Genomic DNA, 141,077 nt, shown 5'->3' with positions numbered 1-141,077 from the left:
AAGGTAAACTTGCGATCGTGTTCGAGGCGAGATCACGAATTGCGGCACCTTCTCCACTGCAGAATGTCTTTAAATTTGCCATAATTCGATTCATGGAAGATTAGAATACCCCAATCCGGAAATTGCTATGCAATTGAAGCTTCCATAGATTCCATTCAGATCCAAAGTACAATTCTTCATTCTAAAAGAACATCATTGTAATCTACAAAGATGTGGGTGAGATATCCATGTTTGTGAATGAGATAGAAATGAGTTTACAAGAGATTTCCATAATTGGAGCGTGAGGACAGAAAGAAGACCGGTTTCTAGCCTTCTCGATCTATAACTGGATAGTTGCGTTTTAGTGTAAACACAACCCTCCACCACTGGAAAGCTTTGGACATCCTCCATTTGACGGAAGCGTTTTTTATCAGCAGCCACTAACAATTTTTCCTTTACACAAAGTAAGGTAAATATTGCGGTACTGTGGTGCTTGCTGGTGGAACATAGCTCATAGGTGATACAATGTGAAACTTGAGAAACCCTTGTCGATACAGAATCTATCGATAGATTGTCTATGGAGAAAAAAGACCAGACTACTGTTCTTTCCATTGAATTTGATTCGCACATGCAAAAAGGAAAAGCTAGCCTGGGAAACTTTCCCTAGATTCGCCACCGTGAGACCACAACTCACAGTCTTCGTTCTCGTAGCTCGGAACGTTCAAAACCAAATAGGGAAGCGACCTACAATACCCATGATAATTTTAAAGCCACCTCAATTTGCATTCTGGTGTTCCGGTGATTACTATTCACGCCGTGAGCACACGTCTTTCGCGCCGCTTGAAAATTTGCAAAACGCTTGAAATGTAAGCTCGCTTGAAGGTTTTTATATCTCATGGTGAACGGAATTACATATTCACTAAACATGTATTGGATGAATAAACTGAGATATTATCTCTATCTGGGTGTCAATCTGCGATGGCGGCTTCCCATTGAGCGGACTTAATGCACCACGATATGACAAAGCTGTGGTCGTCGTTTGGGGAGACGAGTAATTTTGCATGCCTCGGGATATTTAAAAGATGTATATAAAGAGAGACTCTGTCAAGAAAGCAGTAAAAGTCAATCCAAATAGAAATCCATCAACAAGTAAAGCTTAACAATCAATACAATGTTTTCTTCCATATCAGTTCTCTCCTTCATCCTCACCCTGATCAGCTTGGCCACTGCAATCCGGCATCCCGCAACGCCCCTCTCATGGGACGTCTTCCACGCTCCCGAGCTTCCCGTTGTTGACCCACCGCATAACTACACCATCTCTCCTACCTCTTTTACACTCCCAGTCGAATGCCGTCCTCGTTGGTGCTCCAGTCAACATCGAAACCTCCCATGCGCTAGCAGATTGGGTTTCTGGAATTATCGGCCAAAAAACTTTAACACATATTTATATTACTCACGGACATGGCGACCATTTCTTTGGCATTCCAGTTCTCCAACAACGTTTCCCTGGTGTGATCGCTGTAGCCACTGAACGAACTATCGCACATGCAGCCGAGCAATTGAGTTGTGCGGAATTTGTCGAGTTCTGGTCTGCCACGTTTCCTGATCAGATACGCACCCAGAAGGAAACGATCCAGCCATTACCGCACAATGGGAAGTTTTACCTTGAGGATGATTTGCTTCAAGCTGTCGAAGTCGGACAGTCGGATACATATAACACGACTATTTTACACGTTCATTCTCTAGAGTTCGTGATAACTGGCGATGCCGTGTATGGAGAATGTTTTCAATATCTTGTTGAGACCAATAGCGCGGAATTGAGGGCGAAGTGGATAAGAGCAGTTGATAAGATCGAGAGTCTGAAACCAAAGATTGTGGTGCCGAGTCATAAGCAGGTTTGGGATGGGTTTGGGACAGATAATTTTGAGAAGACTAGACAGTATATCAAAGATTGGGAGACCTTACTCGAAGTCGCAACGAGCGCCGAGGATTTGAAGGAAAAAATAACGGCATTATATCCACAGAGGGTTGGGGACTGAATTTTTGGGAATTAACATTAACGAAGTGTTTCCTAACCAGAATAGTGTGAAGGGAAGAAACTTCTTTCCGGCTCCTAGGACATAGTAGATAGGGAAGGATATCATCTGTTTGATGCAATCAGGAAGATAGCGAGCAATTCAAGAGCGGCCAAGATAAATCAATGCCAACCCCAATTCTTGGCCCGAGGGATAATTAGGCCTTCGTTATATTCAAACATTGTCTCCTTGCATTGTTTTGGTGTCATCAACGTGCTTTGTGAATGTAGCAGCTGAAAAGATAGGCACAGACCATCCATCACAAATCAAAGCCATGCACGTGATTTACACGTGAGACCTTTACTTTTTCCCAATTTCTGACATTTTCAAGCGCTCTTTTTTTCTCTCAAACACTTAATAACTTCCCGTCTTACAGTTCAACTGATCTAATAAACAAGAATGTAAGATATCAAAGCACCCTTCACTCCTACCCTGTCCATGACCACGGAAAGAACCCAGAAGATACCCAAGCCCTTACCCATACCTCTACGTCCCTAAAACCGAGTCATCGTCTCGTACGAGTAAAGATACCAAAATATCAGGAAACTTCGCAATTAAACGGTTGATGGACGATGCATAAGCGAATGCGCATTTGGTGGGTTAGATGGGCCAGAGGTGGGATGTTCTATAATTGGATAGATCGGGTAGTTGTGAAGAAGTGATGGGTCTGGAATCTATTGAGGGAGTGGGGCCGAGACATGGCAAGTACTTTGTACATGTAGGAGCAAAGATAGAGGTAGATTTATCTGCATACTGAATTTGTATGGAAGAAGTGATTGATTGTGGTTTTCAGATGCTACTTAAGCTATGGGTGAGATAATTGCGGAACTTTGATGCGGATAGGCGAAGGTGAAAGTAAGATACAGCACTCAAATGGAGTCTCAAAATTGCAACCTTCAAATCACTCCAAAAAGTGGCAAGTTCAAACGTCGGGGTCTTTCCGGACTATTATATGAGATAGACTTTGCTTCATTTTGATATTGTTTGCTATGGATATATGTCTTACCATCTCTTATCCATCCATGATGCATTCATTCATTGACAAAATTTCATTGAAACTATGTACAAAAAAGACCCCCTTAGAAACGAAATCTTCATGCCAAGCTAGCAGTAATGTTAGAGAGCAATGCTTCAGTAAATTGCCACAACATAGTTGAATCTTGAACATGGAAAGCAGCTCCTGTGTAGAAAGTATTTCGTTGTCCTTGAAGGGCGTACAAATCACTGTAGAAACCAGCAGCAATAGCTTCAGCTGGAACCCACAACTCAAATGGTGTATGTCTACTGTATGCGAGGAGCTCAGGGGTACTCTTGGTCATACCGGTGATCTGGAGTCTTTCAAGCTCGCCGTACATAGCAGCACGGACTTCGTCGTCAGAGATAGAGACTGCGGAACCGTAGTAAAGATTGAAGACATCTGGGATAGCAGTAGGGCTGATGGCGTAAGCAGCTGGAAGAGGTGGGAATCCGTAGATGGTGTCATCGGCGACATTGACAACGGAGATACCGGTTGGAAGACCAGTGTTACCAAAGACACCAACGTAGTATCCGGAATTGTTGAATTGAGAGAAAAGCGTTTTCTCCGAGGTGCTAAGATCCCATCCTGCAAGATTGTTAATCTGAGGTGTAATGCTGGAGACTAATTTTTGGGCATTGATGAACTTGTAGCCAGAAGGAGTGTTAATGAGAACTTGAGCCGAATCACCACTTCGGTCGACTGAGACGATTGTTGCGCTCAGAAAAACGCTGTCGTCACCAATAATTTCTTTTGCCGATTCGTAGAGTAAGCTATTATCCTGTGCAGAAGTTGCTAAGAATCCAGTGGTAAAACATTCGATGACACCGGTACCAAAGTTCTTGAGCACGTATAAGGTAGGCTTGGACAAAAGATCTCCCAGACCCTGAGCAAAGTTGAACATGAATCCAAGGAATTGATCGCCGAAATTGTATTTGATTGCGAACTCCCCAAAAGTGAGCAGGAGATCTTCTGGTACTGGGTTTGGTAAATCAAAGCCATTTTCAAGGTAAGGATATTTCGCAAGTTGTTCCATGTAGAGCATGAGGCCAGCGGTAAAGTCAGCAGTCGTGAAAGTAGAGTTCTCAAGACCGGTCCGGAAATCGGCATATACACTTGATTGAACATATTCTGTTGTGTCGGCCGTTGCCAAAGTGATGTTAAGACGTGCAGCATAGTTTTTGACAAGTTCGATGTTGTGGAAGATGATAACACCAAAGTCATCTGAAACTCCAGTTGCAGGATCAGTATAAGTTTCTGTGTGACCTCCCATGCGAGCTTTGTTGTCAATGACTGCCACAGTCTTGCCCGCGTCGAGGAGACCAATTGCTGCATAGGCTCCAGAGGATCCACCACCAATCACGACCACATCTCTTTCGACATACTCAACGTTGTGGTATGTAACACTATTAATAGTGAGGGAGGAAGTAATGTTTAACACCGCGGCAAAAGCTCCAAGGGAGAAGTAGCTCGTGACAGCAGCTAAAAGCAATGGAGTAACTTTGAAGATCGCCATTTCGATGTTTATAATTGATTGGAACTTGAAGGAAGATATCGAAAGGAAGTCAAGGAAGAAGAAGATGAAGAAGACGAGGATGCAGCTGAAGATCGGAATGATAATCAATGGTGACGCCAGACTTTATATATCTAGGTACCAGAAACAAACACTGAGCTGTTATTGAAAGGCGTCTGTACTTTTACATATCATGCCACTAAGGATTTTGTGTCGTTTGTCTCTCGCCGCCCATCTCAAGATCTGTAAGATACCAGATGGAAAGCAGCATGGGGGTTAGTTCTGTCATATTCCTATGGATCTAATTGACCAACCAGATATCATGCATTCCGAACCCTTGCATTAATGGAAGAATTCTGGAAGCACACAGGACCAGGTGTACCTTTATAACCCGTGATATACTCGGATGGAGGAATTTTTGAGTCAGTGATTGGCAGCGGGAAGGTTCGCCGCATTGATTTTGACCCAATGTGTGGGTTAGCCAGTGTTGATCCTGGGAGATCCTTCACGATTGAAAGAAGGCAAGCTTGCCCCGTATCAATTTTTTTGTCAATAGCGTTCCATTACCATGTGGGCGGAAGGATTCGAATACATATTGAAGAAATCTTAAATTTTTGTTGTAGAAAGATTTTGCGTTTGAATCCACGTGTGTTGGCGTCTTTAACCTGGCACGCCTGGCTCCAAGATGTTAATACTAGCGGGTATTGCAACTTTATAGTGCACGCACCCGAAGCATCAACATGAACAATTCTACCCCCATTTCCCACGCAACAAGCTAAATTCTGACATCACTCCAGAATAAACTCTATTTTTGGATGGTGGAGTACGCGTTGACCAGATCTTTTGATTTGAACTCCATTATTCTTCTCTTCAAACGCATTGGGTTAATATCGATAACGTGAAGACATCTATCTATTCCCAGCCTCTTGAACCAGTGTGGGGCACCAAGAATCATAAATGGGATATCAAGCAAAATTTCACGGCGACGAAACCTGATTGCGATCTAGATATGATTAGAAAAGTGTCGTTACTTTATCCATATGGGCTTGACCACAATTATCAGCTCTAGTACGATTTTAGCTCATTTTATACAAACTATTCGGATTCTAAGCGCCCAGAATCTCGGGTATGAAAAACCTACTCTTCGGGAGGTCTGCTTTACATCTGGCAGATGCTCGGCTACATGTTCTTCAGTGCAATATACAACATTGACGGCGTGGATTGTACGACCAAGGGCGTTTATTTTCGTGGAGGAAGGAAAACGACTTCGTCCACAGTGTTGTGGGAAGTACAGTCTACATTATGAACCTCAGAAAAGCATCCTGCATTTATACCTAGTGTTTACAGGTTCACATAGGTCTAATGACGTTGAAATTTTGAGCGACGGGCTCAACAATGCCCTTTGCTACCGCGAAATATTACTGTCATGCAGTTTCACATGTCAATGACGAAAGATCGCGAGAATGGATTAATTGAAATGGACGTTCTACTTTGATTAGAAGGGTGGAATGACATACACAATCCTTCGCCAACATTCTATACCTTCTTGGTCTGCTCTGTCTGGCCTTGTACTTCTTGTACCTGTGGGGTTCCAGGCGAGCTTCCCTCTAATATTATTTTTCGTTGATCCAATTCCTCAAATATTGCCCAGTCACCGATCTGCTCATCGAAGAATTGATCCATATCCAAGCCTTGAATCTCAGCCTCCTCTGTCACTCGCAAGTGCATTCCTGGAATGACTTTCAGGATATAGAGAAGAGCGCAAGATACGAGGAATGAGTAAGCTGATATCGCGGTGATCTCTGCAAACTGTTTACCCACTTGAATTCCATTGCCATCAATACCACCTGAAGCGGAAGTGACTCCGTCGAGCATACTGACTGTTTTTGAAATTAGCGTGGGAATTATGCTATCAAGAGTAACGATACATACTAGAGGATGTTGCAAATATTCCAGTCAAAAAGCTTCCCACCATTCCACCGATACCATGAAGCTTGAAGACGTCCAATCCTTCATCGATATGAAGCCATTCATTTACATTCTGTAACAATGCGCAAACTACTGCAGTTATGAATCCAATGACTGCGGCCAGCCAAACGGAAACATAACCTGCAGCAGGAGTGATTCCCACAAGTCCGGCTATGGCACCTTCACAGGCTCCCACGAGACTAAATCGGCCACCATGTTTGACGTAGTCGACAAGCACCCATCCAAGCATTCCAGTGCATGCAGCAGTATTGGTATTGAACCCAGCAAGCATCGCTCTGACGGAAGCATTCAAAGCACTACCTCCATTAAATCCAAACCATCCGAACCAAATTAAGACTGTTCCTAAGAATACGAGTGTAGTATTGTGTGGCGTTCCATGGGACTTCTCGCCGGTGTGCTTGCGCTTTCCTAGTACAAGAGCATACGCCAATGCAGACCACCCAGATGCAATGTGAACTGGTCCACCACCAGCAAAATCCAATGAAGGGAGCTTTTTCCTTGATTAGTCTACTTTACATACCCAAAATCTGCAACTAGTGAGAAACTTACTTTATACAACCAACCATTAGAATTCCAAGTCCAACAAGCAATTGGACAATAAACGATTGTTGCCCACCAAAACCCAAACACCAAACTCGGTACAATTCTTCCTCTCTCAAACGCACCACCAACTACAATTTGCACTGTGCACGCACAAAAAAGCAACTGATACAAACAGAATACGATTTCTGGAATCACAGCACTACCTGGCGACGGCGCAGCCATCACATTCTTGAGTCCGAAATTCGCCAAATCGCCAATGAAAGGACCAGCTGTACGTGAATACGCAAGTGAGTATCCCCAGAACATCCATTGGAAAGTCGTCACTGCCGCTACGAGAAGCGATTGAAATAACAAGGCGAGAGCGGATTTTCGTCGCGCGAGTCCACTGTAGAGGAGTCCGATGCCGGGAATGATGAGCCAGACGATGAAGCCGCAGAAAACTATATATGTGTAGTGAAATTCGAGTCCGGAGTATTGAGCATTGACGTCTATGAGTTTGGGATCGCCGCCATCGGGGATGGAGGAGTTGAAGACGGGGGCACTCATGGTGCTGGATGGTGTTGATCAATATTAGGCTGTGTATGAAGAAGCTCCGCTCCTGGTAGATATATATGGAGAGCAAGACTTTCTATTTAAAGGGGGAAGACCCTAAGTATTAAGTACTCCATTCCATCTTTCACATCCCCCTATATCTCATTCCAAGGACCCAAACTTCATCCCAGACCCTCACCCTCTTATCATCCATCTAACAAAGCACCTCCTCGGAAATCTATAAGAGACCTCGATTCAACGGTCACCTTCTTGGCATTTCTCCATCCGTCTTTTATCTCACCTCGCCCAACCATCAAAATCGTTATTCTCGTTATTCCAGATCGCCGACACTATATTCTTCCTATGCTTTACGAAACTTTGATAATGATAAGCTCGGGTGGATGTCAGGGGTGCTGATAAGATGCTTGGCGTCAGACATGGGGAAACTTTTGCTGGTTTGGGGATATAGGTGGGCCCAAGTTGGAAGTATAATGGATGGCCATATCTTTCAGATGTAAAATACATATATCTCGGAAAAACCAGAGAGTGGTTTCTGAGCTGGTAAAATGATGGCATCCTTAATCGAAATGCCCTAACGAATGATGAACCAATCATCGCTTATATTTCCTCCAAGAATGTTGATACGATAGAAATTACGCCTTCAGTCTTATACGAGGGAGTCAAATGCTTTCTATAAAACATAGATGCAGTGCCATATCATCCCGTTTCTTCACGATATGCGATGGATAGTTATCATCTTATAGATAAGTATCAAATGACGATGCTTATCTCAAACAACAAATTTGTCATATATTTCTAGGAGACGGCCCATTTAGAGAAAAAGCATTGGTATCATATCAAATCCGCAGACTGCCCAAACCCTGAACCCGAAAGAGATAATCTTCATCTCAAAGGTCCATGCTGACCCTCCCCCGCATTCTTGACTCCCTTCGCTACACGTGCTGCTCCACCTTCAATGCCCTCTCCAATATCTTTGATACCGTCGCCTACTGGTTTACCTAATACACATTTTTTAGCTTATGTTTGTCTTTCTCTATAAATGTCCTTCGAATATCGTTATTTCGTTTTCCCTTGTTCAACAAAATTGCCCCTAGTCCAAGATAATTGGGCAGAGCTTGTAGATAGCGAAGAAAAGTAAAAGGATGACAAACCTGCGTTTCCGGTAACTCCATTTACAGTCTCTCCCAATCCTCGCCCAACAGCTCCAACGACACCACCTACTGTGTTTGTGACCCCCGAGACGCCATTGCTATTGAGTTGTATTAGTCTCAGTTTCGTTCCGTGAGATGAAAACCTTAATGTGGGGGGGGATGAATGAGGGGATTGCTGAGAAGGCCGAAATGACCGAATGCAATATAACATGAGAGGGAAGAAGAGAATAGGAGAAGAGAAGGGAAAGAAAGATAAAGAGGAGAGAAACAACATACCCAACAGTACTAGTGACCCATGTAACACCACCCGAAACTCCTGATTTATCGTTGATAGGCATATTGTTCTCTTTTTTTTACTCGTTTGTTTGATGGTATGTTTGGGAAAAGTCGACTGCTTAGTTCAAGATTGTAGTTTTCGATATTGGTAGAAATTGATCTGCCCTATCTGGATACACACACATTCATATACACATGTAGAGGCGACAGGAATGATGAATCTGAGAGCTGACGTCACATTATCGCAGGGGTCAAAACCAGATCTTCGGTTCAAGACAGGGGTCATCAGGAACCACAGCCACGCTGGTGGTTTCGTTTGATATGTTGTCAGATTGGTCCAATGAGATAATACGGGGCAGAACGCAAGAATGAAGTTTCGAAGAAATTCGGCTAATAGATTTGCGGAACAGTATCTACCTACCTATACTAGACAAGACTTCGAACCTGCCTGGTATCAAACTTGGAGACAATAACCTAGGCTCCCAAAACTATGCAGTCTAGACCCCGGTCTCATAGAGAAATTCTCAAAGATCATGTAACACCACGGCTGATCATACAACGTGCCTCTTTGTTATTCTTTGCATCATTTGGAAATCATAGATAGCTCTGCTGTAACTGCCGCTCACTTTTTACCAAGAAAGAAACAGGTTTCCATTGGGTTGGTATTCCAGGACTTCGCACTCTATCGTCTCAGGACAGCACTAGCAAACCCCTTTAAGTCGATCTTTTTGAAAATCCTCCTTCCGCTTGTCGCGAAGAATGTCTATTTTCCACGTATTTCAGTTCGCATCTCGCAGGTCGTTTGTTAACGCTCTGGCGACAGACCTCAATCCCGTACTTGCTTCTTCAACAATGCAAAATGTTTGGTCTTGAAGTTCTTGAGTAGCCTGAAATCTAGAAGACTATGCAGTAGGAAGCCTAGATCTAAAGCATGTTGCTCTCCAAGGGATTATGGATCATTACCCTTAACTTTGTACTGAAACTCGGAGAAGACACCCCTCTTGAAGGGATCAAACGTTGGAGGTGACTTTGTTGTATGAAATCGAAGTGGAATCTAAAGAATGTCCCTGGCCATCGTTCGACTGCAGGTCACCAAATTGGGATACCGACAAACACACGTGACTAGCCATCGCACCAAGCAACGCTAAAGACCAACGTATGAAATCTCATCGACCCTTGTAATCTCTTATCGATGCTATCAATAAGGCCAGCTTGGTATCTTTTTCAGTGTTCTTTGTAAATCCAACACAATACATAGAAGTTAACGTTCCTTTGTATTGAGCAATACATTGATTTGTTTTGCAACTCTACCCTTACTAGATATTCCGCAACTACATACGCATGGTTTCTTGTGATTCATATATTTCAATTCGTGTATAGAAATTATCTATCTAGCTCCCTGTGAGCGCATATCTGGCGCAAAGATGTGGTTACCTTTTGCCTTTTTATTCTTGTGCATACTGCAATTGGCAGCTTGCGCGGAGGACTTTTACCAAGTAGGTTCTTCTTTCTCTGTAGCTTCTAGAAGTTTGCCGAGTTTGGAGTTTAAGAGGATGGAAGATGGAATAAATGCTAATTCTGTAATAGCTTCTGGGTATAGACAAGCAAGCTTCAGAAAGAGATATCAAGCGCGCATATAGGACTTTGAGCAAGAAGTATCATCCGGATAAGAATCCGTATGTATCACCCCTCGATTTTAGCTTAAATCACTGCTAATATGATACACAGAGGAGACGAAACAGCGAAACAAAAGTTTGTTGAAATCGCCGAAGCTTACGAAGCCCTTTCCGTACCAGAAACTCGCAAAATCTATGATCAATATGGACACGAAGGACTAAAACAAAGGCAACAAGGAGGACAAGGTGGAGGTCACCACGACCCCTTCGATCTTTTCTCCAGATTCTTTGGTGGAGGAGGACATTTCGGCGGCGGTCATGGACAACGAAAAGGACCCGATATGGAAGTACGAGTAGGAATACCCCTCCGCGATTTCTACAATGGACATACCACCGAATTTCAACTCGAGAAACAAATGATTTGTGAGGAATGTGAGGGATCTGGATCTGCGGACGGTCAAGTCGATACATGTAATGTATGCCACGGCCACGGAGTCCAACTAAAGAAACATCAACTCGCGCCTGGAATCTTCCAACAAGTACAGGTAAAATGTGACCACTGCGACGGCAAAGGCAAAACAATCAAACACAAATGTCCCGTCTGTTCCGGTTCTCGTGTCATCCGCAAAGTCCAAACCCATTCACTCGTTATCGAGCGCGGAGCCCCCAAGGGCCGAACAATAAATTATGAAAACGAAGCCGATGAATCTCCCGACTGGGTCGCCGGTGATCTTCACGTTACTTTAGTTGAGAAGGAAGCGAACCTTGAAGAAGACAACGAATTAAAGGTTGACGGGACATTCTTCCGTCGTAAGGGCGATGATCTTCATTGGCGCGAAATTCTCTCATTAAGAGAAGCATGGATGGGATCATGGACTCGAAATCTCACACACTTGGACGGACACATTGTGCAACTTTCTCGCGAAAGAGGACAGACTGTTCAACCGGGTCACGTGGAACATGTCAAAGGAGAAGGAATGCCAAAATGGCACGAGGATGGAGACAGTGTTTATCACGATACGAAATTCGGAGACTTGGTTGTGGAGTACACAGTCGTGTTACCGGATCAAATGGATAAGGGTATGGAGAAAGATTTCTGGGCTCTATGGGAGACGTGGAGGAAGAAGAATGGAGTCGATTTGGGAAAAGATAGTGGAAGGCCTGAGACCCCTGTTGCGGCAGGAAAGGATGAACTATGATGCTTGTATGTATGAACGGGGAAGTGAACGGGGAGTTGGAAATGGAGTTGAAGGAGTCCTGGTGGTCATCAAATAAAAGTGTCGGGAGTGGAAACTGATTGAGTGAGTGATGCAATAGGAATGGAAATATGTAAGATTATCCCAGAGAGACAGTATCGATATTTAGAAGTTCTTTTTGATGTTATCATTTTTTATCGTTTCATCATATCACATCATATCGCATCATTTCCATGTCGAGAAGAAGGTGAGGAAAGTTTATGTATCAATCAAATATGCGCTTTCATAGTTTCATTCATATTAAGAGGGACCTACACACAAAGTAGAAGTACATGAAAACAATATCCAAGGAAAGTTCAATGAAATCACTCATCTTCCCATCGTAATGTACGGTAATAGACATACAGCCAATCAACCTGCCTGCCTGTCTGTATGTTTGTCGATAAGAATTAGGGAAAGAATTCAAGGAGAAAAGATACAGAGACAAAAGCAAAGAAGTAAGGGGGAAAAAGGAAAGGGATATAGTTCATATCCAGTCCCATCGTCTCATTATTACTTCCTCCCAAGCTCCCCTTCTCCACCTTCCCAAGCCCAGAAATATCGCACTTCTCTTCACATCCATAACCGGGATGGAATCGCATCGAAACTCAAAGTGAAGCGAACAGCGCAGAAATCAGATGCGCGATGGATCGGCACGCGATCGATACCACCTCTTGCGTGCACCGCTGAGACCATTGCTTTGTTGACCATTGGCCGGTTGGTCGGTGACAACTGTGTGGCGGTTGCGGTGGTGGGTATATGTTCCCTTTGTGATGAGGTGTTAGTATTATGCTAGAGGGGAGAGATGGATTGATGGACAGTGTGATTGGGATTGTTGAACAGGAGCGAAGTAGTGTATAGATGAAGGAGATGAAAATTGGAGGGAAAAGAAGAGGGGGGGGGGCATACCAGGAGAAAAGAACCGAGGAAGAACAATGAAGCCAGGAATGCAAAAGCGACATCCGATTTCCATCTCGCACAAGCGGAAGAACCAAAGACGCCGTGCCAGTTGAATTTACTGCCGCACTTGAGTGGTGTGATGAACTATATTTACCCGTTGCAATTAGTCATGTGCAGCTATAGATATATCATGTCCATGACAAGGAAAAGAGTTTGGGGATGGGATATGGAATGAGGAAGGAGCAATGAATAGAGTAAAGAAATATATGACATACATCGATAAGTAAACCAAAAGAAATCATATACATAACAAACATCAGGAAATCGATGGGCCAATGAATGAAGTTCCAAGTGAACGGCAACATGAAGAATAGAGAGAAGAATAGACCTAAAGCTGCAACAATATCGGTGTAGATGAATCGTTTCTTAGACCATGATGGTTCAGTTCTGGCTGAGTGAAGATGTGAACTAGTAAGACCAACGACGATGGTACTGAAAACAAATTGGCCGATGCGAAGGACCAAGGCTAGGATATCGGTTCCGAGCATTTTTATAATGTTCTGGGAGGTCTTGCTTCGTGGTTGTGTGGGTATTGATAGTTGAGTTGATTTATCGTGATTAAAAGCCGCTGGACTCTGTGGGATTGAAGAAGGGGAAAAGAAGTGAGGGGATGATATAATGTCTAGCTTTATATCTCCGCACACATCACACCATTTTGGGAGCCAGAAGCAAAGAAAACCAGGTCAACTCACTCGTGGTATGCAGCCGGCCGAGACGCACTTACGCTATTGCCACGTTATCATCCAATCCTATCTCTTTTTTCAAGGATTCCCTTGAAGCCCGGATGAAGTTCTCCGCCCAGTATGTTACTTTCCTTTGGCCAGGAACTTGTGAACTCTTGTGCGAACACAGGAGTAGTTGATACAAACCAGAAATCAAGGAAACAGAGACTTTATGGCTCTATTTAAAATACCAATCTATTAGCAAGATTAGCTGAAGTACCGAAATGTCAGACATGCGTATCTGCAGGGAATTTTCCTTAACATACGGTTGTGGCGTCTTGAAAAAGGTACATAAGATGAAACGGCACGAGTTCTTTGCTCCGGATGCTACTTTATGTGATTGCCATGTAGAAGAATGAAATAAGGTATAGTTGACATTGCACGATGATCAATGTGTATACCGGAAAGGCCTATTCGTTGTTTGGATACATTGGTAGTACCGTAAGCCAAGAAATATCTTCAAAATATATTGGCGATGACTGCTGTCAACCCGCATTCGGTCCAAGTCTGGAAACTTGATAGTGAGGAAAATACCCCATACTTTTATTGGATTTGAGCGACAGTAGAGACAATGAAATTTGATGTAAGACAAAAAAACTGAGCTACGAAGTAGGCGACGAACGCAATAATTCGTGTGCCAAATTTATCGATATTTGATATCAACGAACAAATGATCTCTCAGGCCTCAAAATTTATTCGATTCTCAGAAGTCGAATTTCACACATGGCAGAAAGCTGTTGGGAAGTTGCCAGTATTGCATGATCGTGGTTAATGTCGTCCAGTAAAACGAGTTTGCTTGACGTGTGGCTGCAGTTGTGGCTGATGGTTACCAAAAGCAACCTTGCCTTGGAAGGTTGCTCTTTTGTGCAACGACACCCGTGGACATCCACTGATTGATGGTGTGCATAATAATCCATCCTGGAATATTGCGGAAAATTCACCGAACATGAAGATATGTGGCGCTTTTCATGTCTTTGTTCTCCGGTCAAATGCGCCAGATAGCTTGCATTGAGCAGTTGAGTCCCTTTCAGCGGACATTGATGACGAGAAGTTAGTTTTAATGAAATGTATGCGTAGACTTCAAATCTCACACTTTATTTGGGTATTAAGATGCTGGATTTTGTCCTGGATATAAATGTGCGCGGTCGACATCCACTCCTTGTCCATTCACCGTTCTCGCTTCTCCGTCCTCGCTTCTGATGAATCAGCAGCTTACAGCAACCTATACCATATGAAAGTCTTAAATAGGAACGCCGGTTCAACCAAAGTCTTGTCTCTGTTTTTTGAATGTCAATTCAGAATGGATGTCACTGGAAATTTCAAAGTTACCCTTCCGGTTTTCGAGCAATCAGAAAGTCCTCCAATCGAAGAAACCCGACTAATTCCTGCATCATGTGCGCAATTTCCAGGATCCTTTGCTCCAGATTCAAGAAAAGATAAACGAAAAGTACCAAAACGTGGTGGATTCAGTGATCGGATTTATATTTTTTTAACGGATGGATGGGGTGATGTGACGGTTTGGAAAAGTGCTGTATGTAGGTCCCTATAGACCTTTCCTGAACCTACCACTGATTCCCCTTTTCTATAGTTTATAGAATTTGTGGGAACAACATGCCTATGTTACCTGTCCGCCTTTATCAGTATTTCAATTCGAAATTCTGAAACTGCACAAGTTGCGGCATATGTTGGCGTTACCAACATTTTTCTCTTGACACTATTTATATGTGCGCTCGCTCCAGCTTCTGGGGGTCATATGAATCCAATCATCACTTTTGCGACGGTCATCACTGGACTTACCGGATTTCCAAGAGGATTATTGTATTTGATAGGACAGACCACCGGAGCAGCACTTGCGGGAGGATTGATCAGAGGAAGCTTGGGAGAGCAGAGAACTTTGATGTGAGTTGACTTCCATCTTCAAGATTCGAGAGAGACAAGACACCAAGTAGTTATGGACTTTCAAAAGGTCGCCATGGCTAGGAAGCTTTTCTTTGAAAACGTCCGTTCAGTAGTAAGTTGACAGGAGAAAGGTACCATGGAGGAGGATGTTTCCTTGAAACAACAAGCGTCAGCGAAGGACAAGCTTACCTGATCGAGTCGATTTTATCATGTATCATGCTGTAGGTCTCGGAATGCTTTTGTTTTGCTCTGATCTGACGACATAGGATTTTATCGTTTGGCACTGCTCTTGATCCCCGACAGGCGCAACTTTTTGGGCCACGCCTAGGTCCATTCATGGTTGGTTGTACATTAGGCCTTGTGTCATTTTCTAGTATTAATCTTGCACCTGGATACCCGGGAGCGGGATTAAACCCAGCGAGATGCTTTGCATTTGCAGTTGCGAGAGGCAACTTTGCTTGTGAGTGGGACTCCTTCTCCCTAAGCTCAAGTGACTGTTAATAAGATCCTCTAGATCAATGGATTTGGTGGTTCGGCCCAATAACTGGAGCTATAATCCAAAGTTCGGTGTATCATTTTGCTCCACCATATCACAGGGAAAGGGTGGATCGAAAGCATTCAACATGATGTGTAGGGGATCCGAGAAAATCTTCTCTTACACCCTGTGGTCGGCTTTAAATGGTGGACTACCGTCTAGAACAGGAACTTGTATGGAAATTCTATGAAAGATTCGACCAACGGGGTAGATCTCGTGAGATCCAAATCAAAAATCTCATATTTTAGATCAGGAAATTGTGAATTGTATCAGGACAAACTTTAACCTTAAAACCCCAAAACTCCATGCCCGGCTCGGACCTTCCATCAAACAAGAAAAGTGACTTGCATTCGAAATTGATTGCCAAGATCTTCCTCAGGAATCACGAACAGAACGCAGCTGTTAAATCAAGAAACTCGTGACAAGGTAGCAGTGAAAAATGGGTACTTATATAGAATGGTAATACTTGGAAGAACAAGAAATGATTTGAATGAAAAGCCTTTGAGCAGGTCAAAATCTTCCATATTTGGCCAAATAATGAAGACGGTGGTGATGAGACGGTTACACTCAACTTATACCAGAGTTTGAGGAATACAATTCTTAATACTTTGCAGATGTAGGAAAATAGAAGTTGGATTGTAACAACAAGAGGGGGGAAGCAAGATTTAACACATCCCACTCATACCGAAATATACCCGCGCCATGCTCAAATCTACCACCAAATTTATCGGCCAATTAAATATTGGACGATACCAATACGGCGACCATCCGAGAACTAAAATCCAATCAACATCATAGATAAATATCTCCTCAAGTAACAATTCGCCATTGCGCCACATCACCGCGACAATGGCCTCCAAAATAACACCCTTCGTTTTCCGCTCAGCATTCAGACCAGCAAGAATAGCTTCAAGATCACAATGTCGGTCATTTGTTGCCGGTAGCAGATTATCCAGCGATTCGCTCATGGTTGTATGTCTTCCTCATAGAGCTCCGATTATCCCGTCTAGCTACTGACATGAAGTCCCACAGCATCGCGATACACCCGACAATAATGCCTCTATTCCTTTCAAATTCACACCTCAAAACGAGAAGATTATCGAAGAGATTCTCAAGAAATATCCCCCACAATACAAAAAGGCAGCCGTTATGCCGATTCTCGATCTCGGACAACGTCAGCATGGATTTACTAGTTTGAGTGTTATGAACGAAGTTGCTAGATTATTGGAAATGCCTCCTATGAGAGTTTATGAAGTGGCTACCTTTTATACTATGTATAACAGAACTCCAGTGGGCAAATTCCATGTGCAAGCTTGTACTACAGTATGTTTTCTCTGAGTTGGCGGGGGAGTTTCGGGTTCTTGACAAGTACTAATAGATTTTCTGATAAATAGACTCCTTGTCAATTGGGTGGATGTGGAAGCGATGCAATCGTTAAGGCAATTGAAGGGCACCTTGGTATCAAGCCTGGCCACACCACAAAGGACGGATTATTTACCTTTGTCGAAGTCGAATGCCTGGGCGCATGTGTAAATGCACCAATGGTTCAAATCAACGACGACTTTTACGAAGATTTGACACCCGAGTCAACCGTCACATTACTCAAGGCACTCCAATCCAGCGCCGCGGAAATTGCTAATTCGGAAGCTGGAAAGGGTGCAATTACAGGCGAAGATGGCAACGTCAAGTCTGGATCTGAGATTGGAGAGGACGCAGGAAGAATTTATAATAAGGGAGGTGTTAAGGTACCAAGTCCAGGACCAATGAGTGGAAGAAAGACTTGTGAGAATATCAAGGGTTTGACGAATCTGACGAGCGAGCCATGGAGTAAGGAGGTTTTCAAGCCAGAATGGCAATAGGTTTTTGCATTTGAGGCATTTGTGGTGGAGCGTGGGTTGAAAATAGAGGATACAGTTTTCAGATGAGGATTCGTATGTATATATCCTTGTATCATCAAATTTTTTGCAGTAAATGGTTTTCCATGATGGCTAGTGATGAAAGACAAATTTTTATATTTATCCGAGACATTGGGCACACATTTCTTTGCGAAAAGATGATTGATTGCCTTCATCCCTCAATCCAAGAATTTCCATGTTGTGTTTCCAGGCCTTCATCGCTCCCATCACATGCCCCTTGTTCCCTCCGGCAATTCTGCTTTCTCCGATTTTGGGTGATTACTCTTCCTCCTTTTTCCTCCCAGTTGCATATTTCTACATCTAGCATAGTCTTCCTCGCCATATTTTTCCACGAAACTTCCAGTCGTAAACCTAATGATGCTTAATACATCGTCATACAGTGCTACAACACAGAGGTGGGTGCACTGTTAAGTTCAGGATAGCATGAATGAGGAGAGTGATGGGTATATATGAGATGGGAAAGTTTTCGATCGGGGAGTTTGAGAGGGATGTTGATACTATAAATTTGTAGGTTAGGTAGTTGGTATTGTATGTTTTTGGGTGGCAGTACCGAGATTTATCATTCACTCGAGTGATATTGGAGCTTCGTGGCTTGATGCACATCATTGCTAGCCCATATATAGTTCGTGACTAGTCCATACAGTACTTTTCATACTTCATGGGCCGGCAAGAAACAGTTCGTCTCCCAACGTCAGTAAAACAGAGATTGGTAGGAAAGTCAAGGGTAGAACGAAAGCGTCCAGAGTGTTCAAATTGTGCAGAACTCGAGGCGAATAGAGATTTCAGTGAAAATATCAGAATGGGATGAATGCTTTGAAGAGTAGATACCTAGAAGTGAATGGACGACGAAAATGTGGAGGAAAATGTAATGGGAACGTAAAAGTCGAAAAGATGTCATCAGTATGCTTCTATAACAATAATGATAGTAAAATAAAATGAGTACTTAGCAACTGTAACTTCGTCTTGAGGATGAGATCACCGTGAGCATGCTCGATCGATTCAGACAGGGTGTATATTTCGCATTTCAATGAAAGAACACCACAGACGACCAGATGTACATGGTACTTACAAGCTCTTGCACTAATATCAGACACCTTCCATATTGGAACTCACTGGAGTATTGCCTGACACGTCAGTATAATATCGGGTATCAAACTAGCTGATATATCCCATACATATCTTGAAATCCCTCATTGATTACCAACAATTTCAATTCCATAGGATTCCATACCGTCAGTAATTCCACAAATGACATCTAACGGATGGATATCGGATATAGCCAGTGGATAGAGCCACACGGACACTCAGCACTTTTCACACATTGTTGCTCTCTTTCCCGCAGATACGAGCACTTTGTGTAAAAATCCATGAAGTGACGATGAAGAGATTTTAGATCTTAAGAGGCCACAAGCTCGAAAGTATACCACATTAACAATAGGAAACATGCAGTATAAGTCCTTTGAACCAAACAAATGATTCAAAGATCCATCAGAGGTCTTCTAGGAAAGTGATAACCTCGCAGCTCTGTGCTGAACGCTTGCTCTGAACTACAGAAACATGGTGGGACCGAAAACCTCAAAAAAAAAACACTTTCTCAGATATATAAAGATACTTCTTATATATTCGATGATGTTTTATGGCACCTTGCGGGACAAGATCGGACATGAATTCAATACGTCGTCTTTGGGATGTATGAATATAGAGTGAAAGTTCGATGTCGTTGTCAAGGGGTGGATTTATGAAGGTGGGACTATCACATCGGGCCTAGACACCTCGACTGACCAATCAAGCATCCACTCTTCGATATCACCTATCCTTCATCTGCACTTTTTCCACCTACCCCATAAGCTGACAAGTGTTTGGGCAATATAAGAAAGCTGGATTTTCCACTCCTCAAGTTCCTCGTATTCTTGCTCATAAAGTTAAATTCTGCTTTACCCCACTTCCCTCTCTCCATCTTCCTTCTCACGATGAATACCAAGGAATATATTATAGATGTGCTTCAACACCTATACTTCCCTGTTCAGTTCATGTTTGCCTCTGTCACATTTATACCCGGCACTATTGTTTCCCTTCTCGCTTCTTCCAATTTCGCTGCTCTGAGTTCTGTCGACAAGTTCAAAGATGCATGGTTTGCACGATTCTGGGGTGTGTATGGGCCTCGTGTTAGAGAGTCTGCAAGTACAAATGCAGAGCCTATGATTAAAGCTGCTAGAGGTGTTGTACTAGATATTGGTCCTGCTAGTGGTGAGGTATGTTTGCTTGCTTTTTTTATATTGGTGAATGGATGGTCGAAGCAAATATGTCAGTGGCTAATAGATGCTAGTGGTTACATGTTTTTGATAAATCAAAGGTCACAAAGATCTATGGTGTAGAACCAAATCGTGATCATTATGAAGCTTTGAGAAGAAGAATTAAGGAGGCGGGTCTCACTGATGTCTATGAGATCGCCGAGTGTGGAGTTGAGGGGTTGACGGAATGGGGCATTGAAGATGACAGTGTGGATTCTGTCGTTACCATTTTGTGTTTATGTAGTGTTGGACAACCCGAGGAAATGATTAAGGATTTGTATAAGAAGTTGAGAAAGGGAGGTATCTGGGCAGTTTATGAACACGTGATTAAAGATCGGGGACATTGGACTGACAAGTATCAATGTAAGTTCTAATCTATAGGAATGAGCCGAGCAAAACTAATTCATACTCAGCTTTAGTCAATCTTGCTTGGCCTCATTTCTTGGGTGGCTGCTCCCTCAAGAGAGATACGGAGAAGTCTTTGAGGGAAGTTGGAAAATGGAGTAAGGTTGATCTGACGCATCCTGCTACAGAGGCTCCTTATGCTATCGTTCCACATATTATGGGAACACTCGAGAAGTGAGTGCCACGATTCAAAAGTATACTCCACGAGGTAGCTCCTGTGGGAATTGTGATTCATGGACGTCCTTCCCAGGAGATTGAAACGAGGGACGCATGCTATCTCATAAGGGAGATTGTGGCGATTGAGAAGAATGTGGAATCACTGCGTAGTTGTTCAAGCGAGGTCGCAAAGTTTTTATGGAGAGAAGAAGAATTGGTCTTCAATTGTCATTTCATTGGATATCTGAGCTCTTTCGAGAGCTCCTATTTATTGTTTCAAAACCCGTCTTCAACGCAGTCGAACAGTTGACATTCCATGGATATATTGAGAATGACTACAGCTTTCACAATCATCAGTACTAAAATGGTTCATCCTGCTGCTATCCGGTTAGTTTCAGGCACCAAACACAAGATTGAGGATTTTGAAGTTCTTAGCTAAACTTTGATGTCGAAATCCTGAATATTTCGTTTGCACATTCGAAATAATGTTTTGAGGCCATTTTTGAGTGACATAAAAGGAAGTTTTTGAACAAGTTGAAACGATACACTCTCCAGTTCCCGAGAAGAGAAACAGAAATATGACTTTATAGGAAAAGAATAAGACAAAAATATCAAATCCGTTTGTACTATACCTTTGAACCGACACTGTTTGGAGATTCTTGAATGGAGGTTAAAAATAAGTCAAGCCTGAGGCATATACAAATTTGCGCGAACTTCGAGCTCTCATCACAAAACCTCTTCATTATTTATTTATAATCTTTTGGCAAAATTGAATCTACATTTCCTCATAAACTTACGACCATCATACTCAATGCCTCTGCTTTTAATTATCCATCGAACATTACACCCATACCATAGACCCTGATGGCTGATCAAAATGGCTCTGCTTCTACAGCAGATGCCCCACCTCAAAATCCATATTCAATGCCTATGAGCATTAATGTTGCAGACATTGTAGAGGAAGAGGAAGATGAAGATGAGTATGAATATGAATATTCTACTACTGAAAAAGAGGCAATTACTTTTAGGAGCTCCTATTCATTATCAATTCTAACACGCACAATAGATATTCTATGTAACTCTCGATTTAACAAATCCCAATGTTCCCATTAAAAGAAAGTTGGTGAAAACGCATCCTCGTCGCAATGCTAAGAAATGGTTGAATCCTGGTCTTGGTAAACATCGAAGACATCTTGGAGACTCGACTACTATCGTAACTGATAAGGACAAATCCGTAAAAGCGAAAGGCAAAGGAAAAGGAAGAGGGAAGAAATCACCCACTGGCGAGGACGATGAGGATGATGATGAAATGGCAGAACGTGAAGAAGAAGAGCTTTCAGAAGCTGAGGCAGCACCACCTGAACAAGTACCGACAGAACAGAAACCCGTCGGAGCTCCCAGGAAATCAACTGGAGAACAATACTCGAGCTTCATCGCAGATACGCAACGTGGAGGAGAAGCTCCAGCGGCGCCCAAACCAGAAGTACAAATATTAGGGTTGCATGAAGATCATCCAGTCGTGTCTTATGAGGGGAATATATATCACTGTCGATGGGAAGAAAATATGGGCACAGAGTTACTTTTTACAGCCCACGATCCTGAAAGTAAATTACCTATATTACAATCCGTATCCAACGATGTCGATTTACTAGCTGCAAGTTCAGCGCGCATAACTTCCGTCAATACCAAAGTCGAAGACAAAGATCCGGATTCTGGTGGGAAAGGTCGCAGTTACTTTTGGAGATCGGGTAACATTCGTGAGCTCAAGATACCAGTTGGTGTAGCAGCTTCTGAACAGCGGAAAAATCAAGCCTTCTTTCTGCAATCCCTGATTCAAATCAAAGAATCGAAGCGAGAAAGAGATCATGTTACAGTAATGGCTCAAAGGAGAAATACCAACCGACAATGGAGAGCAGTCATGAAACAGAAGCAAGCGGCGGAAGTAGCACGAATTCGAAAAGCTATAGCGACAGGGAAAATGAGGAAAGCGGATGGACAGCAAAGATTAGATCAGATGGCTAAGGATGCGGAGATTTTGGCCGCGGAAGATAAACTAAGAGGTATTGGGCCTGATGGGAGAAAGATCCGACATGGTGGTAGGAAGAAGACTGTAAATGCGGAAAATCAACCAATTCTTCGGAGACCTCCTGGTGGACTTACGAACTATCTGATGAACAATGCTGCTGCAGAGGATGACGATGATGAAGAAGTGGATATGGGTCTTGATAGGCCCCCTCCTAAGACTAGAAATTCACGGTCATATGCCAATGCAGAAGATGAAGATTTGGAAGCGGAGGATGATGGAGAGATGGAGTATGGAGAAGAATATGAACATGGGGGAGATGGCGAAATGGTTCTCGAAGATGAAGCTGGGTTTGAGGAAGATTATGAAATGGAATAGTTGAGGAGGTCAGGTGTAATTTGGGAGTATATCAATATTAATCACCTGAATTTGAACAACCAACTGGTTTTAACTTCCTTCCCAATGCACCTGTCCGAACAGTTTTCCTCCTTTCTCCTACCTTGCACTCAGTGGTGTCAATACCAGCTATCTTTAATCTTTGAAACTTCTTCCACCAAACTGTCCTAGTTCCCTATGAGCCTTGCAATTGTAACCTCCTGAGCTACGCACTCCTCTCAACTCGGCAAGTTGACGGAGGCCTGTATGATGAGCGGGAAGATGTTTTGCGTGCGTTAGGTGTTCGATTGGGATGTACTAGGTAGGTATGAAGGGGAGACAGAGGGTAGATAAAAGGGCGAGGACGGAGGAGGAGGGAAGAATGCGTACGTTTCGGTACATAGACAAGTAAGTTAGCGAGCGAGGATGAGTTAAGTTACAGATAAGATGGTACTGAGGGTGGGAGATATGGATTTGGCTTGGGGGGAGAAGTTTCGTATTCATCTAATGGATGGGATGACTTTCCTGTATACCAGTAGTTCATCATTTATGGAATGAGCGTCGTGTTGGGAGGAGAACGTTGAAGTGCGGAATCAGTACTAGTGATGGTTCTGATATAAATTAAAGCTGGTCTGATCGATCTTTATAGGCTCAATGTTCAACCGAAGACATCTAGATATTGATATATCAAAATTGTGAGAATCGAGAAGAACCCCGTGATCGTTCAACTAATGCTATTCAAGTGGTTGTCAAGTTGAATACCTACCTAGTATCTCGAGAATGTGTATTATCCGTGGGGGTGAATTGAGTTGGTTGCCCACTAATTACCCCACCAAAATAGCTAGGTATTTCGAGAGCCATTCACTGAAATCACATTAACATCGACAATTCGATAGCTAAGAAACTCTCCGCTATCGGACAGGAGATATATAAGACGAATAGCAGGGCGTGTTTAAGTGGGGATTATACATGGCTACCTACAAATACATCAATTGATACCTATTGTACTCAGAGAAATACGAAATGTTACACTGTAAATCAGTCTTGAAGTAATATTACAAGATATCGAGATGGCTTCAAACATATCTAACGGAGAGACTATCAATGTCCTATTCTATGGTTTTGGAGCGTAAGTCGTTCTATAACATCATACAAAAACTTGGCATCTGAGCTAATGCGGGTTCTCAGGATTGGCTCCGTTTATGCATTCATTCTAAGTCGAGTATCAAATGTACGATTGACTGTTGTAGCGAGATCGAATTACCAGGCTGTAAAGCAAAATGTATGTTTAACTCCATGTCACGAGTAGCTCATTAAAGCTAACATGTTTGATAGGGATTGAAGCTAATCAGTCAGAATCATGGAGAAAATACGTTTCACCCAGCCAACAGTAAGCTCTCATCCTGCAAATATATGTTCGTCACTAACATTCTGTAGTCATCGAAACACCTGACGAAGCACCAGGTCAATATGATTACATAGTTTGCTCTAACAAAGCTATTGGTCAAGAAGCTGTAGCTAAATCCCTTGCACCGGTAATGTCCGAATCAACAACTATAGTGCTTATCCAAAATGGTGTTGGGAACGAAGACCCATTCCGAGCAATTTATCCTCAAAATACCATCATCTCCTGTGTTGCGTGGACTGGCGCCATTCAAAACACACTCGGCATCGTTCATCACACAAAAAACGAAAATCTGCAAATAGGCCTCTTCACAAATCCGAACATATCAACTGAGATTGAGAACAAACGGTTAGAGATATTTTCAAATCTTTTGTCAGTTGGAAAAACACCACATGAAGTCTTCTCTCCTTCTAGATTACAGACTGCACGTTGGGAAAAAGTTATCTGGAATTGTGCCTGGAATTGTCTAACTACACTTACACGTCTCCATACACATGAGTGGCTCAATTCTTCTCCAGAAGCTATGAACATGACGCGAACGCTTATGGGGGAAGTAGTTGCTGTTGCAAGAAAGATGGGAGCGGATATTAAAGATGATTTGATTGATAGATTGATAGAGAGGATACTTAGGATGCCAAGTACTAGTACGAGTATGTTGACTGATGCGTTGTGTGGGAGACAGTTGGAGTTAGATGTTATACTGGGAGTGCCGGTTAAGAGGGGTAGGGAGTTGGGAGTGGATATGAGGGTTTGTGAAACGGTTTATACTTTGCTTCAGGGAGTGGATTTGGGATTGAGACAAGGAGGACCGAAGAGTACTTGAGGGGGAGGATGCGATGGAATTGGGAGGCGGACGCTTTGTAAGGTGGCTTATAGAATTAGATGGAAGAGTTCGAGGGTTTTCATTATTTGTGGTCTCGATCGGATTCTAGAACACGTGCATTTGTCTAACCTTATCTATTCGGCTTTAACATTAACAACTTGGGAAGACATGACTCAGTACCGACAGAACTTCTAACAAAAAATGAATTTCTTGACAAAATTTGCCTTCAAAGTACAATCCAATATATACTCTATCATACTCGTAGGTACTCATGTAAAATTTCATAAAACAAATCAATGTTTACACCTGCCTAATCCGGATAGCTAGATGTGAGATACATCCGACATGCGTATTCAGGGATCACCGGAAGCAGTGGGGGTTTTCCGGCTGGGCCGACCTTTCAACATCACAACATCATAACATCCAATAGTATCGATTCATGTATAGGCATCAATATATTGTACTTTCTGAATTAATCGTAGTGTGCTATTGAATTGTGTTGGTGAACTATTGGGTATTTAGATTCAATAATTCAGGCAGAAACTTTTACTACTTCCTCAAATATCCTCAGATTATTGCCGCCCTTGATATTTCACTCGTCTTCCTCAAAACATATAATCCTAAATACTCTTCCAACTCTTGCCCCTTTACCATAGCCGACACAGTCTTTGCACTTTCAAGCCCCCTCCATCCAACTACAGCACTAAAATGTCCCTCCAAACCTTCCACCTCTTTTCCGCCCTTCCAAAAGAACTTCGCGATCTAATCTGGCTTCATGCTCTTCCTCCCCCTCGTATAGTAGGAGTTGAGGAAACTTTTGAAACACTTTCCCAATTTGAGAAGAGAACTTTTGGAAAAGAAATCGATGATGGGGATGTTCATCCCGATTTGGAGTATTTTGGAATCGATATGATGGCACCGATGATACAGGAATTTGTGTTGGATAATGGGTTTGATGTTGAGATTGGAGATGTGGAGTTTGGGAGAGAAGCAGAAGCTCAAAGTTGGAAGGAGAAGGGAAAAGAGAAAAGAGAGTTCGTACCGTTATATCTGAAATCAACGGACCCTCATTACCGACAAGGAATCACTCCCTCCCGACTTTCTGAACCTCTTCTCTACTCCTACTACCAAGCCACCCGCCGCGGATTTCTCTATTCCCATTCCCCTATCCCCTGTCTCCTAAAAACATGTCGTGATTCTCGCTCCTGCATGCAACGTCTCGGCTACACCCTCACATTTTCCACTCGCACCTCCCCTCCTCGCATCTGGTTCAACTACACGCAAGACATCCTCTTTCTCCGCGCTCTCGATTCCGACATCAACGAAGGAACGATGTCGGAGCTGGTCGACGGCACCGGAACCAACATCGGACAATTCCGTCCTGCCGAATTCACACAGGTGAGACGGCTCGCGCTCGATTTCTCAAAGTGGATAAGTTGGGACGAACACTGGCAGTATGAGATCTTGCGAGTGGTGAAACTATTTCGGAATTTGGATGAGTTGTTCTTGGTACTGAATTGCGATTGGTGGTTCCAGGATATTCGTGGGGGGTTTGTTACGGGATTGCCTAAACATCCTACTTTTGCATCTGCGTCTTCTTCGCCTACTCATCCGTATTTTTCTCCTGATTCTGCGTCCTCGCGTCCTTTTCCTATTGCAGAGCATTGGAAATCAGGAGGTGGAATAGATTGGAGTCATGGTGGTGGAACCACGTTGAAAACTCCTGCGAATTCGTCTTTTCCGTGGGGATTTAGAAAGATAGAAAATGAAGGGGATTTTTGGAGAAATTATGTGACCCCTACGCCTGGAACTTTTGCGCTGACGAATGATGGGAATTATCGATTTAAGATTCGGGAGTTTGAGAGGAGGGGGGAGGGGAATGGGAATGCGAGGGGAGAGAGGAAGGATTTTTTCCGGGAGTGGAAGAAAGAGGTAGAGGAGAGTTTGAGGGAGAAGTGGGAGGAGGATGGAGAGAAAGGTGGTGGGGAGTGGAGAGTTCCTAAGATAAGGTTGGTTCTTTTGAGACAGGAGGAGGGTTTGGATAATATCTGATCTAATCTGAAGTTTTCATCTGGTGTCCAAAATCCATATGAAATATACACTCGGATTCTCGTCTAAGAAGCAGTTTTAAATACACCTTGTAGAGACGGGATGTAAAAAAAAACATGTCATTACGCGCTTTTTGTCTTTTGTCTTTCGCATTCTCACATATATCTACCACTGCAATATCACCAGGCTTTTGATTAATTATTCATCTCAGACATCGATTACAATTTACTCCCACTCCCAAAGAACAATAAACATGTGACGCAAAACCCCAAGACAATCCCGCAAATCCACGCCCAAACCACGAAGAGCAACACCAGGAGAAAGAAAAAGCGAGGAAAGAAGCTGAGGAAAAGAGACTACAATCTGCGGTCTTAGAGACTGTTTTGCTAGCTGGTTCGGATGGAATCAGTAATCAAAGCATGAGAGACGATAGTGCGGAGATGGATTCGGGTGGTACTTTAGAAGTAGCTAGCTCCGCTGGCAGAGCTAGTAATATGTCATTTCTTCATAACTTGGTATCGAGGCCAAAATTTAAGATACTCCCCTTGCCCCCCCCCCTTTTTTTTTACTATCCGAATAATCATTTCTCCATGTTCCATCCTTCTACCGCATGGGATATTCCTCAAACACCGAATATCAAACAAAATATCTTCGGGAAATAAACAGCTAAATATCTACCTCACAATCAACAGCTCTAGCTCTAACTCCCGTCCCCGTCCCCGTCCCCGCTCCTGTCCCAGATCCGCAGCACTCAGCTCGAAAACTACACCTTGCGCTTCGGCGTCGCGCAGTCGATGCTCGAAGGAAAGAGGCACGGCGTGAAAGGAGACGGAAGGAGTGTGAGGATGTTGGTAGGGAATTGGGGGGTTTGAGGGATTTGCAGATTGAGGATGTTGAAGATGAGGAAGATGGAGATGTAGAAAAAGGTAGAAAAGATAAGATATTCGAAAATAGACTTGTAGGCGGGGGTTGAAGAGATGAAGGGGGTAAAGATAGAGATGATAGCGGTAGTGGAAATGAAGGTGGTATTGGAGGTGCTACACTTGGTGGAGGGTTTGGGGGACCAGACTATGATGGTTTAAAGATTCAAATCTCGTGTGAGAATGATGTGTCGATATATAGAAATAAGATTTTTATGCACTTTGTATTTATAATGATCATTTCCTATCCGCTCTCCCGCATATTTTCCTTTCTATCCTCAACTTCCTCTTCACAATCACTTCATCATCTCTTGTTGGCCTGCTCGCGTACGGACTCGCTGATCACATCTCAGAGTATCAGATACGTGAATAAGAGTTATGTGTATATATACTTTGACTAACAAACCATTCCCCATCATCATAATCAACATAACTGAATGACACTCGTCATTCCCACTCACTCAATCAATCACGCCCATGTATTTAAACACAAACTTAAACAAAAAGAAAAAGAAAAAGAAAAAGAAAAAGAAAAAGAAAAAGAAAAAGAAAAAGAAAAAGAAACCGGGAACAAAAATGAGAACAGGACACCAAAACCCAAAACCCAAAATTAACATCAACATCCGATTCCAATTCTGATTCCAATCTCCCAATCCCCCACCAATATGAGCCACCTAATCTACTCCAATAGAAGAAACAACACCTATACATAGCTGACCTACCTACCGATCTACTGCCCACTAAAATATCCCACCCGCAAGAGACCTTCTTCAGATAACCCAAACCAGCCCTCAGCATACCCCATCAGGAGTCCAACCCAGCTCAAACTCCTTCAACCTCCTCTCTCTCTTTAACCCCACCTCTATATCCCTCTATCACCATCGCCATCGCCATCGCCATCGCCATTTCTATCCCACCCCCCTCTCCATCATCCCCCACCCCCTACAACTCCGCACAAAATCTAAACAGAAACACACATGGTCAATCTACCTACCTACTTATCGCATCAATATCACGCACAAAAAACTCTATTCACATCTACACGTATTCAAACCTTTACACACCTCATCAAAAGCCTCCGAGATTCTTCAATCCCTCCCTTTCAAACCCCCTCTCTCTAACCCCACCTCTATGTCTCTCCATCTGCATCTTCCCATCTTTGCACACCCCTCCCCTTAACCACAACTCTACACACATATAATTTAACTCTTTTCTTCTCTCTCACCCTCACCCTTCCTCTTTCCCTCTTTTTTCTTCCTTTCTTATCTAACTCTAACTATCTCATAACGCATCCTTCTATCATACATCCTTTCATCATACTCACTCTCATTCATCTAACACATAACATTACATCTTCCTTCTATCCTCTTCCCCTTCACTTCTATAATTCATACATCCCGCCAAATCCACTCACTCTCTCACTATTCTTTCAATCCCTCTCTCACACTTACTATCCTCTCAACTCCTCTTAAATCCCTACATCCCGCTAACTCCCACTCCCTTACTATCCTCTCAACTCTCCTCCAACCTGACTCTCACTCCCTTACTATCCTCTCAACTCCCCTCCCCTCCAATCTCTCAGCTACAACTCCAACTCCAACCCCTCCCAACCCCTCCTCTCACTTCAATCTCTCCACCTCCTCCCCACCTTATAGAAATCCAACGTCTTCTTACTAGATTTATCAGATAATTGGACTTTTGTACTTTATGATGTGATTATTGGATACATAAATAAATAGCTAAAGTATGACACCCGACTCGAGATAGTATACTGAGTATATCGAGAGCTTTCTAGTCATAATGTATACTTATCTAGGTAGTTAATGAACCATCTCACAAGTACATTTCATTCGATATTTGATGTAGTAGAGAAAAGAAAGGGGGAAGTGGAAAATAAGATTACATGCACATGAAGGGTCTGAACTTCATACCTTACCTACCTAGATACTACTAGATAGGTAGATATTCACCACCCCGAATCAACGCGAGCACGAATCCACAAACCCAACAATCAGCGCAAAGACCTCCAGTTATTCAGAATAAGTTTAGATTTCATGTTTCTTAATATAGTACCCATCCTTTTATCCAACAATTAGACACTCTCAATGTATCTTCTAACCTCCCAATCCGTTACTGCCTCATCCCACAATCTAATTTCATGTTCCCTCGTACCACCGTAATGCTCCACAAATTCGTCTCCGAATACCTCTCTCGCTATACTATCCTTCGCCATAAATTTCTCCGTCGCTTCTTTCAAATTCTTCGCTAATCTAACCCCTGGGTCTGCTTTCCCTCCTACATCTTGGCCTTTTCCTAATGGTGGTTGTTGGATTTCTAATTTCTTTTCTACTCCTCTCCACCCTAATGCTAGAATAGCTGCTAATACATAAAATGGATTTGTATCTGCACCTGGCACTCTGATTTCGAAACGTGTAGCCCCGGGTTTAGATGTTGGAGGTGCGATCAGACGGACAGACGCTGCACGATGTTCAAGGCCCCAAGATACTGTTACTGGAGCCCAGAAATTTTCGACTAGACGTTTGTAAGAGTTGACTGTTGGTGCCAGGAGTGGCATGACATATGGAAGTCCTTCCAATACTCCAGCAAGGAAATGACGGCCCATATCCGAAAGATTCTCAATATCCTTCCATTTTGCTTCTGTGTCTTTAGTTTCTCGGAAGAAGAGATTCTTGCCATCTTTATCAACGATCGAAACATGCATGTGTCCACTATTTCCGGGTAGCCCTTGACGTGGCTTGGCCATAAAGCATGGGGTTATGCCGTATTTTGTTGCTACTGATTTAACAACATATCTGATATTATTAGCCTCTCGACCTTAAAAATGGTAGGGAAAGCTCCAAACATACTTGAACAAGCTTGCTTTATCTGCCATTTGTTGAATCTCCCCAAATGCCAAAGCTGCCTCGAAAACACCAGGTCCACTCTCTGTATGCCATCCTTCTATTCCGCAATTGAATTGTTCGCATGCATCATATATCCCATAATAATAATCTTGGTTATGAACTGGTCTAGTTAAACTGTATCCGAACATTCCTTCGGTTAACGAGGGTAATGAATCGACTGGGTTTTCTCGTAAGAAGGTTGCTGTTGAAGATGTGTTTCGTTCGGAAATTGGTGCATGAGGATTACTCGCTGGCGCTTTGAATTGGAAGAACTCGTATTCAGCTGAATATTATTAGTTATAACCTCTATGAAAGTTCAAAGATGCTCATACCTCCAGCCATGGCACCCAGTCCATTGGCTTGTAGCTTCTCTACTGCAGTCTTCAACAATCCTCTCGGGCATGCAGATACGGGCTTTCCAGAATCCGGATCATAAAAGCTGATCAAAAAGAATGGCACATTATCTTCCCAAGGTATCCTTCTAAAACTACTCAAATCCGGAATCGCAATAATGTCATGATAGCCATTTTCCGCATTACTGATTTTCAATTCCTTGAAGTATGTTTGATCATGCATATCCCAACCGAAAATGACTGAGCAGAATCCAAATCCTTCCTTCGCGATACCCAGAAACTTCTTCTTGGAGACAAGCTTCCCGCGCAATATACCATCGACATCAATACCAGCCAATTTTACTTTTGTATCATTTTCGAGAAGTGCGATGAGATTCTCAGCGGTCTTTTCATCCCACTGCTTGTGTGAAGCTATCCATTCTGGTGTATCTGGCATCTTTTCGTTGAATTGTGAGGGAATCGTAGGAGTGAATTGTACTTGTTAAATTCGGGGTCTTTGGGAACGATTGGCAGATCGAGTTGAAGGGATATCTGGGATCTGGCTTGTTGAATGTGGAGGGAGGTATACGGAGTAGATTGTTGTACACCTCAAGAGGGGGAAAAGGAGTGGTGAGAGTAAAGCAAGGAAGTTGCCCTACAATTTGCGATAAGAGATTCTGCGATAAAGCGAGGGGCTACTGTGGGTGCTGCTTTAATGCCGCTATCCCTCACACGACCATCACTTGGCGGATTGGCAGGGGTCGGTGAATATTCGGAGGGGAGCTATCGGTTAAAATAGCAGCAGATCTTACCGAAAATGATTGATATGCAGCCATCTACCGAACAACTGCGCCGTGCATCAATACCCAGTAAGTTATTCCACGAAATCATTCATCATATGTAACGAGAATAGCCCTGGAGATAACTACATGTATTGATCCTTTCCGAAGTGATTACACGAAGGTTCGTGTAAAAGACCTATTGTGATGACTTTATTAGTCAACCACAACGACAGCAATAACGACAGCAATAACGACAGCAATAACGACAGCAATAACGACAGCAATACGACGGCAACAACTACTCTGTACAGCATTGATTGTCTCCTCACAACTCCAGATATTACCAATGACAAATATCATCATCTGACTATCATCCATCATCTATCACCTATCAAGGAATAGAGAGTCTCACTCCGCTGTACCCTGCGACAGGACGGTGGCACATCATCTAGACACAGACTCAGTCTTATTATACTCAGACTCTCGACTGTCAAAGGCTATTATACCAAATGGACCAATACCTATACGAGTACGTCAAAGCAACCCATATATAGACAATGAGATGAAGTATGAGACATGAAACCTGGCTCGAAAAAGCTATGTTTTATCAATTAAACCAATACCCAATACCCAATACCCAGCAGCCAATAACCCATATCTACGAGTGAAATCATCTGGGATCTTCTATCTTCCCCGATTCAGTCATCAAACCCCGGGTTTCCTTGAGTTTGGAGAATATCTAGGTAGGTAGGTAGTCAGGTATCAATCTCATTCTCTTTTCCCTGTCAGTTCAATCTCTTTATCAAAATAAGCCGCGGTGAGTTTCATTTGCCATTGAATAAACTGAATCGTGTTTCGGGAATGGATGTTCTTCGGAACGATAACGATTTCTCTACCTACGACTGTGGCCTCCACTGCCCACCACTGCCCACCCACCAACTGCCCACCGAGAACGGACCAAGTGTATGAGCTTCTGTGTGTGTGCTCCGTACTTTATACCAGTGACACATCAGCATCCACATTCTCTCTCTTAAATTCAATTGTCATCACAAATATTATTTCATAACAACTCTTCTGATCAATTCGAGTCACTTCTACAAAAAGGGGGAATAGTTTTCAACACCTTTATCACACCTTCTGCACATTCTTCTCTTTCCCCATTATCAAAGAAATCTATATCAGGAACAAAGAGTAAGTTTACCAGGTTTCCATTTTCCTGGTAAGAGAGACAAGCAGCGTCTGTTGGTCACAAGAACGTTATAGACACAGCACCTTCTTCAATTAGAGAGTTCATCAATCGCTGACAAGATCTTCAATAGAACACAGTATTCAAATCAGAAATACATTCAACATGGTTGGCAGCGGAGAAGTTCCTACCATCAACAGCTTCCAAATGGGAAGACTGCATGGTAAAAATGCTATCGTTACTGGTGCTGCTGGGTAAGTCATGTCTTTATTATTCTCCCAATGTAAAAATTTCGGTGTGATTCGGGATTTACGGGACGTGGAAGCTCAGCACGATGAGTATCGTATCAGCTTTCTCTTCTTTGTTCTGAGTTATGCCCTTATCAAATCCTTCTAAGTAATGAGAGTGTCTGGCGTGGCCACACACGTGACTCTCTTCATTTTCGTAATGAGTTGAGCGACGACATTATCTGAGCGGGCCGTCAGAGCGTTACATGGGGAATCCCGTGAAATTATCCATATCAAAGATCAAATCAATCATCAACATATACTAACACCCTCCCAAGAGGAATCGGTCTCGAAACCTGTATCCTCTTCGCCAAAGAAGGCGCCAATATCCTCATGGCCGATATTTCCGCACCAGCACTCGAAAAGGCCGCCGCAAAACTCAGACAACTAGTTCCATCCGCCCACAAAGTTGAAGTTAAAGTATGCGACGTCTCCAAAGAATCTGATATCGAAGCCGCAGTTGCTCATCTCGAATCTTGGGGTGGTATTGATATCATGTTCAACAATGCTGGAATTATGCATGCTGATGATGCCGATGCTATTGATACTCCTGAGAAGATCTGGGATTTGACTCAAGCTATTAACGTTAAGGGTGTTTGGTTTGGTTGCAAACATGCTGTCATTTCCATGCGTAAGAACAAGAAGACCCGTGGTTCTATCATCAACACTGCATCTGTTGTTGCGCTCGTTGGTTCTGCTACTCCTCAATTAGCTTACACAGCTTCCAAGGGAGCTGTTTTGGCTATGACTAGAGAGTTGGCTATTGTTCACGCAAGAGAGGGATTCAGATTCAATGCGCTATGCCCAGCTCCATTGAACACTCCCCTTCTTCAAGATTGGTTGGGAGATGATCAACCTAAGAGACTTAGACGTGAGATTCATTTCCCAAGTGGAAGATTCGGAGAGGCTATTGAGCAAGCTCAAGCAGTTTTGTTTTTGGCTAGTGACGAGAGTAGCTTTGTTAACGGACAGGTATGTTTTTTGTTGTTATTTTTTTGGTTCCCTCCATGCCTTTTCCCCTGATATTCTTCGAACATCGAAAACGCGCATATCTAACATTAACCACAGGATTTCGTTGTCGACGGCGGTATGACCAAAGCCTACGTTACTCCAGAAGGACCACCTCTCGCCGCTCCATCCAACAACGCTCTTCTCAGCGAACAAGTTGATGCTATCCGTGGTACCGGTGTTCCTCAATAGATTGTTCATTTCCTTGAATCATCAGCTCTTTTGCTTGGATTTTAGCGTACAGGTTGTAGATCAGGCTGGATCATTTTAGATAGATATCACGTTAGAATGAATGAAGAAAGATGAATTTCAAAGTCATGCGGTTTTTAAAGTTGAAAGTATGATTAGTAATATCAGTGAAATGATTAGACTTGAGGCTGGTATTCGGCATATCGAATGGGATTATGAGTTTTGGAATGCATCGAGGTAGAAGGGGAAGGGGAAGGGGTGCAGAAGAGGAGGGTGGTGGATGATGCTGCTAACTTGACTCGGGTTCATTGGAGCCCTTTTCATATGCGAGGATGCTAGGTGGAAAGATAGTCGATAATATCTAGGTTGGCATAGTGTGTTGATATATGTATATCTCTCTCTCTCAGACCAAGTTTGATATATACATTATCAAAATCAAGAATACAATCTTCCTCAGATTCCCACAAGAGTTTAATAGTCTATATTTTCAATATCAATCTATTTCTAGGATGTTCTTTGGGAAAAGTTGGGATGGATGGATGGATGGATATACTAGGTATACTTATCTCAACTACTTTGGATTATGTGCTGGGTTGTGCTATGTCTTTGGTGGGTTTAGTTGGTGTGTAAGAGAGTTGTTTGGACTCTTGTGTTGGGATGTATGTATTATTGGGGTTAGGGATATTTGGGGAGTTTTTTTTTTAGGGAGGAGGGTTGGTGTTTTGTGTGTTGGGTGTTGAACTGTTGATCTTGGAGGTAATTAGGTAGATAAGGAGATACTATAGTCTGTAGTTTGTAGTCTGTAGTCTGGAGAGTAAAGTAGAGCGGGGTATAATATAAGTTGGATTGTTTTTTATGGGGGGAGGGCTGGAAGCGGAGATGGTAGATGAGTATTGGGGGCTTTAGTGGATGGATATTAGGGGCTTTGTATATTGTTTGAGGAGTCTCTGGATTGTGGGATGTTGTGTGTGATGGTGAAGTGTATTTATTAACTTTTAATATAGAAATTCATATAATATATAGAACAGAGGTATATCTTTTCTATTGAATATCACTAGAAAGATATGGGAGTACTTATTAACATACTACAGTCGATATCAAATAATTTTTTTGGAAGAATAGATATGAATTTCTAATCCACTCTAGGGATAAAGTGAGTATTCCAAATCAAACTTCTAAGTCGACCACCCTACTTTCGGACCACCCCTGTTTTAAGCCACCCTTTTATACTAAAAATCGCTTTTTTAGCCTATTAATATTTTTATCAATATATAATCCAATTTAATAAAAATCTGAATATATATAATTTAAGTCATTTTAAGCTTATTTTGAAATTTTGAAATTTTTAGGAATTTTCTATATTGAAATTCAAAGCTTTGAAATATCGATTTTTTAATTTGTATAAGAGTTACATATAAATTTAAAACTTTTATAAAATCTTTAATAACTTTTTAATAATAATTATTAAAAGAAAACTATATATCTTTTGAACTTAAATCTATATAGAAATTAAAAAAAAATTAATAAAAATTAATAAATATAAAGATATATAGTATATAGTAAGTTTAGAATAGTATAAATAATCCCTATAATTTTGAGGGTATTCTTTTAAATATTTATTTATAGGAAATTTTCTTTTTTTTCTGAATTCTTCAAAATAAATACATTATAAATTTACAATAAAATTTTATAATTTATTTTTAATAATTTTTATTAAAAAATTATTAAAGATTTCATAAAAGTTTTAAATTTATATGTATCACGGTGTAAGGGATAGGTACTAGGTAAGATGTATAATATTCTATAAAGAATGAAGAAGAAGATAGAGAAGTATTAACTATATTGAAAATGAATATCTTAAGTATTTATATAACTATGTATTGAATTTGTAATAGTACTCCCCCTCAAGGGCTTGTTTATCCTAAATAAACTAAATCTATTGTATAGCTTATTATTATATATAAATTAAATAAATAATCGAATTTGTTGAATTAATAGTTTAAATATTTTATATTGATTTGACTTTTTTTTTGTAGATTGATCTTCAAGTTTCCTATACTTTCTCTAAACATTTTAATATAGGTAATAAGATTATCTTAACTTTAGGATTATTTAATACCTATTTTAATAGACTAGGCTTTTTAGGATATATATAATAATACTCTGTCAACAGTTTTTCATTTCCTTTTAAGTTTATTATTAATTATTAAATAAGAGTATAATACTTTCATTTAATTAAATAATAATGGCTATTTTCATTATAATTATTTATAACTTCTTTAAAGATTCATTTCTATACTGACTTACTCTTACTATTCTTTCTTTCAAGAATCCTATCTTTAATAATAATTAACTCTAATTTATTAATTATAGTTTATATTAGAAAATATATTCTATTAATTATAAGAATAAATAATAAATAATGAAAAATAAGAAATATTCGAATATTGTTTGACGATTGAATAAGATAGGAATAAGGATAAACCTTTATAATCTTATATGGTCTTATTTATTAATCATTTAATTTCTTTGCTTTTCAAAAGGTTTTCATATTCTTAATATTTATAAATACCTTTTAACCTATATAATAATATAATGAGTTAATACGATGTCGATTTGCGTTTTCTTTATATATTATAATTACTTGTTTAGCAAAAGCTTATAGTTGTAATAGAATTCTTTTTATTTTATTCATCATTTTATTACCCTTAAAAAACTTCTATTTCTATACTATAATTATATTTAACAGGTAAGGTTTGTTAGGCTTTATATTAATATATAAATTAAACCTATAATTAATAAAGAATAATAAGCAGCCAATAGTTTCCGAAATTATATTATTTGATGTGAATTCAATAAGAAGTAATTATTATATTTAATTGTCCTAATGAAAATTTATAAAGGCTTATAAATATTACTCAAAAACAGAATTTATTCGTTCTATTTGTTTATTTGTTTATAAATAAAATACTGAAAAGTATTAAAGAGTTATAATTAATTGTTTAGCTAATTGAAACCAGAAATTGAATACGAATTATATATCATAATCGGAAATGATATTATCTAATAGACCATATAAGGTATAGATATAATTGATAAAGATATTAACAAGCTTTTTTGTTATAAGCGTTCTAATCTTTATAAAATGTCTTATTTTAATTGATCAACAAACAATAATTAGAATATACTTGTATATAGAATTGTAATATATATAATCTAAAAGCAATATAATATAATCTATTGATATATTAGACTAGGCTTAAAAGGAGACTGGTAATAGGCATAGGAATCCGGGTGGAGTCGACCTTGATGACTTTATATACATATAAAGGTCGCATGCTTATATATATAAAATAATTTCCTAATATATTTGTAATTATCAATATATACGAAAGATAAGGTTGATTATCTTAATCCAACCTAAATACTCAGCTGGGTTAAATAAGTACATCTTATAAATAATTTATACTTTTAACTTATTATCTAATAAAATCTATAATCTCTTTTAATAATATATTCTATTATTTACTATATAATAATTTTGTATAGTAATTCAAAGTATTTTTCTGAATTCTACTAGCTATTTATATATATGCTAATTCTTGATTGCTATAATAAGTTGATGAGCTATATTTAATCTTCTATAGATATTATCAATTAGTTTATTAATTAATTTATCTTCTATAAATACTATAAGATTTATTAATATTAAATGAATATCAGCTTTTAGTTTATTATAAAGATTAATATTGAATTTATTTACTAGTAAAACTATATACTCTCTATTCTTTAAGTGTTTATTGTCTTTAATTGTAAAGTTTAATTTTTTTTTTTTTTTCTAATTTAAAATATCTGATCGAATAGTTTTAAACCCTGGTTAATAGATTATATAAAAGTTATAATGAAAAAGGAACTCAGATTAACGAACTTATCATTAATTTAAAGTTTTTGTTATAGTAAAGTATTCTAGATTCTTATAATTAATGAGAATCTCAAATTTCTATTACAAACCTTAAAGCTTTAATCACTATTCCTTTATAAACTTAATAATTATAAGAAGCTTTTTATTATAAATTTCATAATTACATTCTATTATAAAGTGCTTTACTGAAAAGTAAGCTACTAATTATAAAAGACCATCGAAATTGTATTAAAAAAGTATTCCCCCTAATGCCCAATCTAAAGTATCTATTTCCAGAATCGTTTACTTATTATAATTAAAATATACAAAAATTAATATTATTATGAATATATTCTTAAATATAGCGAAAGCATTTTTATACAATATATCCAAAAACCAATCAATATCCTTTCATAATAAATTATAGAGAGACCAATAAATCTTTGAAAAATCCTTTATAAATTGTTAATAGAAATTAATAAACCTTAAAAAGTATTATAAATCTTTTATTAAAAGTAGTTATTTTAAAATATAATCATAATAACTTTTTCAGGATTTATCTATATACCTTTAGTTATAATTATTAATTCTAAATAGTGAGTAAAAATAATCTCGAATTTGTACTTATTTATATTAATCTATAATTTAGTATTTACTAACTTTTGTATTATAATTCGAATATACTATTTATATTTCAATTTATTTATTGAGTATATGAAAATATTATTTAGATATACTGTACAATATTTGTTTAGTTTATTAAACAAAGTATAGTTAATATAATATTAAAAGAATGCTAATGTATTGTAAAGGTTAAAGAATATAATAAATAATTTGAAAAGACCGAAACGGGTAATAAAAACTGTCTTTCATTTATTATCTTCTATAATATAGAGTTTATTAAAAGTAATAATAATATTTAGTTTTATATATACTATAGCATTATAAAGAATATTTAGAGTTTCATAAATAATAAAAAGTGAATAATAATTCTTTATTATGATATTATTTAATCCTCAATAATCTTAATATATACATACACTGCCACCTGACTTAGTAATTAAAAGCAAGAGTGTAGCACTATGTAATCTTGATTCCCAAATGAAGTCTTTATTAAGGTTATTATTAATCTACTTATATATAACTTTGAGCTTTAATAGTAATAATAAACGATTTTTAAAGTATAATAATTTCTTTTCAGATATTAGTTTAATCTTATAATCTTATGCTCAACATAATAAAAGAATATCCACCTAATATAGAAGGAATATGAATAACTTGTCTTATAATCAGAAAGAAAGCTTTTATTGAATTTCCGTATTACTAAGTTTGAATTTTTTAGTTAGAAACTTAAAGACATCTGCCTTTAAGACCTTATATAAGTGAGCCGGCTTATAACAATTGTAAACGAAATCATATAAGTATGATAATAATTAAAATAGGGTTTTAGTCAAATCCCCTTTATCAAATAGAATATCCCTATATTCTTCTTCGTTGAGATAAACTATTTATAATAAAATAATTGTATTGAAATATTCCCTATTATTTGTAGTTTAATGTTCTACTACCTAATTAAGTTTGTCCTGTTGATAAAAAGAAACAAAACTTAAGGCCTATAGTTAATGAATATCCTTCATATTTGGGCTTAATAAAGATAGCTGTACTTTTAGTATTAATACTAAAAGTAGTAATAAACGATTACATTTTGAATTGATTCATTATCTATATTGACCAGCTATTTTCTCTATTAGAACTACATATATATTCAGGAGATTGTCTATTATCTAAACTTACATATAAAAACCTTTATTATAAGTTCTTATATAATAATAATTTATATTTAATATAAATATTGTTTTAATATTTAATTTATCTTTATTAATAACAAACTTGTATTCCTTATTCTCCTCAAACTAGTCTTCTATATATAACGATTAATAAGCTTTCTTAAGAAATTCCTTGATTAGTAGTAATGTATCTAAAACTCTTTCTATTTGAAATTGTTCCCAAATTATTAATAGATCTGTAATTAATTATAATAAATGGATTGTTAGTGTTCAAACAATATATAATATATCTTGAGGGTAATATTATATAGTATAATAGAATGATATAAAGGAAAGAGTTATATTCGATTAGTTTATATATGGGTTATAGTATTAAAGTCATGGTAAATCGAAAATAACTAATATATTAGGAAATAATTTAATAACAAAAAATAGCTAGGTTTTATAATATAATCCTATAATTATATTTATAATAAAATATTCAGTAATAATATTTACAACTTTGCCATTTGCCAAGTAAAGTTTTCTTCGATGGAGTAGAGTTTGAGTGTGTATTTTATAATTGATAATAAAAGACTAATTTGCAAACGCTTTTTTGAAGTATTTATTGTTAATTAGATTAGTTATATTAAAAGAAGATTTATATGCTGAGAATATAATGGTTTTAATGAGTAGAGATTTGCTATCTATAATGCTAAGCTGTAAAGGCTCTTTGCTAACGACAACTCGTTTTATTCATTTAGTATTCCTTAACAACCTTTACAAACGATTCAATATAAAGGTTGGGCTTTTCCCGTGTGATTATTGATTGGAAATATTGATGTATTATGGGGTGAAGTATTAGATGCACTTTTTAAGGGTATTAAAAACTCAATTTCAATAAATCCCTAAAACATATTCAATTATTGTTTAGAATAGAATGTAATATGAACATTATTGTTGTTACTATAACTACCTCAAGAACTATATTCTTAGAAATTATTTTAATTATAAAATCCATCTCGATATTGATTAGAGTGTTGATTATTTTAACTAATAGGAACACCTCGATACAATTTATAATTACCGAAACCTCCTTAGGGATTCGCAAATCCTGGGTTTTCTTTAATTATTTGTTATATATCCATTTGTTTCTTGGTATTATAATCCCATATTAAGTGACCAAATTTCTTGTAATAATGGTAGAGACCAAGTCAATATTCCTTTTTTTTTTTTAATCTCGTATTTTGAAAGTATTAAGATTTATAAGATTAGATGATATTAGTACAATGAATAATATATTGGTTAGGAATATATAGTATTATATAAAGCTTAAGTTTATTTTTGATCCCAAAAGGTATTCATTTTCTTATAAATTCTAATTCCAAACTTCAAACTTCTACTTTTAATTATTAATATTAATAAAAGAATAAGGATTAGAATTGTTACGACGGCATCCAACATACCGCATCACATGATCAGGAAGTCACGGGATTAGAGATTCCCACTGGATCCCACTGCTTCTATCTGGTGGGACACAATGGGATCAATGAAACAACAGAGAACAAAGATCTATATAAGGGAATGGGTTTCATTACAATGTAGAGCTTTGTGCTCAAGAGAATAATTATTAGTTTTATTACTATAATTACGAGAATTGCAACCAATTACAACCTTATTGAATTCCTACTTGAAGTTTAATCTAAATGTTACGACGACATCCAACATACCGAGTCACCTGATCAGAAAGTCACGGGATTAAAGATTCCCACTGGATCCCACTGCTCCCACCTGGTGGGACACGATGGGATCAATGGGACAACAAAGAACGAAGGTCTATATAAAAGAATGGGTTTCATTACAATGTAGAGCTTCGTGCTCAAGAACAATCATTAGTTTCATTACTATAGTTACGAGAATTGCAACCAGTTACAACCTTATTGAATTCCTACTTGAAGTCTAGTCTAAACCACCTCGAGAGATCTCTAGACACTTCCACGTGACCCTAGAGGCAGCTCCCGTAACAAGAATCTTATATAAATAATTATTAAAGATTATAAAAGACTTCTGTTTTTATTATTATAATTATTTTATATGGTTACTTGTAATATATTATATTAAGATATTCTAATTGAATATAAAAGGTCGAAAAAGACATTTTGTTGATTATCTTGAATTTATCAAATCGGATTAAGGCTTTGTATACCATATCAATTAAGATGTAAAGCCCATTAAGCTTATTAAGAAAGAAGTTATTAATAATATAAATCAAAATTTTATTAATAATATCATTTATATCAATCAATCTTTTTTGATATACACGACCATTAATAAAAAAGGCTAAATATAAAAACTTCTTTCTATCTATATTGAAAACAATCGGATTAATTGTTTAACAGATTTATAAGCCTTACTTCTAGGTAATGTATTCCTCTTATTAAAACATTAATCCTGTTTTCTTTCCTCAAAAAGACTTAGAGTTTTTCGAAGTTTATTATTAATTAGTTCTATTCTGAGCAAAAACACTTAATGGGTTTTGTGTGATTTAAGATTGTAATAATTGAATTAATTGAAGTTAAATGTTTAATTAATTGTTTATAATAATCTGAAGAAGATACTCTATAGTTAAATCTTATTCAAGTGTTTATTAAGTAATAAAGAATAAATCGAATATATAGTTAATAATATTGTATAAATGATTAAGGTAATCCTACTAATCTTATATTAATATCAATAAGGAAAGGGGTTGTAAAGTTTATAATCCTGAAGGCTAGATAGCTTTTTTACAATTTATTGTTATTAATTAAAAGCGTTGTTAATTTCAATTTTAAGTATCTTAAGCAAAACAGGTGGTAATGAGCTAGTATTCGAAGTACTCGATGTGTTAGTTATAATAAGTAAAGAGAACAAAACAAAGATATAAATAAAGATGAAAACAAGGATAAAGATGAAGACAAAAACGAAGAGATATAAAAGACACAAAAGATTATAAAATCTGTAAAAGGATCTGCCTTAAGCAAATAAAAACAAAAACAAAGAATTTCTTTTTAGAATTAAATTACTTTTATTATAATAAGACTCTTTTATAGAATAGAATATATTATTATAATATAAGAGATAGGTATTAGATAAAATGTATAATATTTTATAAAAAGTAAAGAAGGAGATGGAGAGGTGTTGATTATATAGAGGATGGATGCCTTAGACATCCATATGACTATGTATTGAACTCGTGACAATATGTAATTCTCATACAAATTTAAAAATCGATATTTTGAAGCTTTAAATCTCAATACAGAAAATTCCTAAAAATCTGAAATTTTCAAGGTAAACTAAAAATGATCTAAATTATATATATATAAATTTCAATAAATTCTATTCATAAATAAGAAAGTTAAAAATTCCATTTTTGGTGTAAAAAGTGGCCCGAAAGGAGGGTGGCCCGAAAGTAGGGTACCCGACTTAGTAGTAGTAAAGTCTTAATCGATTCAGTCTATCTATAGCTAGAATATGGATATAGATGTAGATGATATGGAGAAAGTTGAGAATGTTGGGGAGGTATGTGGAGAGACTGAGGGCAAAGGAAGAGAAGAGCGTGAGAGGAATTCTGGAGCGGGATTTATGTTTGCTGGATTGGTGTTCCGTCCTGAGGTTTAGATGAATAGATGATCGGAGTAATACATGCATTTGAACCATGAAATACATAAATAGTTTTCGACGATCATTTCAGGATCTCCTTTGATTTCGAACTAGCAGTTATTTAAAAATGATGTAGAAGTTATGCCGGTTCTCTTTGTTACACCCAAGACCGTGATTAGCTTCCATGAGAGCTTCAGATTGGATAATATGCGATAGTATGCTGCGTCAATAAATTTGTGATTCGAATTCGAGCTGTGTTTTTTAAAGGCTATCAGCTTGATCGCATTTGTGAAGCGGTTCGTGAAATGGAAAAACAACATGCGTACTTTGCCGAGCTGCTGCTGTCATTTTTCTTCTCTGATGCTTTTTCTGGATGGACTATTGTCATCGAATCGATACGGAACCATAGCTAATGATAGAATAATGGGATCATAGTACTGAGATGGAAGATGGATTGGTGGTTTGCTTTTCAAGCAATGATGAAATGATGAAACTCATGATGAAATGATGAAACTCGCAACAACAACAACAAGGCGCGTCATTTTCAATTATGATGAGAGATAGCAAAAAGATTTGTAGGTTTTGATAATATGTTGCTAGTGCCATCTTTTCCAGAGACGGTGCGTGGTTAGCAAAAGATGCAAAGAGGGAGTGAGATAGGTATCGTTAAGTTTTGAAGCTGACTCAAGATGTGTTTCAACGCATATCTTATCAGCAATAGAATTTGAAGAGACAAATGTGAAGATAGATTCGTGGTGGTTGGCGAGAGATATAAAAATTGTGAGGCCTAGTGGATATTGATCGTACACTTGTGCAAAAAAAAGATGTATGTAAAATGTGCCATCTTTCGAATACCATTTCTGGTTCACCAAGGAGAGTCTCTATATATTGGATACACGAACACTGAAACATGAGATTCGCACTGGAATACGGACTTCATTTCGTAGACTGGCTCGTTACATGATAGGCCACATGGTAGGAAGTAAACCTACAACTTGGTAAACTAATGTCTACCACTCCTAGAGACTCTCTTTCAGAATACAGGAATCACCCTGTAGACTGAAACCCCCCAGAACAGAACTTTAACTAGATGTGCTACCAACTACACTAGACATGTGTTGCAGTTATCTTGTTTGTTGAGGGTAGACGATTGCTGGGGTGTATGACTTTCGTAATCAAGCGAGTTGTTAAAGTGAATATTTGATTTGATCACGAGATATGATCAAACCTTTTCTCCTGGGTACGCGCTTGTTAATAGAAGATACGATACTGAAGAACTAGAATAGTGATACTAATACCAACTGGCAGCACTTCACAACACAGAGGACTAATGGGAAATGTGGTCGCCCTTTTGTAGAAAGCGAACCAGCACTCCCGCCAGAAACACCGATCACTCCACAAAAGACGCGGGAGATCAATGTAGCCAAGAAATGTAAGATCAAGTATATTCTCTATGAAGCGTTCGCCTCACTTACTGTCAATATGACTGACCTCAATCAAATTAAATTACCTCTAGCAGGATTGCTTCGAGATGACGATGAGGTGATGTTGCAGCTCGTACCTAGATACCCCACTTGCTTACACACTCCCCTGGATCATAAAGCTTCTATTAAGTACATGTCATTACCAACCCTGACGGCGACGATATCGGGTCTCAGATTGTTGACCAGTCGAATTGGAATTAAGACGAGCCTATTAGTATTGTCTTTAGAAAGCATTGTGCATTATTGCGTTGCCTCCGCAATCAAGCATGATCAAGAAATACAACTTCACATTCGAGAAAACTCTATCTTTTGACTTTTGATCTACCGTTCGAAATGACAAGAAAAGAAGGTAATCTGCTGGTGCAGTTGGCGCGGTTGAGGGTTTTCAGAGGACCGAAGGAGAAATCTAGGGATTCTCACATGGATAGGTGAACAGTATGCAGATAAACAATTTCACTAATAAACATTGTTACCTGCTTTCCCAAAAGATGAAATTCGCTCAAAAAATAATATTTCCTGAGCCCTGTCTCTTGCGCTGCTATCTCCATCTCCATCATGTTTCCTGTTCTCGCAACTCTGGTATTCCTGTGCCTTGATCTCTGCATTCTTATATCTCTTTAGCGCCTCTTCTTGTCTGCCACCCGTCCCATTCGAATGCAAGATCTGCGGTCGCGGTAAGGAGATTCATCCTCGTGTTCTTTACTGGGGCTAGAGGTGGAGGAAATTTGCGCGGTCGCGCGGATTTTGAGTCGAGTCTTTATTCCTGACTAGCAGGTAGCTATCAAAGGCCCCTGGCTTTTCAAGAAATTTGTTTTTATCAAATCTGCAGAGATATTAATCAGCATCACTTCTATTATTTGACTTGTTTTGTTGTGTGAAACCGTATTGAACACCGAGGGAGATATTGTTTCAAGATCCAGTGTCGTACTTAATCACTTCCAGATTTGATTATCTTTTGCCTCTTCAAATCTTTGTACGATCTAGTCTAGCGTGTTCATTAACCCTTGAGGCGTTCGGTTATATAATTTCTAATATTTCCGTTAGGAGAGTCTAGTCGGTCGTTTTCTAAAGATGACTTTTCAGCCAGATTTTAACCATCATTTTGAACTTGTTTAGATTCTGATATATCAAGAGTCCGATTCAAGAATGAAGGAATCTTAATAAAAACTAAATAGAATTGAAGCCCTATTTATTCTTTTTTGAAGTTAGAAGAGTTAACTATTTCAGTTCAATTTTATAGAAAGTTATTTCAGATTTAAAAGGTAGTTTTGAAGCCGAATTAGTAAGCGAAATATCACTTTTTAATTCTTTTTTTCTTCAAGATTTTCTACAATACTTGATAGAACTACATGAGTTTTGAATGTAGTGATATTAATATAGTAAAGAAAATTCAGTCTTCTTTTGAAGCATTGAAAACGATAATAAAAGATCTATCTTTAAAAATCTAAAAAATAAGCAAAATCATATCTTCATTATCAGACTTTAAACTGTTCTCTTTAAAATATAATAATTCTTTTAAATATATTCTTTTCGTATCGGACTTGCTTTATTTAATAAAATTTGTAAAGTATTTTTGAATGTTTTATTTAGAAAGTTATAGAAATGATTTCATTAAAATTTGACTGAATAGGTATATTTACAAAACGGCTGACTACACCCTCTGGGAGGACTTTATGTATATCAACCAATTAAAAGAGCGAAATGTTTAAAAGTGGGTCGATGTATATATTAGACTATGTACAATCTCGAGCTGAGATATCATGCGACTCGGGTGCTATGAGGCGCCTGGGTCCGCAATGACGGCGCTATCAAATGTAGTGACAATTCTTCGGAGAGTACTATGAATGCTTTCCAAATAGCTACGTGGGCGGAGCACCCCATGAACTCACTGAACCATGTGAATTAATCCTTTAATCAGAAATATCGCTGGTCCGAGCATCATTGAAGAACAGAATTCTTGTTCTTTCGCTCTTTCAAAGGAATTAGAATTTCTCTACAAGCTCGCGACCACAATTTCTCGTCAAAATGTAAAACTAGACCATCGATTTTTTGAATTCATCATGACAATCATGGCTTCTTACATAGAAAAAATAAAAAAGAAGGATTAAATATTGCACCGCATTGCTCCTTCTACTGAAGCGCAGCCTTCAAAAGAGGCAAAAGAGAGTAGGCTTACCTGAGTTTGCGGCTCAATCTGCTATTGCTGCAGAACTACGTCTAGAGCGCTGCAATAAGCGCAACTCGCGAAACTTGCATCGTTAAGCACGAAGGCACAGGAGATTGGCAATGATGTTGATATGACGGAGGTGGAAAAAAAAGATAACAACGACGATGTCGATGAGGATGAGAATGAGAACAGGCATGAGGATAAGAATACGGATCTGGATAAAGATGGGGATGGGGATGAGTATGGATGGGGTGGAGCTCGGGGAGCTGGGACTATCTGGGAAATACCTAGTCGCTAGGTCTACTTTCTAGAAAGGTCATACTTTACGATCATCGAGTTAATTCGCAATCATTTCCTTGTAATTTTTGGGCTCTTGCTCGTACTGTATGGTTGGCAGCTTCAAATCCTCGAGCCTTTAAATAAAATGCTGGCACTGTCACCCATTAAGCTTCAAGTGATTCGGCATGAATGATCGAAACACAGATCTAGAGAATTGTAAACGCGAACAGGAGAATATATACATCGAATATCCTTTGACATAAGAAGTCTGTATCTAATTGGGACAATGGATTATGTTAGACGTCAGTTACGTGATCTTCTCGTCCCATCTCTTTTTAGGCGAGAGGCGTGATTTGGGACAAACAAAATTTGTACGCGACTTGTTGATATTTCCTCTTCGCGCACCTTTAACACATCGAATTCAACAGTACAATTCACTCTCTTTATCCACCACCCAACTAGCAAATAACAGCTAGATAACCTTCACCATGCTTCCCAAAAAAGATAGAAAGTTTGCACCTAAGCCTAAAACAGCCAACGCGGCTACGAGAACCAGGAGACGTAGAGAGGAAGAAGAGAGAATTGCTGAGAAGGCAGCAAATGCAGCTGCAATTCAGGCTGAAAGAGGTTAGTGCTCTACTATTATCAGAGTTCTTTGTTCTTATACAAAGCACTATAACGGTTCATTGTTCTTGGGCATAATATGATTGAGAATAAAAGCTAACGAACGATGTCATAAGAGAGAGAGGCAGCGGGCGAAGAGGAAGATAGGATCTGGACCACGATTCTCGATGGCTGGAAGCTACCAGACGAGGAAGATGACGATGATGTTTATGTGGGAGCTCGGGGAATCTTTTGGGGGTGGTAGCGGTGGTGTTGGAGGCCACAAAGCGGGCCAAGCTATCCTCTCGGGCAACTAGATTGCGGGGCGTTTTGCTGCTCTGCGTGCTCTACGGTGATTGATTGATAGAGTGCTGAGCTCCACATGCCTTTGGGTTGTAGGCAGAGTCTTGGGCTCTAGCATGACACTATTGAAGAGTATACATTGCATTATTGTACTAGTCAGCTTTGCGTTTATATTCGAAGTTATACCTCCTTAGTTTTGATATCGATTTTCTAAGCTCCAAAATCGTGAGTGCTTTAGAAGTACCATAAGCTACTGTTGTATTACTAAAAGTTTAGAATTTTACTCTTATACTACTAAAATTATATCCTATTATACATAGAATCTAGCTCTCAAGCATAGATTTCCTATATCTGATCCTAGATTTTAAAGATTATTAGTTTGAAAAGGATACATAGTACCTACGATATGTAGGTCCTAAATGTCAATACCGTATTCAGTCTAAAGAGCTAGCTATATGAGAGATATCAGACCTTATATAAGGTCTACTAGAAAGAGCTAGTCTCTTTTACTTTGGCTTACAATAGTTACTAATAAATTTAAGCTATTTACTATGTTCATATAGATTCTATATTTCTTATTTCAGATTCTAGTTTTTAATATTTTATATTCTTGTTTCAAAAATGTTATATAGTCTAGTTTTCAATATCAAACACTCTGATTTTAAAAACACCATAGACTGCGCTTTAAAACAATTTCGATTCCAGCTACTCAGAAATCTAAGTACTATGAGAGTCAACTCAAGTCAAGTTCAGCAGCGTGAGAGTAGATAAATTACGTTTTTAGTAGCACGAGAATAATCTACCGCCGAACGTTTTTTCTTTCTTTGATTACTATATATAGGTACCTATATTATAATATCTCAGTCTACTTGTTAGGATATTTAATCCCAATCTATAGCCTAGTGTTTACGTCATCATCAATGGTCAAAAGTAGAATAACAAAGATCTCAAATGATAACCTTGGTTGTCCATCTAACATCAAAATACCGGATTAATCGATATCAACCAAAGATCAGGTACAGACTAAGGTTTTATCTCTATCTTGTGCTATGTACACCATGGAGAAGAACCGTAGAAAATCCGCGGTTATATCGATATCCGTCTAGCATTGGCCCCAAGCGATTAAGCGAATGAAAGGTGGGACATGATGACTAAGTCATCTAATTCTAAGCGCAACATCTTGGAAGGAAGCGCAAATTGATAGATCTAGACTTGAAAAAGAAGGATAGTTGATAGAAAGACTTATAGGAAATTAAGTAAATAAATGTTGCATGATGGATTGATCGAATTACACACCACCCATTCTTACTAATCATTTAGCGAGATTGAGAGCATTCGTCACAGTAGCTCTAGCGAAACTGAAACTACGATATTGAGGAGAAATAATAGGCTTGAGCTTGTTTATATGGGATGAAGTGATAAGAAATCATGAAGCACAGAGAGACAAGTATTTTGGCGTTATTATAAGTGTTCAGACAATCGGATTTGAGGTCTCTGTCAGAGAGGTAAGGAAATAGATTATAAAGAGGAAAAGGACGAGAGTAGCCATTGTCGTTGTATTTGCAGTGACAATTTAGTTGCTTCTTGCAAAACGGTTGAGGATAGAACATCTAGATTACACATTCTTAAGGCGGAATCTACTTGAATGGTCTGTGAAGGTATAGATGCAAGCCCAGAATAATTCTTTCTGTCTTGTTTCTCGAGTTAGTTTGTGTATTGGGCCATACAGATATTTTCGTTTCGTCAATTAATGTGCTCTTTGTATATATCACCGCTACTCTTGACTGAGATTCATTTTATTCAAATCTCATTAAATCACAACATGGTGATTACTTTCGCTCTGTCCTCTGCAACCTTCAGCACACTATCAGAATCTCTCTATCGGTAAGCGAGAACCCTTATTACTCCTCAAAAGTGCATTTAGCAAGAACATCACCATCAGATGACTTCTAGATTCTTGATATTGTGTATCTCGTTCTAAACATGTTATTCTTTGGTATAGAGTGTGCTTCATTGGCAAAATTGCACACCCTTGGATGCCACTTGAGCCGATATCATCTGATCGTTATAGATCTCGATAAATCTTCCCGAAAAATCAAGGAATAACGTTGTTTACCAGTTGCGTCAAAAATCATTCCACGCGTTCTGACTGACGTAACAATATTTGTTAATGTAGTGAATTATTTTCGGTACAGTGTCCCATATCTCAAACTCGCCCGTTCCTTCCCGCGATACGAATTCTTACCTCCTACAACAAATCGAAAATTACCACTTTGCCATCCCACATCCTTGAGCTACACATGAAATTTACAATACAACGCAATATAATCATGGGCTATCCCGGGAAAGAACGGCAGCAGCAGCTTCGCGCTGCGAAAGGCGAAGGGAAAGACGGTTATTAGAGAAGAGAGACGTGCCGCAAGAGCTGGTATTTGTGAGTACAATCTCATATCGAAACTTCAGAGTTCATTTCTTTGCAATTCAGTGGGGTCACGAAGAAAGAGCTAATGTATTACGCAGCTCTAGTTCAAAGCTTTCCCTCTTCTTCTGCAGCGGATTCGTCTTTCGGTGCCACCACTGCCGACTTCTCAGCCCCACAACAACTAGTGTTCCGTCCTCGAGGTACATTTGGTTCTCTTCAATACTCACTTCATGACACCCTAATCTTTCTTATAGACTCAATATGCTAACTGCGCTTTCTTAATAGTTACCGCCACCACTCCTGCCGCATCAAACTTCAGTGATAGTGTTGCTTCTGGCGGCTTTGCCGCTACCTCAACCAGCCAAGCTCCACCAGCCGATAACGCCTCCCGACTGCATGCTACATCTCAACAACCCTTCTCCGCTAGAATCGCTGCCGTCGCAGCAAGACGTACCGGTGGTCGCCACCACAAAAGAAGCCGAGTTCCTAGCCAGAAGGAACGTTTGTCTCGCCGTAGTGTATTTCGCGAACTTACCGGTGTTCCTTTGGCTGCACTTGGTCTCGGTCAGAAAATTGGGGGTTCTGTCGCTGCTGATATAATCGGAAATTGGCCTTCAGAAGTCCTTGGAGAGGAGCTCCTTGGAAGTGATGATGAAGAGGAAGAAGATATAGAAGACGATGAAGAAGAAGCAGAGGATGTAGAGGATAATGAAGACGAGGAGATGGTAGACGTAGGATATGATTCAGACATATATGACAGTGATGGAAACGAGTGGGCTGCTTTGGGGGTAAATATGAAGGAGGGACGACCATGATAATTGAATTCTTTGCCTACGAGCATTTTTGATAGAAATAGCTCTCTTATCCCGATCAAACTTGCAAGTGTGACACCACGACGCTGCATTTTTCGATATCTGCACTTAGTGCTCAGAACCTTTCGCGGAATAACGCAATTGAAGAAAAGCTGACTGATAGCAGTTGATGCAGTGAGTGGGGACAAATTTTCTCACCGACAGTTGGTAAAAGCTATATCTCGATCATCTGCCACTCAGTAGAATTTTTTATTGAACCGGTGTATACAGCTCACTTCGCGTACACTATCAATGTCAAGAGTGGTACTTACCAGGTACACACTCACTAGGACAAAACCTTGTGTATACGATGAAAATGATAGATAGAACATGAAGAAATCAGAAGCATCATAAAAGAAACAAGCGCATCGTCCAAGCGGAATAAAGGGCTCGAGGACTGAGACACTTGTGATACAAATGCGGAAACTCAAGATCCCCTTCTTTCTCTACTGCTTTGCCGGAGTTTCGAAATGAACATCACTGGACAGCCAAACTATCTTGCCTACAGCGTGTCCGTATCTCGGAAAGATCGTAACATGGTCTCGACTTCGGCTGTTATAGAAGATCTTGATTGCATTAATTCATACTCCAAAGATCGATTTGCAGGGGACGTACCTGCAGATGTTTTGAAGTTAACAATTGCTGCTATAGGCTGACTTCTGGTCATAGAACCATTCTTGTCATAATCATATGCTCAACGACTTTGTTGATGCATAAGACTACTCATAGAACTTCGACAAATCCCAAAGTATATCACTATAATCTGTCTGCCTCAAAGCTGTTTCCTTGTTATTTAAGTGCATATTGGGTTCTCTTCACAACGAAGATTTTGTGTAAGTCAAGGTGTATTGATAACATGTCGTTGTCGAAAAATTTGTCTTCTTAGCTAAAATGGTTAAGCAAGTGGGGCTCTTCATGAACCGCAAGTAACCAAATGTAGCATCATCTACTTGCGAAGTTATCACCGACATCTCAAGGTTTAACAATATTTCAATCTAGCTGATCAAAGCAATACGTGGTGTACTGAACTTCAAAATGTGGGAAATGATAAATCTTGGTACTTGCATGCTCTAGAAATTCAAGTAAATTCCATGACTATGCGAAGACAAATATTGAACCCTCATTAAATCATGTCGTTTCCCTAAAATAATATCCGAATACTGTTTGAAGTTGAATGTTTCCGGCGTTTTGTCTCAACTGTTACAGTATTGCTCTTCTCGCCGTCTTCCAAAAGATGCTGTTTATTAATATTGAGCCCCAAGTAGGTGTCTGGATCTAATCAACATGACTTCCGTGGTTACTGTTTTTGTAAAAATACTTAGTAGGTGGCTTCTTCTCCCAGCCTGTACTGATTGCAGCATCGGACATCGAATACTATCCAACTTGTCAGAGCGGAACCTTCAAATAAGTGCTACCCTCAAATAAGTGCTACGTTTTGCTACACGTATCCATCAAGGGTTGCATGCATAAAAATGATGGAAACACTTATATCTGCGCGAGGCTCTTGATTTCAATCTATTACTCCGTGAATTTCCAATATTCACTCTCGAGTGTCCCGAGGCCTATGATGGAGCAAACAAAGCAAGCATAGCAAACACAGCAAACACAGCAAACTCGGTTCCAATGTGGATACCTAGAGAAATAAACTTCCTACCCAAAAAATATATAGAGAATCATTCTGGCTACGCTCCTTCTTTTCTACTTTGTTGCGCATACTTTATGAATGATCCATAGAAAAAAGATTTAAACAAAAAAAGTGTTCTTCTTAAGAAGAGGGAGAGTTTCCAAAGATTGTTTGTTGATGTCCGAAGACTATCAATGATCATGGGATTGAACCATGTAATGATAATGAGGGCATTAAACCGTCAATCAAATTCGAACAGATGTTCAAGAATTATATGATAAATGTATGGTACTAAATTGGTTTCGGAGAACGATTGAAACAGGCCCTCCTGACTTCTAGGATTGCTCCTAGAAGACGGGACACTTCATCGCGCGGTTTATAACACCGAAACCAGTGTAAGGTGGTAAGCAGATTCATTAAACGTCGCTGGAATCTTTGGGGTAATACTTACCAAGAGTCGAGTATCAAGACCACTACGCCAAAACGTATGCCAATCTTGATACAATTGTTATACGTCTTGTTTTAATATATAAACCACGCGCTGGGGAAGTGTATATGGAGATAGCCGTACATATATATCATTGCGGGGAATATTCATGTGTACCACTTCGTCTCTTTAAATGCATTCCGGTAGTGAACCGTACACAATACTAGGTGCATATTATCTGTCCACATCTTGTGGCTTCTTTACATGAGACTTCAATTTTCATCTCTATCCTGTTATGGTAGTTCTTTTGACAACATGTTTGCGTCCCAAACTTCCCCACCAAACATCAGAAGTACGACCACTGGGAAATTATTAATCAAAGTAACAATGCGCGCAAATAATTACAATTCTGGGTCATTATGGCAAGAACAAAATTCCCTCTAGTTATGAAAAAAGGTCTAGAAGAGAGGTACAGAAGCAGGGAGAAGATGAAGTATTAACTTGGGAAGGGTCCAGACAGCTGTGCTAGGTTCAGTCCAGAAATTGTGATGGCAGCGAAAAGTACGAATGAGAAAATTGAACAGGAAAGAAAACATTTTTTGATGGGTGAGTCAATGGATATGAATGGGGCAAGAATGAGGATACTTTAACACGGAGAGCGAAGCACAGAATGTATGTTCCATTGCGTACGGATATAAAAATTGAACCAAGTCAGACTGACGAGATCAACAAACAAACTCAAACGGAAGAATGAACAAGCGAGATACGCGTTGAAGGTGAGAACGAGTGTGATGGGCGGTTTCAGAAACAATGAAGGAAAAGCTGGAGAAGCTGGTTGGGAATGGAGATGAGATGAATTGGAAAGGGTATGGCGGATTTTTAAGTCACATTTCGCCTTAAGGTATAGCTAGAATCTAGATGGTCTGTGAGGTTCCTAGACTCGGACTCTAGACTACTACTACATTCTAACCCCAAAGCCTTGCCTTGAAGTGGATCTGTTATCCTATCGGTGGCAAAGGATTTTATTGGCTTTCTCCATCTTCGAGGAAAATCATTCAATTTCTGGATCTTCCTGGCGGAGGTGTTTGTTGTGGCTTGTGCTATCTGTGAGATGTCATAGATGTTCAATTTTACTTCAACTAGCATTGCCCCTATTTTATCTACCCGTAAATGGACGTTGTCAAAACTTCACTTGCTAAGTCGCCCTCGGTTTCGTTGACGCTACTGCAAGTTAAGCATTTTAGATGTTTCAGGTTCACAGATCTTTCCGTTGCTATATCTGAGCAGCCGATAACACTTGGATTAGCGATGAAACTGAATCAGGGGAGACGCCATATCTATTCACAAATCGTACTCCGACTCATAAACATTCGAAGTCAGAATAAGTCTAAATTGAACCTCGCCCACAGGATCCGAGTGATCCCCTTTTCTCCATGTATGATTCGTGCATCTAGCAGCCGAGAATTTTAGCCTTATGCATCAGTCCGTTGGGGCGTCAAAGACCCGAAAAGATCAGCATTCAAAAAGCGGGTCGCAAGCCACCACACAAGATACCAAGATGTGCCCAGGTACCTGGAAATCCAGACACAATTCGGTTGGGGCGTAACATGATTACTGGTGAAATGTTTTCTTTCTTCTTTATGCAGGGTGGATTGGACTTTATTTTCACGTCTTGGATTTCTTGGGGTAATTTATTAGGTGGAAAGATCAGATTCAGATGTGATGATGATATAAGGATCACCAGGCCCGAGCGACGAATTCTGGATAGATACTCAAATATATTGCATGCAAGCCAAGGATACGTGCAGATTTGACGTGCAACCCTGAAAATGGAAAACTGTTAAGTAGTTGCATATTTTCCTCAGATTATACCACTTCTTCTTTCAGCTCTTATCATTCATTTGCATATAAGCATCTCCATAGCTCGACTCGTTTAATCGTTGTCGGCGTCCTTTCTTTTTTGAAGCCATACTTTGTTTCTGCTTCGTCATCTATATTTGGAGCTCGCATTTATTGGATTTTGCCCATCGACAGAATGAAGTTATCATTGGGTGATCTGGTATGGGGGATGGTGTCTTGCGCTACGGTTGTGAGAGCTGCTTGCTCAAGTAATCTATTAATTGATAATTATGCAAAATTCTCCAGTCATACCAATTCTCTTGGACAGTGGACAAGTGGTAAGTCACTCCTCCAAATTTGTGACTCCGGCTCTGACAAATGATACAGACGACGGCACAACCACTAATTTGAAAGCCGATACGGCAAATAAAAAAATCACATTTACTAGCAAGGCCAATAGTTATTTCTACACCACTTTAGATTGCATGAAAGCGAAAACGGAGCAGTACAATGCAATAACATTTCCAGTCAAAGGGCCGGCCGGCTCTTCATTCAATCTAGAGCTACAGACTAAGAGTTCATGTACAGCGACAACTTTTAAAAGCTACTACACCACTATCACTGGAATGACCGGAGGTACCCAAACTGTTACGGTACAACTGAGTGCTTTTCCTGGAGCCAATCTAGATGCGATTTCTGGAGTTCTGTGGGAATCCTTCAGTGTTAAAGGTGCTTGGGAGATTGGCCAGACGAATTTTGTTTGTGCCAGTGGTGCCGGAGGTTCATCAAGTTCAATCGTGACGTCTAGTACATTAAGTTCAATCCCGGCATCCAGTACGATATCCACCAAGGGCGCTGCTGTGACGACTAGTTCTTCGACAGTTTCAAATACCTTAGCTACCACTTTGAGCACAGTCACTCCAAGTGTTACCTCGAAAGTTGTGGCTAGCAGCGTCAGTGCTTCGGCTCCAGCAGGAGCTTGCACGAACTTGTTGATTGATGACTTTGCATCTCAATCTCGTTTGACTTTCTTATTTTACAATGCCATGCTACAACCGTCTTCTGATGATGGTAGTATGTCATCAGTGACAGGAAGGGCGGATACCGCCACTTCGGTCATTGTGGCTAATAATCATCTTACTTTGACATCTCGCGCTGATGGCTCGTCTTACTGGTATACCATGTTTGGCTGTTTAAAAGCAACCAATGTATATGGCGGGATTGGACTAACTATCAAGGCCGCAAAAGGGACCACATTGGGTATCGAGCTGCAGACTTCGAAGACTTGTGATTCTGGCAACCCCACGCTGATAGATATCTCGTCTGCGGATCTGGGATGGAGCTTTGACGGGACTGAGAAGTTCTACACCATTCCTTTCTCCAAATTTTCCGGCCTCGACACTGATAATTTGGTCTCTGTTCTTTTCTCTGGCATTAGCAAGCCAATTACTCTCGGCCCAATGTCTTTCTATTGTGGAAACACAGGAACTGCTTACCCAGTTCCCTCTACTGTACCGGTCGTTGAGCCATCTTCGACCATTCCGACAACCACAGGACCTTCAGCATATGTCATTGATACGTTCGGAAAGGCAGACTCTAACAACCTTGGCTTCCATCATGGTGGAGATGAGACTACCACCTACAAACAATCCGGAAACAAACTTACTATCAATACCAAGGGTAATTCTGACCTCGGTTGGTACACTCAAATTTCCAATGGTTGTCTCGACTTTACTCCAAACGACAAAGGTTATCTTCACATCGCTTTTACCGGAAGTAATGCCTTTACCATTGCTCTTCAGCAACACAACCCCACTTGCAATCCCAATCTCAGTCCATTCCCGTTCACATGGGATTCCGTGGAAGCATCTAGATACTCCAACTCGGGCAAGACGGACATCTATGTACCAATTTCCCACTTCGAAATCAACCGCAAACTCAGCGTTGGGTTCGCGCTCAAAGGTTTCTATACCTCCGATGATACAGTCATCTCAAAAATGGAAATCGTTAACTCCGTTCCATCTGGCTTCCTGGTTCCATCCAAACTACCAACAGCACCTCTCATATTCTCCTGCACACGTCCTAACTCCTTCGCTTTCGCAATCGATGACGGTGATCCAAAACTCGCCCAAAGAGTCGTTTCTTCCGTCGCAGCAGCAGGTATCCACGTAACATTTTTCACCGTTGGTGCAGCTCTCCTCGACCCATCTACGAATCTGTCAACAGTCTATTCCAACATGTTGAGCCTTGGTCACCAAGTAGCATATCATTCTTACACGCACCCCCCTATGGAAGGCCTGCCCAACCTCGCATCCATAGACTGGGAACTCAACAATGATATCTCAGCTGTGTCAACCGCCCTCTCCGGTCACACATCAACCTATTTTCGCCCTCCCTTCGGCACAGAAGGCGCACGTGTTCGTCAGCGTCTCGCGGCGCTCATTCCGGGTTCCAAATTCGTCGAATGGTCGGTCGATGTACAGGATTGGTTATGGGCCTTGAGTGACACTCCCGAAAAACAGCTTACGAACTTTCAAAATGACGTGGATAAGGGAGGGAACTTAGTGGTGATGCATTATTTGTACGAGTCGACTGTCAACTATCTGCCACAGTTTATAGAGATTGCGAAGAAAACAGGGAAGCAGTTGATGAGAGTAGATCAATGCTTGGAAGATCCTAACGCCCCGCCGTTGTAAAGGCTCGGCAGGCTTGATAGTGAATCTAGAAGAGGCTGAGAAGGCGGGGAAATTTGAAACTCCGGACAATGATTTGGTCCCATGCTGGAATGGCATGCACCTCTGTATTATAACCCTAAAATAATTGCTTCTTCGTTGGCCAAATCTCAGATCGCAATAACTGACACAACTCAGCTGGAGAAGCATAAACAAAATAATTATGAACAATATTATCGCTGCTGCCTCTCCACACTCACCACACTCAAATTAGACTATTAACAAAAGCTTGGCTGTCTATCATAATGCCCTATGGTCAAACAAAGTTGAGAAAGGCCAAGAAACCCAATTATGCAAAGGCGCATAAGGCACATCTTAGTGCATTAGAGAGAAGAAGAAGAGAATCTGGCAGGAAAATAATTGAAGCCTGCAAACAGGCAGAAGCGGTCTTCCAAGCCGAAAAGGGTAAGATGAAAAGTTCTCCACCCTGCTGGCGTTAATTCTTTCAAAATGCTCATTTGACAAAATATAATTGGACTAACATATTTCGCTTTCCTAGAGGCTAAAAGCATTGCCGCAGAAGCCGCTGCTATCATTGCAGCCTCTCAACCAAAGCGTAAATAATAGAACAGCGTGGCTTATACTTGGATTTGCATAGAAAATAACATGTGTATACAATAGTATCGAGAAAAGAGGCGAGAGCTGCGGCTGCTAAGGCTGCCAAACAAGAAGAAAGACGGGAATGTCGAATCGCAGAAGCCAACGCTGCAGAAGTGACTAGACTATTGGCCAACGATGCTCTGCGCCTTGCAAGACGAATGTATGCATTGAGGTTAAGAGACCCACGAGTGGGAGGAGACTGTGCGGATGTAAACAAAGAAGAGGACGAATATGAGGATGATGTAGAAGAGGAAGATCCAGAAACTCTAGATGAGTTCAAATACAGAGTCCTAAGCTGGTTTGGACTCCACCGTAAAAGGGGTTAAACTGCTAGGACAGTATTTCTCCCTTGTTTTGTGTGCTCCATAACAATTGAAAGACTGAGAGCTAAGGTCCAAGTCACTGTGGTAGTGTTTGCGGGCGGAGTTTCAGACTCTTTGCGGATTGATATTACAGAATCGTCTATTCGTGTATTCTGACTTCATGGACATTGATAATGGGCTTTCAAAGGCCGTCATACTTTGAATGACAGTTCATATTCTTCTCGAATTTATATGATTATCCACCACGTATCTCCTAGGCCATAGCGGTCCCGGGAAATGTGGACTCATCCGCTGTCTTTTGTAAAACCTGCTTTGGTTCACGCGATACGAATGATAACCCCATAGCTATCTCAAGTCTATTTGCGAGATCAATTGGTTAGAGGCCCATAAGTAGTGAGTATATCGTGAAATGAACTTTGATGATACCCATGTTTCCCAGTGGTTGTATAAAATGCTTAGTAGTTGGCTGCTTTATCAGGCAGAACCATCGCCAGGAACTGCCAAATCCTTTAAATTATATGAAATTTAGTGTGCAATAACACCTGAACTTTCATTCTTCATCAGCTATACATCATGTCACAATCCATAAAATCGTGACGAGTAAAGAGACCATGTCACTATAAAGTCACATATTTAATATCAACTCCGTGTCTCTCAGTATCCCAGTCGCGGTAAATAATTTTAATACTCTACATATTCTATTTGATATGGCTGCTATTAGTTTCGCAAAACCTTGCATGCAGTTGCTTTGATCACCATGTCACCAGGGGTTTACTTCTACGTAGTGGCAGCATATCTACAGATTTGTTATCAACTACACTAGCACGAACGTATCCATCCGACATTTCATTTTGATACTGCTATAGGAAATTGATCGAAGATGGTTCAAGTGCAGTTGAATAGCAAAATATATGTCACCTGAATTGTTGGTAGCGTTCCGGCGACAAGATGATGACAATCCAATGCATTCAGAGGGCATAGCAGCAGTCCAGATTTCGCTAAATATATATCCTAGCGGTGCTCAAAAGTCATCAAAAATCATAAGCGCACTCGACATAGCCGAGTTGGCAGCTTCACTGATTAGTGGGACGAGGCAAAGTGGGTTTGGGATTATGCCATGCTCCGAACGTGAGGGTTTGAACCCCTACAATTCGCAAGAATTGACGATCCAACTTCTACGTTGAATAAGCGTGACAACTGCTGTTGGTGATCTGGAGATCTAAGAGTGAAAATTCTTTTGCTTTTCCTTCCTTCGAGGTCTTTTTGCTTTAGCTGGAGTAGTCACTGCTTTAGCTCTTGTGTTGCAATCCGGGCTATATGTAGATTTTTCTGATCAGCATCTTCTACATAAACTTCTATTCTACCACAATGAACACAATTTTTTGCATACATTATTCTAATCTAGAGCAAGTTAGGGCGGAATAAATAATGAGCGAACTTTCGAATACATAGAAATCATAATGGCAATATCGACATTATGTCATATAGGTATAAATTTGCCTCACATGTATATACTTGTGACTCAAGACCCATCGCGGAAGAGGAATTTTCCATTTGCGCATGATTGTTCTAATAAAAAAATTGGAGAGTCAAGTCAACAAAGAATCATGGTAAGGAACAAATTTTTCACAGTGCCAAACGGGTAATCCCATAAGGATATCTAACTGATGTTTAAATTGAGGTGGCTAGAATGGCTGAATGGGATGCTTATTAGTGACACGAAAGTCACTTACTTGTCAATATAGTTTATATAAATGATTATATCAGTTCCACGGTCTCCAATAGCTTCCTAAAAGGACCTTAAAATTTGACTTGCTACTTGGATTTTTGCATATAGTGGTAGATAGAGAGTGGGTCCATCTCATTTGCTTTTTATGATTCTCCACACGAGTGAATTTGAATATTACACTTGACTTGTCCTGAATCCCACCACACCTAGTAATAATAAATGCGATGAAGACAAAATCCTGTTCTATTTCTCTTTCCCCATCTTTTCCCCCGTGTATGTTTCATCTCTTAATCTTGAGTCTGGGTGTCAATTTTCACCTTAGAAGTGCTCATAACTTGAACCTCTAAAGGACACTTTCGAGTAACTTCAGGGGATAAGCCGATATGCTGAGCATACCTAGAAAGTCACATTCCAGTAACCAGGATTGATTTTGATGTGCTCGCTCACATCGAACGCTAAACAACATTTTGACTATAACCCTTCGAAATAAAAACATTATGAAATTGATCCCAGACTCTTGAAATCACTTTCTCGCTTCGTCGGTTGATTGTTCTTTTTCTTTTCTTCTCAATAGTTGGATTCATACTCAATTTCCCTAGCATTCTTGTAATCATTCGGTCAGCTTTTTGCTTCTTGATTCTTTGAAGTCTCCGTAAGCGTAGCTTTCTGATTTCGACTGCTTGTTCTTGAACGAAAACGGATCAGCTGTCGAAAAAAATTTGATGGGTAGGAGACGCGTATTTGTTACCTTCGCTAAGTTGTTTGCCGCGCGTGAGTCTCTTGCCTACTTTATGGACTGTAATTATTAATCTGTTAGCTTTGCGCATGTAGTAATTTTAGCGTTTAGTTTGTCGGCAAAGATGAGGTGTCCGCATACCTTTTTTCCCATTTGCAGCCACAACCATGCTTTCGTTTCGTGGAAGTGACATTGAAGTGGATTTTTCCTCTAGTCTAGAGTTTCGTCTGCTGATAAAAGTATAATAGGATGTATTCTGTGACGCAGTAGATAATGAAAGTTTGATTTATTTTTTTCTGTAATGTCGTGAAGAGAAAAGTTGTCTTATATGACCAGTAAAAGCATCCAGTACAGTGCCAAGTGGCGGTGTGCCGTACTTTTCCATAATTCTTGTCATGAGAGCAAATGCAAAATCGTACATGTCGTCATGCAAGACCAAAAATAGTACAGTGAAGTTCAAACCATGATAAACAGTACAAAATTGTGGACCCTTCAGTGAATTATCCCAATATACAACTTCAGAAGACCAAAAAGAACATACAAGAAAATCCCGATGGACATTTATCCACAAAGAATCATTACTGTCATCTGTGATTACGGACTTCATTTCGTAATACTAGGCAAGCTCTGAAACGGGGAAATAGGTAGGAATTGAACCCACATAGCGGAAATCTTCTCATAAACCCCCGAACCCACCGCGCGACATGCTACCATTGAACTAGGCTCTTATATTGCGCTTAATTGTTTATTTAGGATGTGCATAGGCGAGTACAAGTATTGTTGTGGGTAAGCGAGATTTGTTTGTTTTGCTCAATGAATCTTGTGGAAACTGAGAACGCTTGATGCACTCGAATGCTTCACAGAAGTAGTAATGCTACCAAGTGACGCCGAGAGCTGGAAATATTTAGGTTGATCTCAAATATATCAGCGACCTTTACACCCCATGACATGTAAGATTAGTCATTTAGCAGTTTTCGATTAACTTGCACTTTGGTTTGGTTCTCGTTATTACATGTTTATAGAAGTTTCGAACCCCATTACAATACTTATGGATTAGTTATTTCGATCCTTTGCACGGCCGAGAAGTCGAATCCCATTCTACTCTTGTCGGATTGACCGTCTACGCTAGTCACCACAGACAAGTGTGCATAAATATTTGAAAATCATGTATTAATTCATTGAAACGTTCTATTTTATACATTCCCTAGCACTTTTCTCTAGCCCAGATCTACTCTGCTAATTTCAATAATCCCTCCAAATTAATACTCTTAGGTCTCTCAATAGGCAATCCCAACGCTCTGTCCCAGATCAATTGTGCCAATGGTCCCAATCCTCTACTAACACCAAAGGTCGCTGTATAGTAAAGTGTCTCATGGAAACCATAATGATGGAATAAAACACCGGAAGAAGAATCCACGTTCGGATACGGATTTTTCGTCTTTCCGTGCTTCATCAAGACTTCTGGAGCTATTTCGGAGTTCTTCTTCACAAGTTGGAAGACGGGATCTTTAGCAATCTCTGGTCGGGAAGAAGCGTAGTCCATGAGAGCTTCGAAACGGGGATCTGGCTTGCGAAGAACAGCATGTCCGTAGCCTGGAACAACTCGGCCTGAGTTGAGAGTCGACCAAAGGTAGTCGGATACGTCCTTGTCGGTGAATTTGGTTCCAACGTGCTGTTGCATTTGTAAGATCCATCTAAGAACTTCTTGGGCGGCCAGACTAGGAACAATTAGTAATTGTGACTTGACCAAAAAGATGTGACTACATACCCGTGAAGAGGTCCAGCAAGACCTTGTAGACCAGCACTGTAACTTAAGAAGGGGTCACTCAAAGCACTTCCGACCAAATGAGTGGTATGTGCCGAAACATTTCCGCCCTCATGATCACCATGAAGAGCCAGGTATAATCTCAGTAGATCTTGGAAGTTCTCATTCTCTTTGCCTCCCTTACCAAGCATAGCTGCGAAATTGTAGGACCAATCTTGTTCCAGATCAACCTGAGCAGGGAGAGCTCCACCACCTCTGTATGAATTTTGGTAAATCTTAGCAGCAATAACTGGAAGTTTTGCCAAAAGAGATATACTATCATCGAAAGTTGGCTCCCAGTAATCTGCTTTATTGACTCCCTTCTCGTATGCCTTGGCAAATTTTGATGTGTGGGAGAGTGCTGAAACCGCAATTGCGAATTGAGTCATTGGATGTAAATCCTTTGGGAAATTATCGAGCATTTTATTGACGAAATCCGGAAGCACAGCTTGTTCTGCTAATTCCTTGGAGAATTGTCTGACTTGGGATGTAGAAGGGACCTGTCCGGTCAAAAGCAGCCAAAACATAGCTTCTGGAAGCATCTCTGTACCACTTGTTCCTTTTGGGAGCTCCTTCTGACAGTCCTTGATAGTTCTGCCGTGAAATCTAATTCCTTCATTGGCATCCAAAACTGACCCTTCCCATACCATGGCTTTCAATCCTCTATTATATCGTTAGTGTCGTTTATGACATGTCGGTGGAGAATTTATCGTACCTCATTCCGCCAATTGTGTTCTCGATTTTGACTTCGCCAATAACCTTGTTGCCATTTGCCTTGACCTTCTTCAACAACTCACGCTTCGCAGGAATGCACTCCTTAAAGGTAGTTTTGAGATCTGGCTCGGATGATGTAGCATAATTTCGATGAGCTGGGAGGGCGAAAGTACGAACACCGGCAGGCTATGAGAATATCATTATCAGCATGATGCAGCAAGTTGGAAAGGGAAGCCATACTCGCAAAGATCTGAAAGCCTGGGACGCAGTTCTGCCGTTCATCGCCATAACGTCGGATTTATATTTTGATTGTGGAGCTCGGATGGGGTAAATCGTGGGGCAGATTCGCGGGGTACACTGAATTCAATTGAGGGAGGGATATTGCTTGAATGGTTAGTGATGGAACAAGCGATAGACAATTCCTATACAAACTCACATTTGAAAAACGTCTCAACGCCTGATTGAAGTAGATGTAAAATGAAACCAAAGTACTACCAAGGACCTTAAGAGAGATATATGGGATGATGTTGAATAATCCATTTCAGATCATCGGTAGGTTATGCCGAGGATAAACGGAGCACATTAGGACAAGACATCATTGACGAATAGTATTCTATGGAGTGTGAGTAATAAGTATGTGGGTGTAGCTCAATCAAGTGGACAAATGGCTCGACCGACATTCACACCGACAATGTGTGTTAGTATCTCCACACCAGGGGTGAAACTATAGCTACGTATCTCGGCCACATCGATTGATCATCAAAGGAACAACCGAACGAAACCGAAGATTCATACATACTGCATTCCGATGACGGTGTAGAATAAATGGTTCCTGATTGATCAGCGGCATAGGTAAGAGCAGGTATAAGCTATCCTTCTGTTAAACCCCTCTCATTATTGATCGAGCAACTCAAAATGTTTCGCAGAATTGCTTCTGTGGCGCCCCGCAGAGCTTTGTCTGTTAGAGGTTCCGTCATTACTGTTCGTCATTTATCTACCTCTGGCTATAGGATGTCCAGCTTGAAAGCTCTCAATGACCCAATATCGAGACCTCTAGCATCGGATTCATTCCAGCTCGTACCGGAGTCGCAGAAAGCTGGCGCGGCCGAGGATGAATTATACGAACAACAAATTACGGAAGTGGAAACATGGTGGAAGAGTCCAAGATATGAGGGAATCAAGAGACCATACTCTGCGGCAGATGTTGTCTCAAAACGTGGGAGTCAGCAACAATCATACCCAAGCTCCGTCATGGCTAGGAAATTATTCAATTTGATCAAAGAGCGGGAGGCAAATGGAAAACCAATACATACAAGTAAGATGAACCATGAGGCTCGAAGCTGGGATGATATATGCTAATTCAATTGATTCCTAGTGGGCGCTATTGACCCTGTACAAATGACCCAACAAGCTGCGAACCAGGAAGTCTTGTATATCTCTGGTTGGGCATGTTCTTCTGTACTTACGACCACGAACGAGGTATCTCCAGATTTCGGCGATTACCCTTACAATACCGTACCAAATCAAGTCCAACGATTGGCAAAAGCGCAGTCAATGCACGACCGAAAACAATGGGATGCTAGAAGGAAGTTGAGCAAGGAAGAACGGGCAAAGACACCATACACCGACTATCTCAGACCAATTATAGCAGACGGAGACACGGGGCATGGCGGACTTTCAGCTGTTCTGAAGCTTGCCAAGCTTTTCGCGGAGAATGGAGCTGCCGCTGTACACTTCGAGGATCAAATGCATGGTGGGAAAAAGTGCGGACATCTTGCTGGCAAAGTTTTGGTGCCCGTCGGAGAACACATCAATCGCTTGGTGGCTGCGAGATTTCAATGGGATGTCATGGGCTCGGAAAACTTAGTGATTGCACGAACAGACTCCGAAAGCGGGAAGCTTCTCAGTAGTGCGATTGATGTACGAGATCATGAATTCATTAAAGGCGTCGCAGAAGACAATATCGAATCATTGGCGGAGACTTTGCAAGCCATGGAACTAGCGGGAGCTTCAGGTGCTGAAATTGATACTTTCGAAGCGGAATGGGTGAAGAAAACGGAACTCATGACGTGTGACGAAGCTGTTTTCAAGCAATTGAAGGAGCAAGGTGTCTCGGAGTCGAGTATCAACGAGTACCTTGAAGCTACTAAGCAAGATCGAGATATGTCGATAACGAAACGAAAGGATTTAGCTTCAAAATACAGCAAAACCCCAATAAAATTCAATATTGATATACCTCGAACACGAGAAGGTTTCTACCATTATAAGGCTGGTATGAAAGCCGCCACAAAGCGAGCGATTCAATATGCACCATATGCTGACCTCCTGTGGGTTGAAACCGGAGACCCTAACGTAAAAAATGCAGCACAATTCTCTGGCGAGATTCGTGCCAAATACCCTGGTAAAGGACTAGTCTACAATCTTTCTCCCTCATTTAACTGGATGGGTCATGGCTTCACTGACGAAACCTTGAAATCTTTCATTTGGGATATTGCAAAGCATGGATTTGTTCTACAATTGATCTCGCTCGCCGGACTTCATTCTACGGCAACAATTACCAGCGAATTATCAAAAGCATTCAAGGATGAGGGTATGCTCGCATATGTCAATTTAATCCAGAGGAGAGAAAAAGAGCTAGGTATAGATGTATTGATGCACCAGAAATGGAGCGGTGCATCATACATAGATGGCATTCTAGGTGCTATCCAGAGTGGTAGTAGCAGTAGTAAGAGTATGGGCGACGGAAATACCGAAGGTCAATTTTAAGCATACAGATATGATAATACCCGAAAATGAATGTCTTCCCGTCCACCTGTCTCTTTCAATGTCCTTTTACGGTAAGTCCGGGAGGCCCGCATTTTGGTTTCATCTGTGATGATGAGATACCAGTCAGCTTCGACAAAACCCATTTGCTTTTGTTTACCAAGGTTACTACTTCTTTTCATCGAACGATTGCAGAGTACCTGATGTTCCTTCCCTTGTTGCATTATCAATCTTCTCCAGCATTCCTTTGATACTGTCCTCGATTTTTACCAGCGCACTTTCCAACCCCATGGCTATCGCTCAGTGTTTCCCATTTCCGTTTGTATTCACCCTGTAGTCGAAACAAAAGCAGTGAGTTTCTCATTCTCGAAATGGATTTTTCGAACCATATAGTTTAATGCCACTTTACTCATTCCGTATGGAGTGGCTGGAATTGGTATGTCCCCCATGACACCGATACTCGCGACAGCTGTTAACAAGGCTACGAAGACTGGATCTGGAGATATCAAAAGGAGGGGAAGAGTGGCTTGATAGAGAGTTAAAACTCCGATTGTGTTGACTTCCAAATGGTTGCGTACTTTGGATGGAGGGGTCTCGGAAACCTTGCCGTAGTATTGTAATATTCCTGCATTGGCGATGACTACGTCAATAGATGTAATACCGTGAGTATTTGTGAGTTCTTTGACAGCCTGAGATGGAGACAGGTCATCGGTGCTGGAAATTTCCAGTGGGATGATGCGACTACCATTGGGTATAGGGAGATCAGAGAGAGATTTTGAGCTCGTGGAGGACAGGTCTCGGACGCCAGCTATAATGGCAGCTTTTGCTCGTTGAGCCAGGGCTTTCAGAAAGCCACGACCGAGTCCCGTTGCAATCGTCAGATTTGAAAAATTGTTGTAGATTTGTTTAAAAAAATGTAGACCTCGATTCGCACCAGTTATAACAATGACGCTTCCATGTTGCTTGGATTCTTGACAGATTGGCTAAATAAGGACACAACAACAGCAGAGGAAAAACAACGACTTGAGCCACAGATACTCGAAATTGTATCTGAATTCGCTACTACCTACGAGTTACTAGCAGCAGTAAGACAGCATAGACCTCTATTTAGAGTTACAAACATAGATACCGCCCGAGTAGAAGGTCGAGAGCGCCTAGCTTGGAGAGGTGTTCCGGACAAAGAAAGAGCTGAAGGAACTGAGCGTTTAGCAGCTTCTCAAGATTGTTTAATTGACACCTTTTTCAAAAGGCAAAAGGGATGCAGCGTGGTTAAGTAAAGCAGATGAGGTCAGAAATAATGCGTCGGCCTTGTGGGCCCACGTGCGGGCAATTCATGCTAACATACTCACGAAACATAAGTTCTCGACCGAAAAGGACTATGAACACGACATGGCTATGTTGTCCTACGATAGTGCTCCGGAGCATCTTCTGGCGCTCAAACTGCAAAGAGAAAGCATTTTTCAGTCTCAGAAGCCTGTGCAACAACCCTTCGCCGTCGATAATAATTGGGATTTGACTTATGCTACTGAAGATCTTTCAACCTTGAACATCTCTAATCGCTCGAAGGAGGAAACCAAGACAAGACCGGAGCAGCAGACTTCCAGCAAACCAGAAGCCCCCAGTGTGGACAGTGAAGATGATCCTTCTCCAGTAAATCCACAAAAAACTGTCCGTATTAAGTCGTCGAATATACCAATCCTTTCGCGTATGTTCCCCAGTACAGTTGAGGAGTACGCTGCCAAGCCATTGGATTGGAGATCTTTTCTTACTGTAATGGACGACGCCGAATTCACAGCAATGGAGTCTGATGGATCTGCTGTTACATTCCTCAAGAATGTTGATGGTGGTAGGATAGTATTCCACAAGCCACGTTCTACTGCAAAAATTGAAAATTTATGTTGCGGGGGTGAGGAAAACGATTAGAAAGGTGGTTCGGATGGACTAGAGAATCGTTTGTTGTTATTTAACTCATGTAACTCATGTAACTTAGGGAATAATGATTGGATAGAGTACACACACCCTTGAAGTCTTAGCTATCGCTGTGGGTGCGTGGCTGAACGCTGATTAAATAGAGGCTAGAGCAAAGTGAAGGGCGCACTTCCGTTGGTTGAGTAACTGATATTGTTCTATGTACCTGATAACTACCACTAGTTGGCACTACCATAAGCATCTCTTCACTCTTCATCAAATTACTAGGGGTAGCAAACAGCCTGAGACGCTGTTTCTTCCTGTCTTACTATATAGATAATTGTAAACAGTTCCAAATGAGTCGATTGATCAGAAGAGACAACTCCAACATGCAAGTGACAGCTTGCTCCAAGTTCTCAAACACTTCCATCTTGTCTTTCATATAAGCACTAAATGGCTAATATAGATACTACTACCGAGGACTGTTGCTGGAATTTCTGCGAAGTTTTATTTTCGCCGGCCATGAACCTGGAAGAGAGACCCGCAGAAATTTTCGATAGATTGATTTCTGGGTTCGTATCATCTACCCGGCGTTCGATAGTGTGCTTCTTCATTTTGAAGTAGCTAGGACGACCATCTTCGTAGACAACTTCCAAATTATTATTTTCTTTAAAATCTCCCATCGGAGCGCTTATCCACTCGCCATCTGCCATCAAAGCAACGCTACAATGCCAAGGGGTTGTAAAGCCAGTTTTTGTATTTAGCAGACTCATAGATATCTTGTGATCGCCTGTTGACTGATGAATGGACAGCCGTAAATGATTTGGGAAAGCATATTTGACCGCTCCTGCAAAAGCCTGTTTCGAGAATTTAGCAAAATAAGCGGAAGCTTGGTCTTGGTAGTATCTTCACTTACATATCCTCGAATGAGCATTTGCTTAGCGAGGTATCTCACATTTTCTTGTAGTTGGTATTACTTCGACCATTTCCAAGTGGAAAAATATATCGCAAATCTGATTCAAGAAATCTTCGATATCCCAGATAAGTCATTTTTGTATCAGGATTGTTGGCAATCTCATCTTCGATATTGATGTTCTGTTTACCCCATCTATTAATCATAGATAGACGAAAATTGGTGGCGTTAGCTACGTAAGTGATCTCGTCTAGCTTTTCTGGCAATGGAAAATTGACAAAGTCTTGAATTCTGGAGAAGCAGATGTAGTCGAAACCTTTGTTGAGACATTGCACGTAAGGCTTCTCCGTACGCCCATGTATCGCGATCCGATATACGTAATAGATCTGAGATTTAATTAGCCAGTAGCTTGGGTCAAGATCATTGATTGATAAGGAAAAGACAGACCATTATAAACGAGCCCATCGGAAATGATTGTGCACTTGGCTCCAGGCTGGTACACTTCTCCAATGCGCAAACACATTGTGTTTAGTCGATCAAGAGCAATCTCTTCGGCTTTGTCAGGCAGAATGCCGAAGACTTTATGGACCTTGTTTGACGACTTGAAGGGAAATGCTGGAAGGCACATTTCCACCGGTATTCCACTACTGACAAATTTCTCAATGACCGACAAGAACTTGGGCTTACCCGCATTATTTCTATCCTCTGTGTCATCGAATTTGTTGAGGGCGTAATTAAAGATAATATTTAAAATGTCGTTGCATACCATCGTTTTGGAAGGATTGGCGGTAGATGTCATTGTGGAACACTTCTCCGTGATGAAAGACTTTTTGAACCACATAATGGTATCTTGACACAAAACACACAGTTTGATTTGTGTTCCAAGTGAGACTATATGGCTCATAATATCTCTGTGAGAGTAGTTCGTACGAATCAAGTGTGTAATTAATCGTAGTCAATGCACAAGGACAATACAGGAAGCAGTAATATCGAAATTGATGTCTCTCAAACGCTTCCCGAGCATCCACATTATATGTTTCAGGACTAGAAATGTCCTCACTTGGGGTAGCTATCAAGACGACTCCTCGTCGCAAGTATTAGCCTTGCAAACTTTTGCATAGACAAACTCTAGGTAACAGTTTTTGAAATTCCGCAGCGGCATAGAAGTCAAACCAATGACTTTCTACGATCAAAGTGATCATTACTAAATTTGGTCAATTTCACGTTCAAAATAGTGGAGTGGATATCAAAGTAGTTCTTTGGACCTTATAGTGTAGCTCAACATCTGTGAAAGTGAATATTCAGAAAGTTCGTGCATCGCAGGTCGATTTCGAGCCAAAGCCGGCCTTCTGAGCTCAAACTTTTGTTTTTTCGGTTCTTCAATAGCTCGAGAAGGCGGATGTCAACTCACAATAAAATTATATGTCTTGAATGTAATTTCATATAATTCGACGAATCGGATGTGAAGATCTGAATAGATTCAGATGCCGAATCTGACACCAGCCCGCTCGCTCTACCACTCGGCTAGCAGGTTCGTGTACCGTCGTAAAGCCACCAATAAGGTCCCATGATTTCACAGGTATCTCAGTTCTGCAGATTAGAATTGAAATTGGAACATCGCGGAGAATGTCATGGAAATCACGAAATGAACCGAGTACTATCAAGCGGGTTCCCGCATGGCCCGAGTTATACTTTCGCGAGCCGCTTGGTATGTGTCAGATATACCGCGTTAGTAACGCGTGGGGTATTTTATCGTTACAAATCAACCATTACTATTCTCAAATCGTCAATGGACGCAAAAAAGGTTGAGAGCATAAAACTATTTTCCTCTGTACTAGGAAAGATGTAACAATTCTTCGCCATGCAATACATCGTCATCACTGGGTTTACCCTTAGTTCCGGGAACTGATCAAGGAATTGGTAGATTTTGTGAGTTACCATGAGATCCAAAACAATCTCCAGATATATCAAGTGAAACATTTACCAAATCATGAATAGTTTGGCTACCACAGAGCCGGACCATATGCCATTTTCAATGGCGAAATTTTGTAACCCTCGGTAGGCTCCCAACAGACCTCTGTGCCTACGTTGTTTGTTTGTCGTCGGCTAGAAAATGGCGTATAGCTGCTCTACAGCCAGATTGGCAAGTGAAATATATCCTAGGATAACGGCAAACTTTTACTTTGGAGCTAGAGATTAGGAAATCATCGAACTCAGAACCTCAATTTGGACACACCTAATAGATGGCATTGGGGCTCATCAGTCAAGGATTGAACTTCGACGACATCCAACTTACGCTATTAACAAACGTTGCTGCGAAGGCTACTTCCGCTGTAAATAAACTTACAACTCTCTGAAACCAGGGATGACGAAGCAGACTTACTTGAGTCGAAAGAATAACCAACCTCCTCAAAGCAGATAGCTAGCAAAGTGGAGGGTCGAACAACTGGCTCTCGAGAAACAGCTGACTCAGAAGAACTATATTCGCCTTCTCAAGGCTAAAGACTTAGATAAATCAATACAGATCTCATCTTTAGAAAGTAATCACCCGCCTTTTCGAAAGACAGTGACCGAGAAGAGTGTCAAATTATCTTCTTAAACAGAGGTAGTACGTACGCAGTGGACGCACGACTTGGCAGTCTAGCAGTTACTACTGCTGCGTGCTTGATGCTGTCGGTCTCATTTTGACATCTGCTGGCGTCGAGTTCTTTCTATTGCTATTGGACATTTGCACTATTCAGGCCAAGGGGTTGGGATACTCCCTTAATATCTGCTCCTTAGTCTTTGGAGTCGTATTGACCATCACTTTCGCCACATGGGAGAAGTTCTTCGCCCCAGTATCATTCATTCCATGGTCTCTCCTCAAGGACCGTACAGTCTTCTGTTCTTGTCTCCTCTACTTCACGCTCTTCATCAGTTACTCTTGTTAGGCCAGCTATTTTACCTCTCTTCTACAAGTTTTGAACAACCTGAGTATTAACGAGGCCAGTCATGTCATCAGACGTACATTTTAGGCGGGGTACTGCTCGCACTCGTTACTGGCAGCATCATCAGCTTTAGTAAGCGTCACAAATCTATCGCACGCTATTTTGGTATTCCTCTGACAATCCTCGGCACGTCGCTCCTGATTCATTTTCGTCAGCCAGACCAGAAAATTTGGTATATCGTCATGTGCATAATCTTTATTTTGTTTGCAGAAGGGGTCTTGATCACTTGTGCCCAGATCGCCATCATGGCCGCCGCCGCAGAGCAGCAATATATCGTCTTCAGCCAGTCTGTGCTGGGCTTGTTTGGAGACATTGGTCCTGCTGTTGGTCTGACTATTTTTGCTGCTATTTGGCAGGCTATATTGCCCAGCAAGCTTTCTGCAGATCTTCCCGATACAGACCAAGCAGATCTACTTCTAATATATGATTTCTTACCAACGCAGTTGACATTCCTGCCAGGAACGACTGAGCGCCCTGCAATCCAGCATGCCTATAGTGACACGCAAAGAGGAATGTTGATTGCTAGCACCGTTATTTCGGCTCTCGGTTTGGCAGCGGTCGTATTGTGGCGGGACATTAAGGTCATTGGCATTCGCCAGACAAAGGACCAGGCTGCTTAATCGATAAGTTCAATTTCAAAGCATATATTCTCTGCAATGACTGCTCGTATATAGTTTCTGGAGCTCCCATAACTAAGAAACAGCAATTTTCCGTGCACACCAACTCTTCTGTACTCCGTTGGATTTGTACGCCGTTGTTTCTATGCGATTTTCGGAACAAAAGTCATTGAAAGGAGATGTTGCATGTCTTCTGTCTTGAGGTTTGAAAAAAACGAAGCTGCTGTATTCCAGGAGGAGAAGTCCTGTGCCCACAAGACAAGCAAAAGCTTGAAATTGATCGGCTCGTTGCAACTAGATAAACAGGTCCAAAAGATTGTTTGTCCCGTCACGGAACTTCCAAACTCGTCATATTAACTCCATGCGATTATCTTGCTTACCCAACATACAAGATCAAACTTAAATCTCACATCATTTTGGTCTGTTCAAACCTGCAAAGTTGCTATCATGTCAAAAAATAATGAGTCTCTGATTGCATTGCAGGCAACGGTTCAAGGTCTGATGTCGATTAGCAACGAACACAAAGGTCTTGGCACATCTCCACATTAACTCTACCTGAAAAGTAGGGGGCCATTGCCTTAAACCAGTTAGATTCGGTTTGTAATCGACCCATGCAATGTCAGCAAATTCCAAAAATAACTCCTGCATCGCCGTTATCATGTTCTATATCTAACAGAATTGAAATGACTTGAATTAATCTCAGCCTCCAACATGGTGTACAAGATTGCAGCTATCAAGGACTATAAAGGCACAATAGCGTTACCCACCGGGTGAGTATGTAAAAGCAAATATTGTGAATTCGAGGCGTCTTAAAATCCCGAAAAGATGATAGCCAGGACTCTGCCCGGAGAAGGGAAATACACTTTCATAACCTCGACTCCTTTTTACTCGGCAAAAGAGAGACAGGAGACGAAGACCCTAGTGCGAAGACATGTGATGCGTCCATTCATGAAACAAAATCGACCAAAAAGGGCAAATGGTGTGAAAAACATTGCGCCAAGGTCTTTTGGTGGTGCGTCATCACTCCAGATATCCATCCCACACGCGAATAGAGAGGAGGTAGACACAGAAGCAGAAGCAGAATTAAAAAGCGAGGGACCAATGGGCTTGCAAACCAATTCGATGATTCTACTGGGTAATGGCCGTGTGAATCCCTTTCAAGCATGGCCTGTTAAGATGGACACTCAAGAGCATGAGTTGGTGCATCACAGTAAGCTTTTCCAGATTGGACAATATAATTATTAACTTTACTGCAGTCTGGGATCCATCACAGTGCTTCCAGCCATTCAGAGACTTCTGGTTTCCGCTTGGTACAAACGATTCCGCGGCAATGCACTTGATGTTGGCTAATGTTGCCCTACATCTTAATGCCCTTAAAGGAAACCGAGACGAGGATCGTGATTCAATGAAATATCATTTCTCAGCTATTAGATCCGTAAATCGGAGATTAGCACATTTCGAGGTGGAAAATTCAGATGGAATTCTGGGAGCTATACTTGGCGTGCGTCTTCCATCATGATACATCTTCATTTATCTTTTGATAATTCTAACTCAGCATAGTTTATGTGTCACGATGTAAGTCGTTTCTCAATCTTGATAAAGCATCTACTAAGTCTATTAGCATCTTCTCTCTAATTCGGAGAGGTGGAAGATCCACCAGGCTGGCTTTTATAAAATATTGGGGTTGAGAAGCGGACTATCAAGTATCGACAATATCCCACCAATACGACTTTCTCTGTTCTGGATCGAACATAATATGTCTAGTGACTTAGACCTTGTGCCTCTTTCTCCTCCGCCTGTTCAATATCTTAGGAATCCTTATCTTCCAAGGTATCAGGCTGAAGGCGAAGCTTATTTTGTTAGCATCTGTGAGCACTCTAATATCTCATCTTTTCTTTCTGTGGGTATTCTCGATATCATGAAGCAGTTGAGTATCCTCACAATCACGATATCTCGTGAGAATGAAAAGAGAAGCCTATCAGAGGATGCACAATTTCTTTGGGGTGACCAGAACTTTGCTGGTATGTGTGTCTATCCGATCTTGTCGAGACTTTTAACTACACAAAAAGAGATAAAGCATGAGATCGAAGAGTTGTGTAGGATTGGTGGGCTGCTCTTCATAGCGCAAACAAGAAGATGGTTCGGCGTTGCGCCCGTAGTATCTAAGGTGTTTATCGCTAAGCTGCGTCGACTACTGGAGAGCGATGGCGACATATGGAATGCAAAGGTGAAGAGTCTAAGAGTATGGACTCTTGTCATGGCTGGCTGTGCAGCAACTACTGAGGATGAGAAAGTTTGGATAGCTGAAACCCTTAGACGGGATGTCATCAACTGGTCTGAGTTGGAGAACGTGAAGAACATGTGGTGGATAGATGAAATCCTTCAGGTTGGAATGTTAGATATTGAGGCAGCCTTTTATTCGCGCCAGGATATTAAGTAATTATCGAAAGAAGTCTATCATTTTCACCCACGCGAAGCAGAAATTCCAATCAACAAGAAAAGTTCACGTCTCACATAATAATTTCTAAGCCGCGCACGAAATACGTAGAACAGGATTGTTGATAGAAAAATGCATGTTGAATCTCGAAAACATACGAAAGAGAAACATCAATTGGTGCTGGGAAGCCCAAATTGCAGCTTGCCGTCTTTGAAAGCCTGTACATAGAGCAAAGGACCTTGTTGCGGAGTCAAATTCTAGGATACGGAATATTTGACATAGATTCACAACGATATGGAGATCATATGGTATCATTTGAGCTATGCCTATTTTCATAACAACACATTAATCTTCTATAACAGTAGCAAGATATCCAGAAGATGACATTGAAGAGCATGTGAATGAGTACGAGTGATTGCCTATCTCCTACTACCATCGCCCAACTCGGCTCCAAGTCGCTTTCCTAAATTCACCAATCCCATCTCTGATCTTGATTTTATGCATTATCGGCTCCTTCTGAATAATCATCAAAGTCTTCAATTTCGTCCAATCGAGTCTTTTCCCACTTTCAGCCACATCGAATGTCCACCAAAGCCTAGCGATAACAAGTCGAATCTTTCCCCAGGCCAAACTTTTACCAATACAGTTAGAGTGACCAACACTGAAAGGTTGTCTCACTAAAATATGATCATTATCGAATCCGGATGGTCGAATTTCTGCCGGAAGCCAGCGTTCTGGGTGAAATTCATTTGGAGAAGAGAAATATTTCTCAGAGCGACTCATGGTGTAGGGTCGGACGGATATACTTGTCTACAATTGTCAGTGACATTTGTATGTCGGGTAGAATGAATGATCTTACCCCTGCCGGTACAAACGTATCGGCATATATATCACCACCTGGGGGAACAATCTGAGGAAGACCCCCCGGGATCGGATTGTAAGTCCCAATCCCTCATTTATTACCGCATTGAGATATGGAAGATTGCGTAGTGTCGCGATCTTAATCTCCTCCTCACGGTGGAAAGTCTTTCAGAGTTCATAGACAACTTTATCCAACTTCTTGGGGTTCTGAACCAAGTAGAGTAGCGTTCCTGAAATCGATGTTGCAGTTGCATCTGTCCCAGCCACCAAATGAATAGCCAAGTTCGACTAAGTCTCCTCAAGAGAAATCTTGTAAAAGTCCACATTATCTTTCATGAACGAGGCAACAAAGTCCGGCTTCTGTTTTTCCAGATTCATGCGTTTATTAATTCGATCATTCGCGAATTCGGCATGTTCACTTTGCATCTCCATCATGCTTTTTGGGGGTAATTGGAAAACCATGGTCTCTATCAATGGATACCATCTTGTAGCCGCTGCATATACTATTCCTTTCAGAAAATCATTTAGGGTGTTGGCCCAGGGATAAAGCTCGCTGTTCGCTAAACAACCAAAATATTCGCCTAGCGCAAGCTCGCCAACGATATCGACTGTGAACCAGCTAGCCCATTGGAAAATATCTATGGTTGTGCCATTGATTGGGGATGTGTAATCCATGGCTAAATCATGCAAGCGATCAATGAGTAAATCTGCAAAAGATTCAATCAAAGGGCTTTGATTCCGCAGACTAGTCTCGGTAAATGAGGTGCTGAGCGCTTTTCGAAATCGAGCATGCCGCTCCATGTCATGAGACGTAACAATATTTTGAGGCAATTCATCCGATGCTTGAGAAAACATCAGTAAAGATATTTTCAATAGCTAGAAATAAATCACTTATACCGTTGTACCACACAGGATCTTTAGTAATTAGGATCTGCATGTCCCGGACGATGCACATTGATATCATTCTAAGCTTCTTCCTTCGTGAAAGATATTTCATCTGGAGCTAAACGAACTATATCGCCATACTTTTCGTGAATTTCATTTTGGTCTAATACCAGGTTACCTCGCACGAGAAAGATGATATAAGGTAATCGACTTGATCTCCATAGAATCGGACCCGGAAATTTTCGTTGAGGGTGGAAAAGATATTATATATTACGGTGGCTGCTGGGTACTATGGTCTCTGATAATTAGCACGAGTATCTAAGAAACCAATAAGTTTTCAAAAGACGCACCAAGCTGATCGTTGCAAGAGTCAACAGCAGTGTTGAAGACAGATTGGGTCCCGCGAAATCAATCATGATGGTACTCTCGAAAGCAGAAACGAGACCTTGAGGGCATGTCTATCAACTGAAAACTCTTGCGTTTCATAGCTGTTGAGTTCAATAATGGGATTAAATTACAGTCGTAATTGGATTACGGTACATTTTCCACTCTGTGGTTGGTTCGGCACCAGAAAATGCAGTCATCCAACATTTTGATAAATGGTGGTGTTGAACCTTCATAGACACCAACATCGGGTGATTTCACGAGGATGGTCTGTCAACGGCGATTTATTTGTAGCAAAATATGTCACGAGCTTCATTTTCCTTGTGTGCAATGAAGCTTCTGGGTTGTCCTGTTCAGCAAAAATCCCAGGGAAATGCTGGAACTTTTGGATAATTGCTTGCAGCAGTGTGGAAATTGACTTATGTTCCAGAATCATATCATACGATTAGGGCTAGTGTTGGTGGCTGGTTGGACTATCCGTTGCATACCAACTGCATAATATTTTAGTGACCACGCTTGATAATTGCATGTATTTTCCTTTCTAAAGGCAAGCTTTCGTTCGAATTAAGTTGCTAACCATACATCTGCAACTACCTAGGTAATCACCTTCACATCTGAAGTTTTCTGCCAGAGCAGAATCTCAATCAGCAGCCCAAGTTCTTGTTGCCCTACACGGGAAAACGACCCAGAACCTTTACCCTTATAGCTGAAAGCTGGTGGAAACCAAAATATGGACAGAAAAGTGTGCGTGCAGCGCGAGCAAATGTAGTAGAATATCATTTGTCGTCAATACCTACCTTTCCTTCTCATACAAAATCACGTTTCCATGAATAACTTTAACGTTCACGTGATATCACATTTCTCGTCTCTTCCAAATTCAAATTCCTCCAGTGCATCAATCTATCACTTACAATGCATAAGAATGTATTCAAACAAAAAAAAACCTCCCTATTCCTTTCCATCCATTTCCCATTTATTCCATCACAAAACTCACCTCACCACCGCATCGTCAAATTCCCATTCCCCAAAAGACGAAAAAGTAAAACAAGCTCAAGGTTAAACAAGCTAATAAGTGCGGGGTAGCTACAGCTCCCCTCCCAGAAACTATTTTCCCAGGTTCCAAGCTCCAACCCCACCTGATAGATAGCCCTAGAGATACTCGATATCCATCATCCCACCATCAGTTATCATTATCATTGCATCAACCCCACCATCAATTCCTATCCTAGGTGGTTCTAGAATCGAGAGTGCCACTCGGGAGTACCAGGGAGGTAACCCCACCACCATCCAAATAAATCTTCGAAAAGGATCCCGAGAGCAAAAGCAAAAGCAAAAGCAGAAGCAGAAGCAAACGCTGATGGAAAAGTTTGAATTTCTCCACCCCCACACCATCTGCACCTGCACCTCTCAGACCACCTGTGAGTACCTACTTCGCGAAGTGGCTCTCCACATTAATATGATGGCGTGGGAGACGGCGGTGTGGAGGAAGGGAGGAAGGGAGGAAGGGAGGAAGGGATGGATGGATAGAATGGTGAGTGGATGAAGATATCGGACGATAACTCGTGCTAGGAGAAGTACCTATGCCACTCCGCTGCCAAGAAAGATTGAGATTTTAGGATTCCTATTGCAGTTTATCTATCATCTTGTGGTGTGTGCATCTAGCTTCGGGGGTGTATGCTTTTGGACCGCACGAATACATGTTCTTTTATGTGTGGATTCAGGTATGTGTGTATTTTATGCATCGGATGGAGGAGATGCATGCATGGAAAGTATATGGTGGATTGGTAGGTATTTTGTTCATATTAACCTCCCCACCTAGCATATACAGCCTGTACCCGAGTATCCACAGCTAACTTTCTATATATAATTACACTTCCAAACCATCCTATCATTCCTTCATAATCCTGCAATTCTCAATCCTACAAGTTCCCAGATTATCTCCTGTATGTACCATTCTTCGCGGAATCAACACCATCCACACCATTAACCAAACCCAAACTGGCTTGCCAAAGTTTTTTCTCGTTCAATAACCACACTTGCATTTTATCTCCCTCATTTCCGAGAATGAAGTTCGCGGAACCACCAGCTACTGTAATTTTGCCGAGCAAAACACCTCCCTCGTTCCAGACATTGACTCCATCTCCACATCCTGCATATACATTTCCTGCATCATCAGTTTTAATGCCATCTGGAAGACCTGCTTGTGGTACTGCGAACATTCTCTTGTTGGCAAGAGCTGGCTCACCTCCGCGAGTGATGACATCGTATGCATAGATAGCTCTTGGGGCAGTAGGGGCAGTGGAGTTGCCGGCTCCGTCGGTAATGTATGCAGTTTTCTCATCGGGACTAAATGTGATACCATTGGGTTCTTGGATGCCGTCTGCAACTACGCGGATATCATTTGTACCTGGCATGTAGCGGTAAACTTGAGGTGGAAGTAAGGGTTGAGGACGGATTCCTTGCCATGAACCGTATGATGGATCTGTGAACCATAGTGCTCCATCGCTTGTCACGTGGACATCATTGGGCGAGTTAAATTCAACGCCATAGTAGTTGTTGATGATGGTTGTGGTAGTATAGGGAGCTGTAGCATTCATAAAGACAAGACCACCGGGTGCTGTCATGGATCCTTGGTCGCAGATTACGAGACCATCGTTGTATTTTGCTCCTCCGTTTGCAAGGGTAAGGGTTCCTTCTGGTTCAATGATTGTAGCGGACCATGAATCACCGGATTTATCTAAACGCGTGATGGAAATGGCCTTGTTGTTAGTAGCAGCAGAACTGGTATTCGAGGCAAATTGATTACTCGTGACGAAAAGAGTTGATTCATCGAAAAAGATGGCGGCTTCATGGAATTGAGGGAAGGAAGAATTTAGGATATTGCTGATGGCTGGCGCGTCTCCAAGAATCGAAGTAAAGGACTCATTGTAGACTTGGAATGGTGAGGTATTGCTAGCATTGTACAGGTTCAGTGTTGTGATTGTGTCGGCGGTGTAGGTCTAAGTGTTTATTAGTTTATGGTTATAGTTGTTACCATCACTTTGTACGTACATATATTGTTTCTTGGGCCAAGGCACCAGTGGCAATGGCCAAAGTTGGAAGAATATCTCTAGAATACATGATTGCTTTGGTTATAAAAGAATGAACAGAGATAAATCAAGCCAAGTAAAGCACCCAACGAAAGAACATAGCTAAATACTTATATTGCAGAAATACGAGGATGGATCGTCGAATCTGCCGTCTTGATGGATTAATTTATCAATATCACTTGGCATATGGGCACAGTCATCGACAAGTGCTATGTAATTTGTCCGAATCTTGAAGCTTTCGCTAATGCTCATTGTAATTTGAGTCAACGCCGTGAAACGTAAGTGCCAAGAATGATAAAATTGATGGTGAAAAGGGGTCGTGATTTCATGAAGATGGATGAATTTGGTGCTTCCAGAAGGCATCAAAGGTCCTATTTTGTTCGTAGGGATGAAACATGCTAGAGATTCTTTTTGAGAGTGCCAAGGTTGAAATCTTCATTCATCAGATCTTTTACCTCGTCGTCGACCAAATCTTGGGAACCTCGAGGGTCTTTAAGATTTCTTGGCATCATCCCATGGCTCATTTCAAAGCCAATGCAATGATGTGCATTGTGCACTGATAAAAATCGATACCGACGTATGGCCGTCTTTTCAAACTTTAAAATACCATCCCGTCTGAAGGAAAGCCATACCTATCATGAATAATACCCATCGGTCGAGGATATGCATCATAATTTGAGTTGAAATGATCTGCTCGATCACTGATCTTGCAGCATTGCAGCATTGTCGCATTGTAGCATTTCTGTATCGCCAATGCCCCAAGGTGGAATGAACTGCATTGAATTGGATTGAACTGGTTGGGCTGGGTTCAGTTACAGCACCACCTACTACTTAAGGTATACCCAGTACTGTACAGAGTAGAACCTAGATCACGTATCGTGCCGTCTCGTGCTATTGAAGTCTATGAGCACGTGTTTTGATTATGACTAATTTAATTGGTGGTTCCAAATACGATAAGTTCGGCCGAAAAGAGCCCAAGGGAATCGTTGGGTGTTGGCTTATGACCGATTAATACTCTCCCTATAACCAATATGGTGTGTAAAGAATACGGAAACCGAGATGTCCATTGCTTTCCACGTGTAGTTGTGTCGGGAGGGACCGGTGTATCTGAAGTATATATTTCAGTCATTATTACCAATTGTGGATAAATAAAATCTTGAATTATGGGAACATATATCAATTGCTAACATGGCTTTACATTTGACACACAAGGACAGAAGATTCATATTATAAGAAAAGTCTGTGCTGTGCTTGTCGTCCCCGCCAGATTATCAAAGGAATCCAAATTGATCAACAGTACCATCGTAAAAAACCACAAAAAAATGCCTGTGGCCCAAAGTGGATTAGTCTCTTATCTACCCCGCTAAGGTTAACCGTTCTTTCTAAGTGTACCGATCAACCTCCAACTCTCACCTACCTGCTACTGTCACCAAGATACATATCAAACTACACAACAACGTAGCCTTACCTTGATAGACAATCGCTCATCCGTCATATATTCCTTGTCTTCAATATTCCTGTCTGACTGGTATCGATTTCATCTGGTATTCACGACCTTGTCCTGGGTTCATTCCAATATTACACAGTCATCGATTATTTACTCCATCTCACCCTCGATTGAATCATGAATTCGAGACAGCATAGTACGACCACGAGTAGGACCAACCGAGTCCAGAAGCAGCCACGTATCTACACTTGCTCGGTATGTCAGCGAGTGTTCAAGAGAAGTGAGCATTGTTCAAGGCATGAACGTGGTCGTGAGTACAATCGATCGTGCGAGTCATGCAAGTTCCTTTGTTGATACGAGTTCAACCTCTAGATACCCAGGAAAAACCATTCCCTTGCAAGCTATGCGGTCGTAGATACGCGCGAAAGTATGTTGAGTATTGCGCGACTCTACTGTTCGTTCTTGTAGAAGGTCATGTTGACTAATTTCTTATCTAGGGATGTCGTCATACGACATGAAAAGTCTTTCCACCGTGTCGAAAATCCACGACGTCAACAACCTCCGCCTCCCTTACAACCATCATCTCCAGATTTAGATGCTGAGTCTGAACCGTTCGCAGATTCGATGGTTGCTAATGCGCAACATTATACTACTGAACCTCGGCTTCCCCAGATGCCAATAAAACTCGAACACCAAGAATCACCAGAGATGCAATCTACATTAGATCCTCTACTACGAGAACATGATGCACAATTGGCTGGTCATTCCAGTTCATCTGGTTCTCAAATGAATGGTCATGGTGGGCCAAGTCATGGATTTCAACAATATCAGAATGGTTTCATAGATCCAGCCTTGGATATTTCTGACCTCTTTGGTCCATCGCCTAATCTCGTAGCCCGAACCTGACAATCACAGTATTATTCACAACAAATGCAATAAATTTCATGGCTTCTGGAAAAGTTACATGCAGCACAACGATATTACGATAAATGCAATTCTGGGGAATGGGATATCACGATTCGGTGTTGTGAGGATATATACAAATGGCAAGGCTTGAGACATTTCTATGAATGATCTCTTGTGCGTATTTGCATGGAAATGCTGTCAACTTTGCGATGTTTACTACACTGGCATAGAGGTCTTGCTTGGAGATGTGTTTTTCCATCTCATATTTTCTTTTGGGAAACCTGCATACACAGCTTTCAGACAAGCAAGTCGACGGTGAATTGCACTGGGAGGGTGTTTTGGTATTTGATTTCTTTGAGAAGATACCATGTTTGTGCACCTCAAGAGCCATCTCACTTATTTCCAAGCGATTAGCTCAATTCAGAAGTTTCGAGATTCAATGAATGCGTTCCACAATGTGCTTGTGAAGTCGTTTATTTTCTTTGTCTCAATCAACAACAACAACAACAACAACAGGTTGGCAAGTGATTTCTTTGTTCTACTCGTCGAAATTGTCGAAGTATCCGCTCGCTTCCATGCTGTTGATCAAGTGTTTCAACCAAAATTCTCTCGACACTAGCCTGAGATTGAGACTTTCTGAAGCGGCTCATATATTTTGGTACCTTCTCAAGAATAAGTCGAGTTCAAGTTCAGAACAATGTCTTTGAAACGTGTCAAGTGTCGAGTGCAGTGGATACAATGTCCATTTGAATTGACTCACATACCAGCACTCACAATCACAGAAATCACAGCAATCATTTCAACACGACTCTATCTGCTTGATACCTCTCTTCGCGTTATTCAAGATGCCACCACAATTGACCAGAGTCAATGTAAGTTCTCTCCCAGCAGACCAACGCACCTGTGCGATCTGTCAGGACGATCTCGATGGTGGAGAGAACGGAGAACCTGTTAAAACTGCGTGCAATCACATTTTTGATCGAGACTGCGTTCAACGTTGGCTTGACGACGACCACACTACCTGCCCCATTTGTCGCGAGGAAATTCGTAACATTACTGGTGGGGTAAGAGAAGCGGCAAGAGATAGGATTAGACAGATCAATAACGCCGCGAGACGTGTTAGAGATAGAGCAGTTGAGGAAGGAGAACAGATGATGCAAGCTCAGGCAGATTACGGAGGTGGAAATGAGAATGATCATCTTGAGGGAAATGTTGGGGAAGAACTTGAACCCATGCCACTTGATGTACCTGGGAATTTTAGTACTCCTACTCCTCCCCGCCACCATTCTCCGGTCGGGAGGCCAGTGCCGAGAAGACAGTCTTCTCCTCCAAGAAGATTCCCATCACCACCTCCCCATAGATATCATTCCCCGCCAAGAAATCATCCCCACTCACCCCCTCCCCCAGTTTTCAGTTCTGCATCAGGTACCTTTGCAGTGATGCAACATTCCGAAGCAACTTACATCAACGCCCTCGACACCCTTCGATCCCTCGACACCAAAATAATCAACCAAGCCCGCCTATCCTACGAAGCCAACGTGGTCAAACACGACGCAGAACAGAACGTTCAACTCGCGTTTCAGGAACTCCAACGCGCAGTCCGATCGGGCGATCAGGAAACTATCAATCTTGCGCTTGCCATGCAGGAAAGCGTCACGATGTTGTTGGATGATGCGCATAATGCGATGGCGCAGTATAGTACGCCGTTGAGGGAGTGGATGGAGGAGAGACCGAGGGCGAGTGAGAGGTTGGATAGGGCGAGATTGGTGTTTGCGAGGGAGAGAGAGGGGTTTATGAGAGGGGTGAGAGGCGAGGGAGTAGAGAGGGGGGGGGGGAGAGGAATTCGAGCTTGATGAGGGAGAGGAGGCTTGGGAGCCTTATGATCCGAGGGCTTTTGAGTAGGTAGGTAGGTAGGTAGGTAGGTGCGACGATGAACTTGATAGGGAATAGGTGGGTTAAATCATCTGATTTCTTAACAGGAGTTTTTGTTTCTTCTTTGCTTTCTTGCGATTTTCTTTTTATACCTTTCGAGTTCACATTCTACTTGAATGGATTCTTCACTGTTCATAAGTGAGTGAGTAAATATACAATATCAGAAATAAATTTCCGTCCCCTTCCCCATTTGTTTTTGACAAAATACATAATTAACTCGATGAATTACGATCAAGATTGATCACCAATGAATACAATATGATGCCATGTAATATGGTATGAGATACTACAACTCCACGATCCAAGGTGCCTTGAACCAAAATGACATGCGTGCGGAAGAATCTTAATCACACGAGCGTGGTTACAGTGGAATCTAGATAGGGTCAGATATTTAATCCCCCCGCCGGCCCGATCCTTCCCTATATATCATTATAGATAGATGAATACATGCATTGTGATATTAGATGTGCTATATTGATTAAGCGAATGTAGATGGGTAGATGGATAGTTTGTTTATGGTAAAATAGGATAGGATAGGATAGGATATATGGAAATGGATAGTTGCTGGCTCCGCTGACTCATGAGGCTGAGTGGTGGGGAGGATGGAGAGATTGGTTAGGAGTTTGGAAATTGAGGAGTGTTGAGATTTGAGGTTGGAATGGGCGTTGAGGTTTGAGCATTTTTTGTTTCTTGTTTCATTGCTTGATCTCTGGATTGAGAGATGGCGAATCCAGAGGGATTGCGAGAGGTTTGGGAGGGAATGAATACATCTTGATAATTTTCTCTCCCCTTGGTTTGTTTTTCACATTTCAAAGGACGGCTAGGCTAGCAAGAGTTCATTTGCTGTTGGATGATTGAGTTGATTTGATGTCTTTGGCGGATATCAGAGGATTTGCATTTGAGTCGTTGGTCTGACTACCTGGTATGATTTCCATGTAACAACTTGGGATGGTTAGTAGGATCTTTGAACAGTGGGTGAGTCATGATATATGGCTATATGTTTCGGGATAATACACCAAGGCTTTTTGAGATTTTGAGATTTCAAATCGATTTTTAAGGACGTTCTTATGTGAAAGGTTTCCATCTCCTCGCGTGTTTATACCATTTGCCGAAGAAGTTTTGCGCGTGTTTGTCATGCAGATTATTTTATCGTGCTTCGATTTCGTGTAATTACCGTGTTCGCATTCAAATCTGCGTTATGGTCTTCAGTACTGACAAGTAATATACATGCTGGAGAAAGATGGCGCATGGCTTGAGGTGAATCATCGGAACCAATGGACGTCGACAGAAATCCTGATGTGTCAAGTACAGGCAGGTATAAGGATAATTCAAAGTATACACCAATCAAGTGATTGAGTGGTTACACTGCTGGTAATAGCTCTAAGTCCACCATACTTTTCGATGTCGTGGCACGACTCGATAACCTTGTTTCTAACCGTTGAAATACTCTTAAAGTACTTCTTAGACTTTGCATCACAGTACAGATTGGCAAAGGTAGATAGTTTTACTCCGAAATTTATATTGTCTTGCTAATGACTAAATCTTCTTCATCTTCGTTTGATTGATAAATCCGAAATTCTAGACTCAAACCACAAGATCTTTGCATTCAATATCAATCCTTTTGAAGGTGAAAATTTCACTTGGTTCTCTTCTCATTTAATCGTGGCTCTATAAACAGAGTACAGGTTACAGGATACATCACGTGCAGGTTTTGAACCATGGTATGATAGTAGAGATTAACATTGCGGCTCGTGAAGCTGTTGAGGTGCAATATCAAAACCTCATCCTTTGAACTGACTTACAGGTGTCGTTGAAGTTGAATACTATTGGGTCCAAAGGGCGAGAACGGAATCATTTGTATTGATGATAAAGATATGATCTATACATATGGGCGGCTAATTTTCAAACGAACTCGAACAAGGTCACTACTGAAGCAACAGATCGACAGAAGAGCACAGCAGAAAGTGAGAAATGATTATGTGCTACGGGGGTCCTGGTATAGACAGCATGACTGTGTATGGTCATCTACCCATATGCTAGCATGTTCATTTCTTCCCGGCTTCTGACATAGCGACATCTTGATCAGCATAAATCTTCTTGACTGCAGGCCTCATCTTCATCCTCTCCAGCCATGCCTCCACATGTGGGCAATCTTTATAAAGATCTTCACCACCATATCGAGGTGCCCATCTTTGCCATGCTATGAAACAGAGATCGGCGTAGGTGCATTTGTCGCCGACCAACCAGTCTCGAGTCTTCAACACAGATTCGAGAACTCCAGTGACTCTCTGTATCTCCTTTGCGTATCGGTCAATAGCACTTTGGATCTTTTCGGCGTGGATCCCGGTGAAATATGAAGCCTGACCATAGTATGGCCCTTGACCAGAAGCTTGGAAGTGCAGCCACTGTTTAGCGAGATATATTTCGGGGAAGGTGTTATGGCTCAACCGGTTTTTGACATCATATTTTTCGATCAAGTATTCGACGATGGCACCGGATTCCCAGAGCGTAATGTCGGTGTTAGGGTCTTGGATAGATGGTAGCCGCCCGTTTGGGTTGATTTGAGTATACGGCTCCTTTTTGACTTCGGAGAAATCCACAAACTTTGTTGTGTAAGGGATGTTCAGTTCCTCGAGGATGAGAGCCACCTTCCACGGGTTAGGACCGAAAGGATGAGAATAAAGTGTGATTGGAAGCATTTTGAGATTTGTCGTCAAGCTAGATGAGAAATTGAAACTTTCAATAGCGGTTGGATTGTCGGATAAGAGGATTGATTTGAAGGCAGGTACTGATGAGACTATCCAAGGTAGAGGATGCCTTATATATTAAAATCTTCATTATTCTAGATTGTAGAAATTGGCGATTCATTCTATTAGTCGCTAAACAGCACCAGAGTCGAGTCCGGAGAAGGCGGATCTTAGTAACAGTCGAAGTCAAATTGAATTAGAAATGCAGACAACAGGTTACAGCCAGATCAATATCAAAGGATGATTTGTCTAAAAAAAAAGGCAATTCTCGAAAGCATCTCTGCCGAGAATCTCTGCGGAAGGCAAGGCGAGCCGAAGATGGGGAGCCGTGCGCCAGGAACATACGATTTCCCAAGCATTAGACTACAATCCGAGGCATACCTGCTAATTACTACGGAAGCTAGTAATGATGCTCTTATTCTTTGGGAGAACAAACGGCCCGGCATGATCTTTGCATAGATCATATGCCTGCTACAACTGTCAGATATATTTAGGTTGGCACACTCTGTATCTGATAAAGCCGCGCGGGAGCAAAAAATTGACTTCATATCTCTGTATAAGGCTAAGCCAGATTTTGCCACTACGTCCCACCGTCTTAGACCCTTACGATCGAGACGCCCCCATACCTCAATCGACTCTCATTATCGCTGACCCACTGCATACTACGTAACTGTACCGTGAGTTCCGCACCTATCGCTTACATCCTCACAACTGCAAACATAAATCTGATTTTGAGCTCTAAATTTGGCAGTGTCAACCACAGGAAACAGCACGGTAAATGCACCGGAGCTGCTTATCAATTGCACTTTGCATCTAATCAAGTCCAGAACTTTCCTCAAGGAATGCTACTAGCAAAACTTCCCGGATCAAACGCACACAAATTTAGAGTTTATGAATGGGCTGTTCGGAGAGATTTAATCTCGGGTTTTGATCCAGTTAGCGGAAATTCCCGATTCTCTAGCGTATCTATCTCAAGAGAGCGTTATTTTTTGTGGAGGTAGATCATCCAGTGAATATATTAAAGATGTGAAAAGCCTTCTTCCTCTCCGCACTTCAAATATTCCACCTACATTTACAACACGACCTTCAAGGCCCCTCTCTCATCTACAATGACGTTTGAAATTCGGCAAGCAGGCCCTATCCCTTCAACCACTGAATACTACAACCTCGGATCATTCAAGCAGGAGATCAGCACCAAGAGCAAAGATGCACAAGTGTGGTTCAACCGTGGTTTAACATGGGTCTATGCATTCAACCACGCAGAAGCGGCCGCTTGCTTCGAGCAGGCTATAGCACACGACCATTCTTGTGCAATGGCCTATTGGGGGCTGGCATTCGCCTTGGGCCCAAACTACAACAAACCCTGGGAGATTTTTGATGAGAATGACCTCAAAATAACGGTGGAGCGGACATATAAAGCCTCCAGACAAGCAAAAGAAAACGCCGCCAGTGCGACGCCACTCGAGCAGGCGCTCATCGATGCTATCCAATCTCGCTTTCAGCCTGACTACCTAGTCAAGGATTACTCCGCCCAAAACCGAGCTTACGCGGACGCGATGGAATCAGTCTATAAACAGCATCCGGATAGTGTTGACGTAGCCACTCTCTATGCTGACGCAATGATGAATCTGACCCCATGGAATCTGTGGGATCTTCACACCGGAAATCCGGGCCCGGGCGCTCGCACCTTGAAGATCAAGAGCGTCCTCGAGCGGGCCTTGGAACAGGATGGTGCATTGAAACACCCAGGCCTTTTGCACATGTACATCCACTATATTGAGATGTCTCCGAACCCAGAACTTGGATTGAACGCGGCAGATCATTTACGCGACTTGATACCCGATGCTGGTCATCTCCATCACATGCCTTCGCACTTGGATGTTCTCATAGGTGATTATCGGCGCGCAATTGCCTCCAACTACAACTCCACCATTGCAGATGATAAGTTTCTAAGCCGGTCGGGTGGGAATAATTTCTATACCTTTTACCGGCTTCACGATTTTCACTCCTTGATTTATGCGGCAATGTTTGCGGGTCAGTCTAAGATCGCGCTTCAGACTGTAGCCCGGATGGAGGCATCTTGTCCCGAGGAATTGTTGCGTGTCTCGTCACCTCCTATGGCGGATTGGCTTGAGAGTTTCATGTCGGTCCGTTCTCATGTCATGGTTCGCTTTGGACTGTGGCAAGATATTATCAAGATGGAGTTCCCTATTGATCGTCAGTTGTACTGCGTCACTACGGCAATGCTTCATTACGCAAAGGGTGTAGCATATGCCGCAACCAGTAACGTTCAGGAGGCGGAGAAAGAGCGAACTCTATTCAAATCTGCCGTTGAGCGCGTTCCGGCCTCTCGCCAGGCTTTTCCCAACAAATGTGTTGATATTTTGGCTGTAGGTACTGCTATGTTAGATGGAGAAATCGAGTACCGCCGCGGAAACTACAAGCAAGCTTTTGAAAGCCTTCGCAAGTCTGTTGAACTCAGCGACGGACTTATCTACAGTGAGCCATGGGCTTGGATGCAGCCACCGCGCCATGCCTACGCTGCGCTAATGCTGGAGCAAGGACATGTCGAGGAAGCAGCGCAAGTATATAGCGCGGACCTTGGACTCGATGGATTGCTACCTCGTGCTCATCAACATCCAAACAACGTCTGGGCGCTTCAGGGCTATCACGAATGTTTGACACGCCTTGGCCGCAAGACAGAAGCCCGGCTCATCGAGCCACAGGTAAAACTAGCCCTTGCGATTGCAGATGTTCCCGTCAAGTCATCCTGTTTTTGCAGGCGGGACACGTCTAATTGATCTGGTCGAGCCCGTGGGGTTATAGCATAAACTGTAGCTGCCTCTGAGACGACTACTAAATCTGAAAGATTCCAAACATGCTGCGCATCGATGACTGGCAAGAGAATCTCAGTATTTATTTCACAGTTGAAAGCGAGGGAGCACATGTAAATAAAAAATAGGCTACGATAAACATTAACGAAGAGGTGACCAAAGGGCCAACACTATTGTTTTTCAGTTTTGTAAGTAGAAACCATTTAGAGCAGAACACTGTAACAGGGGAAGTGTATAGCACTCTGTTGTCTATTTGGAAGGGTCTTCTTCATGAATAACAATTTATGAACATGACAAAGTTTCAAGTCAAGCTTTGCAACATGACCAATGATCGGCTTTTAATGTTCCATTTTGCTCTATATATAACTTTGAAAAAGAACTGTACACAATCAATATGACATCCTGAATTCCTCTATGTTGTTTTATCATATATAATACAGGGTTCAAAATCAATAACTTTGAGAACACGTGTTGAAGTGATGGGGTAGAAAATTGGCAATAGCGATGCAGGCTCGGTTGAGGAATCGTCCCTAAGGTGGAGAAGGCGTGAAGAATCATTAATAGTTGGCTTTTCAAGCGGCCGACTGTTAATGCTATGTAGATCTGGATTATATATATTTTGATCCACTATAGTCTTATCTTCCATAGGTTTTTCTTCTGGCACCCCACTTTAACTAGCACCCTTTAAGCTTAGAGTCGGACGGAAAAGCAAGTGTCCCGGAGATCGGAACTTACATCGCATTTGCCAGAACTTACATCGGCATTTATCTTGAAATAGACTGACTGATAGATTATTTGTTTCTCGTCAACCGCCAAGATATCATGCTTGCAGCACGAAGTAGCACTGGTTGTTGGACGTGTCGACTGCGAAAGAAAAAATGTCAGGAAGAACGACCCACGTGTTCGACGTGTGATTCACTTCGCATCATTTGCCATGGCTACAGTGAGAAGCCCACTTGGATGGATGGAGGATCTTCAGAGAGGGCGGAATCGGAGCGAATCAAAAGAGTCATAAAAGAGAACAAGAAACGCAAAAGAGAGATAGCCAGTCTCACTGTGGCAAAGAATGGCCCAGAATCCACACCCATTACCGGCAGCTCGATAACAGATACAGAGTCCAGCGATGCGTCCCGGAAGCCAGCGTGCGTGGGCTGCTCACTGAGCTTCATGATTAACAACTATCATGGACGCGAGGCGAGCCTCTTGATGCATTATCTGGATATTGTCTTTCCCCTCCAATTCAGATTCTACAGGCCTTTGGCCTCAGAAGGTGGCCGTGGCTGGCTTCTGAGTATCTTATTACAAACGAAGCCACTGTATCATGCGGCGCTGAGCTTAAGCGCATATCATCAGAGTGCTACATCCTCAGAAAGTGGGTCTAAAATTAGTGATAATATACTCGTAGACCTGCAGAAGCACCATTGTCTTGCACTGGTTGGTCTTAGACAACACATTGATCGGCTCCGTTTGGAAATCGGTTTGGGCAGGACAAAGACTAAAGTTGAAATACTTGCCTGTATGATCTTTTTTATTTCATTTGAGGTGAGCCTTATAACTCGAAGAACTGGAAACCTACTAAATTATGCATGGTAGGTTTTGAAAGGAGATAGTAATAACTGGCAGACCCATTTAAAGGCTGCGAGAACCATTTTCATAGGTCTTAAGGACAATTTTCTGCTACCATTGAACACCTTAAATGCAGTGCTGGAGATGGGAGACTCCCCAACATCCGATTCCGATGCTCTTTCTTTGGACGAAGAATTAGCTCTCGAATTCTTTTCTACGGCACTGATCTGGTTTGATGGTATATCTTCCGTGACTATAGGTGCAAATCCAGAGTATTCTGATGTCTACCCTTCTATTCTGCGCATAGATAATGGCAAAATCCAACTTTGTAAGTTGATGGGAAGTCAGAACTGGGTTATGATTGCTATCATGGACATTGCGCTCTTGGGCGAGTGGAAAGTCGCGCGAGAGGATTTGGGCGATTTGAGCCAATTTCAGCTGGCTAGGCGTGCAGCCTGTATTGAAGATCAAATTGAAAGAGGCATACAAGACAATAGAGCCCGTCAAACTGGCGATAACTCTGATCCGTGTGGGCTGCGAGCTCGAGAAAGCCAACATGTCACTCATATATTTGCATGTGCTGCAAAGGTCTACTTATATGTCACCCAGTCTGGTGCATACCCTAAGATTTCAGAGATCAGAGATAGCGTGTCAGCAGCCCTGAAAGCCTTCCGAGAACTTCCCGATGGTCGATGGATACGCCACCTTGTATGGCCTTTCTGTATCGTTAGCTGTATGGCAGACGAAGAGCAAGAGGATGAATTTCGACAGATTGCGGCTTTGGCAAACCTGGATCGAGGGATTTTCTGCAACTTTCAGAATGCATCCTCGATCATGGAAGAGTGCTGGAGACTTCGTAAAAATCAGCCGTGCAGTCCCTGGAGCTGGGCAGCAGCCATGTCCAGTCTAGGGGTCAAGACTCTTCTTGTCTGATCGGTGATTTTATCAGTCAAATCTTTACCACAGCTCTACCGAGAAGTGTGCACTGAGGTTTCGTAAGTGCGATTTTTAGATACGATCGATCATAACCCAACTGCGCGCTATCCTTGACTCCACATTTGTTCACACGGTAACCAATGTTTTGCGACTCGGAGCTTGCCAGGGTTTCGAGACGAAGCTAGTAGCCAGTGGAACCCTCGAGAGACTGGGCCAGTGGGGGCATACATATTCATGTAGAGGCGCAGATTCTTGTATCACACGTTACACTTGGTGAGCCTTGTGTTACAACGAGAAACATATCTTGCATCAAACGATACTTACTCAGCAATCATCATATGATAAATAGACTGGATAGACAGGCTATTCAAGCTATCCAAGGGATATCTTCACAAATATCAATACATACCACCAAAGTGAAGTGTAATTCGAATACGAAAAATACTAGATCCCGGCACTGGTAGAGCTTTGTACTCAAGATCAATCATTTAGTATAACAAACATACTATTAGTTACAAATTGCAATTATTCACTGTTGTTATCAAATCCCTGCTTGACGCGCGAGCACATTCCCGTGATTGGTGAAGTGTACCATAAATGGATTTGAAATTCTCCAGAATTTCATTTATACTAAAATCTTCGCTCTAGATAATGCTAGAAATCTATTCCATAGTGACACAGACTTTACCAACGTGCTTCTGCCCCTTCATATATGTGTACGCCCTAGAATATATTAGCACTGATTGCTAGCTAAATTAGAAAGGGGCCTTTTGTCATACTCTTTGAGATCCTCCAGCTTGAATACGCGACGATCAATGACAGGTTTGAGGTTGGCGGCGTCAATGGCAGCATTCTTCAAATTATTAGCACAGGACCTACACACAGAGTGGTTTGGAACGGATGTTAATGAGAAAAAGCTTGAACTTACCATCTCCTCGAACATCGCTCTGCTTCCGACGAACAATCCTCGGACGGTGAAGACATTGCTAACAGTTTCAAGGAAGCTCGGCTCTTTCTCGTCTGCCTTGCTCAACCAGCCAATGACACTGATAATACCATCATACTTGATCGCTTTGATGGATTGCGCCATGGTTCCACCTCCGCCGATTTCGATAACATGATCGACACCTTCCCTTGAGCCTGTCAATTTCTTGGCTTCCTCCCCCCAATTTGTAACCTCTCTATAATTAATCACATGATCCGCACCCAACTCTTTCAGCTGTTTGACTTTGTCGGGAGACGAAGTTGTAGCAATAACCGTAGCACCAGCAGCCTTTGCGAATTGAATCGCAAATAATGATACTCCGCCCGTGCCTTGTGTCAACACGAACTGACCCGGCCTGACTGGCTTGAGGCCATATAAAGCGTTCCATGCTGTTACTCCAGCGCCCGTCAAAGTGGAAGCCTGCTGATAATCCAGTGACTTTGGCATCAGCACAAGACCCTCTTCGTTGAAAATTCCATATTGACGAAGAACACCATCGAGGTCTCCACCGAGCGCAGTACTTATGCTCTTCGAGGTAAGTGATCCATAGATATGTTTCTGGTTGAATTGAGTCACGACCTTTGAGCCCTTCTGGAATCGTGTCACTCTTGCACCAACAGCCACTACTTCTCCAGCACCATCTGATCCTGGTATAACACCTTTTTTGAACCCGAATGGAAATGTTCCCTAGTCTCTGTTAGCATCTTGTCATCCAAGGATAAGTGTGAGCGGACATGAGGTATTGAGACATCTCTGTAGTTCAAAGCAGCGGCATGGAATCTGACGAGAACATCGTTGTCTGACAACTGTGGAAGAGCCTCCTCCGCGTTGTATTCCAAACTGTCAAAACCGTCCGTTCCTTGGACTCTCCAGACTTTTGTCGTAGTTGGTAAAACCTCGGCCATTGTTTATATTGGGGAAGAATGAATAAAGGATGCAGGGATGACGTTCAAGGTAAATCTTGAGGAAGTTCGATATGTGCCCATGATTGAAGGAGGACATCCACCCTTTATAGTCTACTAGGTGCTAAGTCTTTGAAGGTTGCGTTACACAAGCATCGATCTTCCACCACCGGCAATTACGTAGAAAGCTCACATAATTTGCTTCAAATGGAAGTCTTGGCCTCTCCCGCGCGGCTTTCCACTCCACCATGGACTCAGCCCGCAGCTAGCCTCGAAAAGCTTAGACTTTGATCTAATCCCTTAGGCCAAACCTTAAACCTTCTATTATGTGTTATACGAAAATCCTCGTTTAGCACATTGGTCAAGAAACCAGTAAGAAAGCTTATATTATTTACCACGTAAGAAGGTCTTGGCATCCGCCGCGCGGCTTCTACCCCAGCTTGAGTTCAGACCACATCGAAAAGGTTAAAACATCAATCATCAATCCAACCTTCGCCTCTTGAAAAAGTCAATGTGACTTGTACAACACACGAAAGCCCTCTTTACAAAGCACAGTAAATTAAAGATAAGTATCTAATCAAGGTTATACGCCCGCTGGCCGGGAAAGCTAAACAGTGAAAAGTGAAGAGCCTAGCCATGTGATTTCTTTGGGTAGGGAGCTCTAATTCGGTATCCTATGGTACTTGCCTAGCAGTAACACTGCACATAACCTCGTGTATCATGAAATCCTCACCGGTAAAACCTTATTCACCTATACATTTTAATCTAGGAATGGCCTTGTGAGGCTGGTGATCTCAAATGATCCCATTCAACTAGCTATTAAAAGGTATCGCTTGACAATCAACGTGTCGTGCATAGAGGCCCAAGTTGAGCATGTACTGTCAAATACGAGCAAAGTGTGGAGGTAAGTACGCCATGAAAATCATCCATGATTTTGCACGAATCATATCGCCTAATAGTAGTGATAAGGAGTGCCAGGCTTGTGCTTGGTGTCGTTGTTTGTCACTTAGAAGGCCCAGAGCTTTAAGTTCTCAATGGTCGTCTCCCATTACGTCCCGCGCATCGAGGATTGGGAATTGCTGCAAGCTTTGCTATCAGTGAGCCGCGCGGGTGTACGGTGGATCCCCAATTTATTACCTGTGCAAACAAGAACAATCTCTAGGAGTTTGTCTCCCTTCGACTTCTCCAGTCTATCATGCACGCTTGTAAGTGTCTGACAAATCTGATCTAGAACGCAGTCAACAAAAGCATAAAATGGCAGCATTTCCTCGTTCTTTCACAATCATTCATCCACATATCGAACAATAATCAGTTCCAGAAACAATCATTTCGTATTCACTTTATTCAAGTCTATAAATTCCTTATTCTTCAACATGCCTAAAGGATCTTGTTTGTGCGGCCAAATTCAATATGAATACACAGGTTCGTCTTTCCAGGCCATCATATGCTTATTCATCAGAAGCACATTAATAACATCTATTAGGCGAACCAAAGTTGACTGCTCTTTGCCATTGCAATGCATGTCAAAAATGGTGTGGCGCTACCTCCTCTTCCAATGTGCTTTTGTCTCGAGCTCAGTTCAAGCTCTTGCAAGGAACTCCAAAAACATATGAGCAGCCCGGAGATTCGGGAAAGATCAACAAGCGTTCATTCTGCGGGACCTGCGGAAGCAGTCTTTTTGGTGAACTCGAGCTCATGCCTGACTTTGTTGGTATCAAAGCTGGGTAAGTCATGTTGATATTCGAGAGTGGAAGTCTAGAACTGACTGATTTATAGGAGCCTCGATGATGGCGCTGCTGATTATGGAAAAGTCATGACTGAGTTCTACACTGAGAAACGACTCAGTTTCTGTAAAGCTATTGAGGGCGCAAAACAAGAACCTAAGTTCGGGAACTAAGTGGATGGTGTTATATATTGGAAGGAATAAGGAAAAGTCAAGGCTCGATCTTTAAGGGTGCCATGTGATGGTGGTCTTTGTATAGAGATTTTGGTTGGTGCTGGTATTATGTAGACATCAAATACCACTGACAGCAATTCTTCCGGCTTCGGCAGTCTCATGAGATTAGACTCGAATTTATTCCTTTGCCAGTTCTCTGTCTGTACATGGTGTACAGAATCGTATTATTTCTGTCTTCAATCTAAATCTATGTTTTGAGAAGGACTACAGTGCCTTGTAGTGGTAAAATTTTGCTGAACAAGTGTCAAATATGTAGTCATACTATGAGAGTCAAAGGAGATGTTCAGCGGGCCAATTCTATTTTTCTGTTGCCGGCTATTTACACAAAGTTTTCTAACCCTCTCGGCTCTGAGTATCTTTTGAAAATGATATCAATACATCGATAAGGGTTACCCAGGTTCGTAGCCAGCACCGCGTACAGGTGAGAGATTCGTCTTTGCTGGCCTTCCTCCCCCGAACCCATATATTGCCATTAATCGTTTATTCATGCATTAATCCAACCAAAGTGTTTGCGCTACAAAGGAAAAGAGAGAAGAACAAAGAGAACGTGGTCGTCTAGTCGTACATGGTATAGAGAGTATCGGTTTCGCTCAGAAGATATCAGGGTCAATTCTTGCCACGCCAGCCAAGCATCTCCTCAAGGACTCCTGTCTCTCTGCGGGGACTCTTATTTGAAGAGACATAGCTGCTATCAAAGTTGACATCGCAAAATCCATGCCTGCATTGAATCTCTGGCTGGTGAAAGAATGTGGGGAGTCACCGCTGACTTGAAATCATTCAAGACATGCTATTCAAACAATCCAAAGCGAAGTCTAAGGATTATGAGGGAAAGAATGGCACAGCAGGCCCTAGCCCATGTTCGCAAAGAACCACTCTTGCCAAGCACTATGCCTCTTTTTCCTCCCCCACCTCCAGCGGATCAGATTTCTAGCGTTAATGGTCCAGTCTACTCAGGCATACCACATGGAGGCCCTCTTGCAGTTCTACAGCAGGTGTATGGTTGGCCTTCTATCTTGGGAAAGCGAAGAAGGGACGAAGAAGAAGACCCAATTTACATGGCTGGAACAAATATCCATGCCATCACGAATTCTGTGAGTTTCAGCTCTACATCTCTATCTGTTATCGACATTTTGCTAGTTGGTTATTTGGAAAAAAAAAGTGATAAATACGAGTTGACCAATGGCGAAAAAAGCACGATCAAGGCTAATCTACAGCCAACTCTCGACCCGCAATCTCTTCTCATTTTCAATCTTATAATACCCCCAGGCCGCAGTACAGCCACGCGCTTGACATTCTACTTGCAATATAGATATTGAATTTACCTCTTCGTCATGCTTTGTTCGCTTGTGTGCAGGGGGTGCCATTGTAATGAACGTTACAGTGATGAAACGGTAGGAATGGGTATAAATATGGTAGGTACGCCAATGGTTGTGAGAGTAGAATAAAATTTGATTCTCAGCTTCGATCCTTTTCGCTGCAAGCCCTGTACAAATCTGTCGTGTTAGAATTGATTCACTTCACTTACCAAAATTCTCAAGCCTCCACGCGTTTATGTTCACTTTTTTCAAGACGCGACTTGTTCTGTTAGACATGCGTGAATGCAGAGAGTAGATTTGCACCATTATCCTTTGCGCTAACAAATTTGGGTGATATAGTCTTATTTTCCTATCATTTTTGAGGTATTGTTCCTACCAATAACTTCAAATCTCCATAAGAGCTTCTGGAACCCACTGTCTAGGTCTTGTGATGGATGTTCTCGTTTCTTCCAGATGCGACAGTATATCCCGGCGACCTCGCTGTCTTTTGAGTGGTGGTGAGTTCTTTGACTAAGCTAAGTATAACGTGCTTCATTCTTGACGGTGAGCTATAGATCATACTTATTGCTGGCGTTTAGACTAAATTCGAGAAAATATGACGAACTGATTCGTATTCCGTCAAACCCTTGTTTTGTCTAATCTAGGACACTTGATAAGAGACTCTCCAGCTTTAAGATAATGTGTGAGTCTGACTCTTTCTTCTCCAAGGAAATTACGAGAATAGGTCCACGACATGCACTCTCAATAGTAAATTCCCGCTTTTAGTCTCAGTGTTCTTTCAGATATCACACAATATCTTTGTTAAGTTTCTTTAAACATCGAATGCGGCCCTCAAAAGATTTTAGCAAGTCAAATGTTTCTTATTCTCACTATGAATCGTATGCTTAGTTTTATGGTCATCAGAATCTCTAGGGGTTCCTAGAAGATCGATAACACCTTTGTTCGAGTATTTGGCATCAATAAATGAGCTTCTGCAAGCGAGGGCTAGCCAATTACAGTGACAGCTATTTTAGGCAGGGGTTTACACTCTTCAGTCTCCTCTTCCTTCATCGTACTAGTCCCAACACCTTCATACATTTAATGAGAGTCATATCGCAAGTTCTTACGCATGTAGCATCGGAGAATAGTAAGAAGCGGATTGATTATCGCAGAACCATCAATTATCTCCCTGAAAAGAATCCAAAAAAGTTCTGATTGTTTTCTATGTTATATATAGAGAAAGACACACAATATGATTGAAATGCTCAAGGACTTACTATCTGTAGCCATCAAACATAACTCGAGGATCGATATCATCGACATACAGCTAGTAAAATGCTGGAGAACAATGTATTCATCACGAGTCCTTGAATAACTACAATTATTACCCCATCGTTCACTCACTAAATATGAAAAAGTTGATTCGACAAAATATATTGCTCGCCTACACCACCTCAGATTTTCCAACCCACCAAAAAACAAACAAGTCAAGATGGCAAAAAAGGCTATGAATCAATTCATGATTAACAGTTTTTTAGATCTAATAGGTGCGGCCGACAATGCGTGATGTGCACCCAAGCGAAGTGAAATCAATTCGGTCGCTGCGACTGACGATCTTGTGGAGGTAGTGGGATAGACCACTGTACCACGCAGTTTGTGGTGGTTTCTTGAGGGAGAGAGTTTGTTTAAGCTTCTATTTGGGGGTGAGGGATTCATTTTTGGTTGGTGGGCTGGGTGGTTCGGGTTGGCTAGGTGGAGCGAGAGATTCACTGTGGTTATGTGTTTGTTATTGACGTCGGAGATGGAGGCATGCCAAGTATGTAAGATTGGAAGAGAGAATAGCTGTCAAATTCGAGGTCCTATTCATCATAGTCATAAAGATCAAGATAAATACCCTTATTTCTCTCTCTCATATCTCCAAATACCTCGATCCCGTCGCTCTCCCCATTCAATCGTTCCTTGAAACCGCCAATCCCAGCCTGTCTCTCACCGCCTACTCCACCCCCTCCCTAATATTCTCTTCCATGTCCTCCACCCGGTTTACACCCCAACCTCTCCCTCGCCTTCTCCATCGAAAACGTCCTATCTTCCGTGATATCTCTCATCGTAAGAGTTCTTCATTTCTCCGGCATCACCGTCCTAAAATTACACATCTAGTAAACTCATAACGCAAGTCCAATTACAAACCATGCGGGGAAGACTTGGATATGTTTACCACATATCGGAGCGATACGAAGACAGCGTGCCCTTAAACCTTTCGGATTATTGGCTTCCAGAACAGCGATATCAGCGATTGCTTTTATGACGGTGTAGTAACTGAAATTTGCCTTTGGAAAAGAAAATCAATCAAAGGTTGTCCTTCATCGTGGAAATTATAGGGAGGCTTTGATGTAGTGGTCGAGGAAGTGGAAACCAAAGCTTTGCTATACAAACTCATCGCAGCATAATCAAGAAGACTCCGACTTCCACGAGCATTGACTTCGTAGAAGAGATCTGCATTTGCAGTCTTTCCAAATGAAACGGGAGATGCGGCGTGGAGGATTAAAGTTGGTTCGTTGAGATCAGATTATCTTCATGTCTTCTAGTGAGGTTAGATTCCCGGCATGGTATGAAACACTGGAGAGGAGATTGACGGTCGGATGACGCGAAAATATTTGTACGGATTCGAAGGATGGTTCTTGTAGAACTACTCGAACAATGTGATAACCCACACATCTAAATCCACCGGCGATGACGACAGCTTTGTCGTTCATGTCAGATCACAGGATTTGAGTAAAAAAAATACTTTGAGCAAAAATCACGCCCATTTCGCTAACGTATCATCGCTAAGGAGTAATGTTTCCCAAGATATCTCCGACAGTGGATTACCAAATAAGATCTCATTTTTGAATTCTGTTTATGAGATGCTCGTTCATGTTGGTGAACAAACTGTTTGGAACCAAGGGTTCAAGCAGCTTCAACTAGCAATATAGTGTTATTGACCGCTCCGCTCGAGTGGATATCCATCATCATATGTGCCGCATATACAACATGATGCCAACAAAGTTGCAGTCATCCTGGCAATTTGAGCTCCAAATCAACCTGGGCAACCATGCTACCGGTAAATTGCCATCCCAAAACCATATTCAAAAAATCAATCGTTGGAATATTGAATTCGAAGCATTTCCTTCCCAGTAATCACTAATTCGTACCCGGAGTCAAGCGAATTAACAAACACCGATCTCACATAACTGATAAAGCTTACTCCCCAGCTTTCAAAGCCTCTCCATTCATCCCACCCACCCATATCAAGTTCACCATACATCCCGCTGCAGATACCTCTCATCAAGCGCTATATCTACCCACGTATGTCTTTTCCCGGACCCAAAATACACCTTTGCATTTTCTAGGCTCGCAAACTCGACTCCTCATCCCGTAAGTCTCTCTCCTCCCAAGCGCCCTTTGACAAGTTCTTCGTTTCCCCATGTATATTCAATCCACCGGATCCCTTCCTATACCCAGCATCACCTCTTTCAGAGGCAATCTCCACAAGGAAAAGCGAACCTCGACTGTTTTTCCGGAACTCTCCAACGCGAATGCGAGTTTGGATTTCAGAGCCAAGAAATGTGGGATACATTGACTGAGAAGATTCCAAGTTGCAGGCATACAGGAATTAATTACTCCGGCGAGAATTTCTGCTAATCTATCTGTGGTTGATTAAATGTTTTACAATTGAATGTGAGGAAGAGAATACTAATGAACAAATTATAATGTTTGGAAAAGCATACGTCGTATCTTTCGTGTTACTCTGTTTGTTGATTGATGAATCGATAATACACGTTCAGGGCAGAAGCTATGCACGCACTATGCCATATACCACTTATTAAAAGACTTCAAAGTCCCAGATATTAAATCAAATCAAATTAAATCAAGCAACGACAAAAAAACACCCATGAAATCCCCGTCAAAAACACCTTCCCCACGACCAGCTTCTTTCTCAACAGTAAACAGAACCCCCCCCCCACCGCCTTCAACGACAACCCCAATAAGAACAAATCAATCCCCAATCCCACCGTCGACTAAGACGACGCATAGATGTGCACATCCTGTTGTTCCATGGGGAAAAGATGCGTTTGCCACGTTTCGTCCGCGTGGAGAGAAATCCTGATAATGATCATGATACCGATTGTGGAGTAGTAAAGGATCGTGATGCAAATTCAGATGTAGATGTATGTGCGCAGCCATTTGAAGGAATGGAAGAGATAGAAAGGGAGAAGGTGAGTTTTGTGAGGAGGAGAGAGGGGTACGAATGCGCTGCTGAGTAAGGTGAGGGCCTGGTGTGGGTGGGGGTGGATAGTTGTGAGGGAGGTGAGAGGAGGGGAGGAAAGGGAGAGGGGGAGAGGGAGAGGAGGAGAGGGAAGGTAGGATTACAATAATAGAATCATTGCTTGTTAAACTACCAATCGTTACGTCCCATTGGTGTTTTCTCTATTAGGCCTCGGGTAACGCCAACCTCACGGTGTTAAAAAGAATCGAAGGTTATATTTTGATTTCCATAACAGTAAGGTTAACTGAAAAACTCACCAATAATCTCAGCAATATAGCAAGCTACTCAAAGAAACATATAGACACCCTTAAAATCACTTCCCATCTCAATGACTCACCGTAGCAAAAAAACTACTCACTATCCCAACCCATTAGCAAGCAAATCTCCCAAACCAAACCAACCCATCCAATCCTATCCTATCCAGCCTCCCTAAAAAAAACCCCCCCAACTTACCATCTTCCCTCCCATAACTCTTCCCCATCCTCACACATCTAAATTCCACATACCCTCTCTTAAAAAAAAATCAGCATAAAGAAAAAAAGTACAGAAGAAACAATTACTATTACAATTATGAGTATCCATCCTTTACTTTCTGGATATGCGAGATTTACTCTTATTCCAAGGACGGTGTTTGGGCTGGAATGAAAGGTTTTGGAGAGAGGATTGGATAGAAGTGAAGAGGTGGACACTGGATGTTATGGGATGGGTTGTGCAAAATTCTATTGAGGATAGTGGAATTGGGAGGGGAGGGGTTTGTGAGGATGAGGTGAGTGTGTGGGTGAAAGAAACACAAGGGAAGAAGCAAGCGAGAGAGAAGCGAGGATAAGTCAAGTTTTAGAGTATCGCAAATACTCCAACCTAAACTACGGAAACACCAGACACCAAACACTGTGACACGAAATCATAATCATCAAAATTCATATGATGCAACAACCACTCGAGCATATATATGCACCTTCCTTACACACTCCCCAACTTGGGGGTTCGAACTTATTACACTTCTATGCAGAAACTAAGAAACTTATCACTAGAGTAGAGTGGAGTGGGGGCTAAGCGAAGCGAATTAGGGGCGAAGCTAGGATTGTTAGCAGTGAGTGTTTGGTGGAGGGGGGGGGGGGGGGAATGTCAATATCTGTATCTTTGATATTCTAATTGAATTTAACTTAGCTCAAATGAATTCAAAAACATCAGAATACTCAGTTGCTCAATGCATAAATAAATCACTTCCACTGGATTTCTGCTCATTGCTTTTTCCTCCTTCTACAAACATACAACCTCAATAACAATCATAATTGTACCTCCCCTCAAACCCCCTCAGGAACCCCCCAAAACCCCCAAAAATGTAATCTTACCATAATTTCCATCTTCCAATTACATCTATTGACATCAACTCGGATCAAAGCATGTATTTTCCCCCAGATTTCGAGAATGAAAATTAGATTATCAAAAGGCTTACCTTAGAAGTGGTCAAATCAAACCTGGCCGCGTTTTCCCCTTACAAATACCAGGTCGTCACTATTCACAATTCATATTTCCACATCCCCGAATCTTGTCTCTTTCCCCCCTTCTCTCCCCCCTTCTCTTCCTCTTTCTTTCGCTTACAACCATGTCCACACATCCACTCGTCCATTCATTCATCCATCCACACTTCCCAGTCCCTCAACATTACCACAGTGTCACACACAACAAGTCGTCAGCATCTCCACATACACGTACACGAAAAGATTCAAACCAAACCATTCAAAATACAATGACCCATTTGCATCACTTCGAAGACCAAGACGGAGTTCTAGTGTACGTGAGTTTAGTTGCCATTCGCGAAGTTACATAATCGATTATCTATAATAAAAAAAGTCAATAGATCTGTGTACTCGGGTAGATCTTATTATTCCGTTTAAGTGAATGTTTCTTGGAGCGCAGATGCTGGTGATTCCATTCCCTCGAGGAGAGTAAGCCACCATAGCCACCATTGGTGGTACAATAAAACATTTCACCAACATAAAGATAGATGTATACATTACCCACACATACAATTTCATACAATCAAACATTTTGTAAATTGACTATTCAATTTCCTGCCTCCGCACATTGGCATCAGCATTGACGTCCACCCATGCTTTTATTTATCTACCTGTCTATCGATCTATTCTCCTAGTTACTGGACAAACCCGTCCTCATCATAACTCAAACATTCATTTCAAAAAGACATTTATCAGGAAAGATTAGATCCCATCCACCCCGTCTATAAAGTACGCATAACGCCAGTCTTTTCATATGACCCTATTGATCATGAAACCATAAAATGAAAATGCGAATACTATCGCTTTTATATCATACGTGTCTTTCCATCCAGAAATAAATGACCCTCTAATGGCGACCGCGTTCTAATGAATATGAACATATATGCAAGAAGCTAATTTTGGTATTTGACTTGTTCCAATTCCATTATGATTCGTCATCAGTGTCAGCTGGATGAGGAGTACCCTTTGGAGAGTTGAGCCTAAGGTATTATTAGTATGATGTGCAAATATAAAGTTTATCAAACAGGAGATCAACTAACCATTCAATGTGTCTAAGTCTCTTTCTAACCTCAGATTCCTTAAGTTCCTTCTTGGTCTTCTTCTTCTTCTTCTTGGCCTTGAAGCCAAGATCTCCATTATCCTCTGCACCACTGTTAACAGCACTGGCACTAGCACTTGTTGCAGCACTTGCAACACTGCTGTTGAAACCACTTGATGGTCTGCTATCTTCGAAACGATCAGCTGAGATAGCCATGGTACCCTTGTGAGTAACACGACCAGCAACAACGTGCCATTGTTCAGGGCAAAGAGCACCAACGAATTCTTCGTTGTGAGAGATCATAACAACACCACCCTTGTAGTCACGAATAGCGACAGCAAGACCTCCCAAAGAATCACGATCCAAGAAATTGGTAGGTTCGTCAAGAACCAAAAGATGGGGGTTGTTCCACATAGCTCCTGCGATGACAACCTTGACCTTTTGACCTCCGGAAAGACCAGAGATTTCGTTGTGGTTGGCGATTTCAGGGTCAAGTCCAAGATCCTCGAAATGTTGAGAGATAGCAGTTGGTGTAAGTTCCCGGAAACCAAGACCTTCACGGGATGCCTCGTGATCGTCGAATTCTTGGATCAACTTGTTGAAACCAAGGGAGACCAAAGTCTCTCTAGAGATTTGAGAGTTGTACTTTGGTAACATTCCAACCCACTTAATCTCATATTGGAAAGTCTTCTTGTACTTTTGACGACCCATGATAGCTTCGATACGCTTTGCACCAGTTCCATCACCAAGATCAATCATCTTTTCCATCTGAGCTTTATCCTCATCAGACAGAATACGTGTTTGCTTCATGTGCACTTCACGATCATCTCCGTTAGCATATCGCCATTGGAGATATTGATTGGGTGTCTTTTCCAAATGCATCTCAACGTGCTCCAAAGCATGTTGCTTGATGTATCCAATACGCAAGTTAGGATGCTTGTAAACATTACCAGATGTTGGGATAGTTTCACCAGTAAGAAGCTTAATCAAAGTAGACTTTCCGGCACCATTACCACCGATAATAGCGGTTCTGGAAGACAATGTCAATTGGCACGAAACCTCATGGAGCGATGGCTTGGTAGCTCCCGGATAGGTGTATGAGCAGTTGGACATTCTAAGAATGGCTTTGGTTTGGGACTTGACACCAGTAAGTATACCTGGAGGAGGGAACTTGAACTTGACAAGAGAGTCGGAGAGAGTGTAGTAACTCTTGGCTTCTGGCTTTTGCTTCACGAAAGCAGCAAGGTTACCCTTGTAGACGGCAAGCTTCTTTCCTGGTTCGTAATGGTAGATATCGGTACAGACTTCATCCAAGAATCCGGAGTCGTGAGAAACGATCAAACTGGTGATTTCGGTGTGAGCCTTCAAGTATTCTTGTAACCATTTTACGTTGGCAACATCCAGGTGATTGGTAGGTTCATCAAGGAGAAGAACATCGGCCTTCATCAACATAGCTCTGGCCAAAGCAAGCTTCATCTTCCAACCTCCAGAAAGGGATCCAACCTTCTCAGATTGACGACCTTCTGGACCAGCAGTAAAGCCGACTTCGCACAAAACCTCGGAGATACGTTCACGACCTTCCTTTGCGATTTCTGGATCCTTTGCAACAAAGTCCAAAATGCTAATATCAGCGTCTTCACCTTGGTTGTGTTCAACGAAGCATGTTCGGAGTTCATCTTGACTTGGAAAACCCTCAAGTTTGCCGTTTGAGATGGCTCTCATGAGAGTCGACTTTCCGGCACCGTTACGACCACAGAGACCATATCTGTGACCCTTAAGAAGACGAAGGTTGGTGTGGTTGAGCAAAAGCATACCTCCGTAGGCCAAGGAGAAGTTTGTGTTGACGATTTCAATTTCGCCATCATCCTCCTTGACTGGTTGTCCAAACTTTCGGTGGTCTTCCTTAACGTAGAATTGTTGAACAGCTTGTCCAACAGTAGCGGCAGATCCTTCTTGCTTCATGATGGGCTCAAGGTAAGGTGTGACGTTGGCAGAGACACGTTCAATTTGGCGGTGGTTAACATCCTCAACGAGCATATCAGAGATGTATGATTTTGCGAGTTTGGCGATTTCTGAGTTATCGACAAGTCCTCCAGCCTTCTTGATCTCGGCTTCAAGAACCTTGGAAACATCGGCGGTAGTGACTTTAGTGACGTGTGCGACACCGTTGGCGACGTTTCCGGCATCATCGCTCATGGCCTTATCCATGACCTTCATGGCACGATCAGCCATCTCTCTGACTTCCGGCAAGGATGCACGTTCCAAAACACCCTTGATACCAGGTTGCAACTTTGGCAAGAAAGTACGAGCCTCGACAGGGTCGTGAACCAACTTAGTCAAGTTCTCAACAACGACGACGGTTTGTCTCAAAACTTCTTGTGCGGTCGAGCGGTCGTTAAGAGATCTCTCAAGAAGAGGTGTGAGGAGAGCAAGAACGGGAGATGTTACAATAGCAACGAAAGTGGTTTGAGACAAAGCGTGGATAGCCTTTTGAAGGGTCTCCTTTCCTGGCTTTTGCATGGTTTCGATCAAAAGTGGGATTCTTGGAGCAACATCGTCGTTGGAAAGAAGGGTGGTCAAAGAAGTCATAGTAGTGACAGATTGCTTCTCAACCTCGGACTTCAAGTCGTGCATTCCAGCCTCGACGAGAGGAATCAATTGTGCTAATTTTGCACCCAAGATTTCTCTTAACAAATCCTTCTCATCAGCTTCCTCCTTGCTGCCACCAATAGACATTTGTGCCTTATCTGCCATCTTTTGTATCGATTTGAATGCAGCGACAGTTCCTTGCCACTTTCCGGTGCGTTTGGCGAGATAAGCAATGAGGATTGGAAGGAGACCATAGACGAGACCTTCAGCGTTCAAGTTGGAGAATAATGCGTCGAGAGCATATTGAGCAGCATCGCGAACGACAGCCCCCTTATCGGCGAGAGCATCGAATGCACATGGTACTAAGGTAGTATCTTGCAAGAGGAAGACAACCTCGGAGATCTTTTGCTTAGGCGGGAAACGTTCAAAGAGAGCACCCAAAAGATTTTGTGCACTTTCTCTTTTTGTTCCACTCTTCTTATCAGCCGCACCCTTCTTGATTTGTGCTAAGATGCCATAATCTTGAAGTCCGCGGAAACCGACAGAGTTGAGAAGAAGGTCGCAGAGAGCGTAAGATGCATCGACTGATGCGGCGGATGTCTTTGCTTCGAAAATGCTATCGAGGATACCGGAGATTTCCTCTTGTGTGGGGGCAACACCATTTGGTGCCTTCGAAATCATGGTAGGCATCTCGTGAGTGGGAGATTCCTGATGTGGCATTATTTTGCCGGGAGAAATTTTCGAAAGTGTGTAATATTAATGTATGGATGTATTTCGTTTTCTAAATAAGGAAAATTTGATTCGTGAGAAGAAAATTCTTTGAAAAATGGGAAAAATGTGTTCTTTGGGTCGAAAGAAACCTAGTACTGGTCGCAATTCGAAAAGATTGTCGGGATTTTGGAGTGGAGATTTTCTGACCGAGCAGAATGAAGTCTTTGGAAGACTCTGAAGAAGTGAGAAACAGGAAGACTTGAATCTCTTCTTTGAAGTTATATCTTGGCCGCGTGTGGCTAAGATAATTATCAAAAAGAAGGGTTTGAGGGATGAGAGGAAGGATGAAGAGAAAGTGTATGAGGGGTGAAGAAAAAAAAGATTATAGATAATGGAATTTTTTTGGTGGGTGGAGCGCAATCAGCTTGTGCCACTAAGGAGTTTAGAGTTAGAAATCACATGTAAGACAAGACCAGACAAGACCAGACAAGAAGGAGGAAGTAACTACTTTGGGCTTAGCTTTACAGATTATATCTCCCACTTGCGTTGAGTCTTTATCAAACCGATAATTACGTTGGACTTAGCAGCCATTTCATTGGCTCATATGAGTAAATGCCAGATATGAAATTCTTGATTGGTTCATATGCGAAACTGAAAATTCCCATCTTTTTTAGCTGAGGCCCCACACGTGACCCATTAAGGGTTCTTTTTGAATCAAGGATTGATAGGAGGTGGATAGCGGCTGGAGTGGGTGGCTCGAGTGGGTATTAGACAATAGGTAGGTGGGTGGGTGGTATGGATTGCCGATACCGACTCAATCCGAGCTTTCTCCTGAGATTCTCTTTTATTTCTGTCTTGTCTCTATTTCTGTCTTGTCTCTAATCAGATTTCCTAGTCAGACAAGAAAAGAATAATTCGAATGGCCGGCATTAATCTCATCCAATGTGATTCTTTGATTCCGTCATAGAATTTCCCATTGTCAATATAAATCTATATTTGTATGTATGTGACTCTACGCTGTCTCCTAATAAGTATATCTTTTTTTCTTCGTGTCATCGCTCGTGTACTCATGCCCAGGTACATTGCATTGCCTTATCTTTCGTTTGTGCGAGTACCGGTACTCAATTATTGATTCGCCAATTCGCCAATTCATCAATCCATCATACCAAGCAAGTACTCGGTGACTAATACGACCAATTATGGTGAAAGCCCCCTCAATCGAAGAATCGGGTCCTGCAGCTCAAAGTTCCCTTCCAACAACAGAACTTCCTTCACCCAGCCGATCTCATAATGGTTCTATCAAAGAATCCCATGATTCTTTGTGGGCGAGAACAACATCCCATTTCAGTGAAGAGATCACTCTCGTTCATGCTGATTTGCCAATGATAGCATGTGCTCTTGTGTCCGGTATCTGCGACAGTAGTGCCTACAATGCTTGGACTTGTTTCGTTTCGATGCAAACTGGTATGCGTTTCTGCAACACTTCTTTCGGTTGACATATTCATGCCATGTTCATTACTAATTCTTTTCTTCACAGGTAACACCATCTTTCTAGCTCTCGGCGCATCAGGTCAACCAATCAGTCATCCATACGGTTGGGTAAAATCCCTAATTTCCATATTCTTCTTCCTCTGCGGTTGTCTCTTTTTCGCACAAACACGACGATTCGGGGCCGGAAAGATTCGCGGGATCCTATCCATATCGTTTTTATTACAAGGAATCTGTATCATAATAGCTGCAGCATTGGTACAAAGAAGTGTGGTACCAGAACCACTTGGTGTGAAATCAATCGAGGATGAAGTCGATTTTATCGAATTGATTCCCTTGGCATTCCTGGCATTTCAATCTGGTGGTCAAATTGTTACGTCGAGGATTCTGGGCTTCAATGAAATTCCTACTACGGTTTTGACCAGTGTCTACTGTGACATTGCTTCGGATCCCAAGGTACTCGCGCGAGATAATGTTAAGAGGAATAGAAGAGTAGGAGCTGTTCTTGCTATTCTTTCTGGTGGAATTGCTGGAGGTTGGATCAGTCGCAGTTCGGCTGGTTTATCTGCTGCTCTCTGGCTTGCTGCTGCTATAAAAGTTGTAATTTCTTTTAGTTGGGCGATATGGAAGCCAAAGCCAGTCACTTTGGCATAAATGGTTGTTATGAGGCAAAAGAATACCGAGTGCCAGCTTTGAGTCTTACTACCCTTGGGTACAAGGTACTGGATCATGATGCTCAATCTACTTCAATCCTCTGGCAGAAAGGTAGATTTTGAGCTGAGTTGTTCATCGTGTGGGTAAGGGAATACAATTGTGAGTGTGTACATTCTGCAATAATGACGCTTCTTACATACATAGGACATAATCTTAAATGTAGATGGTTGGGGGGGAGGAATGATAGAAAACAATTCCATAAGTGAATGTATTTAATTTTACAAAAACTTATTTAATAGCAGCATCTGTTTAAAGAATGAATATCATACATAGATTCAAACACTAGCCTTATAAATGTCTCATCAACCTCGAATAGGGAGGCGAAAGAGGGAAACCCCCATCATATGCGATTACCTTAAATATTTAATATTTATTCTTTTTTCAATTCTTAAACTTATTAAAATATTTCAATTATTTTAAATCTATTTCATTATTTATTCATTTATTAGATATAGATTTAATAATTCATTTTATAGGAAGACTAATTTCGATATACTAATTGAAGAAATAAATCTGTCCTTGAATTATTAAAAATGAGAGAATAGTTCTATTCTTTTCATTTCTATATATTATTATTATAACTCATTTTCAATTACCTAATTATACTGATTTACTTCTATTATGTTTAACAATATTAATAATAACTATTATTATACATATAATCTTTATTATAAAACCTATTTTATTAAAATTATAAAAATCTTTATTCAAAATACTATATTCCATTTATATATTCATAGCTAATCGGAATCATTTTTTAATAAATTTAAAATCTTTATAAAAAGCTTTTTGAAAATTATAAATATAATTAAAATATATCTTTAATTCAATTTAATACTTTACAAATCAATATACTTAAAGCTTTTCAATATTTTTTATATTCTTCAATTCAAGAATATAATTCACTATATCTTTCATATTTTTAAATTTAAATTACAAACCTTTTAAATCTATATCAAGTATATATTCAATAATAATATTCTCTTCTAATTCTAAAAAATTATAAGATTTAAATCAATATTTAAAACAAAAAGTAAAACCTTTTATTCTTTATTATAATATTATATTTAAAATAGTATATATCTTTATAACCTTTCGAATACTTGTTTTTTATTTTTTTTAAATAACTTTAATAACAAGAAATATATAAACTTCTTTATTATTCAAACTCATTATAAATTATTAATAAAATTGTCGGAACACATGACGAACAACATGATATTACATATTACACTTTACCCTATATACATATAAAGTATGTAAATAAGAGTAGTATACATATATAGATATAGTAATTCCCTTTTCATATAAAGAGGTTAGACAGAAATAAACAACCCTTTTATTCATATATATTATATATACACACCTTATCAAGTCTGCCCAACAAAAATATATATTAAAAAAAAGTAAATTAAAATAAAAGTAATCTATTTACTAATATAATCTGCTCATTAATAAATTATGTTATAAAAATCTATATAAAATGAATAATATGAATTAAAATAATTTGTTTTTAGGTATGATTTTTCTCTTCTTTATAAAAAAGAAAAGAATTATATAATTCATTTAAGTATATAATTATATGTTCTGATATAAGTAGGATTTCTATTTTCAATGAAAATTCGGAATATATAATATAAAGAATAAATTATATTAATTATATCCCTTGAAATCTAAAACCTGAATTAAAAGTACTTCTCCTTTTTATCTCCTTCCTTTTATAATCAAACTAAAGAAGGGAGAAAAGAATGAATCGAATTGAAAGTTGTATATAATGGGGGGGGGTTTATTTACTAAAATAAGATAATCAAGAAAAAAGAGATGTTGAATCGATTCTATTATATAGAGTAACTTTGTATTTAATTTGAAATCAAGTGGAGTTAAGAAAGAGTAGAGTGTTTAATTATTATATAAAGATGAATAGAAGTAAGTTTATACGAATACTAATCATTAGGATCTAGTAAATAGCTTCAATTCATTAGCTACTATATTATAGTCTTTAGTAAATGTAGGATGTGATAGTCTTAAGTAAGAGTAGAAGAGATTATCTCTTCTTATAGTGTTTATATAAGATCTATAACTTCTTATAACTTAGTTAACTCTTAAGATAAAATATAATATAGACATTTAGAACCTACGAATATTATGGGTGCTACGTCTTTCGTATTCTTCTCGAACCTACAAAGTTATTCTTTTATTTTTTTTATAAAATTCTAAATACGAGTAATTGAATCCTTCTTGATGAGAAGATAATAATTTGAAGCTTGTAAAACTTCAAAAAACAATGTGTTTTTTTAAGAGTACGAATAAATATTGAATTTATATAGGATTTTAAAGCTATTTTGTTAAATAACTAATTTTTATTATAATAAGTTCTTTAATTTTACAACCCTTTTTTTTGTTTTTCAAATCGAATGAATTAGATCTATTGTTTTTTAATAAACAGATTTCTTTCTAATTTAACAAATATATAAAATAAATATTTCATATTATAAAATAAAGGAAAAAAGCTTAATAAAAGGTTTTTAATAAGAAGGAATAATAAAGTAATTCTTTTTATATAAAGAAAAAGGATTTCGAATTCGAAAATTATATTAAGTTCTAAGTAAAACATGATAGACATAGATTAAATTAATAATTAATTGAATTTTGTAAATATAATAATTTAATTTATAAATCAATAAATTTACTCAATTCTGAAGAAAATGTTTATAATTAGGAATCTCTTTTTAATATATAAATCCAAGAGATAATATGGAGAATATAATATTCTAATTCTTTTATACAAATTATATAAACTTAATCTAATATAATTCTATTCGTTTTTTTAAAAAACATCTTATTAAATAATCTCAATTATTATTTTCATTTTTATATAAATACCTTTGTACAAATTCTCAAAATAATAATCTAATTTGTAAACATCTTTAGAAAGGTAAATATTAATTAGTATTCGTTTCATTTAAAAAAGAGAAAATCAAATTCAAATTATTAAATAAAGCATTATAAAAGTCTGTATAAAATGAATAATATAAATGTTGAGCAGACTTGATAAGGTATATATACAGCACGTGTCAACTACTATCAGTCAAAACACGTTTTCACACTAAAACTTATCATTTATATTTATGAATTTCTTAATAATTAATAATAAAATCTAAGTATTCTCTTATATATATTGATTTAATTTTAAAAAATATTAAATAAAAATAATATTGATTTTCTTTTAATATTTTATTGATCGAATTATAGAGATTCAAAGTTGTATTATTTTAAAAATAATGAGATTTACTAGTAAAATAGGCGAAAATCAAGCAACTTTTTGAAGATTTTAATTCAATCGTGTAAATTTTCATAATATAAATTTCTAAGGATTTTAAAAATTTTAAAATATTAAATTGTATTATAAAAACTCTATAAAAATAAATTTTGAAAGAATTTTATTTATATATTATAAAGATTTTAGTATTTGAAAATATAGTAAAATGTTGATTTTTGATATGAAAATGAGTTTGGGCTGATAGTAGTTGACTAGTATTATATATAATATGTATAGGTAAAAAAGGATTGTTTATTTCTATTTATTTTCTTTATATAAAAAGAGAATTATTATATCTATATATATATACTACTTCTACTTATATACTTTGTATATATGTGGGGTAAAGCGTGACATTACATGTTACACCTTTAGTCACGTGTTCCGATAATAAATTAAGATAATCTATTTTTAGGTATGATTCTTATGACGAATCTAATAAACGTTTAAAGATCAATCTTAGAATTAAAAACTATAGAATTAAAGAGAGTATGTTATAGAGCTATATATGCGATTAGCTTAGAGTTTAGTATTATATTAGTTCGATTGAATATAATCATGTGTATATTATAACATTATTCCATTCTTTTAAAGAGTTTACTTCAAACTTATTTTAAATGAATGATTTAAATATAACATATAATTAATAAAACTCTTTTTCATTATCATTATCATTATTTTCTTTATCAATTTTTTATAAAATACCTTGAAAAACTAGATATGTTATTATCAAATAGAAAGTATTAATAGAAGCTTATATCTTTTCTAAGTAATCTTTAAAATATTAATTATTAATTACTTTACCTAAATCTTTATTATTATTATTGTTATTGTAAAAATCAGCAAAAGCGAATATAATAATTGAAATAGATTCTTTTCAATTTTAAACGTTTTGATATAAATTAAATAAATAGGATTATATTTAATAAAAAGTATTTTTATATTGAATGTACTTGTTTTTTTTATATAATTGAGTTTTTTTAGTAGGAAAAAACTCAGGCGTTCTAATGTAAAATAGGATTGAGGTATAATCAGTTCTGTTTAAAGGAGTGTTAAAGGTATTAAGGATATTAAGATTATTAATATTCATTAGATTATGGTTTCAAGAGTAAGATGAATTCTGTAATAGATATAAGACTTTAGGTTTATTAAAGTAGAATGATATAGAAAATCCATTTATTGTATATATAGCTAATTGTTATATAATCTAAAAAAAATTGGAATATAAATGAAATAACAAAAGCTATTAAGAAAAACGATTTTTAAGAATAGTATTAAATTTATTATAAAAAGTTGAAATCTTATTTAAATCGGGCCAGTTCTAGTCTTTTGCTTTGTAAAAAGTCCTTTCAGATTTTGTAATATAGATATATAAAGAATTGATTTCTTATTTAAGGTTGAATAGCTTATTTTTGAATTTCTATATTTTATTTGAATTATTATAAATATGTATAAATTGATTTAAAATTGTTGTATAATTTAAGGGAATGTTTTAATCGAGAGAAAAAAGCTGAAGTAGTATTATAATTTATATGTAAGATTTGAAATTGAAATAAATATAATAAAATTGAGTAATAGAATTACTAATTATAATATTATCTATTTATAGTTTTATTCGAATTAAGAATAATTATATATATCAAATTTCTAAAAATTATTACTGAACTTTTCAGGATTAAAGAAAAAGGGTTTCAATTAAAAAAATATTTAAATAATAAAATTATATTTAAGGATTAGAAAGTATAAGAATAAGATTTCATTCTACTAATAAATCATTTTATTATAAAGTTTTATAATTATAAGGTTTATCGAATTATAATCTATAACTAAGAAATTAAGAATGAAAAAAGAAATAACACTTTTGAATACTATTAAAAAGATTTATATATAAATAAAAAAGTAGGAGCAATATATTTAAATAGGAATAAGTGAAATATATATAAAAGCTTTATTTATAAATATATACTAATATTATTACATTTTTTATTTAAAAAAGCTTTTAATAATATAATAAACCTAACAAATATTTAAAGATTAATTTTAAAATTAAAAGTTATAAAATTAAAGAAAGTGTACTACAAAGCTATATATGCGATTGGCTCGAAGCTTAGTGTCGTATTAGTCTGATCGGACGCGATCACGTATATACCGTGACAATTCTTCTCTTCCTTATAAGGAAAAGAAGAATCATGTGATTCGCTTAAGCATGTGATTATACGTTCCGATAAAAATAAAAGTAATTAAACCTATTTCATTTACTTAAAAATATTTATTCATAAACACTTTTTCGATCTTCAATAAATTACTCAATTTAACACTTTTCATATTAAAACATAAACATATTATTAAATAAAAACCTCGCTTTTATATATATACATTTTTATAAAGATTTATTTATATTTAAAAACATTATTTATATTTAAAGTAAAAAAGAGATGAAAATTATCATTTTCGAAAAAGTAAATTTATTTATTTTCAAGAATATTAAGAATAAAAAGTAGAAAATTTATTTGTCACAGTGTTAACTATTATTAGTATCATCATAGGAATAATGAAGTCAATATAGTACTATGATTTATATTATTATTATATTGTTTAAGGTTCTAAAAGCTAGGACTATAAAATATATTACTATAATATTAGAAGATATTAATATCAATATTAATATAGTTATATAATCTCTATCCCAACATTAACAACTCTCTAAAGTCATTGAATAATATTTTTCTAGTTAATGTCTCTTTTGCCTATATAACCATCTATCCTTTTAATCTTTTTCAATCTATTTTATAATCTTAATCTTTATGGTATTATTGTTAATTAGATTTTTTAGGGTTTGATACAACTTGGATTTAATTATTATATTTATAGGGTTAGAATCTTTATTAATTTATTTGATCTTTATAATCTCTTGTTTCTTATAACGTGGTTTATCATCGAGTGGCCCATATCATCGAGTGGCCCACTTTCATTTCAATTTACACTTTTAAACCCATATTATTCAACAATAATTGAATTAATTGAATGAAACTATTAAGAATCTAATAATTTAGGATCTATTACATTATTTTGGCAGGTTCTTATATTATATCCTATCTTTTCGTATTTACTACAACATCAATTAAAAGATACTTCCCTATTAGAATTCCCCCCTTTTTGATACTCATTATATTGAATCTAAATATCAACCTTTTACTAAAATAATATATCAAGAACCTCTTATTCAATAAGCACTCCTCCTTAACATAATTGAGTTTTTTTTGTACATTAACGTTTATTTAATATCTTAGTTACTATTCAAAGTATACGATTCTTTATATTTAAAAGTATATTCTTATAAGCTAATCTCTTTATACTCTTAATTAGAGCTAATATAATTTCGAATATAGGTATAAGAAAGCTTAATTGATAATAAGTTATTCGAGATTTAATTAATATTAATTGAGAAAGAGCTTCTATTGGATTGTAAGGGGTTTGAGAGATTCATTAATCTAGATCAAAAGAGAGGAGGATAGATATACGAATTTGAATATCTAATTTCGAGAGTACAGCTTTAAGATTAAATAGAATTAAACCTGTTCCTTGAAATCCTGATTTCATATTCTAAAAGGTGATTAATTCCTTATATACAACTTTAAAAGCTATAAAGAATTCAACCTTCGAAATATAATTAATATATGTCTTAATAAATCTATCAATTTGACCACTATATGAACGTTTTAAATTACTAAAACAGCTAATATCAAATAATTGAGTTAAATAATTTGAATATAATAATAAACATAAACATATAATATCGTTCTCTTTATAATATATTTGAAAAGCTATTGATTCATAGCTTTTATACTTATTTAATATCAACATTCAATATTTACCCTTTCTTCGATTCTTAATATATTTATTGAAGTATTTCAACTATTCTAAACCCATCTTATTATTCGTCCACCTATTAGATATAGATTTAATAGTCTATTATATAGAAAGATTTGTTTCGATATATTAATTGAAGAGATGAACTTATTCTTGAACTATTAGAAATAAGAGAATAATTTCATCCTTTCCATTTCCGTATATTATTATTATAGCCCATTCTCAATTATCTAATTGTACTATCTTACTTTTATCATTTCGTTTAATACTAGTTATTATCATTATTATATATATAATCCCCATTATAAAGCCTATTTCATCAAAATTATAGAAATCTCTATTCAAAATACTATATTTCGCTCACATGTTCGCAATTAATTGAAACCACTCTTTAAGAAGTTTAGGATCCTTATAAAGAACTTTTTGAAAGTTATAAACATAATTAAAATATATCTTTAGTTCAATTCAACGCTTTACAAATCAATATGCTCAAAGCTTTTTAATACGTTTTGTATCTCTTGATTCGAGAATATTATTCATTATATCTTCTACATTCTTTAATTTAGATAGAAATCCTTTTAAATTTATATCAAACATATATTAAACAATTATTTCTTCTTTTAATTCTATAATCTTATAACAATTTGTTTAAGTTTCTATATAAAGAGATAAACCTTTTATTTTATATCAAAGAATTGTACAAGAAATATTATAGAATATAACAATCTTTTAAATACTTAATTTTTTATCTTTATAAATAACTTTAATAATAAGGAGTATACAAGCTTCTTAATTATTCGAATTCATTATAGGTTATTAATAAAACATATGTTGAAAAAGACAGATATAAATTGAAGTGAAAGTAGGCCATTTGATAATATGGGCCACTCGATGATAAACCACGTTATGCTTTTTAGATTGCTATTATATTAATCATTAGTTTCTTTTTATTAATAATTTCCAGTTTTATAAAACAGTTATAAAGTGATTTGAAATTGATATATATAATTAATAGGATCTTATAATTTAAGAAAATTTTATTGGTTATATCTTTGATTATTATATTAATATTAAAGTTTAAAATTATAATATAAAGTTCTAATACTAATATACTTTTAATAACTTTTTTATATTTGATAAATAATTAATAGATAATATTAACTTTATTATACTTGTTTATTAAAATAACAATATATTTAATTTAAAAGGATAAATCTTTATTGTTAATAAAGAATATATTAATAAATATAATTAGTTTTAGAGAATCCATATTGAATGGAACAAATTGTAAGTCTTTTTTTAAATTATCAATCTATTATTGAATATGTTTATTAAAAGAATCGGTATTTTCTCTTTTAAAATTAATAATTTATATAGTAGAAGATAGATCAAAAGCTATCTTTAATTAATATATTATTATAATATATTGATTCTTTATTATTATAAATTTTCTTAGTTTTCTATATGTTCCTTGTATATGTTACAACGGTATTCAACATACCGCGTCACATGGCCAAACGATCACGTAATGGACCTAAAGGATCTAAGGAATTGAAGAATAAATATTTAGATTTATAAGATTTAAAGGATTCAAGTAGAACAAAGCCTTATAATTCTATAAAAAATAAAGATCTATATAAGAAATAGGGTTTTTTTATATATAAAGCTTTGTATTTAAAAACAATTATTAATTTCATTATTATAATTACAAGAATTGTAATCAATTACAACCTTATTGAATTCCTACTTAAAATCTAATCTAAACCATTTTGAGAGATCTTTAGATACTTTCATGTGACCCTAGAGGCAGCTCCCGTAACAGTATATCGGATGGTTCTAATTTAATTAAATATAAGTTTTCGTATTAATTCTTTTAATTAAGGTAAATCGTATTGTTATTTTATTAAATAATTAATTTATTATTAAACTTAAATAATATATTTAATATAAATGTTTTACATTCTTTTATTATAAACTTAATATTATAGAATTCTTTTTATTTATAATTTGTAAATTCATCATTAATAATAATAAGTGTATTGTTTATTTTATTTATAATTTTATAACATTGAATGCTATATCATTTTTGATTATATATAAAAGATATAGGTTGTAAATCGATTGTATTATTTTAAAGGTATTGATATAATACTTATAATAAATACTAAATTAATAATTGCTTACTTTTAGAATGTTATATAATAATTATATTACTTATAAGATAAAACCTTCTAGAACGTTCATCTTTATTGATAATTATACATAGGGCTTTTGAATTAAATTCGATGTTAATTATATATATATTTATGTAATATTATAAATTCTTATAATTATCTTATTTCTTAGGAATATAATTATTATTAATAATATAATTCGTTGATTGATATGTTATATTATAAATGATTATATTAAAATAACATTTTTTTCTTAATCTTTTCATATTTGTATTATTAATTAAGATTTTAAAAATATCTTATTAATTCCTTTATTCCTTATTTTGTTAATAAATTATAAATTGAATATTCTTATATTTTTAAGTATATTTATAATCTTTATAAATTAAAAAAACAATGTTTTTTATTAAATTATTAATCTTCTTTCGTTTTGATTTAATGAAAATCATTAATATTAGATTGCTAATAAATATTATAAAGTAATTTATACACTTAATATTATTAAGTTCATTATTATTTAAAAAATAGAATACTAAATTTAATACTTATTCTTTAGATTTAATATAATTAATGTTTTTGTTTATAAAGAAGGTTGTTAATATTGGAATTACTATTTGAGGAGTTGTTAATTATAGGAGCTAAAAGTTTTTGAATAAATTCAAAAGGGTCTTCTTTTTGTTTCTGCTTTATGTAACAGCTAGTGAAGTGATTAATTTAACTTTATTATGTTACGGGAGCTACCTCTAGGGTCATATAAAAGTAGCTAGAAATCTCTCAAAATAATTTAAATTAGACTTCAAATAGGAATTCAATAAGGTTGTAATTGATTGTAATTCTTATAACTATAGTAATGAAACTAATGATTGTTCTTAAGCACAAAGCTTTATATTATAATGAAACCTATTCTCTTATATAAATCTTCGTACCTTATAAATCAACAAATCGATTACTGTAAAGCCGATTTCGATAAGTCGATTTCCTAATTATATGATATTTATCCTATAACTAATAATGATACTATTGCTTATCTAACCTGTACTCTTTAGCCGATTTGTGACTGTTGCTTACCCTGTGCTGTTACGGGAGCTGCCTCTAGGGTCATGTAAAAATGTCTAGAATTCTTTTAAGATAATTTAATTTAGACTTTAAATAGGAATTCAATAAAATTGTAACTAATTACAATTCTTATAATTATAATAATAAAATTAATAATTATTCTTGAATATAAAGTTTTATATATAAAAAAACCCTATTTCTTATATAGATCTTTATTTTTTATAGAATTATAAGGCTTTGTTCTACTTGAATCCTTTAAATCTTATAAATCTAAATATTTATTCTTCAATTTTTTAGATCCTTTAGGTCCATTACGTGACCGTTTGGCTATATGACGCGGTATGTTGAATATCGTTGTAACATGTGCCTATTATAGAATAGGTAATAACAAAAGATAAATACCTATCTTTTAATCGCTAATTATTCATTTGATTACTATTATCTTTAATTACTATTTAATTCGATTATCCCTATAGCACTATTTCCATAGGTCCCAACAATAAGGCCTTAGGTTTATCTTATAATCCATATTACAGTACGAGTACCTCCGTAACATATTGGTGTTTAATAAAGTTGTTCTTCTTTTTTTATATAATATATTTTGTATTATTTATACTAATTGTGCCTTTTATATATTCTTAATAAATTACTTAGATTGTATTGATTTTACTATTTATACTAATTTAATAGGTGTTACGGGAGCTGCCTCTAGGGTCACGTGGAAATGTCTAGAATTCTCTCAAAATGGTTTAGACTAAACTTCAAATAGGAATTCAATAAGATTATAATTAATTGTAATTCTTGTAATTATAGTAATAAAACTAATAATTGTTCTTAAGCATGAAACTTTATATTATAATAAAACCCATTCCCTTATATAGACCTTTATACCTTATAAATCGACAAGTCAATTACCATAAAGCCGATTTCAACAAATCAATTTCCTAATTATATAATGTCTATCCCGTAACTAATAATAATACTATCGCTTATCTAACCTATATTTTCTAGCTGATTGTCCCTATAGTGCTGTTTTTGTAGGTCCTAATATCAAGGCCTTAGGTTTACCTTATAATCCATGTTACGGTGCGGGTACCTCCGTAACAATAGGTTCATTATAAAATTGATTTTAAGACCGATTCTTTCTTTCTATATATAATTTAATTTAAATAATATGAAATTTTGTTGGACTATTTATTAATTATATAGTATATATCTTATCTTTTATTTCTAATAAGTAATATAAACTTATTTAATCTTTATATTCTTTTCATACTCAAATCTTTAAATTAATAAGTAGATTATATAACATTATTATAAATAATTCATTATATTAGTTTAATATATTTAATATCTATTTTATTACTTATAACTTATTAATTTCGTTTATTATTTTTTTAATTATAGTCTATTATTATAAGATTGTAAATACTAATAGATTGAGGTTGATTATTTATAAATATACTTTAAATATTAAGAGTATTGAAATTAGTTCATTTGATTCTATAATATTGTTTATTACTTTAATAATTATTTATAATATTATTTCCTTTATTATAAAACTTTCTAATTTGTTAATAATAATATTATACATTTATTTAATAATTATATGATAATGTTTGACAATTCTAATTAACTAATAAGCTTTAATTAATATACTTTTCGTTCTAATCAATATAATTGTTATATATTATACGAATTCCTTATTAACAAAGTTCTTTTTAGTATTATATATAATATAATCTAAAGGGCTAATATAAATATCTATTTAGTATTTTCGAAGTATATTAAAAGTATGTTTTATAATAATATTATTTAATTATTATATTATTTAGAATTATATACTTTTATTCATAATATATAAAATAAGATTAATATTGATATATATTATATTTATTATAATTAAATAATTGAAATTAAATTGACCTAATGATTTTCTATAATTTTAATAATATTAATAAAACTTAATAAGTTTGTTAATCTTAACTTATATAATTTTGTTATAATTAGTTTATTAAAGTACTTATAAAAACTTATATATTAATAAATAATCAAAGTAATAATATAGATATTATAGTTTTATATTAATAAAATAGTATATATTATTATTAATAATTTATTATATACATTATTATATATTTATATAGTATAAGAGTATTATATATTTATTATAGTGAATATATAAGAATTATTCTTCTATATTATTTATAATAATTATATTAAGAATGTTATTATAATATATATCAAATTTGTTTATATTCTTAAGGGATAATAAAAATAATGTTTTCATATTTATAATATGAAATTTGATAACTTTTGATAATAAATTTAATTATATTAAATTAATCGACTCGACTTTATTAATTTTGAATATTACATTTACAACTTCTATTGTTTTAATATTCAACATAATATTCCTAATTATTATTTTATATATTATATATTATTTATAATTCATTATTAATTATTATATTATAGCTATATCAATAATAATTTCTTGAAATTCCCTTACATTATATTTATTAATATATATCATACTTTTAAATTAAAATTGATATATTAAAGTATATATAAAGAGTTTATTGAATAGGTCCTTAATAATCTTTTATTTATTCATAAATCCATTTTAGATAATAAAGCTTAAATATGATTCTTATATAAATGAGTTTTGAAATTCGAATTATACAAAATAAACTATAACTTTATTATCTATATTAGAATTAGAATCTTTAATAAATCTTTTATATTCAATAAAAAATTATTCAAAGCTTTTATTAAAATTCTTACTTTTAAATTTTTCCTTATATTTATGTCAGGATTCCTTATATTCCTTTTTATTGTATTGAATTAATTAATAGTCTTCCTTCTTATAAATAAAACACTTTTTCTTTATATATGATTTAAATAGATATTAATTACCTTATTTAAAACCTTTACTTTAATTATATTCACCTTAATTATAATAATATTTGTAATCGATATAGAATATTATAGTTTTATTAAAATAAGTTTATTTCTATATTATAATAATTAAATATAACTTTTTTAAAAGATTTAGAATATTTTTAGTAAAACGAAAGTAAGTTAAAGAGTATATTTATATTGAAGTATATATAATAATAATCTTTTAATAAAGTAGTTCTTTTATTCTTATTATAAAGCTAAATCCTTTATATATATAACGAAGTTTTGTAATTATGAATTGTAGATATTGAAGTATTATTTTTGCCTTATTATTTAATTCTATTATTATAATTTTGAGTATAATGATTTCTTATTATTGTATAAAGTTATACTTATATTCTAAACCTTTAAATATAAATATTATTAAATTATAAATCCTAGTTATTGTATTGAATAGATTATTTAAATTTGTATAATAAAAGTCGAGTATAATATTAATAAATATAATGAGAAATGCTTTTTTTTTTTAATAATTTTATAAATATATCAATATATTTATAATTATTAAGAAAGATTGAGAATTTGTAAGCAAAATTATCATTTTGATTATTATATTTATTGATTTTATTATAAAGTTTTATAAGGTTACTTAAAAGCTAATTAATATTTATAAATCTTTAAAAAGAAAAAATGTTTTAAGTAATATTAATACCTTTTAGATTGTTTCCTCCTTTGTTTTTATAATATTAGTCCTAATTTAGAATATTACTTTTCTTCCTTCATTATTTTCTCCTTCTTTATTTATATCATTACTATTATTAAATAAATTATTAATTAATTATTCGGCTTATTGTTATAGAATTATATTATTATTAAATTAATAGAATATCCATACCTTTATTGAAATTAATCTTAATTATTTTTAATTAAGATTTCAAAAATTGAATTGAGAATATAATTATAATAATATTAGAATAGCTTTAGTATTGAATTATTAAATAAATTAAATAAATATTAGTTTTATTAAATTATAATACTCTTTTATAAATAATAAATTAATTATAATTTTTTATTAAAAGAAATTAATAGTATAGTTTTGAATTATTAATGTTTATTATTGTAATAATAATTTTAATAGAAAAGGAATATATAATTTATATTTCTTAATATCTTTATTATTCTTATTATATTAATATAGATTAATATCTAATAATCTAAATATAATACTTAAAAATTGTAAAAGTTTATTTTAATTATAAGTAATTAACCTACTAAATCTTTTACTTTAATTATTTCGAAAATAGCTAATAGAATTTTCAATCTTTTTATAATTCTTTTAAATATATTTAATAATTGAAACTAAAACCCTTTCTTTTTAAAAATATTTATAATTTCAGGATCTAATTATTATTAAAATATTATAAATTATATATCAATTAATATCTTATTGATTATTTACTTCAAACAGATAATATACTTTGTAATAAATAGTTTTTATATATAAAGTTCGTATTATAATTTATATAATAGTTATATTTTAATAAATAAAAAATGTTTTAATTTAAAGTTTTTAAAATTTATAATATAATTCAACTATAACTCCTTATTATAAAAGTCATTGAATTTATATTTATATAATTTGTATTTATAGAAATCTTATATTTCCCTTTTGTTTATACGATTAATATTAAAAGGATAATCTTTCCATCTATTTACTATTGATTTATAATTGTTAGGTATAATCTCTAATAAAATTAGAAACTTGATAATAGATTTAATGGATTTAATATTGTCGAGTTGTTTTAGGGCTAAATAATCGATATTTTCAATATAACATTCTCAAAATGTAGAAGAATTTATGAATAATTTTATTATATTTAATAAATGATAAGTAAATAGTGGAATATTAATTCTATTAAGATATAATAAAGTTTGAGTTTAAAGAATATAATACTAAATTCGAACTAAATATTATTAGTTCTTATTCTTTAATATATATTACAATAAAGAATAAGATATAGATTAAAATTAATATAAAAGCTGTTGTTATATTAACGATTGCTTTTATTTATATAAAGACAGATATTAAATTATATTAAAATAATATAAGAGTTTATATCTATTTAAAGAAATACTAACCTTAATTTAAATTATATGTTGTAATTTAAAATTAAGATATTAGATTTCTAATCTATAATATTATTAATTAGTATTAATATTATTATAAAAATGATGAAGTTAATATAGTATTATGGTTTATATTGTTATTATATTACTTAAGGTTCTAAAAGCTAGGGCTACGAAACATATTGCTGTAGTATCGGAAGACACTAGCGTCAACGTTAGCGTAGTCACATGATCCCTGTCCCAACAATTAAGTATATAGATTATTTTATAATATTTATTAATAATTCAATATTAATAATTTTTATTAAATTAAAATAAAAGGAGGTTAATGATTTAATAGAAAATAATATTTTTCAGTTTGTAAAGGTTATAAATATACCTAAAAATATAAGAATATTTAATTTATAATTTATTAATGAAATAAAGAATAAGAAAATTAATAAGATATCTCCAAAATCTTAATTAATAATATAAATATGAAAGAATTAAGGAAAAGATATTGTTTTGATATAATTATTTATAATATAATATATTAGTTAATGAATTATATTATTAATAATTTATTTATTTATTTATTTTAATTTACATCCAGGGGGCAAGCCGCAGGGGCTTGCCACAATCTCCCAGAAGGTACTAGAAATAGACTATACTAATGAGGATACCAGCATAACCATACATTCCATTCTTCTACAACTATAATATAAACCAAAGGAAAAGCGACCAGGAACATTATACATACTCCTACTATTTATCTCCTGTTTATAATATTAGTATTATTCAATCCACTTTATATTAAATAGTCCAGATTTAAGGCTAGTTATAAAGCTCTATATTATTAGTTTTTATTTAATATAATTTATATATAATAATGAAAAGAGAAAGCGGCTTTAAAGAGAATATAATTCCGATTAATAATATAAAAATAAAAGATTAAAGAATTTCTAAAGGAATTGAATATAATTACTAAAAATAATTAATAATTACTAAAAAGATTACAAAGTTTATTAAGATTTTTTAAAAAAAAAGAAAAATAATTAATTATACTTTTTGTATTTTATAGAATTGAACTGAGTTTGTTTAACTAATTATTGAATTAAGTACAAGAGTATTAACAGAGTATTAAATACTTAGGCTCTTTATTATATTTATAAGAATATTCTAAGGTAGTATTGTTGTACTAAAAGTACTAATAATAGAATATAAAGTTTTTATATCTAATTCTAAATGCTACTAATCATTAAAGAATAGAGCGGGGAAGGATAAGTTCCTTAAATTCCTTAACTTAATAATTAAGATATTAATAATAATATTGATTAGTAAGAATAATCTTATTTTACTTCTATTATCTTTACTCTATTTCTTATTTAAGAATTCTAATTATTAAGCTTATATTATTAGTAATAAAAAATAATAAATTATTATTTTCAATATGATTACTATAAGCGCCCAGATTGACAAGCTGATTGACCTTTTTATTTCCAAAAATTCTAATATATTCAAATAATCATTGAATTACCATTTGTTTATTTCTTATAATTTTATAATAATATAAAAACATTTATTAGAATGAGTCAGAAGTATTGCCCCTAATGTATTAAATAATTGATATATTATTAATATATATAATGATTTATTTGACTGATTTTAATTGGATAATGTACTCCAAGCTTTTTAAAGTATTTATTATTTTGATATTAAAAATGTATGAGAGTGGGTTGATTGCCCTATGACTGGATATTATTAGAAATTGTTTTCAATAGATTATATAATTATAGTCAATTATCTTTTATTTTTGATAATATTATTCAATATTATGCAAAAAGACTATAATATAACTATCAGGTAGATGATTTTATCATTATATTAATTCAAATGTAATTACTTCTTTCTTTATATCTTCTATAAGATCGATATAACTCTCTACAAAGAAATATAATAAAAAGAGTATTAATCTTAATACTTTTAGGATTAATTTAACTAATTTATGAAGATTAACATTGTTCATTTTGTGTTGAGGTATTTGTATTAGATGAATTGTTAATAAATAATTTTTATTTATCTTACGAAATTAGAATATAAATTTTATTCATATTTGTTTGAGTACTAACTTATTGAGTAATAGTTTAGAATCTCTTAGAATTGCTATGGTCAAAGTTGTATATTAAATAAATAAAACTTTTATTATTATTAGAATAATTATTCAATTAATTTTAATAATATAATTACTTAGTCTTATACTTATTATTATATTATAAACAATTTCCTCCACTCGATTTAGCTTTGTTCAACTTGTATACTATACCTCGGATTTATAAAAAATAAAAAGTAAGATATAAATAATTACTATCTTATATAATATTATAGCTAATAAACTATAATATATCTATACAAACTCTTTAATATATCTTATAATTTTATAAACTTTTGCTTTTTGTTTTACTATATATTTTTTAAAGAAAAACTTTTAATCAAATCAGACTTCCAACCAGCATAGGGGTAATTGAACAACTTCATTATTCATCTTATTAATCAAATAAATCATTACTTTATCATTTATCTTTAAATATGAAATATATACCTTTCTTTTTTGAAAAAGATATATTATCTTTAACTTTTTTAATATAAATATTATACAATTTCTTTCATTTTATTAAAAGATTTAATAAAGATTATATTTAAAAAGATTAATATTCTTATATATATTCTTAAATATATAATAAATACAAATATTATTAATATACTTAAAATATAATTTAATATTTTGATTTAAAAGTTTAATAAGATATAAAACATATAATATAAATAAGAGCAAGAAGCCTTATAGAATTTTATATTTAATATAATTATACTTTATAATTACATTTTCCAATCGAACTTTTACTAAGTAATTATTTAGAAAGGCTTGAATTAATTATAAAAGGAAGTAAGGCTATTTTTATTAATGTATGTGTTCTAGTAGTTTGTTCAATAGAAATATATTAAATATACCTTATGTATTCAATGTAATTATTATAATTTTTTACTTATAAGCAAAGGCTTTTTTAATATTATATATAAACAAAGTAATTAGATTCATTACCGCTCATTTAAAAAGTACTTCTCCATATTAGGAATTAAGTATACCTACTATTATTACAATTTATAAGATATATTAGGTGATTATATATTCTAGATTCTTCAAGATATATAAGAATAGAGCTATTAATTATTAGGATTATATTAACGATTTGTTTTTCTTTTTAATCTTAAAAATTATTATTATCTTTATACATTTTTATCTATCTGAGAAGTAGCTTAATTATAAGTATTAATTAAAGATCCCAGTAATTATTAATTCAATAAATTCTTAATAAATCTTTAAAAGATGAATAATAATTTAATCAGATCTTAGTAAAATATTCGAAACTTCTATAATACTCTTTTTCATTTTTTTAAAGAAAATTTTTATATTTTATAAAAATTTGTTGAGTATGCGGCCTAATTGAAATAGATTTGTTATAAGATTATTATTATTATTAAAATACTTAAGGACCTTCTTTTATAAAACTCAGATTTTTTCAATAGTGTTTTCAATCGCCATACCATTGACGACCAAGAACAATACTTTAAGATTAATAATAAGCTTATACTAGCCAATTACTTTATATAGATCTTTATTATAATTTACTTTATTAATAATCTTGTACTAATATTAGCATTTTGCTTTTCTAATTATAATCATTAATCTCTACTATTAATATTTTGCCTGCTTGATGTTTTTAGTTTTAACTATTCTATAGTTTTAATATATTATTTTATATTTACTTATCCATTAAGGAGTAATATAATTAAAAATGACTTTCTCCTTTTTTATTAAGTAAATTGTTAATTCAAATAAAGAATTTAGTATTCCTACTAATTCATTAATTTATTTGGTAAATATATTAACTAAACTTAAAAAATAGGGAATTTCATTTTTTATAATCTTTTAAAAAACTGAAAGGCCTTTCTTACTGATTATACAGCTAAGGGACTTAATAATAAATAAGATGAGGTTTAGAATTATAATTATCTATGTTTTATAATTGAAGCTGCTTTTTAGATTATTATTAATAATAGTATTAATAAAAAGAATATTAAAAAAGGTTAGATTAATTGTATAATCTACTTTATAAGTAGAAACCTTTAAGATTCTAATAAAGTTTATTTTACTTAAAAAAGATTATTTTATAAAAAAAGCTTTTTAACCAGTTGAAGCTATACTAGGCTCAAATAGATTATACTTAGTATTAAAGTCACCACCTACTATTATATAATTAAGAAGTATTATAAAAACTACTAGATTTATTATTTCCCTAATACCTAACTATCAGTATATATTAATTATCTATATACTATTTACTTTTATTAAAAAAAGATTTTAGTATATTTGAATATATTTTTATTAAGTATATAGCTACTTGCTTTTATATATATATATTATTATTCTTAATCTCTCCCTTTCTCTTTTAGGACTATTTAGATTATTCCAGCTATTTATTAGTGTAAAGAGATTATATTCCGAATAATTCTGAATTCAAGTTCTAGAATATATAAAGGGTTTTTATATATATAGGACCTTTAAATCTTGTTCATATATTATTTATAGTATTATAATATATACTTTTATTTTCTTCTATATGTTTGCCTAGTCAATCCGTATAGATCATACTATAGTTATCTGACGACTAGTATCACAATACTAAAAAAAATAGTTACTCATTCAAATTAATATTAATATTCATACCGATATACTACAATAATATAATATTGAAAAGTGTTTTCTTATTTAAACTATCCTTATTTAAATACTTCTTTTTAAAATAATAGAGATTCTTAAACAAGCTACTAACTAGGAAAATATTCTAAAAGGTATATTAAAAACTACCTAGGTTTTTATATATAATAATATATTTTTTATAAATACGAAAGAATATTTTTATTATTATACTTTAAGGAGTTATTATAAGTAGAATAGCTATTTTATTAATTAGTACTTTAACGATCAGATGAGTTTTTCAATTATATTTCTTAATTTTATAAACCTTAAATTTTGTAAAGCATATAACTTTTTTATTAATTCGATATAGTATTATAGAATAGCTGTTATATCTAGCCAGGAATAATTCTATATAGTTTATATATTCAATCTTGATCTTATACTTGGGCCCAAATGAGCCGTTATGGTTTATTTATAGGATACTATAGTTATTATATTTTAGAGTATTTTTATATATTACTAGATTATAGAAACCTTAATACTCTAGATTATAATAAATAATATACTACTTTAGCTTAATATATTAAGCTTATTTGAAGCTATTAAAAAGCTTGAAAGAAGAGACTTTTCTTAATAGACTAATAATTCAGATTTATTTATAGAAGTTAATTATTTAAATAATAATTTGATAATTAATTAAAGGAATACCTATTTATATTAATACTTTTTTAGTTATTATCTTTTTAATAATTAGTATTCTATTTCTATTTAGGTTATAGAAAAAGATTAAAATTCCTTTTAGTATATAGTAATACCAGATTATAGATTGTTTCAAATTATTATAATTTAGGATCTTCTTGATTTTTCCGTATTCTCGGCTTCAAGAAGTTTATTATATATAGTACTATTAATAGTGTATATTATCCACCTAATAATTATAGAGAGAATAATTATAATATTAATATCTTTTAGATTAGGGATAGCCTTATTGATTTTTTTTTTTAATATATAAGCGTTTAGGTAGCTTATTGTTGATATAGTAATTCCTACTACTAATAGATAGATATTTATTCTGATTTTCTAGGGTTTAATTGATTTCCATTTATTAGTCTATTCTTATATGTATATAATTATGTTTATAAATGCACTTAAGTTTTTCAAAGTCTTTATAATATCTATATAAATATGATTTAAATTGTTACTATTCTTATCTTTAATTAAAGATTGTATTGTATTTTATAATAATTTAGTTTTAATATTATTTATTATTATATTATATATTTCTTTACTAAAAGCTACTTTTTCTAATATACTATTAGCTTTAAATTAATAAAGTATTCCTTCGAACACTTTATAAACCTTATATTTAAATTGTACTTGTTTATCAAAAGTATTAAATTAAATTATAATAAAGAATCCTCTTGTTATCAGCGGGCTTGATATAGTGGTTCTCATAGCTTCTATGCTATAGGCATTTATGCTGCTATAATTGAATAATAAGGATGAAAGTAATAATCAATCGCGAGTGAACTAGGGATCGGTTGCGATCGGCGCCCTTATAGAAATAGTCGCTATAATGCTTACTGTTACAGGAGCTGCCTCTAGGGTCATGTAGAAATGTCTAGAGTTCTCTCGAGATAGTTTAGATTAGACTTCAAATAGGAATTCAATAAGATTGTAATTAATTATAATAATGAAACTAATGATTGTTTTTAAGCACGAAGCTTTATATTATAATGAAATCCATTCTCTATATAAACCTTCATATTGAAATCGACTAATAAGTCGATTGACTTTTGATTACATAACACTTATCCCATGATTCCTATTGTCCTAGTTTGTCCTTTTGTCCTGGAACTTAATCCCCTAGAACATTACTAATCCTAATAAAGCCTTCTTACTTACTGTATTCTGTCTTTTCTAAAACCCACTATCCTGGGAACTATATTCTAGATTTCTAGAGTATCCTATGATTAATACTATATACATGCCTGAAGCATCTCTTAGGTGCCTAATGTCCCCCGGTATACTGCAGCTGAATCACTGAGGCCTATAATACTATTATAGCCTATAAGTCAGTGATTCTACAGCCTGTTACTAATCCGTTGTAACACTTACACCGTTAACAACAATTGTAGTTATGTTTAATACTAGAGCTTATATAGTCGGAAGGTACGGCTTAGTATAATCTAAGCTTGTAGATATATGTGTTTTGTTATATATTATTAATAATAGTTATATTCTTAAATAATAAGGTAATTATAAGTATTTATAATATTATATAAGTATATATATAATTAATATTGAATTTAATTTGAAAGTTCTATATATAATCATTAATGAAAATAGATGTTCTAAAAGGTTTTATTCTATAAGTAATATAACTATTATATAGTATTTCGAAAATAAACACTTATTAATTTAATATTTATTATAAGTATTATATTAATATTCTCAAAATAATATAATCAATTTATAACTTATATCTTCTATATATAATCAAAGATGATATAGTATTTAATATTATAGAATTATAAATAGATAATGTACTTATTATTATTAATAATGAATTTGTAGATTATAAATAAAAATAATTTTATAATATTAAGTTTATAATAAAAAAGTATAAGATACTTATGTTAAATATATTATTTAAGTTTAATAACGAATTAATTATTCAATAAAATAATAATATGATTTATTTCAATCAAAAGAATTAATGTAAAAACTTATATCTAATTAAATTAGAACTATTCGATATATAAAGAATATATAGGAAATTAAGAAAATTAATAATAATAAAGGATTAATATATTATATAATATATTTGAGGAGTATATATTGTAATAATATATTAATTAAAGATAGCTTTTAATTTATTTTATATTATACAAATTATCAATTTTAAGAGAGAAGGTGTTGATTCTCTTAATAAATATATTTAATAATAGATTGATAATTCGAAGAAAGATTTATAATTTGTTTTATTTGATATAAATTCTTTAAAACTAATAGTATTCATTAATACATTCTTTATTAATAATAAAGATTTATTCTTTTAAATTAAATGAATTATTGTTTTAATAAATAAGCATAATAAAGCTAATATTATTTATTAATTATTTATCAAGTATAAGAAAGTCATTAAAAGTATATTAGTATTAGAACTTTATATTATGATTTTAGGCTTTTGTTACGGAGGTACCCGCACCGCAACATGGATTATAAGATAAACCTAAGGCCTTGGTGTTGGAACCTACGAAAACAGCACTGTAGGGACAGTTGGATTAAAGGGTAACGAAAGATAGCGGTAACCGAATCAATAAGCAATGATTAAAAGATAGGTACCTATCTTTTGTTGGCACCTATCCTACAGTAGGCACAGGAGGGATAGCGGTTACAGGTTATCTAGTAAGCACAGGTTAGATAAGCAGTAGTATCATATAGGTCACGGGGCAAGTGTCACGTGATGGATAGACAGGATAGACAGTCTACCCAAGCTATCCAGACGAGAACGAAGGTCTATATAAGGGAATGGGTTTCATTACAATGTAGAGCTTCGTGCTCAAGATCAATCATTAGTTTCATACTATAGTTACGAGAATTGCAACCAGTTACAACCTTATTGAATTCCTACTTGAAGTCTAGTCTAAACCACCTCGAGAGATCTCTAGACACTTCCACGTGACCCTAGAGGCAGCTCCCGTAACAGCTTTAATATTAGTATAATAATCAAAGGCACAATTAATAAAATCTTATTAATTATATATATCAATTCTAAATTACTTTATAATTATCTTACAAAACTTAGAATTATTAATAAAAAGAGATTAATGATTAATATAATAGTAATTTAAGAGATATATAAGAAACAAGAGATTATAAAGATTAAATAGATTAATAAAGATTTTAATCTTATAGATACAATGACTAAATTTAAGTCATATTAAGCCCTAAAAGACCTAATTAATAATAATACTATAAAGATTAAAGTTATAAAATAAATTGAAAAAGATTAGAAAGATGAATGGTTATATAGGCAAAAGAGATATTAATTAGAAGGATATAATTCAATAACTTTAAAGAATTGTTAATATTAGGATAGAGATTATATAACTATATTAGTATTAACACTAATATCTTTTAATATTATAATAATATATTTTGTAGTCTTAGCTTTTAAAAACTTTAAGTAATATAATAATAGTATGAATTAAAGTACTATATTGACTTCACTATTCTTTTGATGATATCAACAAGATCATTAGTATATTCTACTTTCTATAAGTAGAGCCTCATCTTTTCATAGTCCTTTTACTCTTATAATATAATATAAGTCTTTACCTGTACCTTGACATTAATTTACTTATTTCATTTCAATCTCTAATAACTTTTCTATTTTAAGAAATGAAAAAGAAAACTCTTCTACTCGTTTTAATAAAAGATTCGAAATTAATAGAGATATATAAAATCTAAAATATATTATAAAATTATACTTATTTCTATTAACTTGTTAACTTTAATATACTACATCTCTTTTATTTTTCACTTGAATTCTATAAAACTTTATTTCTATATAGAAAATATATATATAAATTATTCTATAGAATTTTGTTAAATTAAAATAACATTTATAAAAGTTATATTTAATTTTAATTTATATCATATATCTTTAATTATTTTATCAAATATTAATAAATACCTATCAACCTATTAATCTATCTACATGTATACTGTAAAAGTCTTAAATTCATCTATTCATTTATTATTCATCTATACTTCATAGGTTTACAGATTTACAATTCACAAGTCAAACTCAAAAGTCATAAAATCCATCATTCATTCACTTTCCACAAAATCACAAACCACAAAACCCATACAAATATTCAAAATCACACAAGTTTATAAAATTTTCAATTTCCGTATCTCTCTCTCTTCCTCCCCCCTTCTTTATCTGTAGGTCCAAAAAAAGAAGGAAAAAAGACCAACTACTACTATCAAATCATCTCCTTCCCTCCCTCCAACACCATGTGCCTAAATTTCATTTACCTTCAACGCCCTTTCCCCCCCCATCCCATTTCCTCCCATTCATTTCATTTCATTTCATTTCATTTCATTTCCAGGAGACCAAGAAAAGAATATGAAACAAAAACCGACTCCTTTCTTTCAATCAAAGAAGAGAAAAGGGGAGCCAACAAAAAACATTCCAAAAACACCCCATTTCCCAAATTCCTCATGCGCCTCCCAACCATGAACTTGGAATCTTCTCATTCTTCGTCATGTATGCGTGTACTTTTGCCAAACCATTAATTATGGTGACCATATCAAAACCTTCCACCCCCTCCTAGCGCCTTTTGCATAGATATACGCCCCCATCATGCATGAGTTTATTTCCATTGTAATCATGAATTTTTTGAAAAAAGAATTCGGCCCCGGATTTTGAAATCCGTCCATGGAATATTAGAGAGGTAAGAGTAGAATATGTATAAAGGAAGAAAAGGGTGATGTCAAGAAGATCATACCAATATGCTTTACTTTCAGCCAGAGGAAAAGCGAACTGGAGTTTTAGATCCCAATGATATATGAAGTACAATCGAAAGAAGAATTTTTTTTTAATGTACAACCTAAAGGTGATCGAAAAGCCAAGCGAATGTATTGTCCCTTTGATAATCCAGAACTGCGAGTGAAAATGTAAAGACCATAGGTCTATTACATATTAGGATTTTGAGATGGTGGCATTGTACCTAAACCATAGGGATTTTGTGATTGATGCATTGGTGGCATGTCATCGTAGAGAGGAGGAACGATATATTGTGCAATTCCTTGTTGAATACCAATAGGAGTATCTTTGTGAGCGAAAAGCATGGTTTTGAGTTGCATAATTTCATGAGCCATTTGTTGAACTTTTTGATGAAGAGTCTCGTTTTCGTTGGTGTACGAATCGACTTTACTTTGTAAGTTGTTCAACCATTGCTTCTTACGCTGTCTACATTTGAGAGCAGCAACCCTGGGGAAATTTGTTAGTGAGACAAACAATGTAAAGAAAAATCAAATCTACCTGTTTCGTTCGAGGAAACTTTTTCGTTTTTCGTCTTCAGTCTCTGGTTTCTTTGGTTTGCCATTGTGGTTGTTATTATTCTCTTCTTCTTCAAATTCAAGTTGATCATCCATATTATCTAGGTCTTCATTGGTGAATTCTTCTGGTTTCGAATCATCACTACCCTTTTGAGATTTCGTCCTCTTGTTGTTCTTTGGTGGAGTTTTGTTGGTACTTGCTTTCCTCTTGGTGGCTGCTCTCTTCTTTCCTTGACCATTTTGACCACTCATGTCATTATCATACGGAAGACCATTACCATTACTTGGAGGGCTCATTGAATTTGAGTGAATAGAATTATTCCTCGTTCCAGAATGGCCATTTGTCAAAGGATGATTGTTTGGTCGACCGGGTACCTGACCATTAGTTTGAACGGGTTGCATATTTTGATTCAACATTTGATGATTGCGATTCAAGATGTGTTGTTGTGCAGAGAATGGTGGCTGCCTTGATTGACCCAAGGCGAGATTGTGATGTGGTGAAGAGTCGCGTGACGAGGCGGAAGTTTGAGTCAACAATTGAAGACTTGCGGCGGCATTCAAAGAATCGTTGTCAGGATAGTTACTCATGACATTATGATTATCTTCGTTGTGTTGTTGAGGTTGTGAAGTGACATTCATGTCCCTCTGTTGTTGGGCAGCAAGACTCGCCGCTTGAATGGCGGTTCGTTGGAATTCAGCCAACCCCGGTGTTTGCACCGCTCCAGCCCCAAAACTATATCCACCAGGACTTGGAGTTGGTAACACCCTTGAATGCATACCCCTCAAGTCAGATGTTACGGGAGTGTAACCTCTCGGACCATCACTGATCAAAGTATGATCTGCGGAGAAGTAATCTTCGGCAGGTTCTTTAGGACCGGTGAGCATATTAGGACTTAACGGACCAGACCTCAATCCACTCAAGCCAAAGCCAGGCGAAGATGCTGATTGTAAAGCTTGAATAGAAGGTAACAAGGTCCCACCAGGAGTTTTGGCAGGTAGATTTGATTTCACCGGACCCCCTCCAAATTGTGAGTCGAAAGGATTTTCTTCCTCTTCGTGCGAGTTATTCGCCAACGCTCGCTTTGATAAGTAATCGGTAATGTTGTTTTGTGGAGGTACAGGTATGTTTGGGAGTTGTCGGCCGACATCCAACTGAACGGGCTTCACCGTGATATCTGGTACTGTTGAGTCGGCGACTATGTGAGAGAGTGATGTTAGTTACTTCGTCACACTTATGTATAGCATATCAATGTTTCAGATGGAGGAGATGGAGGCGATGAAGGCGATAGATGAGAGAGATCAGAAGTATCAAATGTATCGAAATGAAATTGATTGGATTAATTGATGATGATAGAATGGAACAAGGTCAAAAGAAAGACTCGAGATGATGACTAGGGATGGTGGAATTGATTGATGACTTACCTGGTGGTAGAAATTTTTCCTCTACAGGACTACTGCCGATCTTGGAAAAGGTCGGCATGATGATGAAATGTCGAAGAGAGGATGACTAGTAAGGAAAAGAAAAAGTAAAAGATATTGAACGACGACGTAATGGATTACCCTTGAAGCCGTCGAGATGGAGGATATCAAAAGAGGTTGGGTAACAAATGTCGTTAATTCGTATCGTATTGCAGGTGCAGGATACACGATGATGACGATATAATGACGAAGGTGGGAAGACTCTTTAAAGGACTTGAGAGTGTCAATAGTGGAAGAGACGTTCGCCTATAGGATGAATTGGTAATATGGGCGTTCGCAGTAGTGTGGAAGTGTGGGTTGGGTGGTGTTGAATGTTGGATCGGGGTTGTTATGTATCTTGGTGGCGGGTAGATTTATTCCTTGATGTAAAGTTCTTACTAGTCGCGTTATTGTTGTGTGGTTGTTGCGTTGTTGTGTTGTGTTGTGGTTGTGGTTGTTGTTGATGTTGTCGTTGTTCTTTATTGATTGATTTCTTGATACTTGAAAAGAATGCTCAGTGATCTGGATGATTCTTGGTGGCGACGTGTATGAAGTTGTATGCGTGTGTGTGTGGGCGTGTGGTATTGTATGGTGTGGTATTGTCAAGTCTTTGGTTTCGTCGTGTTGCGCGATTACTATTTGTTTTTGCGGTATGTCTGTGTGTATGTCTGTTTTTCCTTTGCGACTTGACTTGACTTGACTTGACTTGAGGTTCTCTCCTTGACTTGAGCTTATCTCGATCGAAGTGAATTGTGTGAATTTGTTGATGGATCAATCATTCATTCACAGCAACAGGATGAATGGATGGATGAAGGAATATGATGTCAGTGTATCTTTTGGTACGAGATATCTCTGATACCTTATCTCATTCAGATGGAAATTCGAAATTCCAATATAGAAACACGGGCGGCGGGGAAGAAAAGAAAGTTTCCAAGATTTGCTATTAATTAACTCTTTGGAATTTGACTTTGTATCTCTTCCGATTTCCCAAATGTTCAAAAAGTTTGAAGGTTTCGTTCGCTGGTTGAGTGAATGGATGAATATAGCGGTGACGTAACGTTTTTGGGGAAGGGGGGGGAGGAAGAAGAAATGGATGGATTTGGATTGCGAGAAAAAAAAAAAAGTGATGAAATTTAAATTTGCGACGGGTGGGTGAGTGGGTTTATTGTTGTTCAAAAAGGAAGTCTTTCCCTCTCTTGTTTTTTCCCTTTTTTCCCTTTCTTCTCTCTTCTCTTTTCTCTTTTCTCTCTTCTCTTTTCGCTCTTCTCTATTCCTTTTTCCTTTTTCCTTGTCCCTTTTTCTTAACAAAGCATTTATTAGATGAAGACTCAAAGTCAAATGCGAATTCCAAATCAGAGTTATTACCCTCTCTCACTCTCTCTCTCTCCTCTCTTCCTTAACCCAAACGACCGACAGAACGAAAGGAAATAACAATTTAATCAATAAATTGATAATCTCCCCCTGGGAATGAGTGAATGAATTAATTCTCCACGAGGCTCTGTTTTCAATATAAAGTTATGAAATTGAATTTAATCGAGTCGAGGCTTATTATTATTTCTCCTTCGACTCTTCGACTCTTCGACTG

The 141,077-nt window shown here is 37.5% G+C and overlaps 37 protein-coding genes across 37 annotated transcripts; 22 read left to right on the top strand and 15 right to left on the bottom strand.

Annotated features, from left to right (window-relative positions):
* Positions 1-1,150: 1,150 nt before the first annotated feature.
* EAF01_004539 (uncharacterized protein) lies at positions 1,151-2,018 on the top strand (the record flags this gene model as incomplete). The annotated part of the gene is made up of 2 exons (XM_038912793.1): positions 1,151-1,267; positions 1,323-2,018. The coding sequence occupies 2 exons, from the start codon at positions 1,151-1,153 to the stop codon at positions 2,016-2,018; spliced, it is 813 nt and encodes a 270-aa protein (XP_038772477.1).
* Positions 2,019-3,148: 1,130 nt separating this feature from the next.
* Positions 3,149-4,585, bottom strand: EAF01_004538 (uncharacterized protein; the record flags this gene model as incomplete). Its single annotated transcript, XM_038912792.1, has 1 exon — positions 3,149-4,585. One exon carries the CDS (start codon positions 4,583-4,585, stop codon positions 3,149-3,151), a length of 1,437 nt encoding a protein of 478 aa, XP_038772476.1.
* A 1,533-nt stretch (positions 4,586-6,118) lies between these two features.
* On the bottom strand, positions 6,119-7,660 carry EAF01_004537 (uncharacterized protein; the record flags this gene model as incomplete). Its single annotated transcript, XM_038912791.1, has 3 exons — positions 6,119-6,462; positions 6,515-7,061; positions 7,121-7,660. 3 exons carry the CDS (start codon positions 7,658-7,660, stop codon positions 6,119-6,121), a joined length of 1,431 nt encoding a protein of 476 aa, XP_038772475.1.
* Positions 7,661-8,548: 888 nt separating this feature from the next.
* On the bottom strand, positions 8,549-9,155 carry EAF01_004536 (uncharacterized protein; the record flags this gene model as incomplete). Its single annotated transcript, XM_038912790.1, has 3 exons — positions 8,549-8,664; positions 8,818-8,915; positions 9,094-9,155. 3 exons carry the CDS (start codon positions 9,153-9,155, stop codon positions 8,549-8,551), a joined length of 276 nt encoding a protein of 91 aa, XP_038772474.1.
* Positions 9,156-10,517: 1,362 nt separating this feature from the next.
* Positions 10,518-11,908, top strand: EAF01_004535 (uncharacterized protein; the record flags this gene model as incomplete). The annotated part of the gene is made up of 3 exons (XM_038912789.1): positions 10,518-10,589; positions 10,681-10,769; positions 10,822-11,908. 3 exons carry the CDS (start codon positions 10,518-10,520, stop codon positions 11,906-11,908), a joined length of 1,248 nt encoding a protein of 415 aa, XP_038772473.1.
* Positions 11,909-12,578: 670 nt separating this feature from the next.
* EAF01_004534 (uncharacterized protein) lies at positions 12,579-13,392 on the bottom strand (the record flags this gene model as incomplete). Its single annotated transcript, XM_038912788.1, has 3 exons — positions 12,579-12,710; positions 12,854-12,988; positions 13,120-13,392. 3 exons carry the CDS (start codon positions 13,390-13,392, stop codon positions 12,579-12,581), a joined length of 540 nt encoding a protein of 179 aa, XP_038772472.1.
* Positions 13,393-14,926: 1,534 nt separating this feature from the next.
* EAF01_004533 (uncharacterized protein) lies at positions 14,927-16,248 on the top strand (the record flags this gene model as incomplete). The annotated part of the gene is made up of 5 exons (XM_038912787.1): positions 14,927-15,157; positions 15,215-15,525; positions 15,657-15,746; positions 15,792-15,985; positions 16,040-16,248. 5 exons carry the CDS (start codon positions 14,927-14,929, stop codon positions 16,150-16,152), a joined length of 939 nt encoding a protein of 312 aa, XP_038772471.1. The 3' UTR covers positions 16,153-16,248.
* A 661-nt stretch (positions 16,249-16,909) lies between these two features.
* Positions 16,910-17,919, top strand: EAF01_004532 (uncharacterized protein; the record flags this gene model as incomplete). Its single annotated transcript, XM_038912786.1, has 3 exons — positions 16,910-17,032; positions 17,093-17,383; positions 17,455-17,919. The coding sequence occupies 3 exons, from the start codon at positions 16,910-16,912 to the stop codon at positions 17,917-17,919; spliced, it is 879 nt and encodes a 292-aa protein (XP_038772470.1).
* Positions 17,920-19,662: 1,743 nt separating this feature from the next.
* On the top strand, positions 19,663-21,437 carry EAF01_004531 (uncharacterized protein). The gene is made up of 4 exons (XM_038912785.1): positions 19,663-19,720; positions 19,767-20,228; positions 20,303-20,630; positions 20,681-21,437. Exons 2-4 carry the CDS (start codon positions 19,947-19,949, stop codon positions 20,848-20,850), a joined length of 780 nt encoding a protein of 259 aa, XP_038772469.1. The 5' UTR covers positions 19,663-19,720; positions 19,767-19,946; the 3' UTR covers positions 20,851-21,437.
* A 255-nt stretch (positions 21,438-21,692) lies between these two features.
* On the top strand, positions 21,693-23,229 carry EAF01_004530 (uncharacterized protein; the record flags this gene model as incomplete). The annotated part of the gene is made up of 2 exons (XM_038912784.1): positions 21,693-21,842; positions 21,895-23,229. 2 exons carry the CDS (start codon positions 21,693-21,695, stop codon positions 23,227-23,229), a joined length of 1,485 nt encoding a protein of 494 aa, XP_038772468.1.
* A 1,067-nt stretch (positions 23,230-24,296) lies between these two features.
* On the top strand, positions 24,297-25,454 carry EAF01_004529 (uncharacterized protein; the record flags this gene model as incomplete). Its single annotated transcript, XM_038912783.1, has 4 exons — positions 24,297-24,355; positions 24,415-24,508; positions 24,562-24,616; positions 24,664-25,454. The coding sequence occupies 4 exons, from the start codon at positions 24,297-24,299 to the stop codon at positions 25,452-25,454; spliced, it is 999 nt and encodes a 332-aa protein (XP_038772467.1).
* A 708-nt stretch (positions 25,455-26,162) lies between these two features.
* On the top strand, positions 26,163-27,506 carry EAF01_004528 (uncharacterized protein; the record flags this gene model as incomplete). The annotated part of the gene is made up of 1 exon (XM_038912782.1): positions 26,163-27,506. One exon carries the CDS (start codon positions 26,163-26,165, stop codon positions 27,504-27,506), a length of 1,344 nt encoding a protein of 447 aa, XP_038772466.1.
* Positions 27,507-27,922: 416 nt separating this feature from the next.
* EAF01_004527 (uncharacterized protein) lies at positions 27,923-28,476 on the top strand (the record flags this gene model as incomplete). The annotated part of the gene is made up of 2 exons (XM_038912781.1): positions 27,923-27,992; positions 28,196-28,476. 2 exons carry the CDS (start codon positions 27,923-27,925, stop codon positions 28,474-28,476), a joined length of 351 nt encoding a protein of 116 aa, XP_038772465.1.
* A 2,039-nt stretch (positions 28,477-30,515) lies between these two features.
* On the bottom strand, positions 30,516-32,115 carry EAF01_004526 (uncharacterized protein; the record flags this gene model as incomplete). The annotated part of the gene is made up of 3 exons (XM_038912780.1): positions 30,516-31,236; positions 31,291-31,609; positions 31,659-32,115. The coding sequence occupies 3 exons, from the start codon at positions 32,113-32,115 to the stop codon at positions 30,516-30,518; spliced, it is 1,497 nt and encodes a 498-aa protein (XP_038772464.1).
* A 1,335-nt stretch (positions 32,116-33,450) lies between these two features.
* On the top strand, positions 33,451-35,239 carry EAF01_004525 (uncharacterized protein). Its single transcript, XM_038912779.1, has 4 exons — positions 33,451-33,631; positions 33,760-33,880; positions 34,192-34,885; positions 34,982-35,239. The coding sequence occupies exons 2-4, from the start codon at positions 33,792-33,794 to the stop codon at positions 35,111-35,113; spliced, it is 915 nt and encodes a 304-aa protein (XP_038772463.1). The 5' UTR covers positions 33,451-33,631; positions 33,760-33,791; the 3' UTR covers positions 35,114-35,239.
* A 16,343-nt stretch (positions 35,240-51,582) lies between these two features.
* On the top strand, positions 51,583-52,489 carry EAF01_004524 (uncharacterized protein; the record flags this gene model as incomplete). The annotated part of the gene is made up of 3 exons (XM_038912778.1): positions 51,583-51,646; positions 51,716-51,874; positions 51,960-52,489. The coding sequence occupies 3 exons, from the start codon at positions 51,583-51,585 to the stop codon at positions 52,487-52,489; spliced, it is 753 nt and encodes a 250-aa protein (XP_038772462.1).
* A 4,122-nt stretch (positions 52,490-56,611) lies between these two features.
* Positions 56,612-59,111, top strand: EAF01_004523 (uncharacterized protein; the record flags this gene model as incomplete). The annotated part of the gene is made up of 2 exons (XM_038912777.1): positions 56,612-56,753; positions 56,803-59,111. The coding sequence occupies 2 exons, from the start codon at positions 56,612-56,614 to the stop codon at positions 59,109-59,111; spliced, it is 2,451 nt and encodes an 816-aa protein (XP_038772461.1).
* A 281-nt stretch (positions 59,112-59,392) lies between these two features.
* On the top strand, positions 59,393-60,073 carry EAF01_004522 (uncharacterized protein; the record flags this gene model as incomplete). The annotated part of the gene is made up of 3 exons (XM_038912776.1): positions 59,393-59,552; positions 59,647-59,703; positions 59,769-60,073. 3 exons carry the CDS (start codon positions 59,393-59,395, stop codon positions 60,071-60,073), a joined length of 522 nt encoding a protein of 173 aa, XP_038772460.1.
* Positions 60,074-62,254: 2,181 nt separating this feature from the next.
* On the bottom strand, positions 62,255-62,704 carry EAF01_004521 (uncharacterized protein; the record flags this gene model as incomplete). Its single annotated transcript, XM_038912775.1, has 3 exons — positions 62,255-62,484; positions 62,548-62,595; positions 62,677-62,704. The coding sequence occupies 3 exons, from the start codon at positions 62,702-62,704 to the stop codon at positions 62,255-62,257; spliced, it is 306 nt and encodes a 101-aa protein (XP_038772459.1).
* Positions 62,705-63,763: 1,059 nt separating this feature from the next.
* On the bottom strand, positions 63,764-65,341 carry EAF01_004520 (uncharacterized protein; the record flags this gene model as incomplete). The annotated part of the gene is made up of 4 exons (XM_038912774.1): positions 63,764-64,253; positions 64,304-65,002; positions 65,055-65,239; positions 65,294-65,341. 4 exons carry the CDS (start codon positions 65,339-65,341, stop codon positions 63,764-63,766), a joined length of 1,422 nt encoding a protein of 473 aa, XP_038772458.1.
* Positions 65,342-65,968: 627 nt separating this feature from the next.
* EAF01_004519 (uncharacterized protein) lies at positions 65,969-67,819 on the top strand (the record flags this gene model as incomplete). Its single annotated transcript, XM_038912773.1, has 2 exons — positions 65,969-66,368; positions 66,429-67,819. 2 exons carry the CDS (start codon positions 65,969-65,971, stop codon positions 67,817-67,819), a joined length of 1,791 nt encoding a protein of 596 aa, XP_038772457.1.
* A 323-nt stretch (positions 67,820-68,142) lies between these two features.
* EAF01_004518 (uncharacterized protein) lies at positions 68,143-69,241 on the bottom strand (the record flags this gene model as incomplete). Its single annotated transcript, XM_038912772.1, has 3 exons — positions 68,143-68,799; positions 68,934-69,013; positions 69,166-69,241. 3 exons carry the CDS (start codon positions 69,239-69,241, stop codon positions 68,143-68,145), a joined length of 813 nt encoding a protein of 270 aa, XP_038772456.1.
* Positions 69,242-70,173: 932 nt separating this feature from the next.
* Positions 70,174-71,436, bottom strand: EAF01_004517 (uncharacterized protein; the record flags this gene model as incomplete). Its single annotated transcript, XM_038912771.1, has 3 exons — positions 70,174-70,630; positions 70,680-71,023; positions 71,095-71,436. 3 exons carry the CDS (start codon positions 71,434-71,436, stop codon positions 70,174-70,176), a joined length of 1,143 nt encoding a protein of 380 aa, XP_038772455.1.
* Positions 71,437-74,931: 3,495 nt separating this feature from the next.
* Positions 74,932-76,831, top strand: EAF01_004516 (uncharacterized protein). Its single transcript, XM_038912770.1, has 4 exons — positions 74,932-75,451; positions 75,498-75,742; positions 75,802-75,816; positions 75,863-76,831. Exons 1-4 carry the CDS (start codon positions 75,067-75,069, stop codon positions 76,679-76,681), a joined length of 1,464 nt encoding a protein of 487 aa, XP_038772454.1. The 5' UTR covers positions 74,932-75,066; the 3' UTR covers positions 76,682-76,831.
* A 276-nt stretch (positions 76,832-77,107) lies between these two features.
* Positions 77,108-78,536, bottom strand: EAF01_004515 (uncharacterized protein; the record flags this gene model as incomplete). Its single annotated transcript, XM_038912769.1, is given in 5 exon segments — positions 77,108-77,483; positions 77,538-77,704; positions 77,723-77,827; positions 77,864-78,381; positions 78,437-78,536. 5 exon segments carry the CDS (start codon positions 78,534-78,536, stop codon positions 77,108-77,110), a joined length of 1,266 nt encoding a protein of 421 aa, XP_038772453.1.
* A 1,859-nt stretch (positions 78,537-80,395) lies between these two features.
* EAF01_004514 (uncharacterized protein) lies at positions 80,396-82,009 on the bottom strand. The gene is made up of 2 exons (XM_038912768.1): positions 81,860-82,009; positions 80,396-81,807 (listed from the first exon to the last, which is right to left on the bottom strand). The coding sequence occupies exons 1-2, from the start codon at positions 81,926-81,928 to the stop codon at positions 80,743-80,745; spliced, it is 1,134 nt and encodes a 377-aa protein (XP_038772452.1). The 5' UTR covers positions 81,929-82,009; the 3' UTR covers positions 80,396-80,742.
* A 1,512-nt stretch (positions 82,010-83,521) lies between these two features.
* On the top strand, positions 83,522-84,250 carry EAF01_004513 (uncharacterized protein; the record flags this gene model as incomplete). The annotated part of the gene is made up of 3 exons (XM_038912767.1): positions 83,522-83,654; positions 83,717-83,771; positions 83,842-84,250. 3 exons carry the CDS (start codon positions 83,522-83,524, stop codon positions 84,248-84,250), a joined length of 597 nt encoding a protein of 198 aa, XP_038772451.1.
* Positions 84,251-85,095: 845 nt separating this feature from the next.
* On the top strand, positions 85,096-86,103 carry EAF01_004512 (uncharacterized protein; the record flags this gene model as incomplete). Its single annotated transcript, XM_038912766.1, has 1 exon — positions 85,096-86,103. One exon carries the CDS (start codon positions 85,096-85,098, stop codon positions 86,101-86,103), a length of 1,008 nt encoding a protein of 335 aa, XP_038772450.1.
* Positions 86,104-88,227: 2,124 nt separating this feature from the next.
* Positions 88,228-88,881, bottom strand: EAF01_004511 (uncharacterized protein; the record flags this gene model as incomplete). The annotated part of the gene is made up of 1 exon (XM_038912765.1): positions 88,228-88,881. One exon carries the CDS (start codon positions 88,879-88,881, stop codon positions 88,228-88,230), a length of 654 nt encoding a protein of 217 aa, XP_038772449.1.
* Positions 88,882-90,038: 1,157 nt separating this feature from the next.
* Positions 90,039-91,730, top strand: EAF01_004510 (uncharacterized protein; the record flags this gene model as incomplete). The annotated part of the gene is made up of 1 exon (XM_038912764.1): positions 90,039-91,730. One exon carries the CDS (start codon positions 90,039-90,041, stop codon positions 91,728-91,730), a length of 1,692 nt encoding a protein of 563 aa, XP_038772448.1.
* An 855-nt stretch (positions 91,731-92,585) lies between these two features.
* EAF01_004509 (uncharacterized protein) lies at positions 92,586-94,262 on the top strand (the record flags this gene model as incomplete). The annotated part of the gene is made up of 2 exons (XM_038912763.1): positions 92,586-93,305; positions 93,357-94,262. The coding sequence occupies 2 exons, from the start codon at positions 92,586-92,588 to the stop codon at positions 94,260-94,262; spliced, it is 1,626 nt and encodes a 541-aa protein (XP_038772447.1).
* Positions 94,263-94,927: 665 nt separating this feature from the next.
* On the bottom strand, positions 94,928-96,155 carry EAF01_004508 (uncharacterized protein; the record flags this gene model as incomplete). Its single annotated transcript, XM_038912762.1, has 4 exons — positions 94,928-94,988; positions 95,045-95,118; positions 95,194-95,937; positions 95,985-96,155. 4 exons carry the CDS (start codon positions 96,153-96,155, stop codon positions 94,928-94,930), a joined length of 1,050 nt encoding a protein of 349 aa, XP_038772446.1.
* Positions 96,156-97,525: 1,370 nt separating this feature from the next.
* EAF01_004507 (uncharacterized protein) lies at positions 97,526-98,049 on the top strand (the record flags this gene model as incomplete). The annotated part of the gene is made up of 3 exons (XM_038912761.1): positions 97,526-97,574; positions 97,636-97,876; positions 97,929-98,049. 3 exons carry the CDS (start codon positions 97,526-97,528, stop codon positions 98,047-98,049), a joined length of 411 nt encoding a protein of 136 aa, XP_038772445.1.
* An 893-nt stretch (positions 98,050-98,942) lies between these two features.
* Positions 98,943-99,425, top strand: EAF01_004506 (uncharacterized protein; the record flags this gene model as incomplete). Its single annotated transcript, XM_038912760.1, has 1 exon — positions 98,943-99,425. The coding sequence occupies one exon, from the start codon at positions 98,943-98,945 to the stop codon at positions 99,423-99,425; it is 483 nt and encodes a 160-aa protein (XP_038772444.1).
* Positions 99,426-106,155: 6,730 nt separating this feature from the next.
* Positions 106,156-109,578, bottom strand: EAF01_004505 (uncharacterized protein; the record flags this gene model as incomplete). The annotated part of the gene is made up of 2 exons (XM_038912759.1): positions 106,156-106,210; positions 106,271-109,578. 2 exons carry the CDS (start codon positions 109,576-109,578, stop codon positions 106,156-106,158), a joined length of 3,363 nt encoding a protein of 1,120 aa, XP_038772443.1.
* Positions 109,579-110,768: 1,190 nt separating this feature from the next.
* EAF01_004504 (uncharacterized protein) lies at positions 110,769-111,711 on the top strand (the record flags this gene model as incomplete). The annotated part of the gene is made up of 2 exons (XM_038912758.1): positions 110,769-111,033; positions 111,107-111,711. The coding sequence occupies 2 exons, from the start codon at positions 110,769-110,771 to the stop codon at positions 111,709-111,711; spliced, it is 870 nt and encodes a 289-aa protein (XP_038772442.1).
* Positions 111,712-137,046: 25,335 nt separating this feature from the next.
* EAF01_004503 (uncharacterized protein) lies at positions 137,047-140,477 on the bottom strand. Its single transcript, XM_038912757.1, has 3 exons — positions 139,457-140,477; positions 138,018-139,230; positions 137,047-137,966 (listed from the first exon to the last, which is right to left on the bottom strand). Exons 1-3 carry the CDS (start codon positions 139,512-139,514, stop codon positions 137,669-137,671), a joined length of 1,569 nt encoding a protein of 522 aa, XP_038772441.1. The 5' UTR covers positions 139,515-140,477; the 3' UTR covers positions 137,047-137,668.
* Between the last annotated feature and the right edge of the window lie 600 nt (positions 140,478-141,077).

The sequence above is a fragment of the Botrytis porri genome (genome assembly GCF_014898465.1).
Source record: "Botrytis porri strain MUCL 3234 chromosome Unknown BPOR_005, whole genome shotgun sequence".
Lineage (NCBI taxonomy): Eukaryota > Fungi > Ascomycota > Leotiomycetes > Helotiales > Sclerotiniaceae > Botrytis > Botrytis porri.
This window is presented reverse-complemented; position numbering and strand designations above follow the sequence as displayed.

Bases quoted from the DNA above. Each gene is read 5' to 3' on its own strand.
- EAF01_004514 (XM_038912768.1), bottom strand. From the start codon at position 81,928: ATGTATTCTAGAGATATTCTTCCAACTTTGGCCATTGCCACTGGTGCC. The intron at 81,808-81,859 runs GTACGTACAAAG...ATAAACACTTAG, and splicing joins TGGCCCAAGAAACAATATAT to ACCTACACCGCCGACACAAT.
- EAF01_004525 (XM_038912779.1), top strand. From the start codon at position 33,792: ATGGTTGGCAGCGGAGAAGTTCCTACCATCAACAGCTTCCAAATGGGA. The intron at 33,881-34,191 runs GTAAGTCATGTC...CACCCTCCCAAG, and splicing joins ATCGTTACTGGTGCTGCTGG to AGGAATCGGTCTCGAAACCT. The intron at 34,886-34,981 runs GTATGTTTTTTG...CATTAACCACAG, and splicing joins GTAGCTTTGTTAACGGACAG to GATTTCGTTGTCGACGGCGG.
- EAF01_004531 (XM_038912785.1), top strand. From the start codon at position 19,947: ATGAATACCAAGGAATATATTATAGATGTGCTTCAACACCTATACTTC. The intron at 20,229-20,302 runs GTATGTTTGCTT...AATAGATGCTAG, and splicing joins TTGGTCCTGCTAGTGGTGAG to TGGTTACATGTTTTTGATAA. The intron at 20,631-20,680 runs GTAAGTTCTAAT...ATTCATACTCAG, and splicing joins TTGGACTGACAAGTATCAAT to CTTTAGTCAATCTTGCTTGG.
- EAF01_004503 (XM_038912757.1), bottom strand. From the start codon at position 139,514: ATGCCGACCTTTTCCAAGATCGGCAGTAGTCCTGTAGAGGAAAAATTT. The intron at 139,231-139,456 runs GTAAGTCATCAA...TCTCTCACATAG, and splicing joins GGAAAAATTTCTACCACCAG to TCGCCGACTCAACAGTACCA. The intron at 137,967-138,017 runs GTAGATTTGATT...AAATTTCCCCAG, and splicing joins AGTTTCCTCGAACGAAACAG to GGTTGCTGCTCTCAAATGTA.
- EAF01_004516 (XM_038912770.1), top strand. From the start codon at position 75,067: ATGATAGCCAGGACTCTGCCCGGAGAAGGGAAATACACTTTCATAACC. The intron at 75,452-75,497 runs GTAAGCTTTTCC...ACTTTACTGCAG, and splicing joins GCATGAGTTGGTGCATCACA to TCTGGGATCCATCACAGTGC.